Source organism: Lissotriton vulgaris, chromosome 2_2 (assembly GCF_964263255.1).
Source record: "Lissotriton vulgaris chromosome 2_2, aLisVul1.2, whole genome shotgun sequence".
Lineage (NCBI taxonomy): Eukaryota > Metazoa > Chordata > Amphibia > Caudata > Salamandridae > Lissotriton > Lissotriton vulgaris.
In genome coordinates this window covers 300353801-300497979 of record NC_141688.1, presented here as the reverse complement: position 1 = coordinate 300497979, position 144179 = coordinate 300353801, and the positions used below count along the sequence as shown (strand labels likewise).

The 144179-nt window shown below is 47.2% G+C and overlaps 1 protein-coding gene across 1 annotated transcript; it reads left to right on the top strand.

Annotated features, from left to right (window-relative positions):
- Positions 1–37881: 37881 nt before the first annotated feature.
- LOC147729347 (astacin-like metalloendopeptidase) lies at positions 37882–140900 on the top strand. The gene is made up of 14 exons (XM_086959623.1): positions 37882–38006; positions 44024–44048; positions 50062–50163; positions 55269–55382; positions 63650–63784; positions 64945–65062; positions 71414–71592; positions 77420–77501; positions 81142–81269; positions 87359–87474; positions 98372–98597; positions 98766–98884; positions 100242–100464; positions 138575–140900. Exons 1-14 carry the CDS (start codon positions 37938–37940, stop codon positions 138583–138585), a joined length of 1647 nt encoding a protein of 548 aa, XP_086815749.1. The 5' UTR covers positions 37882–37937; the 3' UTR covers positions 138586–140900.
- The last annotated feature ends 3279 nt before the right edge of the window (positions 140901–144179 follow it).

Sequence of the window (144179 nt, the reverse complement as noted above, 5' to 3'; positions counted from 1 at the left end):
GTAGGGGACCTTGCTGCAATCCTCTCCGCTTTCCAGACTGGCCCTGAGCTGACCAAGAGCTCTCGTGGCCCCGGCCGGCTGCCTGCCGAGGGCTCCCGCCGCGACCGGGCCGTTCCCGAATTTTGCCCGCTGCCGCTGCTGCAAAGGCTGCGAGTTCTGGCGGCCACCTGCGGAGCGCTCCCGCGCTCTGCTCTGCACTGCACACCACGGGGGAGGGGGGGCAGGGAACAGCCAAGCAACCAGCCTGTGAGCCGTTTGAATCGGCAGATGGAGATGAGTGACAGGTGTGAAGCCGAGGGCCGGCCGCCCGACCGGCAGCCTGCTTTCCTTTCCCTTCCCTTTCTCACTGCAGTGGCTTTCCGCTTCCATCTGCGGCAGCAGTGCACTCGCCTCGAGGCAATGGCGTTCTGGTGTACACACAATTCAGCTCTCTGGCTCCCTCCCTAAGGGGAATAGCTTCAGGATACCTGGTGGCATGATCCACTACCACCAGTATAAACTTGTGCCCTGATGCTGTCTGGGGTTCTATTGGACCAACAATGTCAATCCCCACTCTTAAAAAGGGCCCCCCACCACAGGCATTGGTATAAGGGGGGCCTTTGTTGTGCCACCTGACTTACCACTGGCTTGGCAAGTGACACAGGAGCGACAAAACTCCTTGGTATCCTCATTCATGTGAGGCCAGTGAAAGTGTGAGACAAGTCTGTCCCAAGTCTTTGTCTGGCCTAAGTGTCCTGCTAAGGGAATCTCATGGGCCAAGGTAAGAAGGAAACCTCTCTGAGACAAGGGGATAACCAGCCTCCTGGCCATGCCAGGCTTGGGGTCTCTTGCCTCAGTGTACAGGAGTCCATCATCCCAGTATACCTTGTGGGTACCTGTGGCGTTCCCAGCAGCCTCAGCAGCAGCCTGCTGTCTGAGGGGTTCACGGGAAGGGCAGTCTAACTGGTCCTTCACCAGGTCTTCTCTTGAGGGTCCCCCTCAGCCCAGAAACTCAACTTGATCAAGTTCAAATTCTTTAGGCTCAGTTTCCCTCAATTCCTGTAGGTCAGCCTCCTCTGAGACTTGATCCTCAACCTGGGGCAAGGGGGAAGGCAATGCCTTAACCCTACTGCTCTTCTTCTTGGGAGGTGTCTGGTCCATTGTTCCAGGATCCAGCACCTGTTCAGTGGGGCATCTTCTGACCTGTGACCTAGTCACAGCAAGCACATGTGCTGGCAAGCCGTACATCTCCATGTGAGTCCTCTGCTCCACTTCAGACCATTGTGATGACTCCAAATCATTGCCCAACAAACAATCCACTGGGAGGTCTGAACTAACTACAACCTTTTTCTGGCCATTTACCCATCCCCAGGAGAAAGCAACAATCGCCATACTATGACTGGTAGTGACGTTGCTGGCATTGGTCACCAGGAAATCTGTACCTGGCATGATCTGTCCAGGGTCCACAAAGTTAGGCGTCACCATGGTGACACTGGCACAAGTGTCCCTATAGGCCTGAGCCATTTTTCATTTATCAAAGGTGTCTGCCTGTATTTGCCCAAAGTATTGGGACTGACATCAGGGGATATATCCATATCCCCTGTACAGACAAGGACAGCCTGAGTGAGTGTGCCAACTAAGTTGTCATACCCCTCAGAACCCAAGGTTAACCCAACTAGTCCCTTGGGAGGTACACTACTACTGCTGGCTGTACTAGGGGGCACAGGTGCCTTAGGGGCTGCAGTAGCAGGAGTCTGCCCTCCTTTCTTGGTGCACTCACTAAACCAGTGAGTTTTACTTTTACAGTATTGGCACCGCCTTTTTGACTGGCCTTCTTGATTCTTCTTTTTCTGGGAAGCCTGACCTCCACCCTCTTTGGGTTGTTGGGGACCTGTTGAAGACTTCTGGTCATTTTGTTCACCTTTAGAATCTTTACCCTTCTGGTCTGCTTTCTTCTGACCACCCTGGTTCTGGCCCTGGTTTTGCTTAACCCTTGTTCTGACCCATCTGTCTGCCTTCTTTCCCAAATCTTGGGGAGAGGTCAGATCTGAGTCAACTAGGTGCTGATGCAACAACTGGTTCTGACAATTGTTTAAAATCTGTTCCCTCATGATCAGATTGTACAATCCTGTATAATCAGTAACTTTACTGCCCAGCAACTAGCCCTCCAAAGCCTTAGTGGCACAATCAACAAAATCAGACCAATCCTGAGACTGAGTTTTCTGGGTATCCCTGAACAGCAACCTGTACTGCTCAGTGGTTAGGCCAAACCCATCAATCAGTGTATTCTTCAGGACTTGGTAATTGTTAGCATCCTCAGCTCTAGTAGTGAGGAGCTTGTCTCTACCTTTACCTTCAAAGGAGAGCCACAAGATAGCTGCCCACTGACTCTGGGGGGGACACACTGTACAGTGCAGGCCCTCTCCAAAGCAGTAATCCATTTGTGGATATCATCCCCTTGTTTAAAGGGGGGCACTATCTTACTCAGGTGTCTAGTATCTAAACTCCTGTTTTCCCTTGGGGGAATGCTGCCACCAGTGGAATCTAGTCCACTTAACTTTTGCTCTCTAGCAAAGGCAAGTCTCTCTTTGGCCAGGGCAAGTTCTTCCCTTTCAATCCTCAGATTGACTGCCCTCACTTTGGCTTCATACACTCTCCTCTGAGGGGATGTCATCCCTCTTTGAGAAGAGCCCTGAGAGCCATTGGTTCGAATGGATCTGTTAGAGCCTCTGGATAGAGACCTAACTCGTCCATTCCCAATGTTAAGCTGGCCTGAGAGGGGCCCCAGGGGTCTCCTAGTACCATTCTCATGCCTGCTTAAGTTGTCCCTAGTTAGCTGGCTAACTATTTCTGGACCTTTGTCTGCCTCATCCTCAGATGGCTCTAGATCCTCATCCTCCTCTTCACCTTCTGCAGAGAGATGGATAAGGTCAGGGTCACCTGTGTTTCCCTCTAGGGGAGGCATGTTCCCATCTGGATGAGAAGGTTCTGTGTTACCAGCCCTCCTAGCATCATAAGTCTCTAAGAGACCAATCAGAAAAGGAATTGTGGGGTTAGACCCCTGTTTTAGCTTCCTGGAGGTACACACTTGTCTCATCTCCTGGAAGATAAGAGCAGCATATCTGGAAGTGACCTGTGGAGGGTCCACTGACACAAGGGGAGACTCAGAGATTCCTCCTTTGTCTGACATGCTGTTTCTAGTGTCGTGTAAGTGATGCACCTACCTACACTATTTGTTTGCCTACTTATCCCTTGCTAAGAGTTGTAGCCAAGGTGTGCTAAGCCTTGAGGAGCTACAACAGCTGGTTCAGTAGAACTCAGAGTATTCTAAGCTAAGTTATATGTACCTGGAGTACTTATGTGATCTTTCACAAGATATTCTTAGGATACGTGTGGTAAAACAACAGCAAGCTCAAATCCCAACCGCTGCTCACCAATGTGAGAAGTTGGCCTGATATGCAGTGCTCACTATTCTAGTGATCACTATGTATCAGTCCAAACAACCCTTATTTATGATTGGTTGTAAGTCAACCTTATAGACCAGCTATCCTAGTAGCGTGGATACGAGCAGTCTTCGGGCTAAACTCTAGAGGGCGTGTTAAGCCAGCTGTTATACCATCACATATACCCCTTGAACACCAAGTGAAAGGACACCACACAAGTGTTATGAAAATAAACAGTGTATTTATTTAAGTCACAACAGCCCAGTACTCTTTATGAGGACAGGGTACTAAGCACACAACAAAACTCTTACGAAAATACTTCAAGTTGCACAATTTACACAAATGCCCGACGGGCATGAAAAACCATATACTCTAAAAGTGGAATGCGAACTTACTAGCAGGTAAGTACTGTACTAATAGGCTTTGGAATCGCTAGGACTACGTTACTGAACCTTCAGATTACTAGCAGGAGGCCTAGGGGACTCGGGTGCAGAGTGTGCACTCTCACGCGGGATGCGGGACAAAGTCTATGGAGGCTAGTAAAGACAAAGTTAGTGTTCTCGGGCGAACCCGACTAGATAGGCTGAAAAACTAAAAGGATCTGGACCCTTGGATAGTGAGGCTATGCTGGGGCACCGAAATGCCGAAGTTACATAGCCCAGGGGCTGCAGCTGCATAGGTCTGAAAAGACGTCGGGAATCCTCGTTGCAGTCTATGGAGCCTGAAGAAAGAAGTTGCAAGCAGGCGACCAGTGAAGATTGTTCGTTGGATCCAGGCCTGGATCGAAGATGGATGACACCTGAAAGCAGAGGGGACCAAGTTCTTAATCACTAGCCAGTGATTGTGTGGGCACCAGGATGGCACCATGCGAAGTCACCTCGACCAGGTGAGTGGGCGACGCTGGGCTCTGCAGTCTCACGGACCAGGAGGCGTTGTCGGCGACCAGGATGGAGGTGCGAGCTGTCCCACAATGGTTGATGCTGTCGACGTCGCTGGACCCAGGATTGGGGCAACAAGTCTTGGCAAATTCAAGCCCACGCAGTGGACCTAAAATGGCGTCTGGAGTGGACCAGGAGGGTCCGGGGTGCTCCTCTTTTGGAAGGGAGCAAGGGCCAGTCTGGAGCAACCAGACCAGCAGAGTTGTCGTCGTTGATCGTCGTCGAGAAGGCCACAAGCCAGCGGGCTAGTAGCCAGACAACGCGGTGAGCAGCAAAAAGCAGAAGGGCCCCACGCAGATCGTGGAGATGCTGGGGGGCTGGACTTCGGTGCTGGAGCTGCTCAGGGTCGGGGCTTCTCGGACCCCAAAGCACTCACCAGAGGATCCCTTGGCGGTCGTGCTGGATAGAAGTCGTGCAGTTCTGATGATGGCCGGTCCCTCGAGGTCTCGTCGCACCTACGGTTCTCAGCTTAGCTGTAGAGGTAGGTAGAGGTCAGAGGTGCCAGGGAAGCCGGGTCTCGTCGTGCTGGTCGGTCGGATTCCCTTAGGAAGGACGTGCAGCAAACCGCAGTGTTCTTGATGGTGCCTGCGGGTGCAGGGTGACTACTCCTTAGCCACAAGGGAGAAATCTTGAGAAGAAGTCGAGAGTTCCTTTCGTAGAAAGTAGTTTCTTGATTCAAAGATGATCTAATTTGGAAGGGTCCCTGCTCCTGCCTTTATCCTAAAGAAAGGGGTGGGTACGTGACTAGGTCCTGCCCTAGGGGTGGGACCAGGAAGGGGGGTGGTTACACCCCTCTCCCATGCCAGACTTTCCCCAGGCCAGGGGCTGGTGTGCCCCTGGAACTGGTTCTAGCCGGCAGATGCGTAGTGAGCACCGGGGTGCCACTCTGCAGTCACCTTCCTGTAAAGCCCTGCCTACCCAGGATACACAAAACCCTGTCTGGGATGGTGCTAGCACCGCCCCTGACAGGAAACCCTTTGTCCAAGCTCTCCTCGCTGGAAGGACTCCCAGCAGCAGGAGGTCAGACTTGTGTCTGTGGTGGCAGCATCCATTTTGTGGAGCTGAGGCTTCAGTTAACTTTAACCGGGGTTCACAGTTACATACATGTTGTGTCCCTCTAGAAGGGTGGAATGCTAACCCCGTCGCCAGAATTGGCGAGGGGTTAGTATTCCAATTCGTATGACACCTTACTCGACATGTTTTGATAAAGCAATACCAAAGATAGCATTTAACCGCGAGGATTATAATGCACTTAAGAGTATATGGTATGCGTTATCATGGAACAGCTATTAGTACTTGGTTCCCCAAGCTGCAAACGGGCTCAGCTCATGCCAGAGCACCATTTCACACGATTCCAAGCACTCTGCCTTCAGGATTGTCAAGACCTGCCATAGGAGTGACTGATAGGAATCTGTGTGTCCATTTTTAGGGTTAGATATAGGGATACTATATCTAAAGCAAAGGGTGATTACACCACCTTACCCCAGCTGTCGTGCAGCCAGTTGTGTCAGATTTAGATGGCCATCCAGGGGTGGCATAATACATGCTTCAGCCCCTGGTAGGCCCTGGGTACACCTATGCCCTGAGTTACAGGGTCTGATAAGGTGGCCCAGTACCAATTGGATAATGCACCTAAGGTACACATGTCAATTTAGTGAGAGTACAGCTAGGCTGTGGGTCTGATTAGCAGGCCCACAGCCAGAGAAAGTCGTAAACCAGTGAAACAAAAGCAAAAAATCTGGGTGATCATAGGATTGCAGAGTCTACTCTCCAACAGTCGGTATCAGCGGGTGCGCTTCTACCCGGGTCTTGAGTCTTCAAGGTATTCAATTGGTGTGCTTGCCATCCCTGGACACGTGTTTCGCGTTCATTAATGCTCATCAGCAGGGATTAGGCCTGTGCACGGGGTTGCTGTGTGGGCTGCCGAAAATATTCGTAGGTCCAGATACCTCTTAAGGCGCGCAGGTGCGTTATCTCGAGGTCGTCACCTCCACCGGCTCAAGGGAGCCTGTATAAATAGTATGTCCGAATGAGGTCGCACACTGCTCGTCCCATCAGCGTGTGACCCCGCAGCATGATGGTCGACGTAGTCGGTATCAGCGGGTGCGCTTCTACCCGGGTCTTGAGTCTTCAAGGTATTCAATTGGTGTGCTTGCCATCCCTGGACAGGTGTTTCGCGTTCATTAACGCTCATCAGCAGCGATTAGGCGTGTGCAAAGGGTTGCTGCATGGGCTGCTGAAAATATTCGTAGGTCCAGATACCTCTTAAGGCGCGAAGGTGCGTTATCTCGAGGTCCTCACCTCCACCGGCTCAAGGGAGCCTGTATAAATAGTATGTCCGAATGAGGTCCCACACTGCTCATCCCATCAGCGTGTGACCCCGGAGCATGATGGTCGATGTAGTCGGTATCAGCGGGTGCGTTTCTACCCGGGTCTTGAGTCTACAAGGTATTCAATTGGTGTGCTTGCCATCCCTGGACACGTGTTTCGCGTTCATTAACGCTCATCAGCAGGGATTAGGCATGTGCACGGGGTTGCTGCGTGGACTGCCGAAAATATTCGTAGGTCCAGATACCGCTTAAGGCGCGCAGGTGTGTTATCTCGAGGTCGTCACCTCCACCGGTTCAAGGGAGCCTGTATAAATAGTATGTCCGAATGAGGTCGCACACTGCTCGTCCCATCAGCGTGTGACCCCGGAGCATGATGGTCGATGTAGTCCGTATCAGCGGGTGCGCTTCTACCCGGGTCCTTAGTCTTCAAGTTCTTCAATTGGTGTGCTTGCCATCCCTGGACACGTGTTTCGCATTCATTAATGCTCATCAGCAGGGATTAGGCGTGTGCACGGGGTTGCTGCGTGGGCTGCCAAAAATAGTCGTAGGTCCAGATACCCCTTAGGGCGCGCAGGTGCGTTATCTCGAGGTCGTCACCTCCACCGGCTCAAGGGAGCCTTTATAAATAGTATGTCCGAATGAGGTCGCACACTGCTCGTCCCATCAGTGTGTGACCCCGGAGCATGATGGTCGATGTAGTCGGTATCAGCGGGTGCGCTACTACCCGGGTCTCGAGTCTTCAAGGTATTCTATTGGTGTGCTTGCCATCCCTGGACACGTGTTTCGCGTTCATTAATGCTCATCAGCAGGGATTAGGCGTGTGCACGGGGTTGCTGCGTGGGCTGCCAAAAATAGTCGTAGGTCCAGATACGTCTTAAGGCGCGCAGGTGCGTTATCTCGAGGTCGTCACCTCCACCAGCTCAAGGGAGCCTTTATAAATAGTATGTCCGAATGAGGTCACACACTGCTCGTCCCATCAGTGTGTGACCCCGGAGCATGATGGTCGATGTAGTCGGTATCAGCGGGTGCGCCATTACCCGGGTCTCGAGTCTTCAAGGTATTCTGTTGGTGTGCTTGCCATCCCTGGGCACGTGTTTCGCGTTCATTAACGCTCATCGGCAGGGATTAGGCGTGTTCACAAGGATGCTGTGTGGGCTGCCGAAAATATTCGTAGGTCCAGATACCTCTTAAGGCGCGCAGGTGCGTTATCTCGAGGTCGTCACCTCCACCGGCTCAAGGGAGCCTGTATAAATAGTATGTCCGAATGAGGTCGCACACTGCTCGTCCCATCAGCGTGTGACCCCGGAGCATGATGGTCGATGTAGTCGGTATCAGCGGGTGCGCTTCTACCCAGGTCTTGAGTCTTCAAGGTATTCAATTGGTGTGCTTGCCACCCCTGGACACGTGTTTGACGTTCATTAACGCTCATCAGCAGGGATTAGGCATGCGCACGGGGTTGCTGCGTAGGCTGCCGAAAATATTCGTAGGTCCAGATACCTCTTAAGGCGCGCAGGTGCGTTATCTCGAGGTCGTCACCTCCACCGGCTCAAGGGAGCCTGTATAAATAGTATGTCCAAATGAGGTCGCACACTGCTCGTCCCATCAGCGTATGACCCCGGAGCATGATGGTCGATGTAGTCGGTATCAGCGGGTGCGCTTCTACCCAGGTCTTGAGTCTTCAAGGTATTCAATTGATGTGCTTTCCATCCCTGGACACGTGTTTCGCGTTCATTAACGCTCATCAGCAGGGATTAGGCGTGTGCACGGTGTTGCTGCGTGGGCTGCCAAAAATATTTGTAGGTCCAGATACCTCTTAAGGCGCGCAGGTGCGTTATCTCGAGGTCGTCACCTCCACTGTTTCAAGGGAGCCTGTATAAATAGTATGTCCAAATGAGGTCGCACACTGCTCGTCCCATCAGCGTGTGACCCCGGAGCATGATGGTCGATGTAGTCGGTATCAGCGGGTGCGCTTCTACCCGGGTCTAGAGTCTTCAAGGTATTCAATTGGTGTGCTTGCCACCCCTGGACACGTGTTTGACGTTCATTAACGCTCATCAGCAGGGATTAGGCATGCGCACGGGGTTGCTGCGTAGGCTGCCGAAAATATTCGTAGGTCCAGATACCGCTTAAGGTGCGCAGGTGCGTTATCTCGAGGTCGTCACTTCCACCGGCTCAAGGGAGCCTGTATAAATAGTATGTCCGAATGAGGTCGCACACTGCTGGTCCCATCAGCGTGTGACCCCTGAGCATGATGGTCGATGTAGTCGGTATCAGCGGGTGCGCTTCTACCCGGGTCTTGAGTCTTCAAGGTATTCAATTGGTGTGCATGTCATCCCTGAACACGTGTTTCACGTTCATTAACGCTCATCAGCAGGGATTAGGCGTGTGCACGGGATTGCTGCGTGGGCTACCAATAATATTCGTAGGTCCAGATACCTCTTAAGGCGCGCAGGTGCGTTATCTCGAGGTCGTCACTTCCACCGGCTCAAGGGAGCCTGTATAAATAGTATGTCCGAATGAGGTCGCACACTGCTCGTCCCATCAGCGTGTGACCCCGGAGCATGATGGTCGATGTAGTCGGTATCAGCGTGTGCGCTTCTACCCGGGTCTTGAGTCTACAAGGTATTCAATTGGTGTGCTTGCCATCCCTGGACACGTGTTTCGCGTTCATTAACGCTCATCAGCAGGGATTAGGCACGTGCACGGGGTTGCTGCGTGGACTGCCGAAAATATTCGTAGGTCCAGATACCGCTTAAGGCGCGCAGGTGTGTTATCTCGAGGTCGTCACCTCCACCGGTTCAAGGGAGCCTGTATAAATAGTATGTCCGAATGAGGTCGCACACTGCTCGTCCCATCAGCGTGTGACCCCGGAGCATGATGGTCGATGTAGTCGGTATCAGCGGGTGCGCTTCTACCCGGGTCTTGAGTCTTCAAGGTATTCAATTGGTGTCCTTGCCATCCCTGGGTCACACGCTGATGGGACGAGCAGTGTGCAACCTCATTGGGACACACACCATAGCACTGCCTGCTGCCTTATGTGGAGCAGCCACTCACCATAGCACTTCAAACTGCCTTAAGTGGAGCTGCCACCCGCCATAGCATTGCATACTGCCTTAGGCATGGTACCTTCCGATAGGGCAGCTGTCACCAGCCATAGCACTGTATACTGCCATATGGCAGCTATCACCAGCTATCATTGCAGGCTCTGCTCTGGCGGATGATGCCCTGGTGGAAGCAGCCATCAACCATGTTTATAGTAGCTATCCTGAGGGCAGCAGTCACTAGCCATAGTATTGAATGCTGCCCTGGGGACAGAAATCGCGTGCCATAGTATTGAATACTTTGCTTGGGGTAGCAGTCTCAAGCCATAGTATTAAATACTGCCCTTGGGGCAGAAGTCACTAGCCATAGTATTCAATGCTGCCCTGGGGGCTGAAGTCGCTAGCCATAGTATTGAATACTGTGCTTGGGGTAGCAGTCGCTAACCATAGTATTGAATACTGTGCTTGGGGTAGCAGTCGCTAGCCATAGTATTGAACGCTGCTCTGGGGGAAGAAGTCGCTAGCCTTAGTATTGAATGCTGCCCTGGGGCAGAAGTCGCTAGCCATAGTATTGAATACTGTGCTTGGGGTAGCAGTCACTAGCCATAGTATTGAATGCTGCCCTGGGGGAAGAAGTCGCTAGCCATAGTATTGAATACAGTGCTTGGGGTAGCAGTCGCTAGCCATAGTATTGAATACTGTGCTTTTGGTAGCAGTCGCTAGCCATAGTATTGAATACTGTCCTCGGGGCAGAAGTCGCTAGCCATAGTTTTGAATACTGTGCTTGGGGTAGCAGTTACAAGCCATAGTATTGAATACTGCCCTGGGGGCAGGAGTCGCTAGCCATAGTATTGAATGCTGCCCTGGGGGCAGAAGTCGCTAGCCATATTATTGAATACTGTGCTTGGGGTAGCAGTTGCTAGCCATAGTATTGAATTCTGTGCTTAGGGTAGCAGTCGCTAGCTATAGTATTGAATGCTGCCCTGGGGGAAGAAGTCGCTAGCCTTAGTATTGAATGCTGCCCTGGGGGCAGAAGTCACTAGCCATAGTATTGAATACTGTGCTTGGGGTAGCAGTCGCTAGCCATAGTATTGAATAGTGCCCTGGGGGCAGTAGTCGCTAGCCATAGTATTGAATGCTGCCCTGGAGGCAGAAGTCGCCAGCAATAGTATTCAATACTGTGGTGGGGTAGTAGTCGCTAGCCATAGTATTGAATACTGCGCTGGGGGGTAGTAGTAGCTAGCCATCGTATTGAATACTGCGCTGGGGGTAGTAGTCACTAGCCATAGTATTGAATAGTTCCCTGGGGGCAGAAGTCGGGCTTGCCATAGTATTGAATACTGCCCTGGGGGCAGAAGTCGCTAGTCATAGTATTGAATACTGCGCTGGGGGTAATAGTCGCTAGCCATAGTATTGAATACTGCCCTGTGGGTAGAAGTTGCCAGCCACAGTATGGAATACTGTGCTTGGGGTAGTAGTCGCTAGCCATATTATTGAATACTGCCCTACAGGAGAAACCTGTGGCCCCATTAGAGACTTTGGTAGGTACAGTATCATACTACAGTATCTCAATGGGAGTCTCAATGGGAGTCAATGAGGGAGTACAATTTAGCTAGTACATTAATTACACAAAACACCAAATCCCAATTTTTTGATTGAACATAATTATATTTAAAAAAAAATAGAAGCATAGATTTACACTTTATAATGGATAAGAAGCAGCATCAACCTTGCTTATTTAGTTGTGTCCTAGGTGCAAGGTGGACACATTGTAATCATGAGATAATGTTTAACCCTTTCGATGCTGATGACGAGCTGGGCTCGTCATGGTGCACAGTGGTCGTGTGCTGATGACGAGCCCAGCTCGTCATGAGCCCCACCCTCGGGGGAAGCGCTGGCGCTCCCCCCGAGGTTCTCTGATCTTTGTTGTTTCGCTGGGGGCGGCAGTGGAAGACCTTCCGCTGCCGCCCCCGCCCCCCCCCCATGGGAATCACTGATGACGTCAGCGCGCACAGCGCGCGCTGACATCATCAGGGATTCCCAGCGCTCGGGAAGCCATCTGCTTCCTGCGCGTCTGGGGAAAAGGTAAGATTACAGTGTCTGGCGGGGGTTTGGGGCAGCGAAGAGGCATCAGGGGAGAGGAAAGAGTTTTTCCTCTCCCCTGATGTCTCTTTGCAGGGCATTTCTGCCTCACGATCGCGCACAGCGTCGCGATTGTGCGGCGGAAATGCCCCCACTAGCACTAGGGATGTAATTTTAGATTATAGGAAGCGACCCCTTGGGCAAGGGTCGCTTCCAGGCGGGCTGTGATAATGTTTTCGTTTTTCTGCCCCCCCTGGGGGCAAATCGGCCCGTTTTTTCGGCCGTTTTGCCCCCAGGGGGGGGCAGAAATTCCCCACTAGCACCAGAGTTGTTTTTTGGAGCCAAGATGGCGGCCATATTTTTCGTTTACGTTTTTCTGTCCCCCCTGGGGGCAAATCGGCCCGTTTTTTTTGCCGTTTTGCCCCCAGGGGGGGACAGAAAATGCCCACTAGCACCAGGGATTTTGTTTTTAGCTTTTAGGAAGCGACCCCTTGGGCAAGGGTTGCTTCCAGGTGGCCTCACACTTAACTTTTTGTTTTTCTGCCCCCCCTGGGGGCAAATCGGCCTGTTTTTCGGCCGTTTTGCCCCCGGGGGGGGGCAGAAATTTCCCACTAGCACCAGGGATATTTGTTGGGGCACTGTGTTTCTTTTGGGAAGCGACCCCTTGGGTAAGGGTCGCTTCCAGGTGGCCATGATTGTGTTTTTTGTTTTTCTGTCCACCCTAGGTGCAAATCGGCCCGTTTTATTTGCCTTTTTGCCCCCGGGGGGGCAGAAAATACCCACTAGCACCAGGGAATTTAAATTTAGTTTTTAGGAAGCGACCCCTTGGGCAAGAAGTACTGCTTGGCTGGCGGTGTGTGTGGAGTGGCACTTGGCTTGCAGTGTGCGTGAAGTGGTGTTTGGCTGGTGGAGTGGCGCTTGGCTGGATGGTGTGCGTGGAGTGGTACTTGGCTGTCTGTGCACGGAGTGCTGCTTGGCTGGCGGTGTGTGTGGAGGTGCGCATGGCTGGATGGTGTGCGTGGAGTGGTACTTGGCTGTCTGTGCACGGAGTGGTGCTTGGCTGGCAGTGTGCGTGGAGTGGTGCTTGGCTGGCGGTGTGCGTGGAGTGGCGCTTGGCTTGCAGTGTGCGTGGAGTGGCGCTTGGCTTGCAGTGTGCGTGGAGTGGTGCTTGGCTGGCGGTGTGTGTGGAGTGGCCCTTGGCTGGTGGTGTGCGTTGAGTGGTACTTGGCTGTCTGTGCACGGAGTGGTGCTTGGCTGGCGGTGTGTGTGGAGTGGCGTTTGGCTGGATGGTGTGCGTGGAGTGGTACTTGGCTGTCTGTGCACGGAGTGGTGCTTGGCTGGCGGTGTGCGTGGAGTGGTGCTTGGCTGGCGGTGTGCGTAGAGTGGCGCTTGGCTTGCAGTGTGCGTGGAGTGGCGCTTGGCTTGCAGTGTGCGTGGAGTGGCGCTTGGCTCGCAGTGTGCGTGGAGTGGTGCTCGGCTGGCGGTGTGCGTGGAGTGGCGCTTGGCTTGCAGTGTGCGTGGAGTGGTGCTTGGCTGGCGGTGTGTGTGGAGTGGCCCTTGGCTGTCGGTGTGCGCTGAGTGGTGTTTGGCTGGCGGTGTGTGTGGAGGGGTACTTGGCTGGTGGTGTGTGTGGAGTGGCGCTTGGCTGGTGGTGTGTGTGGAGTGGCGCTTGGCTGGTGGTGTGTGTGGAGTGGCGCTTGGCCTGCAGTGTGCGTGGAGTGGTGTTTGGCTGGTGGTGTGTGTGGAGTGGCGCTTGGCTGGTGGTGTGTGTGGAGTGGCGCTTGGCTGGTGGTGTGTGTGGAGTGGCGCTTGGCTGGTGGTGTGTGTGGAGTGGCGCTTGGCCTGCAGTGTGCGTGGAGTGGTGTTTGGCTGGTGGTGTGTGTGGAGTGGCGTTTGGCTGGTGGTGTGCGTTGAGTGGTACTTTGCTGTCTGTGCACGGAGTGGTGCTTGGCTGGCGGTGTGCGTGGAGCGGTGCTTGGCTGGCGGTGAGTGGCGCTTGGCTTGCGGTGTGCGTGGAGTGGTGCTTGGCTGGCGGTGTGTGTGGAGTGGTGCTTGGCTGGTGGTGTGTGTGGAGTGGTGCTTGGCTGGCGGTGTGTGTGGAGTGGCGCTTGGCTGGTGGTGTGTGTGGAGTGGCGCTTGGCTGGTGGTGTGTGTGGAGTGGCGCTTGGCTGGTGGTGTGTGTGGAGTGGCGCTTGGCTTGCGGTGTGCGTGGAGTGGCGCTTGGCTTGCAGTGTGCGTGGAGTGGTGCTTGGCTGGCGGTGTGCGTGGAGTGGTGCTTGGCTGGCGGTGTGTGTGGAGTGGCGCTTGGCTGGTGGTGTGTGTAGAGTGGTACTTGGCTGTCTGTGCACGGAGTGGTGCTTGGCTGGCGGTGTGTGTGGACTGGCGCTTGGCTGGATGGTGTGCGTGGAGTGGTACTTTGCTGTCTGTGCACGGAGTGGTGCTTGGCTGTCTGTGCACGGAGTGGCGCTTGGCTGGGGGTGTGTGTGGAGTGGCGCTTGGCTGGTGGTGTGTGTGGAGTGGCGCTTGGCTGGTGGTGTGTGTGGAGTGGCGCTTGGCTGGTGGTGTGTGTGGAGTGGCGCTTGGCTGGTGGTGTGTGTGGAGTGGCGCTTGGCTTGCGGTGTGCGTGGAGTGGCACTTGGCTTGCAGTGTGCGTGGAGTGGTGCTTGGCTGGCGGTGTGTGTGGAGTGGCGCTTGGCTGGTGGTGTGTGTTGAGTGGTACTTGGCTGTCTGTGCACGGAGTGGTGCTTGGCTGGCGGTGTGTGTGGAGTGGCGCTTGGCTGGATGGTGTGCATGGAGTGGTACTTTGCTGTCTGTGCACGGAGTGGTACTTGGCTGTCTGTGCACGGAGTGGTGCTTGGCTGGCGGTGTGTGTAGAGTGGCGCTTGGCTGGATGGTGTGCGTGGAGTGGTACTTTGCTGTCTGTGCACGGAGTGGCGCTTGGCTTGCGGTGTGCGTGGAGTGGCGCTTGGCTTGCAGTGTGCGTGGAGTGGTGCTTGGCTGGCGGTGTGCGTGGAGTGGTGCTTGGCTGGCGGTGTGCGTGGAGTGGCGCTTGGCTTGCAGTGTGCGTGGAGTGGCGCTTGGCTTGCAGTGTGCGTGGAGTGGTGCTTGGCTGGCTGTGTGTGTGGAGTGGCCCTTGGCTGTCGGTGTGCGCTGAGTGGTGTTTGGCTGGCGGTGTGCGTGGAGGGGTACTTGGCTATCTACGCACGGAGTGGTGCTTGGCTGGCGGTGTGTGTGGAGTGGCGCTTGGCTGGTGGTGTGTGTGGAGTGGCGCTTGGCTGGTGGTGTGTGTTGAGTGGTACTTGGCTGTCTGTGCACGGAGTGGTGCTTGGCTGGCGGTGTGTGTGGAGTGGCGCTTGGCTGGATGGTGTGCATGGAGTGGTACTTTGCTGTCTGTGCACGGAGTGGTACTTGGCTGTCTGTGCACGGAGTGGTGCTTGGCTGGCGGTGTGTGTAGAGTGGCGCTTGGCTGGATGGTGTGCGTGGAGTGGTACTTTGCTGTCTGTGCACGGAGTGGCGCTTGGCTTGCGGTGTGCTTGGAGTGGCGCTTGGCTTGCAGTGTGCGTGGAGTGGTGCTTGGCTGGCGGTGTGCGTGGAGTGGTGCTTGGCTGGCGGTGTGCGTGGAGTGGCGCTTGGCTTGCAGTGTGCGTGGAGTGGCGCTTGGCTTGCAGTGTGCGTGGAGTGGTGCTTGGCTGGCTGTGTGTGTGGAGTGGCCCTTGGCTGTCGGTGTGCGCTGAGTGGTGTTTGGCTGGCGGTGTGCGTGGAGGGGTACTTGGCTATCTACGCACGGAGTGGTGCTTGGCTGGCGGTGTGTGTGGAGTGGCGCTTGGCTGGTGGTGTGTGTGGAGTGGCGCTTGGCTGGTGGTGTGTGTGGAGTGGCGCTTGGCTTGCAGTGTGCGTGGAGTGGTGTTTGGCTGGCGGTGTGTGTGGAGTGGTGTTTGGCTGGTGGTGTGCGTTGAGTGGTACTTTGCTGTCTGTACACGGAGTGGTGCTTGGCTGGCGGTGTGCGTGGAGCGGTGCTTGGCTGGCGGTGAGTGGCGCTTGGCTTGCGGTGTGCGTGGAGTGGTGCTTGGCTGGCGGTGTGTGTGGAGTGGTACTTGGCTGTCGGTGTGCGCTGAGTGGTGCTTGGCTGGTGGTGTGTGTGGAGTGGTGCTTGGCTGGCAGTGTGTGTGGAGTGGCGCTTGGCTGGTGGTGTGTGTGGAGTTGCGCTTGGCTGGTGGTGTGTGTGGAGTGGCGCTTGGCTGGTGGTGTGTGTGGAGTGGCGCTTGGCTTACGGTGTGCGTGGAGTGGCGCTTGGCTTGCAGTGTGCGTGGAGTGGTGCTTGGCTGGCGGTGTGCGTGGAGTGGTGCTTGGCTGGCGGTGTGCGTGGAGTGGTGCTTGGCTGGCGGTGTGTGTGGAGTGGCGCTTGGCTGGTGGTGTGTGTAGAGTGGTACTTGGCTGTCTGTGCACGGAGTGGTGCTTGGCTGGCGGTGTGTGTGGACTGGCGCTTGGCTGGATGGTGTGCGTGGAGTGGTACTTTGCTGTCTGTGCACGGAGTGGTGCTTGGCTGTCTGTGCACGGAGTGGTGCTTGGCTGGCGGTGTGTGTGGAGTGGCGCTTGGCTGGCGGTGTGTGTGGAGTGGCGCTTGGCTGGTGGTGTGTGTGGAGTGGCGCTTGGCTGGTGGTGTGTGTGGAGTGGCGCTTGGCTGGTGGTGTGTGTGGAGTGGCGCTTGGCTGGTGGTGTGTGTGGAGTGGCGCTTGGCTTGCGGTGTGCGTGGAGTGGCGCTTGGCTTGCAGTGTGCGTGGAGTGGTACTTGGCTGTCTGTGCACGGAGTGGTGCTTGGCTGGCGGTGTGTGTGGAGTGGCGCTTGGCTGGATGGTGTGCATGGAGTGGTACTTTGCTGTCTGTGCACGGAGTGGTACTTGGCTGTCTGTGCACGGAGTGGTGCTTGGCTGGCGGTGTGTGTAGAATGGCGCTTGGCTGGATGGTGTTCGTGGAGTGGTACTTTGCTGTCTGTGCACGGAGTGGCGCTTGGCTTGCGGTGTGCGTGGAGTGGCGCTTGGCTTGCAGTGTGCGTGGAGTGGTGCTTGGCTGGCGGTGTGCGTGGAGTGGTGCTTGGCTGGCGGTGTGTGTGGAGTGGCGCTTGGCTGGTGGTGTGTGTAGAGTGGTACTTGGCTGTCTGTGCACGGAGTGGTGCTTGGCTGGCGGTGTGTGTGGACTGGCGCTTGGCTGGATGGTGTGCGTGGAGTGGTACTTTGCTGTCTGTGCACGGAGTGGTGCTTGGCTGTCTGTGCACGGAGTGGTGCTTGGCTGGCGGTGTGTGTGGAGTGGCGCTTGGCTTGCGGTGTGCGTGGAGTGGTGCTTGGCTGGCGGTGTGCGTGGAGTGGTGCTTGGCTGGCGGTGTGTGTGGAGTGGCGCTTGGCTGGTGGTGTGTGTTGAGTGGTACTTGGCTGTCTGTGCACGGAGTGGTGCTTGGCTGGCGGTGTGTGTGGAGTAGCGCTTGGCTGGATGGTGTGCATGGAGTGGTACTTAGCTGTCTGTGCACGGAGTGGTACTTGGCTGTCTGTGCACGGAGTGGTGCTTGGCTGGCGGTGTGTGTGCAGTGGTACTTGGCTGTCGGTGTGCGCTGAGTGGTGTTTGGCTGGCGGTGTGCATGGTCTGGTGCTTGGATGGTGGTGTGGGTGGACTGGCGCTCGGCTGGCAGTGTGCGAGTACTAACTTTCTGTTGGTCACTACACACACTGCTAGTTGAGTGACACTCTACCCAGTCCATCATTTTGTGTAGTTGCTGTGGCAGATACGTAAGTGATGGGCCCTTGAATGGCGCTGTCTGCTGGTGTGAGTGTTGTAATGTGATGGGTCCGCGGCTGGCGGTGGGTGGGCCAAAGGCCTGTGACTAAGGCAGGGGGGCTTAACTTGTAAAACTTACATGCTACTTTTTTAAAAATTCATTTTTGGCCTGTTCTGCTTTGGGGCACCCACACAAGTGAGGTATCCTTTTACTCGGGAGAACAAGGGGAACGCTGGGTGGTAGGGCATTTTTGCCGGCACGGAGATCCCACGCAAAAAAGTTTGGAAAAGTGATATTTTTACCTAATTTTAAGGTTTGCAAGGAGTTCTGGGTAGGAAAACATTGGGGGACCCACGCATGCCATACCTCCTTGGAAGCCCCCGGGTGTCTACTTTTCAGAAATGTGTGGGTTTGGTAGGTTTCCCTAGATGGCCGTCTAGCACGGTGCCAAAAACCCAGGTAACCCCTCTTTCAAAAGCTGGTGGGATTGACATTCAATACCACCAGCTTTTGCAAGAGGGGTTACCTGGGTTTTTGGCCCCGTGCGAGACGGCCATGTCGGGAAACCTACCAAACCCACACATTTCTGAAAAGTAGACACCCGGGGGCTTCCAAGGAGGTATGGCTTGCGTGGATACTCCAACGTTCCTTTACCCAGAATCCCTTGCAAACCTCAATTTTTGATGGAAAAATCTGATTTTACACACTTTTTTTGTGTGGGAAAGCGTGGCGTCACTGGGCTAACACAAATTTCCTCCCACCCAGCGTTCCCCCAGGTCTCCCGATAAAAATGGTACCTCACTTGCGTGGGTAGGCATAGTGGCTGCAACAGGAAAAGGTCCAAATCGTACGGTGGAGACATTACAATAACCAATAGCAAGATTACCTTCTTTTTTTTGGGGGGGGGGCTGAGTTTTTGGACCGGGGCTCGGCGGGCATCTTTGGAAACTACCAAACCCAAACAGTTCTGAAAACTAGACACCCGGGGGAGTCCAGGGAGGTATGGCATGCGTGGGTCCCCCAATGTTTTCCTACCCAGAAATCCCTGCAAACCACAAATTTAGGTTAAAAAAACAGTTTTCCATACATTTTTGCGTGGGATCGCCGTGTCGGCACAAATGTCCTACCACCCTGCGTTCCCCTTGTTCTCCCGAGTAAAATGATACCTCACTTGTGTGGGTGGGCCAAAGGCCTGTGACTAAGGCAGGGGGGCTTAATTTGTTACACTGAAATACTACTTTTTTCAACATTCGTTTTTGGCCTGTTCTGCTTTGGGGCACCCACACAAGTGAGGTATCCTTTTACTCGGGAGAACAAGGGGAGCGCTGGGTGGTAGGACATTTTTGCCGGCACGGTGATTCCACGCAAAAAAGTTTGAAAAAGTGATTATTTTACCTAATTTTAAGGTTTGCAAGGTGTTCTGGGTAGGAAAACGTTCGGGGACCCATGCATGCCATACCTCCCTGGACTCCCCCGGGGGTCTACTTTTCAGAACTGTTTGGGTTTTGTACTTTCCAAAGAATACCACCGAGCCCCGGGCCAAAAACTCAGGTGCCCCCCCCCCCCAAAATCAAGGTTGTTTTGCAATTTGGTATTGTAAATTCACCACCGTACAATTTGAACCATTTCCTTTCGCAGCCACTATGCCTACCCACGCAAGTGAGGTACCATTTTTATCGGGAGACCTGGGGGAACGCTGGGTGGGAGGAAATTTCTGTGAGCCCAGTGACGCCACGCTTTCCCACACAAAAAAAGTGTGAAAAAACTGACTTTTTCTGCAAAAATTGAGGTTTGCAAGGGATTCTGGGTAAAGGAACGTTGGAGGATCCACGCAAGCCATACCTCCTTGGAAGCCCCCGGGTGTCTACTTTTCAGAAATGTGTGGGTTTGGTAGGTTTTCCTACATGGCCGTCTCACACGGGGCCAAAAACCCAGGTAACCCCTCTTTCAAAAGCTGGTGGGATTGACATTCAATACCACCAGCTTTTGCAAGAGGGGTTACCTGGGTTTTTGGCCCCGTGCGAGACGGCCATGTCGGGAAACCTACCAAACCCACACATTTCTGAAAAGTAGACACCCGGGGGCTTCCAAGGAGGTATGGCTTGCGTGGATACTCCAACGTTCCTTTACCCAGAATCCCTTGCAAACCTCAATTTTTGATGGAAAAATCTGATTTTACACACTTTTTTTGTGTGGGAAAGCGTGGCGTCACTGGGCTAACACAAATTTCCTCCCACCCAGCGTTCCCCCAGGTCTCCCGATAAAAATGGTACCTCACTTGCGTGGGTAGGCATAGTGGCTGCAACAGGAAAAGGTCCAAATCGTACGGTGGAGACATTACAATAACCAATAGCAAGATTACCTTCTTTTTTTTGGGGGGGGGGCTGAGTTTTTGGACCGGGGCTCGGCGGGCATCTTTGGAAACTACCAAACCCAAACAGTTCTGAAAACTAGACACCCGGGGGAGTCCAGGGAGGTATGGCATGCGTGGGTCCCCCAATGTTTTCCTACCCAGAAATCCCTGCAAACCACAAATTTAGGTTAAAAAAACAGTTTCCATACATTTTTGCGTGGGATCGCCGTGTCGGCACAAATGTCCTACCACCCTGCGTTCCCCTTGTTCTCCCGAGTAAAATGATACCTCACTTGTGTGGGTGGGCCAAAGGCCTGTGACTAAGGCAGGGGGGCTTAATTTGTTACACTGAAATACTACTTTTTTCAACATTCGTTTTTGGCCTGTTCTGCTTTGGGGCACCCACACAAGTGAGGTATCCTTTTACTCGGGAGAACAAGGGGAGCGCTGGGTGGTAGGACAGTTTTGCCGGCACGGTGATTCCACGCAAAAAAGTTTGAAAAAGTGATTATTTTACCTAATTTTAAGGTTTGCAAGGGTTTCTGGGTAGGAAAACGTTCGGGGACCCACGCATGCCATACCTCCCTGGACTCCCCCGGGGGTCTACTTTTCAGAACTGTTTGGGTTTTGTACTTTCCAAAGAATACCACCGAGCCCCGGGCCAAAAACTCAGGTGCCCCCCCCCCAAAATCAAGGTTGTTTTGCAATTTGGTATTGTAAATTCACCACCGTACAATTTGAACCATTTCCTTTCGCAGCCACTATGCCTACCCACGCAAGTGAGGTACCATTTTTATCGGGAGACCTGGGGGAACGCTGGGTGGGAGGAAATTTCTGTGAGCCCAGTGACGCCACGCTTTCCCACACAAAAAAAGTGTGAAAAAACTGACTTTTTCTGCAAAAATTGAGGTTTGCAAGGGATTCTGGGTAAAGGAACGTTGGAGGATCCACGCAAGCCATACCTCCTTGGAAGCCCCCGGGTGTCTACTTTTCAGAAATGTGTGGGTTTGGTAGGTTTTCCTACATGGCCGTCTCGCACGGGGCCAAAAACCCAGGTAACCCCTCTTTCAAAAGCTGGTGGGATTGACATTCAATACCACCAGCTTTTGCAAGAGGGGTTACCTGGGTTTTTGGCCCCGTGCGAGACGGCCATGTCGGGAAACCTACCAAACCCACACATTTCTGAAAAGTAGACACCCGGGGGCTTCCAAGGAGGTATGGCTTGCGTGGATACTCCAACGTTCCTTTACCCAGAATCCCTTGCAAACCTCAATTTTTGATGGAAAAATCTGTTTTTACACACTTTTTTGTGTGGGAAAGCGTGGCGTCACTGGGCTCACACAAATTTCCTCCCACCCAGCGTTCCCCCAGGTCTCCCGATAAAAATGGTACCTCACTTGCGTGGGTAGGCATAGTGGCTGCAACAGGAAAAGGTCCAAATCGTACGGTGGGGACATTACAATAACCAATAGCAAGATTACCTTCTTTTTTTGGGGGGGGGGCTGAGTTTTTGGACCGGGGCTCGGCGGGCATCTTTGGAAACTACCAAACCCAAACAGTTCTGAAAACTAGACACCCGGGGGAGTCCAGGGAGGTATGGCATGCGTGGGTCCCCCAATGTTTTCCTACCCAGAAATCCCTGCAAACCACAAATTTAGGTTAAAAAAACAGTTTTCCATACATTTTTGCGTGGGATCGCCGTGTCGGCACAAATGTCCTACCACCCTGCGTTCCCCTTGTTCTCCCAAGTAAAATGATACCTCACTTGTGTGGGTGGGCCAAAGGCCTGTGACTAAGGCAGGGGGGCTTAATTTGTTACACTGAAATACTACTTTTTTCAACATTCGTTTTTGGCCTGTTCTGCTTTGGGGCACCCACACAAGTGAGGTATACTTTTACTCGGGAGAACAAGGGGAGCGCTGGGTGGTAGGACATTTTTGCCGGCACGGTGATTCCACGCAAAAAAGTTTGAAAAAGTGATTATTTTACCTAATTTTAAGGTTTGCAAGGTGTTCTGGGTAGGAAAACGTTCGGGGACCCACGCATGCCATACCTCCCTGGACTCCCCCGGGGGTCTACTTTTCAGAACTGTTTGGGTTTTGTACTTTCCAAAGAATACCACCGAGCCCCGGGCCAAAAACACAGGTGCCCCCCCCCCCCCCCCCCCCAAAATCAAGGTTGTTTTGCAATTTGGTATTGAAAATTCACCACCGTACAATTTGAACCATTTCCTTTCACAGCCACTATGCCTACCCACGCAAGTGAGGTACCATTTTTATCGGGAGACCTGGGGGAACGCTGGGTGGGTGGAAATTTCTAGATCCACGCAGATTCCGGAACTTTCCACCACAGAAATGTGAGGAAAATGCGTTTTTTTTCTCCAATTTCTTAGCTTTGCAAGGGATTCTGGGTAAGAGAACCTGGGGGTAGGCAGTCGAGTGACCCCATCCTGAATTCCCCTGGGTGTCTACTTTTCAAAAATATATAGGTTTGCTAGGTTTCCCTAGGTGCCGGCAGAGCTAGGGTTCAAAAACAAAAGGTAGTCTCTTTGCCCCAAAAGTGCACAATTTCACTGAAAAATTGAGTTGTGACCACGTTGCGTTTTGCACTGTTTCCTGTCGCAGCCACTATGCCTACCCAGGCAAATGAGATACCATTTTTCTCGGGAGACCTGGGGGAACGCTGGGTGGGTGGAAATTTGTTGATCCACGCAGATTCCGGAACTTTCCACCACAGAAATGTGAGGAAAATGCGTTTTTTTTTCCAATTTCTTAGCTTTGCAAGGGATTCTGGGTAAGAGAACCTGGGGGTAGGCAGTCGAGTGACCCCATCCTGAATTCCCCTGGGTGTCTACTTTTCAGCAAAGGTATAGGTTTTCTAGGTTTCCCTAGGTGCCGGCAGAGCTAGGGTTCAAAAACAAAAGGTAGTCTCTTTGCCCAAAACGTGCACAATTTCACTGAAAAATTGAGTTGTGACCACGTTGCGTTTTGCACTGTTTCCTGTCGCAGCCACTATGCCTACCCAGGCAAATGAGATACCATTTTTCTCGGGAGACCTGGGGGAACGCTGGGTGGGTGGAAATTTGTTGATCCACGCAGATTCCGGAACTTTCCACCACAGAAATGTGAGGAAAATGCTTTTTTTTTTCCAATTTCTTAGCTTTGCAAGGGATTCTGGGTAAGAGAACCTGGGGGTAGGCAGTCGAGTGACCCCATCCTGAATTCCCCTGGGTGTCTACTTTTCAAAAATGTATAGGTTTGCTAGGTTTCCCTAGGTGCCGGCAGAGCTAGGGTTCAAAAACAAAAGGTAGTCTCTTTGCCCAAAACGTGCACAATTTCACTGAAAAATTGAGTTGTGACCACGTTGCGTTTTGCACTGTTTCCTGTCGCAGCCACTATGCCTACCCAGGCAAATGAGATACCATTTTTCTCGGGAGACCTGGGGGAACGCTGGGTGGGTGGAAATTTGTTGATCCACGCAGAATCCGGAACTTTCCACCACAGAAATGTGAGGAAAATGCGTTTTTTTTCTCCAATTTCTTAGCTTTGCAAGGGATTCTGGGTAAGAGAACCTGGGGGTAGGCAGTCGAGTGACCCCATCCTGAATTCCCCTGGGTGTCTACTTTTCAAAAATGTATAGGTTTGCTAGGTTTCCCTAGGTGCCGGCAGAGCTAGGGTTCAAAAACAAAAGGTAGTCTCTTTGCCCAAAACGTGCACAATTTCACTGAAAAATTGAGTTGTGACCACGTTGCGTTTTGCACTGTTTCCTGTCGCAGCCACTATGCCTACCCAGGCAAATGAGATACCATTTTTCTCGGGAGACCTGGGGGAACGCTGGGTGGGTGGAAATTTGTTGATCCACGCAGATTCCGGAACTTTCCACCACAGAAATGTGAGGAAAATGCGTGTTTTTTTCCAATTTCCTAGCTTTGCAAGGGATTCTGGGTAAGAGAACCTGGGGGTAGGCAGTCGAGTGACCCCATCCTGAATTTCCCTGGGTGTCTACTTTTCAAAAATGTATAGGTTTGCTAGGTTTCCCTAGGTGCCGGCAGAGCTAGGGTTCAAAAACAAAAGGTAGTCTCTTTGCCCAAAACGTGCACAATTTCACTGAAAAATTGAGTTGTGACCACGTTGCGTTTTGCACTGTTTCCTGTCGCAGCCACTATGCCTACCCAGGCAAATGAGATACCATTTTTCTCGGGAGACCTGGGGGAACGCTGGGTGGGTGGAAATTTGTTGATCCACGCAGATTCCGGCACTTTCCACCACAGAAATGTGAGGAAAATGCGTTTTTTTTCCCAATTTCTTAGCTTTGCAAGGGATTCTGGGTAAGAGAACCTGGGGGTAGGCAGTCGAGTGACCCCATCCTGAATTCCCCTGGGTGTCTACTTTTCAAAAATGTATAGGTTTGCTAGGTTTCCCTAGGTGCCGGCAGAGCTAGGGTTCAAAAACAAAAGGTAGTCTCTTTGCCCAAAACGTGCACAATTTCACTGAAAAATTGAGTTGTGACCACGTTGCGTTTTGCACTGTTTCCTGTCGCAGCCACTATGCCTACCCAGGCAAATGAGATACCATTTTTCTCGGGAGACCTGGGGGAACGCTGGGTGGGTGGAAATTTGTTGATCCACGCAGATTCCGGAACTTTCCACCACAGAAATGTGAGGAAAATGCGTTTTTTTTCTCCAATTTCTTAGCTTTGCAAGGGATTCTGGGTAAGAGAACCTGGGGGTAGGCAGTCGAGTGACCCCATCCTGAATTCCCCTGGGTGTCTACTTTTCAAAAATGTATAGGTTTGCTAGGTTTCCCTAGGTGCCGGCAGAGCTAGGGTTCAAAAACAAAAGGTAGTCTCTTTGCCCAAAACGTGCACAATTTCACTGAAAAATTGAGTTGTGACCACGTTGCGTTTTGCACTGTTTCCTGTCGCAGCCACTATGCCTACCCAGGCAAATGAGATACCATTTTTCTCGGGAGACCTGGGGGAACGCTGGGTGGGTGGAAATTTGTTGATCCACGCATATTCCGGAACTTTCCACCACAGAAATGTGAGGAAAATGCGTTTTTTTTTCCAATTTCTTAGCTTTGCAAGGGATTCTGGGTAAGAGAACCTGGGGGTAGGCAGTCGAGTGACCCCATCCTGAATTCCCCTGGGTGTCTACTTTTCAAAAATGTATAGGTTTGCTAGGTTTCCCTAGGTGCCGGCAGAGCTAGGGTTCAAAAACAAAAGGTAGTCTCTTTGCCCAAAACGTGCACAATTTCACTGAAAAATTGAGTTGTGACCACGTTGCGTTTTGCACTGTTTCCTGTCGCAGCCACTATGCCTACCCAGGCAAATGAGATACCATTTTTCTCGGGAGACCTGGGGGAACGCTGGGTGGGTGGAAATTTGTTGATCCACGCAGATTCCGGAACTTTCCACCACAGAAATGTGAGGAAAATGGGTTTTTTTTGTCATATTTTTAGCTTTGCAAGGGATTCTGGGTAATAAAACCTGGGGGTAGGCAGACGAGTCACCCCATCCTGAATTTCCCTGGGTGTCTAGTTTTCAAAAATGTATAGGTTTGCTAGGTTTCCCTAGGTGCTGGCAGAGCTAGGACTCAAAAACAAAAGGTAGTCTCTTTGTCCAAAAAGCACAAGATTTCACTGGGAAATTGAGGTGCAACCACGTTGCGTTTTGCGCTGTTTCGTGTCGCAGCCACTATGCCTACCCACGCAAGTGAGGTACCATTTTTCTCGGGAGACCTGGGGGAACGCTGGGTGAGTAGAAATTTGTTGATCCACGCAGATTCCAAAACTTTCCACCACAGAAATGTGAGGAAAATGTGTTTTTTTTGTCAAATTCTTAGCTTTGCAAGGGATTCTGGGTAACAAAACCTGAGGGTAGGCAGAAGAGTCACCCCATCCTGAATTCCCCTGGGTGTCTACTTTTCATAAATGCATAGGTTTGCTAGGTTTCCTTAGGTGCTGGCAGAGCTAGGGCACAAAAACAAAAGGTAGTCTTTTTGTCCAAAAAGTGCAAAATTTTACTGGGAAATTGAGGTGCGACCATGTTGTTTTTTGCGCTGTTTCATGTCGCGGCCACTATGCCTACCCACGCAAGTGAGGTACCATTTTTTTCGGGAGACCTGGGGGAACGCTGGGTGCGTGGAAATTTCTAGATCCACGCAGATTCCAGAACTTTCCACCACTGAAATGTGAGGAAAATGTGTTTATTTTGTCAAAATCCTAGCTTTGCAAGGTATTCTGGGTAACAAAACCTGGGGGTAGGCAGACGAGTCACCCCATCCTGAATTCCCCTGGGTGTCTACTTTTCAAAGATGTATAGGTTTGCTAGGTTTCCCTAGGTGCTGGCAGAGCTAGGGCTCAAAAACTAAAGGTAGTCTCTTTGCAGCATCGGGGATCGGGGAAACATGGCGGCAGTCGGCTGACTGCTGCAGTGCTCCGCTCCGCCTTCACCTCTGAGTCCCTTATGCCCGTTCCGCTCGCTATGAGTAATCTCGAGCGTGCTGATTCTTAGATCACTTTCTGAAAAGCATTTTCCCGTGTTTTTCCCTTTCCCTTTCATTCACGTACCTGCTCCTGCTCCAGCTCCCTTTACCGTGATTCGTCACAGGGGTGCACACGGGCGTTCTCGGATGTGCCTCGGTGAAGGAGGCGGGCGCCAGGTCATCGGCGAGAGGAGCTCGGTGAGCTCAGAGAGCAGCACACCTAGCGGTACCGGCAGCCGTAGCAGTCAATGCCCTTCTGCTCCTGATCGATCCCTTCCTGCTTCGAGGAGTGAGAGGAGAGAGAGCGCACCTGGGCTTTTTCGCTGGAGGCAGGCCGCCCTGGAGCTGCGGTGGAACAGGCGGGTGAGAAGCCTTCGTGGCAACTCGCATTCAAGCCTTGTGGGGCAAAGCAGCGAGGGCGCCCCTGCCTCTATCGTTCCACACTATTTTCTAACGGCAGAAAAGGAAGATAAAACAGCAACAGCAGAACACCACGAGGAGGCAATCGAAGGTGCTGCTTCTGAAGGAGATAAAAGTAAGGTAAAGGGAGTGGGGGGCTCGAGTGAGGCTAATTTGCCTCCTAAATGCATGAGTGACTCTATAGCGGATGATAAGCCCAATAAGCCCAGCAAGCCTGTGATCACCACAAACCCTAAAAAAAGTCCACAAAATAAAAGAACAGCAAGGTGCGCGACTAGGGCAGGTACCTCCTGTAAAAGAAAAGGCAAGGGGAGGTCACCAAATTTAGAGGAGGAATTGTCTACCAAGCAGATTGAGGGAGCGGACAACTCTTCAAGCTCAGTTAAATCTCTTAGTCTAAAAACTTTGAGGACGTCATCATACCTTACAGCAGAAGTTAAGGCAAAGAGAGGAAGGAAACGTAACAAAGCTAAGCTCCTTGCAGAATCTAGCGCCAAAGTCACCCCCTCCCTGCGGTCCTACTTTAAGGTTGTCCCACAAGTTTTAGAGATAGGACAAGACCACCCACAGAGAGATTTCACCTTTCAGAAGCATAATTTTGGGTTAAGGGCTATGGCATCTTCCGAGCAGGACTCTGCCTTAGTCTCAGTCTTAGCCACAGCTACAGCCACAGCCTTAGCCTCAGCCTCTCTTCCAGTCTCTGAACATATTGATCCTATCAATCCCATAGACGACATGGTGCTACTGGAAGAACTACAGGAAGAACTTGATGCTGATTCTACATCACAAACAGTAGCACACTTCAGCCTAATAGAAGGTGAAGGAGTACACGGTGTACACAGTGATCAACCCGGGACTCTGGTCCATAAGGGGGAGCCCACTGTCATGACGAGCAAACAGGGAGACCCCTCAAATAATCCAACTTCCGTTACTAACGAAGGAAAAGAGGATGTCGAATCCCTCTCTGCTTCACATACAGTCCCGAGTACACTGGATGATAATCATCAACCATGTCAGAGAGAAGAGGGAACTCTAGTCTCCACCCTGGTACCTATTTCAATGGCATCCTTGCAACAGATGTTTGCTTCATTGTCTGCCGAGATCAAGGAAGGTTTTGCAGAGTCTGCATCAAATCAAAGGGACATAAGGAGTTTTTGTGAGACTCTTGATGAAAAGATTTGTAATTTGTCTATAAGAACACAAGCCCTGGAAGAAACTGTAGGCCAAATATCTATGCGGGCAGAAGGTGCTCAGGAAGACATACAAAAGCTAAAAAGGGAAGATCTGGCCATCTCAGAAAGAATGGAGGTCTTGGAAAATAACGCCAGGCGCAGTAACCTGCGTATTTTGAACGTTCCGGAGGGCAGTGAAGGAACAGACATCAAAGGATATATAATCTCGTTATTAAAAGATTCTCTTAACCTCCCTCATACTCCTGAGGAACTTGCTTTGGATATTCAACGAATTCATAGGGATCCTTTCAGACACAATCCACAAAGGGCCAAGCCAAGGAAAATCCTTGTCAATTTTCACACCTATTCTGTCAAGGAACACATCTTGAATTTAGCCCTAAAGCAAAAGTCGCTAGCAGGTAAAGGCTTTAATTTTCAGATACGCTCTGACCTGTCAAGATATACTCTAGAAAAGCAGTGGGAGCTAGGAAGAAGAATGGAAGCCTTTCGCAAGCTAGGAGCAACAGTGCAGATGGGCTTTCCCGCATCTCTCAAAATAATGATGAACAATAAAATGCATAATGTTCGATCGGTACAGGCAGCGGACGAGCTTCTAATGTCGTTGGGTGGTAGGAAGGAGCAATAAAGGTTCTAGCTCGGATCTGTGAAGAGGTAGGAAATAAAAGGGAAAACAAATCACAAATGTACACTATTCACAAATAAAAAAATAAATAAATAAATAAATTAAAGAAAAGAGGTGGATAGGAAAAGGGACATTCAACATAAAAAATAAATAAATAAATAAAAATATCAATAAATATGTGTGTATGTGTATATGTATATGTATATATATATATATATATATGTGTATATATATATATATATATATATATATATAGAATGGATCTACATATTGTCACTTACTAATCAAACGGAATAGCACTAAGTAATTCATGCTTGGTATACTTATAATAAGGCGAGCCATCACATTCTAATAAATAGCGGGACACATGAGGTGGGGTCGGGGGAGAGCTAGGAGCACTTACTTCCGGAATCTTCCGGGTAGTGAGTTCAGGGGTTTCCCAAGGGAGGGATGGTCACAGGGTGGTAGCGGGGGGTGGTGAAAAAAGAAAAATATCCATTTCCAATAATGCTCCAGTCGACACACTTTGTAGCTTTGTTCTTTCTTCTGTTCTTTTTTCTGTTCCTGTTTTTCATAGACGGAAACATTTGTTAGGTTTAATGGTTAACATTTATTTTGGAAGACATGAGTAGGCCTAGAATCTTGTCCTGGAATGTTAATGGTCTCCGCACCAAACCTCGAGCTAATAAAATCATACAATACCTTCGGGATGTGGATGCCGAGATCATTATACTCCAGGAGACACATTTAACCGAAATTGAGATATTCGAATTAGTGAAAAAAAATAGGTGGATAAATTTTCCAATTACAACGTCTCAATCACTGAATACGCGGGGGGTTACAATCTTTTTTAAAAAATCTCTAAATTTAAACTTGAAGATTTTAAAACAAAAAGTGGATAAGGGAGGGAGATGGGCCATAACAGCGGTAGAGATAAGAGGGGCGGTCATAACACTGGCTGGTTACTATGGGCCTAATTGCGATGATACTTCCGCACTAGAATCCTTATTTCAACACCTCTTGAATTTCCCGGAGCCGGTGATTATAACTGGCGATTTTAATATTACCATTAACCCTCTACTGGATAAATCAACAAATAGCAGACAACTAGTTCCCTCCAAATCTAGAAATTGTCTACTGGGACTAATGAAACAGTATGGTTATGTCGATATTTGGAGGCTGAGAGAGGGCCAAAAGCAGTGTTTTTCTTTTAAAAATCTAAAATACAGACACAGCTCAAGAATAGACTTTATCCTAACAAGTAGATCTCTGATGGACTCCATAACTTTAGTAGAGTATATTCCATCTCATCTATCGGACCACTCAGCAATGAAGCTAGAAATGGAGTGGGGAACTAAGTCTTCTTCCCCGAAACTCTGGTCATTTGACAGGTCATTTCTCGCATCGACAGAAGATATAGAATTCCTTCAATCCGAGACTCGTGAATTCTTTACTTTCAATAGGGATTCAGCCCCAGTAGGTATAGTATGGGACGCTTTCAAATGTTCTCTTAGAGGAACAGTTAAAAACAGGGTAGCTCACAGAAGAAGGCAGTATAGGGAAGAAATTTCTTCTATTGAGAACAGTATGTCAGATATCCAGTCCTGTATAGACACTGACCGATCTCTAGACGATCACAATCTAGCCCTAAAACTATCAGAGCTCAATGTGCTTAAGAATAACCTGTCCTCTCTAATGGAGAAACGAGTATTACAAAAATGGGAGACAAGCAAACTCTCTCATTTCCAGTATGGTGAGGGAGCAGGAAGGTTGTTGGCCTGGAAAGTTAAATCAGACCGGGTTCGGAATAATATTGCCTCAGTAACTTCGGATAAGGGTACCTTCACCAGCGACGCAGAAATTAGAGAGACCTTTAAATCATTCTTCCAGTCAATATATCGGGAAAATCTTAATATCAATACCAATGATATTATTAACTGGTTTGAGGGTATTTCCCTTCCCTCTCTATCAATAGAACAGAGCAAATTTTTGGAAGAGGAAATAAGTCTTGTCGAGGTAGAACAGGCCATAAAGGGTTCTATAGGGGGAAAGGCGGCAGGTACCGACGGGTTGCCGAGCGAGGTATACAAACACTTGATCCTAGAGATAACCCCAATTCTAACAGTTTTGTTTAACCAAATATTGAGGGAAGGGGTAGCACCGCCAGCCTCCTGGGACAAAGCCACTATAACGCTTATTCTAAAGCCAGGGAAGCCCCCTTCTGACTGTGGCTCATATCGGCCTATCTCAATCTTAAATGCCGACTATAAAATCTTTGCCACTATATTAGCCAAGCGGCTTGGCCAGGTTGCCCCTAATATACTTCATTTGAACCAAAAAGGGTTTATAAAAGGGAGACAACTAAATGAGCTTACATACGAGTTAATTGGATCTATTGATGTGGCGATAAAGGAGACTCTCCCGTTGTCTGTTCTGACGTTGGACGCCACCAAGGCCTTCGACAGGGTAAATTGGTTGTACCTGTCGGAGGCCTTGAGGGGGTTCAACATTGGCGAGAGATTTCGAAGGGCAATAGATCTGTTATATAGAAGTCCTTCTGCTTCAATTTTGATCAATGGGGGCCTTACAGCGCCATTTGATATAACCAGAGGAACCCGGCAGGGTTGTCCCTTGTCTCCTCTCCTTTTTGATTTATACATAGAACCTTTTGCACAAACATTAAGAGACAGCACACTTATTAAACCTTTTATTTTTGGTGAGTGGGAAAAAAAGGTGGCACTCTATGCAGACGACATAATGATTTTTACGTCAGACATTGATACAGCCTATCCAGAAGCGATAGATCTTGCTCTTAAATTTGGGAAATTTTCTGGATACGAAGTTAATGCTTCTAAGACGGAATCCATGACATGGAACGCAGTCTTGGATACGGTTAACGAGTCATCTAGACCTCAATTACGCTACTTAGGGGTAAATATAGTTAAAGACATTGATCGTATCGCTTCATTAAACTTTTCCACAATAGCAGCACAGTGTCGTAAAAACATGAGGGATTGGTCGCATCTTCCACTTACCATCCTAGGTAAAGTTAATCTAGTAAAAATGTGTATCTTACCTAAGGTTTCCTTTTTATTTAACTCAATTCCACTCTTTTTTGATCCTAAATTAATCTCCAAACTACAAAGTGCGATTTCAACTTTCATTTGGAACAGTAAAAACCCAAGAATATCTTGGAAGAAAATACGACGCCGCAGAGAGAAGGGAGGGCTAGCGGGACCAGATCTTCAGATCTACGCATGGGCTTTTCAGCTCTCACACACCCGTATGTTGCTAAAAGTGCCAGCGGCAACAGGGGTAGGCCAAATGTTCTCTATGTTATTAAACTCAGAGGGTATTGGACAGAGCAGCTTCTTGCTTAAATTTGGAGATCCAAAATTTTAAAAAAAAATAAAACTAAAGACCTTAAAGGGGATAGCTACTACATGGTATAGAATGAGGCAGGCAATTAAACTAGGTTATTATTCAGAGAGAACTCCAATATGGGATTTACCATCTCCCCCAGCTTGGGCAGAAGACACTTTAACCCAACCATTAAGAGCAGCAGGCATCAACACCTGGGGTGATTTGTTCATGGACGGTATACTACTGCCTTGGGACTACTTAATAAATAAGGTGGGGCCAAATTTATCCAGATTTAAATTTATGCAAATTTCAAGCTGGTCCACAGCATATAATACACAGTCTTCCCGAAATAGTAGATTACCTATTGGAGTCATCAGCGATTTAGTAACGTGTCTGCTAGACAGCCCCCCTGCAAAAAAAGAAGTTACTTTGTGGTACAAGAAGATAATGGAGGAAATAGATGGTAACTTCTGCCTCCCTGTAACACTATGGGCCGACGCATTGCCGGATGTTGACTTGGAGGAGCTTTGGTTAGCTTCATGTGAAACACTGTGGGACCTGGTGAAGCCAGCATGGCTGCGTCGTAATCACATCTTCACTATCCACAGGGCCTATTATTCTCCTTTGAGACTGTCAAAATTTTCATCGACAGGCCCGGTTTCGTGCCCAAGATGTCAGATGGTCGAAGCATCTGATATTCATATGTTTTTTGAATGCCCAGAAATTACATCATACTGGGAGTCAATAGGAAACGATCTATCCCTGGCCTTGGGTTCTCATCTTTCTATAGATCTTGCTCTTGTCATTTTTGGTCTGAAGAACAAAATACGGAACGCAGCTTCAAATCTCATTTTTTATTCCATCTTGGCAGCCCGGAGAGAAATCTGTAGACATTGGAAGGATGCCCAGCCTCCTACAATTCAAGAATGGCGAACCTCGGTGCTTCAGATCTCTAAATTAGATCTAGCTAGAGGTGGAAATATAAGTCGTAGGGCTTTTTGGTTACAGTTGGCACGGTCACATTGAGCCTGGGTTTTTTTTTTTTTTTTGTTTTTTTTTTCCCAGGAGTCCTATGATTAATGCGAGCATTTCCAGCCATTGTTTTTAATAAGGAACAAATGGGGCTACGGTGTCACGGGCACTATCTTCCAACGAATGGCCTTATATGGGAACTTCCAGGTCTGTGTGAATGTACTGATGGGATTTGGTCTCTACTCCCCCCAATTAAGATTTCCCTCCCAGCTTACGCTGAGACGGTATTGAAGCACAGCCGGTTCTTCCTATCTCTGTGGCATATTCTGGTTTGGATAGATTGGAGCTATGCACGCAAATGAGGATAAAAAAAAAAACAAAAAAAAACTAAAGGTAGTCTCTTTGTCCAAAGAGCGCAAGATTTCACTGGGAAATTGAGGTGCGACCACGTTGCGTTTTGCGCTGTTTCGTGTCACAGCCACTATGCCTACCCACGCAAGTGAGGTACCATTGTTTTCGGGAGACCTGGGGGAACACTGGGAGGGTGGAAATTTGTTGATCCAAGCAGATTCCAGAACTTTCCTCCACAGAAATGTGAGGAAAATGTGTTTTTTTTGTCAAATTCGTAGGTTTGCAAGGGATTCTGGGTAACAAGACCTGGTGGTAGGCAGTCAAGTCACCCCATCCTGAATTCCCCTGGGTGTCTACTTTTTAAAAATGTATAGGTTTGCTAGGTTTCCCTAGGTGCCGGCAGAGCTAGGGTGCAAAAACTACAGGTAGGCACTTTGCTAAAAAAGGGTCAATTTGTAACTGCAAAATTTAGGTGTCACCACTTTGCATTTTGCGCCGTTTCCTGTCGCAGGCACAAGGGCGACCCACACAAGTGAGGTACCGTTTTTATCGGGAGACTTGGGGTAAATCAGATTTGTAAATCAACTGTTATTACCAATTGAGCTTTTGCGCATTTCTCCCTTTCAATGAAAGACATTGTGTAAAAAAAAAAAAAATTTGAAAAATGACCAATAATTCTCATGCTAGTATGAGTATTCCCAATTTTGAAAATTAGCAATAATATACTGTTTCTGAACTCGATATTTTGTACCCAATTCAGAAATACATAGGTGTCTTTCATACAGATTTTTCCATGTATACATTTTCCAAGACAAAGTGCTCTATACCCAGTAAATGAAAAAATACCATTGCAAGTTGCTGCTCAGTTTTTGGATCTGGGTTCGTCGGGTTCTTGGTGAAACTACAAGTCCTATATATCCCCACAACCAGGAAGGTCTAACGGATGTAACGGTATATTGCTTTCTAAGAGCTGTCAAAACTAGAAAAAGTTATAGGTGAAAACGTTGAGACAAAAGGCTGTTTTTTTCAACAAATTTTCAATTATTCCAATATTTAACTGTTAGTTTCTATAAAGAAACCTTCATGGATTTAGACAAATGACCCCTTTCTGAATTCAGAATTTTGTCTACTTTTTGAAAATGTACAGCTTTCTAGGATCTATTATTGCTTTCAAACTCATTTCTACCATTAACTGGAAGGAGGTGGAAAGCTCTAAAAATAGCAAAAATAGGCTATGTCCCAGAAAAATGCCAAAACTGTGTGAAAAATGTCGGTTCTCTGACAAAAGACTGTCATTTCCTAAAAGCTGAGAAAATGGAGATTTCAGCCCCACAAACCCTTTTTTGATAACATTTTCAGGGAAAAACCCAGAGGCTTTCATTTGCTGCCCGTTTTTCCCATTTTTCTGAAAAAAACAAAAAAATCACTATATTTTGGTTAATTTCTGGGACCCCTCCAAGGTAATCCACAAACCCTGGGCGCCTTTAGAATCCACATGATGTTGGAAGAAAAGGACGCAAATTTGGCGTGGATATCTTATGTGGTCAAAAAGTTACAGGGGCCTAAGCGCGCACTACCCCAAATAGCCAAAAAAGGGCTCAGCACAGGAGGGGAAAAGGCCTAGCAGCGAAGGGGTTAAACGGAGCAAGTGAAACACGTTGAGAGTATAAATCAGCTTTTTTTCTTTGGGAAATGTTTGCAAACGATATTATGCATGGAAAGGTATTTTATAAACGAAATATTGAAAAGGTTATGAAGGCATAACTGACAATCCCAAATATGCTAATACAAGCCGACGGCGTTGCGGCCTTCATGATTTGAGGTCATCATGAGGACAAGGGCACAAACGAAAGGCTATTGCTGCCTAACGGCAAACAAAGAAAGAGTTACCCTTAGTGGGAAATAGATTAAAAACAAAGTAGCTATGTATGGGTTAGGTGTTTGAAGGTACCTGAATGAAATACAAGACAACTGGGAGAGAAGAAAAAGAGAAAGGACTGTGTTACCCACTACTAGCATGTCTCAGTAGAAGCAACCTGCTACAAGGAAAGAACAAGCACTTGCAATGCAAATTGGTCTTGCATATTTGAGAGTTAGAGGTATTGAAGATGTAAATAACAATGTCTTTTACCCATGTGTTTTGGATTGCAGTGGATGTATGTGCTGTGGAGTGGAATTATGTGGATTGGATTGGAATTTTTAGTTGTGGATTTGTATGTGGTGGAATGTATGGAGTGAATTTGTGTAGTTGAATTATGTGGCATGGTGTGTATTGGAAAAATCTGGATTGTAATGATGTGGTATTTAGTGTACTGCAATTATGTGGAGTGGGATTGTGCGTCAGAGTAATTATGTGGAATGACATTTTGCATTGTGGAGTTTAATTATGTGGTGTGGTGTGGAAATCCGTGGCATGATGTGGAATGTTTAGCAGTAGTCTGTACTTATGATTTCATAATTTATTTATTTTTTGTAGTTTTATATTGTACTAAATTGACTCTAGAACATTAGAATACTTTACAGGAGAATCAGATTGCATTTAAAAAAGTCAGTTTCATTTTTATTAGAATTTTTGGGGTCATGGAGATTAAGGGCCTTATTACAACTGTGGCCGTCCTCCAATGGCACCACCCCCGTTCCATCTGCTGGAGGACCACCAAAGCTGTGGTGCTACCGCCCACCAGACTACGACTGTAATGCATGGCATGCGATGCAACAGCGCTCTTATAGCGGTGGTCTGTTGGGCTCATGAAGTCCGCCGCCATGAGTCCTCCCACTACATGTTCCTGCACGGAGTGGCATGCATGCCACACCATGCAGAAAATGGGGGGGGGCAAATTCAGGAGCACAACAGATGCCCCCTTTAGTGCACCCTCAAGAGTTGCAGGGGGCCCACTTAGGTCTTCCTTAACTGCCTTTCTGCCACTCTTTTAATGGCAGACTCACCACCATAAACGGGGAGGTGGAAAACCAACTCATAATATGCTCTGCAGTGCTGCAGCAACACCACCAGCATATTGCAGGTCCCTGACTGCTATGTGACTGCCTTGGGATTCTGAATGCCCGGCGTACACTGCAGCCCTGTGGCGGTATGACTGCCCCACTCGTAATTCTGTGGGCGGGCCCGTAGTGTGGCGGTGGTCGGACCTCCACTGAGAGTACGGAGGTGCTATGGGTCGCCGTACTCTTAATGAGCCGCTTATTAATTTCAAACTTTGTTTCCAAAATACAAAGTAAACTACTCTGGTCCTTTAAATACTACTTCTCGGATCTTTACTTAGGGCCCGATTCACAGAACTACTTTAAGACAAAATCCTAAACTTACTACTTTTGGTATTCACAGAAGTTAGGATTTTGTCTTAAGTTTGTCTTAAGAGAGACTTAAGACAGACGTAAGACAAAATCATAACTTAAGTCTGTCTTAAGTCTGTCTTAAGACAAACTTAAGACAAAATCCTAACTTCTGTGAATACCAAAAGTAGTTAGTTTAGGATTTTGTCTTAAGTTAGTTCTATGAATCGGGCCCTAAGTGCTTCAAACTACACTTATAAAGTGCCTTTGAGAAAATTTTCTATTGCCCAAATTAATGGTACTCAGTTTAGCAACCGTTGGAATGTTAAATGTGCCCGGCAGGATTTTAATTTTCCATTCATCTTTCTCACTATTAAAATTATTATTATTATGATATGTTTATCATATATTATCTAACAAGTATATATATATATATATATATATATATATATATATATATATATATATATATATATATATAGATAGATAGATAGATAGATAGATAGATAGATATACACATATACATAATTACACATTATTATTCTAACAATAAACACACCGCTTCTTGAGCCCAAGTGTAAATAATGCTTTAAACACAAAGAATTCGTGAAAACAAACATTTTCCTTTCACCTCTGCATATGTTATATCGCAAAAATATATTTAAACCAATTGCTTCATGCAGTATTTCTGTGCCTCTTCGCGCATTCCATCCTATCGCCTTCGGTGAGGCCTGGACAGACGTGCAGGCAGTGACGTCGCTTCCCGAACACACGCACGCACATTCCTGTGCACAGGCAGTGATTAAGCATCACATACTCATTTAAACCTGCCCTGGTTTCCAGCCCAGAGGGGGCCGTGCACTCTCTCATGCACCTCTCCTTCTTTCTGTAACTGATCCTTTTCCCCACGTCCAAGTTTCTGCTCTCCTGACCTGTGAGTGCCAGACGGTGACAATTTGAGACCACTTATGAGGCTCAAAGGTCAGCTGATGACGCTCCGCTTTAGTGCACACCTTCTGGGCTGACGCATGCTTAGGGCATGACCCATGACCCATGGCCCCTGCAAGACATGGTGGCTATCGGTTGTGTTCTGCAAGGCGTGCAGCTGCACACGTTTCTGGGCAGCAGGAAGTATTTCTTGCTCTTGGGCTGGGAGGTGATTGACGTGTGACCCCCCTCAGACCCCCCACCCCGCTCCTCCAACTGCTGTTATAAGGCACCCCAAGACCCATGAGAGGCAGGAGAAGGAGTGTGAAGGGAGAAGAGAAGAGACACTCAGTAGAGGACATTATCCTGAGACTGTCGGCCATGGACCTCACCACAGCCGTCGTCGTTGTGCTGTCTGTGCTGCACCTCACGCTGGGCAGACCCCTGGAGGTAAGGAGAGCCCCCTCCCCACCCTTGTATCTGACAGCTCACGCCCCCCAGAGAAGCAGCCGCACTTGATGACGTGGAGAGAGGGCTAAAGCGTCGTGGTTGGTCTGCTAGAGACACCTGCCTCTGCAGCACAACTATCTGATGCGTGACCTCCTGCCCCCCCTGAGGGCTTGGGACCAGCGCTGGTGAAATGATAACTGAACGATAAATCAAGGCGCTACGAAATGTTCATGCCTGTAATTGCACCCCCTGGTCCTGGCAGTGGGGTTTCGTGTTTTTGATAACAGCAGAGATTTGTACCCCCTGGTCCTTGCAGTGGATCTTACAGTGCTTTTGATAGGCAGAGAGTTGCATCCCTTGGTCCTGGCAGTTGGTCTTAAAGTGTTTTTGATAACAGCAGAGAGTTGCACCCCCTGGTCCTGGCAGTGGGGTTTGCAGTGTTTTTGATAACAGGCAGAGAGTTGCAACCCTGGTCCTGGCTGTGGGGTTTAGTGTTTTTGATAACAGGCAGAGAGTTGCACCCCCTGATCCTGGCAGTGGGGTTTAGTGTTTTTGATAACAGGCAGAGAGTTGCAACCCTGGTCCTGGCAGTGGGGTTTAGTGTTTTTGATAACAGGCAGAGAGTTGCAACCCTGGTCCTGGCTGTGGGGTTTAGTGTTTTTGATAACAGGCAGAGAGTTGCACCCCCTGATCCTGGCAGTGGGGTTTAGTGTTTTTGATAACAGGCAGAGAGTTGCAACCCTGGTCCTGGCAGTGGGGTTTAGTGTTTTTGATAACAGGCAGAGAGTTGCAACCCTGGTCCTGGCAGTGGGGTTTGCAGTGTGTTTGATAACAGCAGAGAGTTGCACCCCTGGTCCTAGCAGTGAGGTTTAGTGTTTTTGATAACAGGCAGAGAGTTACAACCCCTAGTCCTGGCAGTGGGGTTTACTGTTTTTGATAACAGGCAGAGAGTGGCACCCCCTTGTCCTGGCAGTGGGGTTTGCAGTGTTTTTGATAACAGGCAGAGAGTTGCACCCCCTGGTCCTGGCAGTGGGGTTTAGTGTTTTTGATAACAGGCAGAGAATGGCACCCCCTGGTCCTGGCAGTGGGGTTTAGTGTTTTTGATAACAGCAGAGAGTTGCACCCCTTGGTCCTGGCAGTGGGGTTTGCAGTGTTTTTGATAACAGGCAGAGAGCTGCACCCCCTGGTCCTGGCAGTGGGGTTTAGTGTTTTTGATAACAGGCAGAGAGTTGCACCCCCTGGTCCTGGCAGTGGGGTTTGCAGTGTTTTTGATAACAGGCAGAGAGTTGCACCCCCTTGTCCTGGCAGTGGGGTTTAGTGTTTTTGATAACAGGCAGAGAGTTGCACCCCCTGGTCCTAGCAGTGAGGTTTAGTGTTTTTGATAACAGGCAGAGAGTTGCACCCCCTGGTCCTGGCAGTGGGGTTTGCAGTGTTTTTAATAACAGGCAGAGAGTTACAACCCCTAGTCCTGGCAGTGGGGTTTACTGTTTTTGATAACAGGCAGAGAGTTGCATCCCCTGGTCCTGGCAGTAGGGTTTGCAGTGTTTTGAAAACTGGCAGAGAGTTGCATTCCCTGGTCCTGGCATTTGGTCTTAAAGTGTTTTTGATAACAGTAGAGAGTTTCACCCCCTGGTCCTGGCAGTGGGGTTTGTAGTGTTTTTGATAACAGCAGAGAGCTGCACCCCCTGGTCCTGGCAGTGGGGTTTAGTGTTTTTGATAACAGGCAGAGAGTTGCACCCCCTGGTCCTGGCAGTGGGGTTTGCAGTGTTTTTGATAACAGCAGAGAGTTGCACCCCCTGGTCCCGGCAGTGGGGTTTAGTGTTTTTGATAACAGGCAGAGAGTTGCACCCCCTGGTCCTGGCAGTGGGGTTTAGTGTTTTTGATAACAGGCAGAGAGTTGCAACCCTGGTCCTGGCAGTGGGGTTTAGTGTTTTTGATAACAGGCAGAGAGTTGCACCCCCTGGTCCTGGCAGTGGCGTTTAGTGTTCTTGATAACAGGCAGAGAGTTGCACCCCCTGGTCCTGGCAGTGGGGTTTGCAGCGTTTTTGATAACAGCAGAGAGTTGCACCCCCTGGTCCTGGCAGTGGGGTTTGCAGCGTGTTTGATAACAGGCAGAGAGTTGCACCCCCTGGTCCTGGCAGTGGGGTTTGCAGCATTTTTGATAACAGCAGAGAGTTGCACCCCCTGGTCCTGGCAGTGGGGTTTGCAGCGTTTTTGATAACAGGCAGAGAGTTGCACCCCCTGGTCCTGGCAGTGGGGTTTGCATTTTTTTTGATAACAGCAGAGAGTTGCACCCCCCTGGTCCTGGCAGTGGGTTTGCAGTGTTTTTGATAACAGCAGAGAGTTGCACCCCCTGGTCCTAGCAGTGGGTTTTGCAGTGTTTTTGATAACAGGCAGAGAGTTGCAACCCTGATCCTGGCAGTGGGGTTTAGTGTTTTTGATAACAGGCAGAGAGTTGCACCCCCTGGTCCTGGCAGTGGGGTTTGCAGTGTTTTTGATAACAGGCAGAGAGTTGCAACCCTGGTCCTGGCAGTGGGGTTTAGTGTTTTTGATAACAGGCAGAGAGTTGCACCCCCTGGTCCTGGTAGTGGGGTTTGCAGTGTTTTTGATAACAGGCAGAGAGTTGCACCCCCTGGTCCTGGCAGTGGGGTTTAGTGTTTTTGATAACAGGCAGAGAGTTGCACCCCCTGGTCCTGGCAGTGGGGTTTAGTGTTTTTGATAACAGGCAGAGAGTTGCACCCCCTGGTCTCGGCAGTGGGGTTTAGTGTTTTTGATAACAGGCAGAGAGTTGCACCCCCTGGTCCTGGCAGTGGGGTTTGCAGTGTTTTTGATAACAGGCAGAGAGTTACAACCCCTGGTCCTGGCGGTGGGGTTTGCAGTGTTTTTGATAACAGGCAGAGAGTTGCAACCCTGGTCCTGGCAGTGGGGTTTAGTGTTTTTGATAACAGGCAGAGAGTTGCACCCCCTGATCCTGGCAGTGGGGTTTGCAGTGTTTTTGATAACAGGCAGAGAGTTGCACCCCCTGGTCCTGGCAGTGGGGTTTAGTGTTTTTGATAACAGGCAGAGAGTTGCACCCCCTGGTCCTGGCAGTGGGGTTTGCAGTGTTTTTGATAACAAGCAGAGAGTTGCACCCCCTGGTCCTGGCAGTGGGGTTTAGTGTTTTTGATAACAGGCAGAGAGTTGCACCCCCTGGTCCTGGCAGTGGGGTTTAGTGTTTTTGATAACAGGCAGAGAGTTGCACCCCCTGGTCCTGGCAGTGGGGTTTGCAGTGTTTTTGATAACAGGCAGAGAGTTGCAAGTCCCTGTCCCTGGTTCCAGTTTTAAAGTGTTTTTGATAATAGGCAGAGAAAGAGCTCCTGGGAAAAGTTGGGCGCTGGAAGTGAAAAGGGGGTGCTCTAAGGGGAGGGACAGTGTGAGGCTCCAGCCTGTGGATGAATTGTTGAATGCTGGCGAGAGGGGTGTGCCCGGGGCTGAACATGGGAGAGAGAGGGCTGCGCGGGGGGCACCTGGGAGGGTTACCAGCAGGGAGCAGGTTCTATACAAGTGCATTTACCAAGTAAGATAGTGTTAGTTCCGCGTCACACGGTGGGATCACTCACACACGGCCACAATTACTTCAAGGGGCACACACGGTCATCATTGGAGCCAGGGCAATACCCAGCGCTCCGCATCCTCGTGAAACACTTGTGGGAAGTGCACCGAGGCAACTGTCCACTGGGAAAGTGCACACATTAATGCGTTGTTGTCATGAACAAGATGTGTTTTTGGCATGTGTGTACATTAGGAGTCATGGGCAGGTTGGGCATAGAGGTGCGCCGTGCATATGTTCACCGTGCACAGAGGAGGTATGCAGGTTGTACATAGAGTTTACATTACTTTCGGATTTCTCTATACTAATTCTCCACTAATACTTCTTGGGTTCCGGATTATTGTTCCGGATAGTGTGCTACCCACCCAAAAGCGATTTGACACCTCGTCAGAGGTAGCAAGCGCTATATAAATGCAAACCCTTCCCTCTTCTACCCCTCCACTATCCTTTTTCAATACAAATAATCCCATATGTCCACCACTCAAATTAATTTAACATCTCCCTATACTAATTCACCATTAATCCTTTTTTGGGTGCAGAGTAGGGTGCCACTCCCCGAAAAGCGATTCAACGTCTTGTCAGGGGTAGTAAGCGCTATATAAATGCAATTACAATTACAATAGACCTTCACCATGAATGAGTGCGATGTGCACTCAAGCTGGTGTGCAGGTAGTGCATAGAACAGTAATATGCACTTGTGCATTGTGCACTCGAGGAGGTATGCAGGTAGTGCATAGAACAGTATTGTTTACATGTGCATTGTGCACACAAGGAGATGTGTAGGTTGTGCATAGTAGTGTATCATGTACATGGAGGTGTCCAGGTAGTGCATAGGGCTGTGTTGTGAATGTGTGCACTGTGCACGTGAGGGGGTGTGCAAGTAGCTCATAGAGCTGCATTGTGCATATGTGCTCTGTGCGCACAAGGTGTGCAGGTTTCTCACAAAGCTGCGTTGTGCACATGAGCACTGTGCCCACAAGGAGGTGTGCAGGGGGCTCACGGAGGAGCATTGTGCACATGGGCACTGTGCCCACAAGGAAGTGTGCAGGTTGCGGACAGAGCTGTGACGTGCACATTGAGGTGTGCAGGTAGTGCATAGAGCTGTGTTGTGCATGTGTGTGCACTTTGCATACGAGGGGGTGTGCAGGTAATGCATTGAGCTGCATTGTGAATGTGTGTTCTGTGCATACAAAGAGGTGTGCAGGTAGCTCATAGAGCTACGTTGTGCATGAGTGCTCTGTGTACACAAGGTGAGCAGCATATGCATACGGTTGCGTCATACACATGTGCATTGTGCACACAAGGAGGTGTACAGGTTGCACATAGTAGTACGTCGTGCACATGGAGGTGTGCAGGTAGTGCATAGAGCTGTGTTGTGCATGTGTGCAATTTGCACACGAGGGAGTGTCCAGGTAGTGCATAGAGCTGCGTAGTGAATGTGTACTCTGTGCACATGAGGGGGTGTGCAGGTAGTTCATAGAGCTGTCTTGTGCATGTGTGTGCTGTTCGCACGAGGTATGCAGGATGCGCATAGAGCTGCATCATGAATCTGTGCACTTGCACTCAATGAGGTGTGCAGGTAGTGCATAGTGCAGCATCGTGGTAACAGATCTAGAACCCTTTCCCTCAGGCACTCGTGCACTCTTGCTCTCAGAGAAATATACAGAGAATACACAATGGGAAGTTCTTTCGATATATTTATTGAACCGTTATTCTTGTATAGAGTACATGTGCTGCCATGATAAATAGACAGAAGCCTATGAAGGTGGTTACAAGCACCAAAATACTAAGGCATGGGTATAATTCCACCATGGTGCCAAGAACACTGTATATATGTAGACATATAAAAATAATATAGTAATCATGCTTACTCCTGTTATGCAATCCCTGCCCTATGTGCATCTAGGGTACATGTGTGTGAGTGTATATTGCCAAGAATTCCTCCACCGGATGATCCAGCCCCATTACCTGGCAGGACAGAATGTAGGACCCTGTCTTGGTCACAAACAAGACACCCTTGACAGAGATGTTAGGCAGGTGCTGGGCTAGGCATCCGCCTGCAGGGACCTTTGAATGTTACCACTCAACAATTACCCACTGGTAATCATGGGCGTTCAGTGGAGCACATGGCTGTTTAGGGTTGGGCTTCTGACCCAATGTATATGTTTTTTTTCATATTTTAAAACATTGCAGTCAGTCAGAGTTGCTAGCCTGCTGCTACCTTGGCATTGTGTAAATTCAGAAAAAGTGATCCTGCATAAGGGTGGAAGAACTTTCAGCAGAATGTCCCAACTTATGCGTGAAACGTACTGGTCTGTTATATACCTTGAGAGCCGCAGGCGCAATTTACTGTATGAGAGAGTATAAAATAAAGCAATTGAATTATGTAGGTGCAGCTTGTAATAAATCTCTCTTGTTTCCTCCACAGTTGACGATCAGTGAGCAAATAACTGGTAAGCAAACAAGAATACATTTACACAAGAAATGGATTGAATGTCAAAGAAAAGTGAATTGTCTATGATGACAAAAAAAATAAAGTTTTCCATTTGAAACCTATATTGTGCTCTATTGGCTCTGGTTGTAAACAACATATTCTAATGTTTTTTAATATAACTCTATTGGCTTTTAAGAATCACAGGCACAATAATACAGGTAGGCACAACAGAGATATTCATCTTCCCGGCTCCCTTCCCTTCACTCCATAACACAGCAAACAGGATCTTTTGCAGGGACATTATACAGTCTGTGAGGAAATCCTTTCCCTAAGCTCTGTCCATAGATTTTCAAACCAACATAAAACCATCTAACTTCCCCTTCCCCAAATTCCCCTTCCCCTATCTGTGTCAAAATCTCCCAAGTTTCTGTTAATGTGCATCTTAGATATCACGGGGTGGCTCAAATGTCTTCCTATCCTAAACCATCCTTCAATCCAGGCATTGGGAGCATTCACGCCACCTACGCATATGTATGCTCAGGCTCACCCGGGGTCTGGGGGTCTCATAGGTCTGCTAGCATAGATGCCCATGCTCTAAGATTGTCTTCAATTTGTTCATTCTTTCAGACATGCTTCTTTCAGACCGCTTCCGCAGTCACCCACTCACACATGTCTTTCCACTATGCCGCAGCCCACGGCGCGTGGGGCATATCCACGCTATTGCAACGCCTATTTTTGTTGTTACCAATCCCAAAAGTACAAATCTTCGTCTTAAAGATTTATTTTCGACAGGAAGCAGCCCCAGCAACACCGTTCAAAATTTCTGGGCACCATCCAACCTGTAGCTCCTTCTAAACATCAACGTATAGACTCCCAGTAGGGTGTCTGAGTTGGACAGGTCCATGCTATATGTAGAAATTCAGCCTCTGTCACACCACAATGTGGGCAGACGCGCGAGCTATCCTGGTAGATTCTACATAGCATCCGCAGGGTAAGGTATATCTGATGTATAAATTGCATTGAACAATTTTAAATCACGCATTAGAGATTACACTCGGACCCCCTCGTGGACTCTTATCTATTCACGCTCAGTTAGGAGTTCCCCAACTATAGCATCCCACTTTGCTTGTGCATGAAGAGTCCTTCCTGTAAGGTCATCATGGAGGGCCCGGTATAGATGAGACACCATTCTTCTGCCCTGGGCCATAGAGAGCACTAGTGTCAGTATATTGGTGCAGGGAGGCTCCGCAAGGATGGAAGGCCAAATCAGCGGAGTCACTTGTGAGATCTTCTCATATTGCTAGAACTGCCCCGCACCCAGAGCGTATGAAGCCTCTGCATTCCCGGCTTATAAAGCGTCCATTGTCGTAGAGGTCTCCCATTAGCTGCCACCCACCCTCCTTCCATCTCCGCACCGACATGGAGTCTGCAATTCGCAAGGAGGTCTTCACCCCCCACCAAGGCATGCCCAGGGTATAGGGCGCACGTCATAGCACTCTTCGGACCTTGGACTCCCATACAGCGGCTACATGCTGTATAGTGTAAGGAAAGGAAGTAGGAACTCCAGAGCCTAGCATCAGGGGTACTGGTAGAGAGCGGTTACCTACGTGTCTGCTGGGAGTTACTTTTCCCAGTAAATGTCATTATCCCCATGGACCCATGGGGATAATGACATTATCCCCATGGGTCCATGGGGATAATGGACCCAATGGACCGCGTCCATGGGTCCATGGACCAATGGACCGCGTGTTGGCCCATGGCCTCCCAACTTCAACACGCGGTCCATGGGTCGGGTAATAGAGTTCTAGGCAGGGTACCTCGAGCCCCCCACTTCCCCATGTCCTCTGTAACATTGTTAGACATACACGTTTGTGTTTAAAGGTCCACAAGAGTTCCACCAGCAGCCCATCAAATGCTTGGAAATAGTGTCGGGGAACTCCTATTAGGAGTGTTGTAGTGATTATAGGCATCAGGGCAGAATAATAATTATTAATTTTTGCTATTCGACCCATAAGGGACAAAGGTAAGTCTTTTCAAAATCTTATGGAGCCATGTATACCCTCCACCACTTTACCCAAATTAGGTTCCATAAAGGAAAGGTTTGCAGTCGCCAGTTGGATCCACTGATACTTAGTTCCCTCAGTCTCCCAAGGGAGCTACACCATAGGCATTGATTCCATTGGACCCAATGCCAGGCTCCCCGATGGGATTTGTTTAGATTTCCCTGGGTTTAAACAGAGACCCAAGACATCCCTGAACCTCCGCAGCACAGTATGAAGGATAGACACCGACTGCGCCGGTTGCGTATGTACACTAGGGTATTGTCTGCATACATGGAGACCATATGCTTAGTCTACCAAAAGTTATCGCCCATGTAGCCAACCCTTCCCACTAGGCAGCCGCCAGAAGCTCCACAGCAGACTTGAAAATGAGAGGTGATAAAGGGCTGGGTGAAACTGCCTAGTGCAAATGATTTAGAGACTATTCCCCCAGCCCGTATTCGGGCTACCGGGGCAGTATAGAGTAGATGAACCCAATTGCGAAAGCCCGAGCCTGCCCCAATCCTCTGCATAACCAATCATATACACAACAATTCCACAGAATCAAAGACTTGCTCTATGTTGGGCAGTGCCAGGGCACGTACATGAGGCATGGAGCATGCCAGACATACGCTGAGTGCCGTAAATTATGAGTGGTGCTACTTCTCTGGATGAATCCGGCCTGATCTTTGTGTATAAAGTTAGGCATATGCTGAAGGAGTTGAGCTGTCAGAATCCCACTCAGGAATTTCACATCCAGATTACAAAGAGAGATCAGCCTAAAGGAACTAGGCAGCAAGGGGTCTCTTCCAGGTTTAGGTATCATAGCCACCACTGCTTTATGCATGGAGCCCAGTAAATACTGAAATTTCAGGACTTCATTATAGACCTCTAAGAGGTGGCCAGCCAACAGAGGAGCAAACCGTTGGGACAACTCTGCTGGGAGACTATCACTTCCAGGGCTCTTTGCCAGTTTGAGATGTCGTATGGCTGCTAACAGGTCCTCTCTAGTGATCAGGACCCCAGCGCGGCCTCTGCCCTGGTTCCAACCTTGGCAGTGCCACAGAAGATAGGAAGTGCCCGGACAACTTCCTGTGGTGGGGACATTTGTTTCCATACACCGTGGCCTGATGCGTAGCCATGACCTCAAGGATCGCCTGCTGATTATACACTATTTTCCTGCTGTTACTTTGAATCTGCCGTATAGCCGATACGCAGTATATGTGAATTTTTCTAGTCGCCACCAGTTCTCCAGGACAGCCTCTAGGGCAGTGCACCCCTCCTCCATAACATGGGGGACCGTAAGAACCTCTGCCTTTAATTTGCCCAGCTTTTGCTCCTGCATTCGTACATCTTGTTCCAACTGTCGTCTTACGCCATATTTTTTTTTATAAAGACCCCTCGAAATACGACTTCATGGCCTCTCACTCAAGTACCCGACACGAAGTGGACCCCCAGTTCTCCTCGAAGTAGTAAGACCGTAGCTGCAAAAGGGAGGTCCGACAACGCCTTGGCTCTAGGATGCCATAAGGGTATTGTTGGGTGTTTGCATGCTCCCCAAAACACAGCAAGACAGGTGAATGGTCAGAGAGATATCTGGGGAGATAAGTTATCCTCGCCACTTTAGGAGAAAGCTTGGATGAAAGGAAATAACATTCCAACGGACTAAAAGTGTTTGTCAATGGGGTATGGCATGAAAACAATCTTTAGGTAGGGTGGAGATCCCTCCAGACATCATAGAACTGTATGCCTTACAAGATGTCCCTCAGTGCCCTTGTCATTCGAGGTTTTAGCATGCACCAAGGGGGGGACTCAAGGTCTTATACCTCATCCAGTATGTAGTTAATGTCAGCTACCAAGATCATTGGCTGCTGCCGCCAGTACGGCCAGGAAGAAGACAGGGCCATCAATATTAGGGGCGTACACATTAGGGATACCTATTTCTTTCCCTCCAGCTTACCATGTAGGATAACATACCTTCCCTCGGGGTCTGCCACATGATGTAGGTGCTGAAACAGAACCCCCAGAGCTACACATATGAGGGCCCCCGTGAAAAACCCGAACAAGAGGTAGCATAGAGCTGCCCTCTCAACCTCTGCTGTATACATGGCAGTGATTCTGCCCACATATGCGTCTCTTGCAAGCATGCGATCACCACCTCATAGCACTTCAGATATGCAAAGACCTTCCTGCGTTTCTCAAATTCTGATATACCCTGGACATTCCACATGAGCAGCTTTGTTACGGAGGAAGCCATGCATCATAAAGCACTTGCATCTCCTCCTATCTCACCCATCTCACCTTTTGCGTTGCCACCACCCGTTGGGACCCTTCCATCAATGCATACATGACAATCACAAACAGAGACATTTGAAACACCCTAAATCCTTGCAAAGCAGGTACAACATGATCAGACCCAGCAGACCCCCCCCCCCTTAGGGCAGGACTGCCAACCCTTCCACCCTAATGTAGGAGAGAGCAAGGGTTCTTGTGTGCCACCCCATGACCCATCCATATCTCAACATATATTTTAATTGTTGATGATCCTGCAGACGTGAACCCTCTCCAGGTCACAGACTGGATCAAGAATTGTTTTATCTGCCAAAGTCATTCACCATCACCAGGTGGTGCTATACAATGTTATGGAGTGGAACCCCCTGGTCTCTGACATTGACACCAATGTTGGGTGCTGATTTGTTTTTTGTTTGTTTAAATGTTTTCCATTGAAAATGTGAACTTTTGGGGGCATTTCCTCCTCGGTGGTGTAAGAATATAAGCACTACAGTACTTGCAGGAAGCAGATGTAAGTCCCTGACCCGCAGATGGAGCACCTTTGGTGCTTGGGTCAATCAGATGCTGACACGTCATGGGAGTTGACTGCCCCTATGCATTCAAAGGCTATAATGGAAAGTGAGGTGAAATTCTGGAGGCATCTATCGGGAAATATAAGTTGAGGTCGCCGTGGAGATCCAGGGGTCAGGAACATTGCCTCATTTATTCAAGCAGTCTGCCTTTAGCCATCATATGAAGCATAAGAGATCCAAGAGCTCTTCTTCGTCTTCTCCTTCAGGGCCAATCTACATGGTCTTCCTCAGGCCACCTTTCCCCCTATAACTTTCAGGATCCAGTCTGCACCTGGAGTTTGTGTAAGGAATCCATCGGAGCCGAACCACCCACCAAAAAGCACATTACGGCTTTTGTACGTTTAAAAGGACAGAATCAACAGTTTTCAGTTGGGTTCCTGAAGTGGGCAGAATCAACACATCTAATCCAGCCTTCTAAACCTTTCAGTGGACAGTAGCAAAACTTTGCATAAGGGCTGCCTGTAACTTTAAGTGGACAGTACCAATACTTCCAAAGGAGGCATCTATAGTATTAAGTGGGCACTTCCAACACTTTACATCAGGACTTCTGGTACCTTCAGGTAAACTGATTCAACATTCTTTGATTGAGCTTCAGTATCTTTACATGGACAGTATCAACATTCCTCATAATGTCTTTTGTATTCTCAAAATGACAGTCTCAACCCTTCACAATGGCGCTTCTCATCAGGGCTTCTGCGCAGTATCAACACAGCTAATCATGCATTCTGTGCCTTTAAGCGGACAGTGACATAACTTCTCAAGAGAGCCTCCAGTTATATGTGTGGTCAGTACCAGCACTTTTCAAATGCTCTTCTAGACATTGAGTCTATAGCAATTACAGTGCCAGATTGTGTTCATATTGGCCCACAAATGCAGTCCTGTGATCCTCACAGCTTTAACAGTAGTCAAGCGATGAGTGCAGGTGGCGTGGAGGATTTTCCACATGACTCAGTGGAAGAGTGAGGCTATATGGATGTAGATTCACTTCTCGGAATCTATGTGTGATTCTGGTGCCTATGTGACGACATTACGGTCTCTTTGAGCTCTCAGTAGATGCAAGGGTGCCACATTCTCTGACCTGTTCTCACATCCAGTTTATAACACTTCTCACATGTCACTGTCTCCCTAGATTCCATGGTGCTGGGCCAGGTCCTACAAGCCCTCAAGTCTATCCCAGCAGACTGCAAGGAGGCCCAGGACATCCTTAGGACAATCATCAAGGCACGGAATGGTGAGTGACTGAGAACAGGCAAGGGCCTGAGACAAGCCTTCTGGTCTGATGAAGAACAAGTAGATGAAAGGTTCAGAGGAAGAAAGGAAGGGAGCACATGAGGAGAAGGTGAGGGGATAGAGGAAGAGAGGGCCAAGGAAGTAATGAGGAGAAGAGAGGAAGAAGAGAAGAGAACTGTGGACGAGAGGAGAGGCGAGGACTACAGATGACAATACTGGTGAGGAAAGAGGGGAGGATGTGAGGGGAGAAGCGGTGAGGAAAGCAAGGAAGCCACAAGAGGGGAGGAGAGGGATTAGGAGAGAGTGGAGTAGAAAAGAAGAGAAGAGACAAGATGAGAGGACTGTAAACAAAAGGCAAGGAAAAGAGAAATGTTAATAGGAAAGGAGAGAAGGGCGAGGAAAGCAGAAAAAAGAAAATGGGACTAAAGGGGGGGAGAGTAAAAAAGAAGAAAGGAGAAGATAAGAGAGAAGAGGGAGGAGCTGAGTTGATAATGGAAGAGAGAAGATGAGGGCCGTGGAGAGGAGACGGGTTGCCTACAGATTTAAACCAGAAAAGCATTCTTAAATGCAATGTCGTCATCAAAATATGTTTTTTCCATACAATTGTGGCAACTCAATTTAATACTGTGAGTTTGGCATCCAATATCAGATACACGTCCATAACATCAGTTTAGGGGCTGGTGAATAACATGTCTGTGCTTAGGGTTGGAAGGGTGTTCATATATATATATATACTTCTCTGCCCAGATTTCACCCAAAAACTAGATTTATTAAGAGATAAAATGAAAAATGTCAACCGGCTCTAAGTGTGAGACTATGCAACAATGCCTTTACTTGTCAGCGCCCCAACACTTGTGGTTACAATCTTTTCATACTTCGTCTCTTGTTGCAGGTCTCCATTTAATTTCCACTGCAAAGTGGTGATGTTTAATTGCAGCTCGATAACGGGAATTAAATGTGCTTTTGTACTAGGAACAGCATGTTTATTTGCAGTAGACAATGCTGTATAGAAATCTAGTGGCTGCTACTGGAGCTGCGTGGTGTGGTGGGGGCGAGGCAGGGAGAAAGATGAACAAAGTTTTTGAAAAACCTCTTACCTGTGATGGCCAGCCGCCACCTCTCTTCTGCCCTCTTCTTCCTGTCTCTGGTCTGGCAGCGGGAAGCAGAAGGAAACACCCGGGTTCCCAGGCTCCCCTAAGCCAATCAGATTGGTCTGAGAGCCATGTGCATGTTCCGCACCAGGCTGTGTGATATACCTGGTGGGGAAGATGCAAAGTATGCAGGACTGTTTGCCAAGCAGTCCTGCGCACTTAAGGAGTGCCAACCACTCCTCTCCCTGCTCTGACCACCCCGCCTCACCGCACCCCACCCAAGAATCACTGAATACTAAGATGATAATAACGATACGTTTTTGTCATATTTGTTATCCTTTTGAGTGGTGGGGCGATGCTCCTCACTCTTAGCGGAGGAGCCGACATGTTTGATGGCATGACAAATTCTAGAAAATAGTTTTTGTTTCCATTCACAATAAACCATATTCAAATGCTTAGCTAAATCAAGTGTCTGATCAGTTGTTCTGATAATCACATAACTCTTGTATAGGTTCTGTGAAATAAGTGTCACATAAAGGGAAAAGTAAAACCACATGAATAAAACCAGCAGTGAATCATGACCGCCAAGAAGAGAACCAGAGCTCGCCTAGAGGTATCTCTTTAAAGAGAGGACTCCAGGGTGGTCCTCAGAGCAGGGGACAGACTGCTCCACACATAGACAGCAGTCACGTCTACGGATTAGAGGCAAGAGAAATCAAGCCTTGATAAAGAGAATAAACAAAACTGGAGAGTAAAAACAGAAAAACATGAGCTAGCGGAAAAGAGTAAGAGAGAAGAGAGCCAGTGAGGAATAGAGAGTGAGGGAGGATGAGGGAGAAAGATAAATTTTAGAGACAGGAAGATGGGAAAAAGCTACAGAAACAGAAACATAGAGGGAGTGAAAAGAAGAGAGAAACAATCAATCAATCAGAGCAGTACAAGGCCCTATCAAAGGGTTTTCCAATTGCATCAAGGTACAGTTCCCGTCTAGGGCAGTCTTTAAACCTCAAAAAATCCTCTGTAAGCCTGCCCAAGGAGGTACTGGAATTTCTTTTTGAGGGCTTGCTTTGGGGGTGAAGATCTATTCAACCATGATTCAATTTGTCCCAACTTGGTTAATAAGCTCTTCATGTCTTTTAGCCATTTGATTTTATGCCAACTTGGCGATGACATGATTTCCTCAAGGCCTCTGGCATATCCGCTTAATTCTTCCACCCGCCAGATGCGAGCCCATAGTAGTAATGGGCGAAATTTTGCAATGTCGCCAATCTGGGTGCAGCCTAAGTCCATCATTAAAGGAAGTGTAGGGGTGCCTTGTGGGAGGGACATAATTGCTCTGCAGAATTTGTTTTCAGATCTCTGCAGAGCATCAGTGGTGGAAGAGCCCCAAAGTTCGGCCCCGTAAAGGGCAGAGCTAACACCTTTAGCTGAATAGATCTCGAGGACTGTGCCTATAGGCCTTGTTGTACTGGATCGTTGCTCTCTCAAAAGGGCTCCTGTAATCCTTTTGTGGCTCAACAGCATTTTGTCTAGGTGTGGCGTCCAGTCCATTTTGTCCGATAGGCGTATCCCAAGGTAGTCAAAGACCTTTACCCTTTCCAGAAGCTCAGCATTTAGGGTGGGAGAACGCACATGTTGCTTCGGTGGATTCAGCACAAGGTACTTCGTTTTGTTTGTATTTATTACCAGACCTCGTTTGGTACAAAAGGATTGGAAATTGTCCAAAAGTCTCTGGAGTCCCATTGGGGTTTTGGAGATTAAAAGCGTATCAGCCAAAACAGAAAAACATGAGCTAGCGGAAAAGAGTAAGAGAGAAGAGAGCCAGTGAGGAATAGAGAGTGAGGGAGGATGAGGGAGAAAGATAAATTTTAGAGACAGGAAGATGGGAAAGAGCTACAGAAACAGAAACATAGAGGGAGTGAAAAGAAGAGAGAAACAATCAATCAATCAGAGCAGGGGGGGTTGTATAGCGTGGGTACTCACCCATGAAGGTCTGATGGGTGAGTTGGGGAAGAGGGGCTGCTAGTCGGACTGGGTGGAGGATCATTCGAAGAGCCAATTCTTGAGGTTGTTCCTGAATTAGGTCAGTGACGCAGGTAGCCTAAGGTGGAGGGAGAGGGCGTTCCAGGTCTTGGAGGCGAGGTAGAAGAACAACCATCTTCTGTTTCTGGTTTTGTGGATCCTGGGGACGGAGGCAAAGGTGAAATGGGAAGATCAGAGTTGTCTAGCGGGTACGTGGAATGCGTGGTGGTAGTTGAGGTATGCTAGTCCTTTGTCATGTAGAGCTTTGTAGGCGTGAGTGAAGTGCTTAAAAGTGATTCTCTTGTTAACTGGGAGCCAGTGGAGTTGTCAGAGGTGTTGCGTGATGCGGCGGGCTATGTTGAGTACCAGTCTGGCTGAGGCATTTTGGATGTTCTGTAGTTTCCTGAGCTGTTTTTAGGTGACACTGGCATAGAGTGCATTGCCGTAGTTATATCTGTTGGTGATGAGTGCGTGAGTGACCATCTGTCTGGATTTTGTGGTTATCCATGTTGGATGCCTTTCAAAGCAGGCAGAGCGTGTGAAAGCAGACTAATGAAACTGCAATGATTTGTCGGTTCATAGTGAGCTATGAGTCCAGTATGATGCCGAGGTTGTGTGTGTGTGGTCTGTAGGTGTGGGGTGGGGAAGATCCCAGGGCCGCTGGCTACCAGGATTCATCCCAAGCTTAAGGGGTGGGTACTAGGATGAGTAATTTGGTCTTGTCCAAGTTGAGCTTGAGGCAGCTGTCTTTTATCCAGGCAGCAAGGCCTTCATTCCATTGTGGAAGTTGGTTCTAGCGGTTGTGGGTACGTTGGTGAGGGAGAGGATCAGTTGGGTGTCATCTGCATATGAGACAATGTTTAGTTTGTGGCTTCTGACGATGGCTGCAAGGGGGACCATGTAGACGTTGAAGAGGGTGGAGCTCACGGAAGCACCCTGGGGCACTCCACAGCTGATCCTTATGGAGGAGATGGAGGGAGAGAGAGATATAGTGATAGAGAATGAAAGAAAGAAAGTGAGGAAATTTGAGAAACTTACAGAAAAAAAGGGAAGAGAGAGAGCCAGAAGCAGAGAGAAAGAGAGAGGGGCACAGATGAAGCAAATAAGATGGAGTGAGATAGAAAGAATAGACAAAGAGTTTGTGGGAGAAATGAGGAAGAGACAGATAGAAATAGGCGGGTGAGAGAATGAGAGAGAGCGATGGGTAGAGAAGCAAGGATTGAGGGTGAGAGGAGAAGGACAGAGAGAGATTCTAGCAGTATAAATACACTATTGTGTAATTATTAGCACCATTAATGGATTGCATTCTTGGATAAATGCATCAAGGTTTTAATACCTCTAAATAAAATGCTTCTGCACCTGCAGCATGCCACATGCCACATGCATATGTTCGAACTGGTGACCGGTTCCTACATCCAGAAAAATTCAACATTTATATCAACCAGGAGAGCTTTATCCACCAGCAGAGTCACCCTCAAAGATGCGCCTGTGTTAAGATTCAGATGGAATAGCCCTTTCCTATAAACTTGAACCACATGTCACCTTTCACCAAGAGAGAGGTGTGGGGTGACCTGTATCCTTTCACTGCTGACCTATTTCTTTCCATTGGTAGTAGTGATGGCACACAATAGAAAGATAAACAGGCATTTCTTAAAGAGTGGGTCGCAGTAGTGAGAATATATATTGTGAAAATGCACCTACTAGGCCATTTTTTGTTTTATAGACCACTATACAATAAATGTCACCTGTTCACCAGTACAACATATTTTAACATGAATTTCCTTTGAGATTACTTGCACACACTACTATTGTAGGCTAGGAAGACACACATAGCATAATATCTATTTAGTAAGTAAACCAGAACCATTTCTTTCATCTATCACTAAGCTACACGTGGAAATGCACAGAAAGATGTACATCTAAACTCACATCGAGCCCTCTTTGGCCCTACACAAATGGCAGAGAGATTAAGTATTGCTTTATATGTTTGTAGGTTCTACAGAATTAAAGGAAGCTGTATTATCACTCCAGAGACTGGCAGAGGAGAAGAGTGCAGCAACAAGCAGCGTGAAATACACCTCCAGCCAAATACTAGAATCCAACAAACGTAAGAGACAACACTGCATAAAAAGAAATGTCCAAAACATGAACATTCTGATTGAGTGGTGGAGAGGGAGGTAAAGCCTACTCAAGCAACAACCACAATTCTTGTCAGAGCGAAACACAAGCAAACCTCATATTAACTTATGCTTATTCCTCTGGCAGCTTAAAGTAGTGAGGTTTAATTTAGAGGCAATGTGTAAAGTATTTATGCAGAACTTCAAACAGTAATAAACAAGAAAAATCCCATACTACTGCAGAAAAATAGAGTAAATGTAAATAATGTACTTAACATCAGTCCAATGAGTAGAACCGTAGGGATGCAATTTTGAAGATGTAGGTAAAAGTGCTGCCTATAAGCACAAACCACCAACTGTGGTTATCTGGTCGTGCTGGACTGGGACAATGTCGCAAGTTCAGGCTGACCATGATGGAGTGAGGGCCAGATACAGGGACCATATTAGTCCTGCTGAGGAATGAACCATAAATCCTGGTTGCAGGTATCCTGTTGCTGCAGCAGTCCCCAGAAGCGGTGAGGTCCGTATTGATGTAGTGTTGAAGATGCGCCTCACAGTGGCTGTTACGATGAGCTATGAGAGCTGCAAGGCAGGCTTGCATTGAAGCTGCATCATACTGCATCAGTTCCTGGGTGCTCGGAGGTGCTGGGCAGGCGTGATGCAGGTTTGCGTTGAGGCTGCTTTGGTTCCGATTTGGCACAGTGAAGAGCTTTGTCAGGTTTACGTCGTGCCGTGTTGGTTCCAGTGAGACCACAGCTGAGTTGAGAGAGCACCTTTAGCCCCACTTCTAAGGCTCCTGAACTTGAGGGGCACCACTCATTACAGGCAGAGTTCAGAGGCTGAGCTCAAGATGGTGGGAGCCTTTTCTGTACCTGAGGTTCTAATCAGAGGCCAACCAACTATTATTTGTGGTCACTTTCATAGTCCTGGGTTCAACATGCAGGTCCAGTCGTTACTACTTAGACAGCATGGTAGCAAGAGAGCAGACCCGTCCTTCTGGGAGAGAGGAGCACAGCAGTCCTGAGCCTTCCACAGGCTCAGAGGTGTAGTGAAAAGGTGGGTCTGGGAGTCCACCATTTATACCTGATACCCATTTGAAGTGGGAGAAGCTTCTGGCGGCCTCCCTACCCATGTCTGGAATATTCTGCTTCCCTCCCCTGGCCCCATCTGGTCTGGGGGCACACATATCTAGTATGAAACTCTTTGTGAGTGTGCTAAGGCACAGTCTTTGTGATGTTCAAGTTTGGTAGGTGGCAGCCCCCCCCCCCCTCATCCTGACAAAGATGTCCCAATTTTGGACCTGGCCTTTTTGTAGGATTATCCCTAAATGTTGCCTTCCTCTGATAATTTGTTTGACCTTCTTTTTTTAACTTTAGGACTCTGGGCATTTTATCACTGCTAATCAGTGTTATAGTGCATGCACTCTCTCCCCTAAAACATGTTTTGATTGGTTTACACCTGTTTGTCATGTGTGATTTACTTATAAGACCCTTGTAAAGTGGTATCACATATGCCCAAGAGCTGTAAATTAAATTCTACTAATGGGCCTGCAGCACTACTTGTGCCCCCCACAGAAGTAGCCTTTCAAATCTGCCTCAGGTCGGCCTCCACAGGGCCTGTGTGTGCAGTTTAATGCCACTTCAACTTGGCATTTACAACTACTTGCCAAACCTTAAAGTTCCCTTTTATTACACATACGTCACCAATAGTGTAGGCCCCTAGATAGCCCTGATGGCAGGGTGTTGTATAGGTTAAAGGTAGGACATGTGCCTCTATATGTGGCATATCCTGGTAGTGACAAACATCCTATTTTGTTTCTGTTGTATTGCTTGGATACCAGGAATGCCTTGACTAGCAAGCATTCCTGGAATGTTTGTGTCCAAATGGTAGATGTTCTTTGGGGCAGTTGAGGGAACAACACTGGATATGGTAGCTGTGGCCATCTGTGCTCCTTGGCCAATAAACCCTTTTGCTAAATTGGAGGATTCAGTTTCTCCTTCAATATTGTCGATGAATGCTGAGGACCTGCAGGAACCAGAAGCCTTTTAGATTTTACAGGAATCGTGAATCGTGTTGCCCTATTTTACTTCGTCATTTGTTTTTAATTGCTAAACCTAGTTTGCATTGTTAAGGAAGATTTGGATTCTAAGCACTCTATTGGGTTGTGCTTCGCGTCAGGTCAGTTTTTATTCCTTTAAGATTTAGCTGGTGACATCCGCTGCGGCTTACATTTATTGAATTGCAGCCGTGCGACATTTTCAACTGGCATCGCTTGAAGAGGCGTCTCGAGCGTTTCCGTGCGACGCTCATAATCGGCATTGTTCCAGGAGGAGGCTACAATCGCTGCTGTGCGAAGCTTCTACCTCGTGCATGGCCTCAGAAGTGCAGGCTCTGCTTCCTGGAAGTGATGTCATCACCCTGAGTCATGTGGCATGACTTCACTCTAGGCCATCTTTGTTTTACTAACCAGAGCAATGGAGTATCGGCTGCTTATTTTAACTTCTCGTGTTTTGTTTTTTTTGGGACCGTGTACAGATCAGAAAAAAGGATAATCGGAAGTACTGAATTATACTTTGCTGGCTTTTCTATTTTGAGTGTATTTTATCCAGTTTTGCAGTTTTTAATTTTCTTTTGTCATCATTCTTGCTGGTTTTTTGCCATCTTTATTTTCTAATCAGCATTTCTTCAGTCCTCCTTTATTAAGTACTCATTAGTGGTGGTGAAGAACAGGACACTACGCTAGTCCTCAGGTATATGGTACCATGTCTATTCGCCTCATTGTGCCTTGAGCAATCTTATCTTTCGTATCAGGAAGTTAGACCTTTGTATGTCAGTGCTTGCAGAAGATTCTTCGAATTGCTACAGACAATGCTCTCTCCCACAAGCCTCCACAACGGCGAAACGCATAATAGAGGCCAATGAGTCGTCACCTGAAGCGAACGAGCACTGGGCACGATAACTGCAGTGGGGCTTGATCCCACTCCCCTGCCCGGTGATACGATACAGAATACAAGCAGGGTATTGGCACTGGAAGGGCTGTGAAAATGGTGGTGAACTGACAGCATATGTACTTTACCTGCCCAGGAACAGTCTGTGACAGGCTTTGAAGGTAAAAGAGGAAGCCCTGGAAAAGACAACTTTTCAGTGCGAGCTGCTCCTGTCACATCACTGTGCTTCCGCAATCCACTTAGATAAAAATCACATAGAGCTACAAAATGGTCAAAGGCCTGAAAAGCAGGTTTCTATGTTTAGGCGGGTTTGGATCCACCACAGATAACATGCCTTTAATTTTTCAACTGCCTGGCAGGGTTAGATTAGGATCACACCAAAAAAATGGTCCCACATTTGCGTATTGCCTTTCCGCAAAACACTGTTCCAGCGAAGTTGTATGAAAAGAAAGGGGGTGGGGTGTATGTTTAATTAACTTCACTAAGATTTAAAAAATGTGTGCAGGTTAGTTCACACTGCTGAGCCACACATGAATACAAGTGAGACCACTTCTGCTCAGGCTCCCTGCCCCGCTCAATCAGCATACATTAATGGGCCTTCCCAGCGAGAGAAAAGGAGTGATACCTCTGCCCATCTACCTCTAGAAAGGCCACTCAGGTACCCACTGGGCCGCTGGCGGCATCCCAACAGCACAGACCGCCCCCAGGCTGTCCAAATAACCAGCCCACAGCTAGAATTCGGCTAACGGCCCTTCGACCATTTCCCGAATACCCGCGTTCCCAATCCGACCCTGCTCTCTGGGCTGAGCGAATGCTGCAGAGAGATGGTTTTGTAAACAAATAAACACTGTTTTAAATCTCCCCAGGGCAGAAGTCACCTTTCACCATTATGACCTATAGAAATGGGAAAAGACTTTCTCCCTTTCTATCTCGGCATGGATGGCACTGTGCTAATCCTATGATTAGAGACTTTGATAGAAAAGCAGACACTGGAGGTGAGCCGATTTAGAGTGTCGCAGGTGTTGAGAGTGCCCTATACAGGAGCTGCTTTCCACCTAAATTTGGGAACTACCCAGAGTTCTCTGCTTCTTTTTTGCACATTTATAAATATATATATATATTCACTGACAAAACCAAAGGTTACAAAGACTTCATAGTAAGGCTCAGATTTCAATCTTAAAAAATCTGTGAAATTCAGCAATAGGTATAGTTAGCTGAGCTAACTATAACTTACACCCCCACAGTGCACTGGTTATGATCATAGGGCCAGAGTCACAGAACTAACTTAAGACAAAATCTTAAACTTACTACCATTTTGGTATTCACAGAAGACACTTACTTATTTTGGTATTCACAGAAGACACTTACTTATTTTGGTATTCACAGAAAGCACTTACTAATTTCGACATTCACAGAAGTCATTTAGGAGTCCTAAAGTTAGGAGTCCTAACTTTACTACTCCTAAACTGAGTAAAACCCTAACTTTATGACTTTCAGTATTCACAGAAGGCATTTAGGAGTCCTAACCTTACTACTCCTAAACTGAGAAAACTCCTAAACTGAGAAAAATCCTAAACTGAGAAAAATCCTAACTTTAAGACTTTCGTTATTCACAGAAGACATTTAGGAGTCCTAAAGTTAGGAGTCCTGACTTTAGGACTCCAAATTTCTTCTGTAAATACCGAAAGTTTTAAAGTTAGTATTTTTCACAGTTTAGGCGTAGTATAGTTATAGTATAGTTAGGAGTCCTTAGGATTTTTGGGGCCTGGGAGGTCCTTGTGGGACCCCCTGAGCAGGCCTAGGGGGGCAGGGTACTTCTACCCTGCCCCCTTTTTGAGTTCTACACGTTTGTTTTTCTGCTTTCATGTTCCTCAGTCTACCGAGGCACAAGACGGCTGCCAACAATTTCTGTTTTGGAGTGTTGACAGACAGTGGCAGCCAATCAGCATGCAGCTCGTACTCTGGAAGGTACAGAGTACAGTAAGCTTACAGTGCACGCACGGTGCAATGCCTATAGATATATATTTTTAAAATCCGATTTTCTCAACAACTACTGGAGGGATTTACACCATTTTACCGAAAGGGCGTACTGCGTACCAGGCCCTACCATTTTGCCAAGTTTGGTGTAATTCCGTTCATCGGTTTGGGCTGTAGCCTTGTCTAGATGTCCTATGGAAAATTGCATGGGGAAAACACGTTTTGGGACCCCCCTTTTTTCTCGGTCCCCGTGAATCCCCCCGAAACTTTCAGGGAAGGAGCGGAGCGTAACGGGCCATCTTCTTTGAGAAAATCGCATACATTCATTAACGGGCGCCAAAGTTATTCCCAATAGAATGTTGCGGATTTCCTACGGAAACTAGGTCCTAACTATATATACCTACTGGCGACCGCCAGTAGGTAATATATATGTACCCAAAACAAGTGTTTGTACCTACCTCTACATTTTTTCTAGCAAGGGTATGTCTTTACCATGCATTATTTATCCCGTAAATGTAAGTATTTATTAGGAAAATATAAACCCTATATATATATATATATATATATATATATATATATATATATATATATATATATATATATATATATATATCCACCACGGGTTTTCCACAAGGCACTCAGCACTTGGAGCAGTCTGTAGTCACGCTACTACAAGAAAACAGCAGACCCAGTAATTCCGTGAGTTGTTCATTTATTTCAGCAACACAGCAGCATAACGTTTCGGCCTCTCACAGGCCTTGATCACATGGTGTTACACAAGGGTATGGCCGAATATAAAGTGCAAAAGTGCTCATTGGTATCCAATCAAAACAGAGTAAAGTGCTGTAGTGCAATAGGCATGGTAAAAATACTCAGTGTCAATTTCAATAACATGCCATAAGGAAAATACCTTTTAATTCATTATAAACATGAAGGTCTGTTCGCCAATAACGGGATAAATCCCAATAAAGACCCATTATTCAAGTGTAAATTAATCCATAAACACATGAATTAGAACAATGTCCGGATAAATCCGGGAAGGTTATTTGTGTCAAATAAAAGCACAAACCAAAAGGCCAATATAGTAAACATGATCTAATCATACACCATTCATTTAACTGATGTTGTCTACTTATGCTGTATACTCAAGCATATGGATAAATCCTATTTGTTTTGTGAAAACTCATATCCAATATAAATGCATTGCTATATGGCGCTATTACATATTATTGAAATACTATTGTACACAAAAACAAACACAAACCTTTGAAAAATATGTTCTTTTGGTCTTATAAAAAGGCGAACATACTCCAACAAAGCACTACATGATTGCATTACCAAAATATACAAATAAAGTGCAAAGTGAATTGTGATTAAAAACTGAAGACAGAACTTTACAACTGACCATAAATATGACCATAAAGTTAAATTGATTATGATCAGATCTGTCTAACAGGGATAGGATCACTGGGTGTGTTCTTTGGACAAACTAGCAAAGATTAGGTCAAACAGAACCCCATGGCCAAGCTGGAAACACATTACATAACCATGATATGGGGTCCCTTATAGTTGGCCTACCTTCTCGCCATGATGGAACATGTTCTAACGGAGAAATCAATAATTGATCTATAGACAGGTATAAAAATCCTCTGATGCATTCAGGCCATTTGGGGACTTACTATCCAGCATGAGGATGTATCTCGTTTCTAATTTTCTCAATGCTGCTTCTCTGTTGCCCCCCCTCCTCATAGGTGAGATAGAGTCTATCACATAGTACTTCAGGAGCTCACTGTTGTTGTTGTGTTTCTCCCTGAAGTGCCTAGCCACCGGGTAAGCTGGGTCGTTGGTCTTTATGGCCCGTAGGTGTTGTAAGACCCTTTTATGTACCTGTAACTTGGAACTGCCCACGTACCGTAGGCCACATGGGCATTCCAAAACATATACAGAAAATTCACTTTTACAAGTGAGTTTCTTCCTGATCTTACAAGGGTATTCTGAGAAGGGGATGGTATACTCTGTCTTGTTCACACCCTGAATGCAAGCCTTACATGAGGCGCACTTCCTGAAGCCTCTGCTGCCAGCCAACCAATCTTGCCTAGTGATAAGTTCCGGGCTGGATTTCACCAATGCGTCCTGCAATGAAAAGGCTTTTCTATAAGTTATTGCCGGTTTAGCGGGCAACTCATTGCCTATGCTTGGATCACATTTGACCAGACCCCAATGCTTATTGATGATTTTACGTAAGGCACCATGCTGGTTGCTGAAAGACCAGAGAAGTCTCACAGGCTGTTGTTTATGGGTCTCGATGGAATTATGCGACCCCCTGTGTTCTAGGGCTTCTTGTCGGGATATGGCATTAGCTTTCCTGATTGCTGCTAACACCACTTTGTCATCATAACCCCGAGCCAAGAATCTCTGCCTGCTGGCTTCCTGCGCTATTTGGTTTTGAGCATCAGTGCTGCAGGCCCTCCTAATTCTCAGCATTTCCCCGTAGGGAATGCTGCGGATCAGGTGTGGAGGATGGTGGCTCTGGGCATGCGGCACCGTATTGCCTGCCGTGGGTTTCCTGAACAGAGATGTTTGGATTTCTCCATTATTGATGTCTATTGCAACATCTAAGAAAGTGGCATGTGTGTGGCTGATGTCAGATGTAAAAGACAAGTTATAGTTATTGACATTTAACTTCAAGATAAATTCTGTCGCTTGTTCAGTGGTCCCCTTCCAGATCATGCAAACATCATCGATGTATCTGTACCACCGAACAATATGATCCCTGCAGATATCAGAGTACTCGCCACTGAGGACCTGTCTCTCCCATATATATATATATACATATACATACATATATATATATATATATATATATATATATATATATATATATATATATATATATATATATATATATATATATATATATATATATATATATATATATATATATATATATATATATATATATATATGTTTATACTTACCTGTAAAATACTTATATTTACTGGTGAAACCTTTAAAATGCATATTCCTTTACAATTCATGCTTTACAATGAAATTGGTTGTAAAGACACACGTGGTAAAAGCATATGCATTGTAAAAAAAAATGGTGGTAATTTCATTCGCATTGCAACAGCCTCTTTTTAACGGCATGAGTTACAACGGAATGAGTGGTTCCGTCATACATCTGTGTTTCTGCTGCCTGATTAAGAATTTTGTCCCTTAATCTTAAGAATATCAGTGTGTTCAGCAAGAATGTTTTACAAACTAAGATGTTACTACTTGCAAGTGACAGTCCCCCCTCCCAATCAAGCCCTCATTTCCTTTTTTTCCTTCAGGAAGTTCAATCCTTTTGCTCCAGGGGGACATCAGGAAGCAGCTGACCCGCAGTGCTGTGACGTGTCACCAATGCATCTGGCCAAGCTCCGGAAGTGGGACCGTCACTGTGCCCTTCGTTCTAGCTCCTGAATATAGTGAGACATATGTATTGTTATTCCATATACTAGGGGGTTACAGCACTGTACGTTATTGTCTCTAGGGAGTGTATGCCGCAGCGGCATATGAGGCCTACTACTTATCAATGTCTTTTGTAAAGTCCTCACGTAAAACTGACTGCTTGGGAGGGAGGCCTTTTCCTTGGTGATGTCACAAGCGAGTACTCTTGCAAATACTGCTGATGTGTGTAAAAAGAGGACGGGTTACTGTATTTTCTCAGTTGCGTGTTAAGGACGTTACTAGACTGGCTGATGAGACTTAGGGGCTGTCCTTCATAATACAGGCTAATGTGACTTAGGGATTCTTCTTCCTAACACAAGCTGATAGGACTTAAGCGTTCTCCTTCACAATACAGGCAGATGGTTCTTCTACACAGTGCAGGTTGATGGGAGTTAGGGGCTCCTCTTCACAATGCAGGGTTATGGGACATAGGGGTCTCTTCTTCATAATACATGCCAGTGGTTCTCCTTCACAATACAGGCTGATGGGGGATAGGGTTTCTTCCACACTAGAGCATGCAGACGTATTTGAAGCACAGGCCATCTTGATAGGATCAGGATGTCTTAATTAATAGCATGGGCTCCTGGAGAGGGTCTTTGTTCACCTTGCATGTTGATAGAGATATGACGTCTCCATTGCACCACTGGAGAGGGTCCTCATTCACTCTGCAGACTCCTAGAGGTATGGGTTCTCTTTAGCACAGTGGGGATTGGATTGGGTCATCACCTAGAGTGCAACTCACGGAGCAGAGGGTCTCCTTGACACAGTGGTTATTGGTTGCTATTGATGGAACACCCAGGCTCCTTCCAAATACTGGTTAAGGTGTCTTTGTAGTATCAGGAGAGGGAGAACAGCTGCACAGTATTGGCTAATATGGGGTGGAGTCGATGTCTGGTGACTTTGAAGAAGTTTGCAATTTGGGTGGAATAAATCACAGGCCATGCTAATTACCACCCAAGAGTTATCTGACCTGTCTATACATTGATCTGGCATTGACGATTATGCTAATTCTCAGTGCAGCTGCTATTGTTGTGTTTTGTGACCTCCAGGAAGTCCTGCTGTATATCCACCAGCGGCAGGGTCATTCTCCTTCCATCCTAACTCTGCTTTCAATCCCTTTTGTCTCACCTTCACCCAGGTGATAGCACCAAGGATCTAATCCGGGCAGCACTACAGGAGTTCAACACGCTGACCTGTGTCCAGTTCACTGACCGTAAAATGGAGACCGACTACTTGAACATCGGCTCTGCAGGAGGGTATGTCTTCTCAGACCCTACAAACACAAACACAATCTCACCTGGTCGTAATGCCAGGGCTTGGTTTTGCCTCTTACCTTATATATTTGAGAAACTCTTGTGGTATCATCCCCACAAAATTGGCTATGAAAGCATACTTAAATTGACAGGTTTACTACTGTCACAAAGTGACACACAAGGCCATATGCAAGATTTCTATATGCACATTGGTCACCGTTTGCTTCGTGGTTGGACAAGGACTAACACCTTCTACTCTGTTAGCAGAGAAAATCCTGGGACCTATGTCCCTCATTATAGAGATAGCTTTCTAATTGGCAAGGTGCTGTACAAAGGGCATCAAGTCAATTTCCTAATGCTGCTCCGCATGCTGCTGGTTACTTTGATTGTATAGTTTAAATGTAGGGCACAGCAAAAGTGAGAACTCAGGCTTCCCAGTTCATATCATAAGTGTTTCCCAGGACCATATCTGGGTGAAACAGCTAAATATAGAACTTCTGAATAGTGAGTAGGTTTCTTCTTTACTTTCCTTACATGTGCTGACATTGTCTATTTCTGAACTTTGAGTAATATCCGCATAGGAAATAATGAAAAATATCCAAATATATAAGGCAATATTGCACAAAATACAGGTCTGGCAGTTTAGCTTATTTTTAGGTTGAAGACGGTATTCTAATGGCATCTTCGAGACATTTGAAAAGTTTCCCTGGCAATACATTCCTCCAATTGCTTACTATTGGCTTTGTGGTTTGTAACTCATGTTTGCTTGCTTTCTATTTGTTGGCTCTCTTTGTAGGCTCTCTTTGTTTATTGCTGTCCAGCTTGAGATTGTCCCTTCCATTGCCTAAACTCTATGTTTGAGGTTTGTGTGGCTATAGATACACATGCTTAGCATAAGTCTCTCATCTAGTGTTGGGCTTGGATTTTCTTTGAAGAAGTTTTTCTTGTCACTCAGTACCGTGACTCCTCCTCTTTCTTGCAATGTGTATGGTTCTCAACTCCATTGTAAGATTGTTTTTTCCCGCAACCAGGTTCAGATGTGTCCTCTTCTGCCCTGGTTCGACATTGTGGTCGGACATTTCTATGAGACCATCAGTATTGTTTTAGATCGCGGTTTGATGCCTATCTCTCTAGTTATACTGTTGACGTAAAATTCGTCCAAGGGATTCCATTTGGCCATGGCCCCATTGGGCCTTTGCCCTTCGGGTGGAATTTTACTTCAGCGTTCTCTCCGAGAGATGTCCACTTGGTGATGGAACAGACGCGTTTTTGTTTTTGCTCCATCTTAAAATGCTGTTGTCATACATCGATCTACATCAGGTGTGTAACTTGCTCCTGTCCCCGAATATAAGGAGACAACCTGCGAGGCCTCATGTCTTTTCACTCTAAAAAGATACTCAGAGATTGAAGGGCTTGATGACTCGAAATATCTCCACATAGCGCTGAAGACAAACCAGACGTCTTTGATTCAGAAGAACCAGAGCTCGAGGTAGAGGCCCATCCATTGGCTGCAACAAAGGCAGCCTTTCTCCCAATGAAAGCTCCGGGTCTAACATGGAAGTGCACAGCATCACTTCAGGTTAAGTGTGACTTGATCCATGACAGTCTGGACAAACTTCTGATTAAATGGAATGTTGTCCTATCCTGGCACTACCAGAGGACTATAGAGCTAGTATCTTACTTACTGATATTAAATACAGTTTTGTGGTGAGCGTATGTAATCAGGAAGTCTTCACCAAATGAGACTTGATCTCCTGGAGGGCATTAATTTATCCATTCACATGCATCACTATTCATATATAATTTATGAGCATACAGATTAGGTTCTTTTTGTCCAAGGGTCTTGAGTCCACATATGAATATTTTGTCCTGAAGATGGTCTTATAAATGAAAGCACAGACAAGACCGAAACGACGACTATTGAAACCCATTTTTATTGCGAATGTGCTTTCGGGAATTCTTCATTGTATTTCCAATGATGTTTTCCTAATTTGAGAATATGAGAAATGGGTTATGACAAAAGTGTCCATGAGAAAACATTGCTGGGAAAAAATCAATCTCAGCCACTTTTGTCTTTATGTGATAAGTATTCTGTACCCCTTCTTTGTACTATGACTATTTTACATAAATTTGCATTCTAAAAAGTATACATCTGTTTTTGTGTAAGTTATGTTTCAGTAGAGTTCTTGTTTTGCCTTTTGAGTTGCTGATATATTTGCTTTGAATTATTTCAATTAATTTTGTGAATTAATTTGTCAAAAGCCACTAATGAGGGCTTTACAATTTTTTTCTATTTTAGTTTTAGTTTTTTAGATTTTTTTTCCAAAAAGAATCCCTTGTAGGCATGTGTACCTAATATTATGGTCAACATAACTTCAGGGAAAACCATCAGTACTGTACCCCCTCTAACTACTCCATCAAACAGTGGGGGTTCAGGGTAGTTTTCCGGGGTGGTGGGGGCTCCGGGTAGTGTTCAGGGGTGGTGGGGATTCAAAGTAGTTTTAAGGGGTGGTGGGGGTAGTTTTCAGGGGGGGAGGGGGTTTATTGTAGTTTTAAGGGGTGGGGAGGTACAAGATAGTTTTCAGGGATGGGGGTTTGGGGTAGTTTTTAGGGGTGGGCGATGAGGGATTTTTAGGGGGGTTTGGGCTAGTTTTCAGGGGTGGTGGGGGTTCAGGTAGTTTTCAGGTGGGGGTTTGGGTTACTTTTGAGTGGTAGGCTTTTTTTTAGGGGGTTCGGGGTAGTTTTTAGGGGTGGAGTTTCGGGATAGTTTTCAGGGGGGTTTGGGGTATTTTTTTAGGGGTTGGGGTAGTTTTTAGGGATTAGAGTAGGGCACGTCATTTTTAGGGCTCAGGGTGAGGGGGAAGGGGGTGGTAACCTTTGCCACACATACCCCTTGACCATGAATGCCATTGCCATGAAAAATTGTGGTAAATGCATGTGATGTAAAGCAATGCATGGTTAAAAATGCAGTCGTTCTACAGACCGCATTGTTTAGGTATGCGGGTGTGAGTAACTCGTTGTTCCGTCATACAACCATGCTTTACACGTTGTGTGATTCCCAGTGGATCGCAGATAGACCTAACTCCTTGACGTAGGTCTCGGTTTGCGACTCATGGAAAATCGCAAAACTCACAGTGATTGAGGCTTGCTGCAGTCAACATACCACAATGTATATGGATGCTTTTCTATAAATATGCTTCTAGGGTGTGAGTCCCTGCAACTTGTGCAGCTAAGGGGTGAGCCCCGGGGGCCTTGTGCTCCTAGGGGGAGAGCCCGTGTCTCCTGTGCTTCCAGGGGGTGAGTCCCTTTCACCCGTGCTGCTAGGGAGTGAGCCCCGGGGGTCTCATGCTCCTAGAGACTGAACCCAGTGCCTTGTGCTTCAAGGGGGTGAGGGCCTACCGCCGGTGCTCCTAGGGGGTGAGTCCCTGCAATCCGTGCTCCTAGTTGGGGAGAACTGGGTGCCTCTTGCTCCTTGGGGTGAGCCCCGTGTGCTTCGTGCTACAAGGGTCTCTGCATTACACCCCTGAGGAGGAGTAGTCTTTTGATGCATTCCCAGGTTTACAGTTTGTTGTAAATCTGGAAATGTGCCAAATATCATGGGTGTTGCGTGTTAACACCCAATGTAATACCCATGGCACACCTCCCCATCGCAGTTTGAGGCAACACAGGGACATTTGCTGCATTGTCTCGCACCATATTTACGAGGCCACGTATGGTGACTTACATGGCCTCATAGATATCGGTAAGCCTTGTGCGCAGTTGGAGCATCATTAAAAGTGACGTTCCAGCGGTGCACTGGGCTTGCAAATGAACACCTGTATTTCTAAAGATATGACAGCCAAAAAGGGACCCAAAACAGTCGCAAATTAATTACTCCAACTGAGACCAGCACCAGACATGGCCAACCACTGGTACTGCAACACCCTCCCATAGAAAATATTAAAGGTAGCAACATTAACAAATTAATAAAATATTTTAAATAGTAAAAATATAAATATATATCTCATCTTAAAAAACAACTAAAAATAGATCATATTTATAATTTAAATATCAAATAGTTTAACAACCTTTTTAAATTCATGAATTCAAGTAACATACATTTTATTAGTATATGAATATATTTTTTAAAATAATTTAGTACAACACTTTTAATAATTATTATTTTATAATAAAAAAAGGTATTCTTTTACTTTAAGTGGAATTTATTTCTTAATTTAAACGTTTTTAAAATTAATATATTTAAAATTATTAAAGATTTAATTCATAATAAAGGTAATAATGCTGGAGAGTTTTAAATTTTCTTCTAAATTTATAATTAATGTATAAAATGAATATACATTAATATTGAACATAAAATTAGTTTTACTACATTTCTTTGTGTCCCTTACACTTTTCCCTATCTTTACCATAGCGAAAATCCACATTCGGGGAAAATGTCAGTTAGCAGCCTCTAAAGGTAGAACATTCTGGTATACCTGTTTCCATTAAAAAAATGTTTTGAAAAAGAGTTTGTTTTGTTACTTATTTGATGCTAGTGATTCTTCAAAATTATTCAAAATAATCGAAATTTGGCCAAAACAACCTTCAGATAGGCTTTTAAAAACATATATGTTTTTAAATGTTGCTGTATATATTTTAAAAAATGTTCAGGGATTCAGCACATTTTTGGGTCTCTTCAGGACTTACCATTTTAACAAAGGTTGCCCTGGCTGGCTGCATTGTACTGTGCCTCATGTCAGAATTATTGGGTATATGACTTCTTTACCCTTGTGTCCATTTTTACTAAAAGTATAGTAGATGTACAAGAATGCCATACTTTTAGAATGAACACATCTCTGCTTTAGCAGAGGTAAGTTTGTCATAGTGGTATTAACAGATTGTACCAGAGTTCAGATCTAGGAAGTGGCAGCCCTACCTCCCTGCACATAGAGGAATGGCCCTGAAATGCCTGCATGACAAGTTCTCCTCTGTAGGAGAACATATTTTCTGTCTTGAATATGCAGAGTTTTGGTTTGTTTAGAATACATGATGGTTAATGGAGAGTCAGACATACCTTTTGACAGCTCCAAGATGTTTTTTTTTATTAAAGTTGCCAGGTCCTCTTCATTGCATTGTATTTAAAATGGGTAACCAATCACACAGCTCAGACATGATATGACCCTGGCCCTCATAAATCTCTGATGACTCTTTTGCTTTGATCTCACTCTGGTGGATGATTGGGTAGAGTGCCTGCTGCAGTGACATGTGAAGCCTGAAGACCATGGGTTTGAAACCCAAAAGATTTAACACAACGTTTCATCTTTTTACACTTAAAAAACTAGTACCCCTGAGCTGGGAAATTAACACATTGTTTTTCCTGACACCAACTTTTAAAAAAAAAACGAAAGAAAATTTATTTTCAGGGTTAAATCTTTACAACTTAAGTACACTTAGAAAGAATTCCAATCCTTTCCCCAATGTGTGCTTCCCCACATTAAAAGAATCAGTTGCCCCAAAATCCCTCTCCTCGTTTTCATGGTTTGTGTCTAATTTACGAGATATACTTACATATCCTCCTCTCCCTGCTCCTACTCCCCATACTACTGCCTGCTTTGATCAGCCCACACATGCATCACAATTGACCAATCATAAAGAATAGCAAATACCACAACATTGTGGGTCTTATTTCAAAAGCCCCTTGCGCCTCCAGTGTGTTACTTTTTATGAGAATCCAGCAGCGCAGACCCATATCTATGAGGCCACGCAAAGCCATTTTGCGTTGCTTCTTTTTATGGCCTCGTAGATATGGTGTTGGAAAGGCATCGCAAGTCACTGAGTTGCCTTAATCTGCATTAGGGAAGCATTCCTTGGGTGATCCTTGGGCGTTGCAACAGCCCTATTTACGAGGATCTGTAAACCTGGGAATGCGTCAAAACTGTATGCCTCCCCAGGCCAAGTTTAACGAGGAGACATAGGCTTATTTACCTTCATAGTTTCATCCTACTAGGTGTGCTGCATGGAAAGAGGAAATCGGCTCAATGAAATGCTTTTGAGCTGGAAGGTATTCCTTCCTGCACCAAAACAATCCTGCCAAAACCGCAGACACCCTTGCACCATGGTGTAAATTTGCCTTCATTGGTGCTAGGCACCAAATTGTGCGCTAGGGCTGGCTGAAAGGACAAGAAGGCACTGTATCACTTAAATATGGTGCATTCCTGCCCTTTCGATTTGGTGCGGGGCAGCGCAGTAAAAAGACTTGCAGCAATGCCCTACGCCAAATCATAAAAAATGAGACTCTGAGTGTGTGCTTTGTGAAGAAGAGATCAGTTGTACTTCTGCAGGACTACAGTCCTCACGTTTATTGTCTTTCTTCAGCTGCTGGTCCTACATCGGGAAGATTGGCGGGGCTCAGTATCTCTCATTGAATGAAGGAAGTTGCATGTCGAAAGGCGTCATACAGCACGAGATGATACATTCTTTGGGGTTCTACCACGAGCACACAAGACCCGACCGCGACCAATATCTGAACATCCAGTGGCGCAACATAGCTGAGGGTATGGATTTCATCCACTGTCCTGTTCTGTAACATTGTAGGTAATGCTTGTGTGACATATAGAATTCTCCGCTTGTCAACGTATGAAGGGGGTCCTGGAAGCAGAGATGGGAAGGTGTACAGTATATAGCAGTTCATATGTTAAATGGTCAAAGTGTGTTTAGAAAATGTCCTGCAAGACCATTCTCTGGCCTACTTTACCTGAATATAAAGGACCTGTAGATGTGCTGTTGGGGGATCTTGTGTCTTTGGGAATGGGCTTCAGGGGAATGTAGAATATGAGCAGCAGATATGCTTAAAGCTTCCAAAAAGATAACATACCAGCTGACCATAAAATCATGTTTAAGGTAGTGTGGCTACAGAAGATATTGTGGACAAAAATATCAACTGTAAGAATATATATATTTCCACACTGTTATATTGAAGCTTAAAATATTGTTCATTATACAATCGTTTTTTATTATGATGTTTAATTGTATTGGATTAAGTTGTTCTTTCATTATTTATGTTACTGTGAAATGTATATATACTATCTATATTAAATATTAGATTATAGTAATTCATCATTTTTCCGATTGTTAGGATCATAGGGAGTTTGGGTGAGGAATGTTAAAATAAATTACATAACAATGAATGTAAATTGATTAACATGTTAATTATTTATGTTTTCAATGGGTATTTATGTGTTTACATGTTTAATACATGTTTACATGTTTTGTAATAATTTCTATTGTGCATTAGGCAGCACACATAGAAGTTACAAAAAGCAATTTAAAGATTGTTTATGTGCAAGAAGGGACACGTTCCCCCACATAAACAATTTTCCCTTGCAAGGCAGACACCCTTACACTATGGTTCAAAGGTGTCTGCATTGGTGCTAGGCAACTAAATTTGGCGCCAGTGCAGGGGAAAATGCAGGGCTGCACCATATTGTTGTAAATATGGCGCAGCCCTGCATATCAGAAGCAGGGGGCCAGAAACGCATCTGTGGTGGCAGGCTGGAAGAATCCAGTCAGCCAGCACACTAAAAGACTGGTAGGTGACCCTCTGGGTGCATGTCATAATAAATACCACAGTGGCATCCGCGTGGATTTATTAAGAAGAGGTGTTTGATATCAAACACCAATATTTTCAGTGAAGCTATTATGTAGCTGGGTGATTCGAAATAACCAGTGCTCAGTACATATGCTTATAATGGCTTCCTGGTCACTTGCAATGTCGTGGCAATGAAACCGGACATCACAGGGGCATTTCTGCTCATGCAGCTATGTCCTCACATATAATATAATTCACTTAGCTGTAGGGATTTAAGGCCTGCTGTAGGGGTGACTAACATATAGTACATGCGGTGTGCATGGGCATGGCACACAGTGAACATGCCATGTCGTGGTTTCAAAATGGTGTGCATCATTTCAGGCAGCCTGCAGTGACAGTCTGCTTGCAATTTGTGTGGGTCCCTTAGCTAGCATAACACATGCCTCAGCCCCTAGGGACCCTCTTTAGTAGCCATGCCCTAGGGACCATGAGTACCATTTACTAGGGACTTACAGGAGTACTAAAGTCCTTGCAAATTGAGTTACAATTAGACATTTACTGTTATAAAGGAAAGATCACTGGCACGTGTGCCTGGTTAGCCGGGATCTAGAGCATTTTCTGTTGAAAAACATCAGTCCTAAGGCAAAAAGAGGGGGTGACCATGTCAAACGGGGGACTTTCAGACAAATGCATTAAATAAATAAAAAATAAAAAAAATACTGGTGAACTTGACAAGTTCCACTGAAACAGAACGTGAAACCTAGTTCTTGTCCCGAAGATGCGGTAGGGTTAAGCCTGTAATCAGCCATTGTTATATTTATCCTGACCGTGTGAAGTTCCAGTGAGAGTAGTATCAAATAACGTGTGTGTCAAGCATCTTCTTTGGAGCACGTGCCGGCGCGGAACAAAAGACTCAGGAAGTGCTTCATGGATGGATGTGTTATGACCCTTCTTGCAATGCATGGCCCTGCACTGCCTGGTCAGGGAGGAGGTATGGATGTGTTATGACCCTTCTTGCAATGCATGGCCCTGTGCTGCAGGGTCAGGGAGGAGGTATGGATGTGTTATGACCCTTATTGCAATGCATGGCCCTGTGCTGCAGGGTCAGGGAGGAGGTATGGATGTGTTATGACCCCCCTTGCAATGCATGGCCCTGTGCTGCAGGGTCAGGGAGGAGGTATGGATGTGTTATGACCCCCCTTGCAATGCATGGCCCTGTGCTGCAGGGTCAGGGAGGAGGTATGGATGTGTTATGACCCTTCTTGCGATGCATGGCCCTGTGCTGCAGGGTCAGGGAGGAGGTATGGATTTGTTATGACCCTTCTTGCGATGCATGGCCCTGTGCTGCAGGGTCTGGGAGGAGGTATGGATGTGTTATAACCCTTCTTGCAATGCATGGCCCTGTGCTGCAGGGTCAGGGAGGAGGTATGGGTGTGTTATGGCCCTTCTTGCGATGCATGGCCCTGTGCTGCAGGGTCAGGGAGGAGGTATGGATGTGTTATGACCCTTCTTGCAATGCATGGCCCTGTGCTGCAGGGTCAGGGAGGAGGTATGGATGTGTTATGACCCCCCTTGCAATGCATGGCCCTGTGCTGCAGGGTCAGGGAGGAGGTATGGATGTGTTATGACCCTTCTTGCAATGCATGGCCCTGTGCTGCAGGGTCAGGGAGGAGGTATGGATGTGTTATGACCCTTCTTGCGATGCATGGCCCTGTGCTGCAGGGTCAGGGAGGAGGTATGGATTTGTTATGACCCTTCTTGCGATGCATGGCCCTGTGCTGCAGGGTCTGGGAGGAGGTATGGATGTGTTATAACCCTTCTTGCAATGCATGGCCCTGTGCTGCAGGGTCAGGGAGGAGGTATGGGTGTGTTATGGCCCTTCTTGCGATGCATGGCCCTGTGCTGCAGGGTCAGGAAGGAGGTATGGATGTGTTATGACCCTTCTTGCAATGCATGGCCCTGTGCTGCAGGGTCAGGGAGGAGGTATGGATGTGTTATGACCCTCCTTGCAATGCATGGCCCTGCACTGCAGGGTCAGGGAGGAGGTATGGATGTGTTATGACCCTTCTTGCAATGCATGGCCCTGTGCTGCAGCGTCAGGGAGGAGGTATGGATGTGTTATGACCCTCCTTGCAATGCATGGCCCTGTGCTGCAGGGTCAGGGAGGAGGTATGGATGTGTTATGACCCTTCTTGCAATGCATGGCCCTGTGCTGCAGCGTCAGGGAGGAGGTATGGATGTGTTATGACCCTCCTTGCAATGCATGGCCCTGTGCTGCAGGGTCAGGAAGGAGGTATGGATGTGTTATGACCCTTCTTGCAATGCATGGCCCTGTCCTGCAGGGTCAGGGAGGAGGTATGGATGTGTTACGACCCTTCTTGCAATGCATGGCCCTGTGCTGCAGGGTCAGGGAGGAGGTATGGATGTGTTATGACCCTTCTTGCGATGCATGGCCCTGTGCTGCAGGGTCAGGGAGGAGGTATGGATGTGTTACGACCCTTCTTGCAATGCATGGCCCTGTCCTGCAGGGTCAGGGAGGAGGTATGGATGTGTTATGACCCTTCTTGCGATGCATGGCCCTGTGCTGCAGGGTCAGGGAGGAGGTATGGATGTGTTGTGACCCTCCTTGCAATGCATGGCCCTGTGCTGCACGGTCAGGGAGGGGGTAAGGATGTGTTATGACCCTTCTTGCAATGCATGGCCCTGTGCTGCAGGGTCAGGGAGGAGGTATGGATGTGTTACGACCCTTCTTGCAATGCATGGCCCTGTGCTGCAGCGTCAGGGAGGAGGTATGGATGTGTTATGACCCCCCTTGCGATGCATGGCCCTGTGCTGCAGGGTCAGGAAGGAGGTATGGATGTGTTATGACCCTTCTTGCGATGCATGGCCCTGTGCTGCAGGGTCAGGGAGGAGGTATGGATGTGTTACGACCCTTCTTGCAATGCATGGCCCTGTGCTGCAGCGTCAGGGAGGAGGTATGGATGTGTTATGACCCTTCTTGCGATGCATGGCCCTGTGCTGCAGGGTCAGGGAGGAGGTATGGATGTGTTATGACCCCCCTTGCGATGCATGGCCCTGTGCTGCAGGGTCAGGGAGGAGGTATGGATGTGTTATGACCCTTCTTGCAATGCATGGCCCTGTGCTGCAGCGTCAGGGAGGAGGTATGGATGTGTTATGACCCTTCTTGCGATGCATGGCCCTGTGCTGCAGGGTCAGGGAGGAGGTATGGATGTGTTATGACCCCCCTTGCGATGCATGGCCCTGTGCTGCAGGGTCAGGGAGGAGGTATGGATGTGTTATGACCCTTCTTGCAATGCATGGCCCTGTGCTGCAGCGTCAGGGAGGAGGTATGGATGTGTTATGACCCTTCTTGCGATGCATGGCCCTGTGCTGCAGGGTCAGGGAGGAGGTATGGATGTGTTACGACCCTTCTTGCAATGCATGGCCCTGTCCTGCAGGGTCAGGGAGGAGGTATGGATGTGTTACGACCCTTCTTGCAATGCATGGCCCTGTGCTGCAGGGTCAGGGAGGAGGTATGGATGTGTTATGACCCTTCTTGCGATGCATGGCCCTGTGCTGCAGGGTCAGGGATGAGTTCTATTCAGCAGAGAGTGTAATATCCGTGACGAGTGTGTGTTAATCTGTTGGGTTATGAGTGCCGGAATTTAACCAAGGTGTAATAAATATACTTATGTCATGGTATTGAAAATAAATGTGGCCCAAGGACATATTATTTAGAGCAATTGTACTAACAAACACATACAGCGCTCAAGTGTAAAGGTCAGATTTGTGTTTATTACTAGAGTACAGTTTCAATGACATAAGGAAACACTTCCCACTGCCTCACAGATAAAATATAAGAATTACTTTACACAGGAAAGCAACTCTACTAATAGATGGGATCTCCTCTGTTTAGTGTGATTTTACACAATTTTGAACAAAGTTAACCCCATGCATGCAGGTTTTAGTTAAATACGTTTCTTAAAAAATAAACTTGTGAAAAATAAATCTATTGTATAAGCAATATATAGAGATGAGAAGAGTATAATAAGCTATAGATCACGACATCTGAAGGTGGGGTGGATGTCATGACTCACTCAAGGCTTCAACTCTCATGAGTCTTAGCCCCTCCCACACTCAACGGTGATGATAAATAGCACCACCATATTCCATCTTGCACATCTGCATATATGATAGATATCAGCTGTATTTGAAGTTAAAGTATGCGCCGTCATGAGCTCTGAGGTTTCTGGATACTTTTGTCTTTAAGATTCATAAAATGTTCAGTGATGAGTGAAGTTGGGGCCGGGGGCACAGCCTTTAACTCTGGTATTTACCAATTGATCTGCTACTTTCAAGCCGAGAGTGCATTTCGTTGACGTCATCGCGGCGACGGCCTTTGACCCCATGTTAGCGCTGTTCTATGAATAGCGCCTCATTTGTTTAAAGTGCACCAGCACTTGTGCTGCTCTTGGCCTCTTTGTGTTAAAATGGTAAGAGGCGGCCAGGCAAAGCCCCAAGTAAAGCCCAGATCCTGCCCTGTGGTGGCTTCAGGGCCATCTGATGTCAGTCTGCAAACACGAGAATTGAACTCTCACAGAACACGAGCAATGACGGATGAAATAAGACAAGCAGAACCCTGCTTCAAGACTCATAATGTTTGCTCTCACCTTCTTTCACCCTCTGGCAGACAGGGAGCCTTTAGTTAGAAGGGAGCTTTCTTTTCATTGGGCAGTGCTAAAATAAAAGTTTTACTCTACCGATGGCTAATTTGTTTGTTTCACCCAACGCAGGTGACTGGAGCAATTTTGCGCTGGATGACGGCAATACCTTGGGCCTTCCATATGACTACGAGTCAGTGATGCACTACGACAGGTGAGGCGCTGCTCGAGGGGCTGGGGGGCTTGAGAAGAGATATCAGGATATGAAAACTTGTGTTTATTAGAGGAGCTCAAAATCTAACTCTGGACCCAGCTCCTTGCATTCTAAAATCCATAATCAATCAACTCTGCCTTATATAATTATAACTAAAGAACCTCCCACCCAATAACATTTCAACCCACACTCACAGGGGCTAACTGTTCTCTCCCCTTTGTTCACCACTTCCAGGGAGACCCTTTGACATCAGGCCCTACACCCAAACTTTCGCAGCTGGTCTCATTGTCAGTTTCAGTTCATCCACCCCCACCTCCCCGATGGGGAACAAGCAGGATGCCTCCTACCCATTCTCTTCCTTTTACCTGAACTGTTTCCCAACATCTATGTTTGTCTGAAGTGATGTTTGAGGAGTGCCCACATGTAGAAAGATTACAGCCTCTCAAGCCAGCACCATTCCCATGACCTGGTACGAAAGATATGTGGGGACTATCCCTCTACTTGCCCAGAAGAACCTTTGACAAACCACCCTTACCTCCATTCCATACAAATCTTCTTGACGAGACGGATGGTGTGGGTGGGTCGGTGTATTTGCTGGTCATTGTGGGGCGAGAGCGAGCGTAGGCATTGGGCGTGGCCCTCACCTGGCTACGCTTCCCATGCACAAACAGGTGGAAAGACACCTGGCGCAGAGACATCTTAAGGATTTAGGGGGCCCTGGGCCAAAAGTAGTTTGGGGGCTCCTGTTCGAACAGCTTCGAATTTATGATCCAATTTCAGCTCTTTAATGCCTTCTTTGGCTACTTTGGCTACGCCCCTTACAGCGCACAGAAAACACTTGCCAAATTCTAAATGTGGTTTCCATCTAATCTTCAGGGTTAGTGATGTGTGTTTCAATTTTGTAACAAAAGCAGCTCACTAATATCACTGCAGCTAATCTCTGTGACACCCTCCCATTTCTCATATGTGAGGCCCTATTTTGATCTAAAACAAACTTTTAATGGATGTTGCATGAAACATAAATGCAACATTTCTCTGCAAAATGTCTGTACTGGACTCTCACACATCCCCATCTTTGAAACAAAAATAAAGAAAACAGTATTTAAAACAATCGTTTTAAGAAATATTCGAGGTCATCTGGGCAAGTCGCTGCTGAACAGAGTTGGCTCTATCCGCCCCCCCCCCTGCCCCCAAAAGTTGGGGCCCTGGGCCAGAGCCTATGAGGGGCCCCCCTGAAAAGCTGGGGCCCTGGGCCAGAGAGCACTTTGCCCATACATTATAACGCCTCTGACCTGGTGTCCAGCTTCTACGGCTCAGGTTCACCCAGCAGGCCACTCGGAGGAGGGGGCCACCTCATCTACCCCCGGGCCAGTTGTGCTCCTGCTGTGAAAAAAGGGCATATAAAGTCCCTTTGTCAATAATTGTTAGTTCTGATATTCCAGATCATGTGGACAGGGCTATCAAACTCTTAGTAACCAAAGCACGACCCACATATTTTCTAAATCTTCTCACCTCAACAGTTCTCTTCTGAGGCGAAGAACCTGCGCTTAGTATTGAAAATGTAGGTTGTATGATATGTCCCTGGCCCCTCCGTTCTGCACTCACTCCTTCAATGAGACATTAGCATCACTGCTATGTGCAGGAGATATTGTTGACAGGCACATTTTGAAGAAATAGGCTAAGGCATTTTCATTTAATTTGCTACCAATCACAGTCATGTGTTGCAAGGTGAATTTGTAGAGTGCTGAGTTTTACCCATGAGGCTATCGAGGTCCTGCCATGTCAATATTATCAGCCGCTTAGGTCGGACGCCCACCCCCTCTGCCTGTGCACACCTGTATCTGCTGCAGTAGCATTGATTGTATCTGTTGTCTAGTCTAGGATTTGCTGTCACAATGTGGTTTCTGAGCTGTGTCCTAGCCATGCTTGTGAATTATATACCTTATCATATAGTGCAATGAGCAGTAGCCCCAGGGCTACCCCTCACTGAGAGCCTTGTGCCAGTTCTGCAGGAAGCAGGTGAATACAGCGCGTGTACTCCCAGTAGTACCCACCTAGGGCATCCACATTGATGACTGGCTAGTGAGGAGGGCTCATCTTCCTTTGCAGCCTCTTTACGCCACTTTACAGTTTTAGTATAGTAGTAATCCCTTTAGCAAAAAAAGAAAAAGGTATGAACTCTCCTAGAGTGTAGCAAATATTGTAATCATTATACACGTCCGAGTAATCACAAGCCAAGATATTAAATTCTTTTAGAGCCTGCAGAATCAATGAAGGTGCAGGTTTGGACCCTGGATCTGACTGCGGAACACCTCATATTCTGAGCCGTGATACACTGTGAGGGAAGTCACTGAAGTAAAAGAAAGTGAAGTCAGGTTCCGTGCCTCGGATAGTGGAGGAGGCTGAGAGTACCAACTGTCAATCAGTGGGAGGTCTTACATTAAACCTGTCCTCCATGATTCTTCAAAGCTGCATTGAGACTTCCCAGTGTCATCTCATTCATTCTTCGAAGGCATTAAAGATGGCGCCAACCTCTCAAGCACTCTCAAGATAAAGAACTACTTGAATGGGGCTTCGATAACACTGACCCAGCAGGTATTCTGAAGAGCGGCGTGGGATGTAGCTGATACATCACTTGGACAACCAAGTCAGAAAGGCCAACAATGATTTTCATTGCTGCTATTCATATCTTGATGGTGGCGAAGTGTCTAAGATTATCTGCTCCATGACAAGCAGACAATGGAAGACAAGTTTGATCAAAGTTGCAGGTTTTGAGAGACATGGTCATGTTTCCTGATCACGCCAGCCAAGAAGTGGGCCTTCTTGATATTAGTTTCAGGCTTTCGTAGTCAAATCAACTATAGTAACTGGGCTCAATGTACATTGTTATAAACCTCAGGTTGTGGGGGCTCTAGGGCAGCCTCCAGTGTTCTTGAGCTTTACTACTAGGACGAATTGTAACTCATTCTCTGTAGATTTTAGTATTCCTTTATGCAAACCAAATGCTAGGATCACTGTCCAAAACTTATATTTCACCTGGTGGACACAGTAAACCACAGGTGACTACACTCGTAGTTGGCCTTCTGTAATTTCACCTTGTGCAGTCTCTTGCTCCATACATTCAAGAATGAACTAAATAAATAACAACATTTAATTGGTTCCATACATTTGCCAGTCACATATCATAACCCGTCTACTTAAGCCACAGCTCCGCTACAGAAAGCCTGTTTCCTTTACTATGTTTAAACTGCAAGGTATTTGACTGTCTAGCACCAGGTCTAGCCTCCTTGTACTTAAGCTACACCTCAACTTGATGAAGCTTGTTTTCTCCACTGTGTTTAAACCGTGAGGTGATTCAAAGCCTAGCATTTGTTTTTGAAGTTTTATATAGTGCAAACTCTACCCGAAGGTATTGGTGAGCTTTTCATGAGTTCCAGTTTGTTACACACACAAGGGGAGAGTAATTGATTAGCCCAGAATCACAAGATCTTGAGCAGACACTGAGACTTGATTCCCCATGTCCAAAGTCAGCAGTTCTGACCCTAATGCCACAACCTTTCTCATCTAGCATTTCCCTTGACCTCTTTACAGATGAAACAGATGTAAGTTTGTGATGCAAGCTTTTGATTGATTCTTACAGATATTCATTTTCAAACACATCTGGGAAACCAAGCATGATTCCAAAACCAAACCCCACAGTAGCAATTGGACAGCGGTATGGACTCAGTAACTTGGACGTGGCTAAAGTCAACAAGCTGTACAACTGCAGTAAGTGCTCACCTCTCGTAATTAAACATAGCAAGCACATGTAGGAGTGAGCCTTTGTTGTTGTGTTAATTTATCATAGCGTGGGGCTGCGTTATGACCAGTCCTCTGCACCACTCCTGATCTATGAATTGGGCTTAAGACAAAATGGTGGCATGCACTGAGACAAACATGGCCTCCCTCATCAATAATAATTACGTTTGAATCAGCTGAGTGCAGCAAATTGAAAGAAACATTAGTGGCTGGAGGGATTCTGCAGCTGACCTTGGTTTCTTGGGATGGCTGTCTACTTCAGTCAAAGCCATACGTTTGCACATGTGCAGTTAAAGTTGTACAATAACGGTAGTTTTCAGTTGGTGAGGGGTTACCGGCTGTTGTGGTGAAAAAGTAAACATTGGTAGTTTCAGGCAGCCCTTTAAAGTCCAGGAGAGTTCACAAAGGTTTTGTCCATTGTAGTATGAGTTGCAAGGAGGGAGGATGCCCCTGTTGGTGCCACCTTTCACTTGTAAAAAACACAGTTGATGGACAGAATGTAGAACAATGTCATACATTCACCCCCGTACAAGGATCTGGGCCTAAATCCATCATTTTTTTGCACTCCACACCACCCTGGGTTAGACACTGGCTGTATGCAAATCAGCTCTGACCCTGTGCCTCATGGGAACAGTCCAGTCCCAACTACCAAGCCATGTCTTTCCCAGACCGGAATCAAGCATCCAAGGACCGGTTTCTGACTATCAGCCTTCATCAGCCTGGATAGCTTGACTCCAGTGGTGTTGAGAGCCTGGGACTCACGTCTGAGTATACCCAGCACACTCGGGGTGAAAATTGCAAAAAACACAGTTGATGGACAGAATGTAGAACAATGTCATACATTCACCCCAGTACAAGGATCTGGGCCTAAATCCATAGTTTTTTGGCACTCCACACCACCCTGGGTTAGACACTGGCTATATGCAAATCAGCTCTGACCCTGTGCCTCATGGGAACAGTCCAGTCCGAACTACCAAGCCATGTCTTTCCCAGACCGGAATCAAGCATCCGAGGACCGGTTTCTGGCTATCAACCTTCATCAGACTGGATAGCTTGACTCCAGTGGTGTGGAGAGCCTGGGACTCACGTCTGAGTATACCCAGCACACTCGGGGTGAAAATTGCAAAAAACACAGTTGATGGACAGAATGTAGAACAATGTCATACATTCACCCCAGTACAAGGATCTGGGCCTAAATCCATCGTTTTTTTGCACTCCACACCACCCTGGGTTAGACACTGGCTATATGCAAATCAGCTCTGACCCTGTGCCAGAATGCCACAAACCGGTCCTCTGTAGCTTGTTTCCGGTCCAGGGAAGACATGGCATGGCAGTTCAGGCTGGACTGTTCCCATGTGTAGAAGTCAACCCAATAACATCATCATAAATATTAAATATTTACATTATCCATATATACAGTTTGAGGCATAGGCAGACAAAGAGTACACCTTGAGAAAGCCATTTGTCACCTAAAATGACGAAGTACATGATTTAAGAGAGCACATTCATTTTGTAATTTGCTAAGATGTGAATTTATAAATCAATTTACTCACATGCAACATTACACCCGTATTGTGTCCTATTAAATGATATTAATTATGCTCCCAGAGGCATTGTGCGGATATGGGCTGTATTAGATAGTGTGGGAGTGCGACCTCGCCATGAATGACCCTAGATTATAGGAAATACTGGTTTCCTGGGGAACTATGTCCTTTATATTCTCACATACGCCAAAAGGTACATAGTGTCTTTCCACCTAGGTGAGTCTGTTTAGCCAAATCAAACCCCGCTCCGGAATCACAGAAGGTAGGTTGGTCGCACTCAGCGTACCAATGGACGAGTCGAACGTGACGCCACTGAGCATCCCAGACTCCGTATCTTTCTGACTCCTTCTCTCTACTGCTGCGGGTCCGTACTGAAGAGGAACTTGGCTGCAGCTGGTGTATTTGGTGAGGGAATGGTTACCTAGTCCTATTTATAGATGTGAACCACCCCTGTTTAAGTAGCAAGTAGGGTTTCTAGGTCCAGAAGAAATGCCACAATCATTTTGACATCCAATGGCATGAAACATGTCGTCTGTTATCCTCACTTAAAAACATGGCGAGACTACTGGGATCTCTATATTCACGTACTACTGGTTTTAATCATGACATGGAACCAACCAATTAAAGTTAATTTAGCGGAGTCCCATAGTTATTTTTAATCCACACATTTCCCACACCCTACTCATCTTGTATATACACCACACATCACACACTCACCCTCTTCATCGACAGCCAAGACCACGGACAAAAAAATCTCAAGCAAAGAACCCCCCTGTGGGGCCCGTTGGGCATTGCAGCACTGGCCCAACGATGAAGCATGACACCTTTAATGGTATGCGAGGGACCCTGCTCCTTATAGAAGCTACTCCCCCCTTCTTATTTCCCACTGCTAGGAACAGCTCACCTCATGGTTATATGTTTCATTTGTTCAACATTTCGTCCATCATCTGTTCTTTTCGCATTTGTAGCCCTGAGTGAGAAGTGTATGCCCAGACATGGGACCTGTGCTTGCTATACCACCGAAATCAAGATAGCATGGCTGATGTAAGAGTAATACCCCCAAAACTGTCCCAGGTTGCTTGTTTCCTGTCCAGGGAGACCCTTGCCTTGCAGTTTGGGCTGGACTATTCCCACAGAGAGCAGGTTCTATACTGATTTGCACATGGCTCTGCCCAAACAGGAATGGCGTTGTAAGCAAAAAAACAATGAATCTAACCAAGATCTGCTGTGACGGGGTGAATGTTTGATTTGTTCAGCATTCCGTCCATCATCTGTTCTTTTTGCATTTGTCACCTTGAGTGGGAAGGGCATGTCCAGAAGTGGATCCCATTCTTGCTATACCACCAGATTCAAGTTAGTCTGGCTGATGAGGGCTGATAGCCTGAAACTGGTCCCCGGACAAATGCTCAAGCTAGTGAGAGCATATGCACTGTGTGAGTAAAGCCATCAAGCAAGAGTAACAGCAGAGCAACAAAACTTACAAAACCCTAAGTGACTGCCTATTTCCACTCCACTCCACCCTACACCTCCAACCCAGAAGCGTCTGTCTTCCAAACTCCCCCTGATGAACAATAATATAGAGTAGCATGGTAGGACAGTGCCATCCCGCCTGCATTGTATATTAAGCAGGATGTTGTACTTCTGGCTAATAATGTATACAAGTAAACATTTATTGTGAGGTCTAACAATGACAAACATGTCCATTAGCATGTGGAATATAACAGTATTGAAGATAGGAAGGATGTCTACAGCTTGTGTCTTTGACTGAGCCTTCTCAGGGCACATAGACTGAGGGTGCCTGTGTCCAATAGTGACAGAACATTTTTTCCTCCAGTACTTCCTCAGCAGTCACCCTCCACATCAGAGGGGTCCGATGATCCACTGACCATGTCCCATCTCTGTCTGGATTGCTGATGCTTTTGACTGCCCACTCCCAGGTTCCGCCTTGGGTTCTGGGAAGGCAGAGGCATCGGATAACCAAAGAGGGGGCATGTGCGACAACTGAGTTCTTTCCACTCCATGGCTCAGTCCCAGGACACCTATGGTGTGGCAAAAAAGGAGTGGCATTTGTAAATAACTTTCAGCTTGGCTGGGATCATGTGTATATAAGAGAGGTACATTGCTTGAAGCTATTGTTTAACAGAGTCAAATGTTTCCATTGTTTCTGAAGCAAACGAGTATAGTTGCGGTCGATAAAGATGAGAATACAGGTGGAACGGTAAAGAATTGTTTATGCTTCCTTGAGGATTGTGTCTGTATCCCAGTAGTTGAGGACCTTCACCACGAACAGTCTGGGAGTGGACCCAGATTGGGGCCGCTGCATTTGGGAGCAATGGGCATGTTCCAGCACAAAATAGGTAAAGGGTTGTTTCCCAGGGAGCAAGGACATAATCCATGCCTCCAGGAATTTTTCGGGTGAGGATGCCTCAACACCTGCAGGTAAACCAAGGAGGCTCAGGTTATTTCGGCAGACCTGGTTTTCTGCATCTTCTGCTTACTCCTCCAACAGCTTAACAGAAGTAGGTGGAGAAGTGTGGCTCACCGGTTAAAGCAGGCAGACCCTGAAGCAGAGGTCAGACCCGGGACCAGGGTTCAATTCCCGACGCGGCAGGGTCTTGAGCTCAAATGTCCACGGACTCGATAATTCTTGCTTCGGTGCCTGACCTAATCATGGGTTCACACTCTGCAACTCTGGGCATTAAGCTTGCTTAATCTCCACAACGGCCCCCCGTGGCGGGATGCCTGGCTTTCACCTTGGGGATGCCCGTTAGGGGCTATCTCACAGGGAAAAGCCAGGACGGGTTCCCAAGGCAAGCGCCGAGATGCCTCCGGGTAGTCGAGCGCTAAATAAGAACATACAAAAAAAAAAAAAAAAGTAGAGAGGCTTCAGGCTGTGATCTTCAATTCATGTATCCCGTATTCTGAAGTTCTGAAATACAGTCCTCATCCCCAGAAACATTTCCACAACAGTACACAATTCTTGGTGGAGGAGGTCAACATCAATCCAGACCTCACTGATCTTAGTTTCCAGCATTGCACTGGAGGCTTCTTTGGCTTGCAGGATAGAGTTGGTGCTAGCCATCCCCAGCAGACGTAGGGATCCTCAGCGAGGAAGTGTTGTACCATTCAATCAGTGTTCAGACCAATGAAGAGGGCGGTTGATCCCTGGCAATAATGGTTGTTAATTACAAGAGATGGGCCCAAGCTCCCACGTGAATGAGGGCAACCTACTTGCACCACAAGTTCTAGGCTGGTGTGAGCATAACAAGCAGTTAGCCCTGTGGGTCTGGAGGTAGGCAAGGGCACGTGCAGAGCCCCACGCCACTGAGGCACGAAGAAGAAGCAAGAGTGGGAGGTGAGAAAGGGCGTTGGGTTCGCAAATACCCCAGTGCACACTGCGAGCAGGGCTAGGCCATGGCCAGCTAGGCGTACCCCACTCACTATTGGGTGGAATCCCAAGAGGCCCCAGGGCAGTCCTGGGCAGGAGCTCCGTCCTGAGCGCAGGCAGTCCAAATCATGCTCAGAGTCTCCTCAGCAGGTGGCAACCCAGCCAGCAGGCAGATTGAGAGTGACGCGGCCAGTCAAGAACTCCACGAGCTTCCCGAACAGGCGTAGCTCTGGAGCAGCTGAGGCACCCAGTCAGCAACTGTAGGCCGCCACCATCTTGGCTGTGAACATGGAGCGCTGGCACACTGAAAGCAGGCACATCTACAGGCAAGGGGCAGCTCCCTTAGAGGTGCAACCGATGGCTAAAAGACCTTTGGGAACGATCACATCAAGCAAAGTCAGCAGTACTGTGAATCTGGATGCAGGGATCTGACATGGGAGCTCTTCACAGAGCATCTGCCATTTTTGGTGGTCAGACCACGAAGACGCAAGAAGATCTATTTTTCATCTCCAAGGTACAGTACATCATCACACATTAGGATATTTATCTCAAACAAACATTGCACAGCAAGCAATCCTTTTTGTTATTTTCACTATAGTGGACTTTTTCTATTGTTTTAGTGAGGACTCCCCTATTTGTTTTTCTTGTCTGTATCCCCATTGTGTTTTTGACCAATTTCATTTTTTACATTGCTCTTTTTTCCTATTTGGTTTCCATTAATGTTCATTTCCTATTGTTTATTCCTTTATAGATATTTTAATTCTGTTATTCATCTGTCAAATATCCATTGTTTTTCTTTTGTTTTTAAATTTAAATAAAAACTGTGCAACAGCCAATAATTCTGGCCTTAATGTGCTAACACAGGTAAATACAACCATGTGCAAATGCTGTTTCTGTGTGTTAATATAATAAAGCCAAACCTATTGACTTTGCCAAAGCTTGTTTCAAACCAGTTGTCAAAGTCCAAGTTTGGCAAGCTCTACCTAAAGTACTTTTGTTTTGATACAACGCTCCATGTGTTTTCTGGCGGTAATCCTGTTGAGGTGGAGGTGCCTTTCCAGTACGCCCGCTTTAACGTTTCTCATAATATGTCTGTCAGCTGTTGATTGGTTGATGTCTTTCTTTAGATCGCTGCAGCTCCCTTCTGTCTGATCCACGGGGATCCTTTTCAACGCCCAACTATCCAGGCTCATACCAAAATGGAGCAAACTGCCGGTGGCTGATCCGTCTTACATCAAACAAGGTGACTTCAGAAGTTTGCATTCTTTCCAGAACAAGTACAAAATATGTTTACTAGGATGATTGTCCATAAACATTCTAAAACTATAAAACAGTTGCATAATAAAAGTTTGGATTCCTACATGTGTAACTCTGTAGGAGGGACTACAACTTACCTTTTGGTCCCTTCTTCAGAGTTGGCAGAGTAGAAGGCCCATTATAAACTGGGGCTCATGTACCTTCAAACTAACATTCAGAGGTGAAGCAGCCACTGACTAAATGTCGTTGGAGCTTTCACCAGCCCCATCTTTTGCTAATTATTTGTGGTGGTACCAGGACTGGCAGCCTTGATGCAGTATGGCATCTGTCCAGTTTATGTTCTGCAGATGTGTATATTCCTTACCTGCACAATTCATATAATTATTTACGTTAAGTGATGTGCACTGTGCCTTCTTGCCACGTTTCAATCAATTTCCAATTACTGTTAGTTGTTTGGAGAGGGACCCTTTCAAATGTGGGTTTAGGAAGCTGGCTCTGAATATGATACTGCCACTTGGTGGCAATACTGTGCACAGAGTCCAGGGGTTCCACAAAAGTGAACAGGGCTCAATGTAAAAACCCAAATTGCTCAATTTATGGTAGTTTGGGGGTGTGACATTTATTACACAGCAGTGATCAATAAAGGACATATAACTCAAGAAGGAGATCCAGACCCATTTTTAGAAACATTTTACTTTGTTGTATTTTATTTTAAGACCAAGACCTTCTTGCTAAGGTAAGTACATTTGAATTAAAGATACTTTTAAGTTCAATTGTCGACAGTGCAATATTCAAACAGTTCGAGATTACTCTGTGTAGGAAATCATTTGAGGGACGTATCAAGCGAGTATATAACTTACAGTTCCAGTCTTTATGTACTCCGCCTATCACTGAGTGCAGGGTTGGTCGTGGGGGACTGGGGCACACGTACGGTATGGATTACGGTATCTTTGTGGTAGCGGTAGTTACAGGCCATACTTTTTACCTTTGAGATCGGTGTGGCAATGATCAGGATCGGTTTCAGCAGGCAGCCTACCCAGTTACTCTCACGGTCGCTGGCGGTCAGTGGCTGTAGATATGATGTGTGTCTGCTGTCGTCAGATCATCCTGGGGAGATTGTGGTTGGGCCGGCAGTGCAGGTGGCGACTGAGAGGGCCTGTAGCAGTAGGGTACTGGCTCTCTGGCACAAAGCTGTGGGCAACTCGGGTCGTGAGGCCGAGACTAACCCTTGAAGTCGTGGAGGTCATCCAATTGTGGTGCTTCCTTCGGGCAGGGTAGAGCCGCTTCAACACAAATGCTGGTTCTCTTTCACAACAGTCTTTGGTAGATCTGTGGTAGCAGTGAGTCGTGTCAACACCAGTGTCGGTCCTCAACTGCGTTGCTTCTTGGAGTTCTTTTGCAGTCACATTGAGTAGTGTCGGTCCTCCCTGTGGTGGTTCTTGGATTTGTTTATTCTTGGAAAGATCCACAAGAGATTGGAGTCTTTATCAAAGGCAGTAGTCCTCCCAGGATTTCAGAAGTTGTTGGCTGCAAGATGGGCGGCAGGTACACAGAAGCTGGAGACAAGCTGGTAGGCTGGAGCCATGGCAGTTGTCTTTTTTTTCTGCAGGGTCATCTTCTTGCTTAGGATGTCGCAGATATGAGGATCAGATCTGGGAGGACCCCCAAAATACTAAATTTAGAAGGCGAGTAGCAGAGGGGGCCAATGCGCAGCTTACCTGGGGTGGCTAAACCCTCTATTATGCCACCCTTTTATGAGAGGCGGCATAGATCTTGACCTAATTGGAGGGATCCCCCATCTACAAGATAGTGGACTGAAAGATGTGCTTCACCTCGCTTTTCCCCACCTTAGGGGTGGGGTTGGCAGAGGTGGGCACATCTCTTCTCTTATTTAATTTTCCCTCCACTTTTCCCATCCAAAGTGAGGATGTAAACCAGGAGCTGTCATCTGCTGCTAGCAGCAGAGGCCGTGGGTCGTATTAAAAAGGCGTGAGGCCATTGAAGCTTCCCTCTTTGAAAACTGGCCCATCCTGGTGGAGGAGGCATGACACCTCTGGACAGATTGTGCATTGTTTCTGGTCCCAGAGAGTAGGGGCTTTCTACCCAGGGTTCAGAAACATGTCTGGTGGTAGCTGGCTGCCTACTACCGGTCAGAGACCAGACCAGGGTTGGTACAGATTTAGTGGGCACTTCTGATGGGCCCTCCGGGTACACAGTACAATAAATCCCATACTGACATCAGTGTGGATTTATTGAGATGAGTGGTTTGGTAGCAAACACTTCTATATTCAGTAAAGCCATCATGTTGCTGTGGAATTCGAGTTGTTGAGTTCCCAGCCCACGTACTCTCTTTGGATTCACTGGTACTTACAATATTGCGAAATGGTGCCCAGTATTGTAGGTGTAAATCTGTTCATGTAATGTAATGTAATGTAATCTATGTGGTCTTGTAAAGCGCACTGCTGCCCTGAGGCGTCGTGGCGCTGTAGACCGCTGGGGAACCCGTCCTGGCTATCCCTGTGAGATGGTGCCTCCTGGGTATCTCCAAGGTGAAACCAGGCCTCCCCGGCGAATGTGGGGGGCCGTTGTAGAGATGAGGTAAGCTAATGCCCAGAGTTGCCGAGTGTGATCCCTGGTTAGAGTAGGCACCGAGGCGAGAATTATCGAGTCCGCTGACCCTGGTCCACGACCCTGCGCGCCGGGAATTGAACCCTGGTCCCGGGCCGTTCTCTGCTACCGGGTCTGCCGCCTCTAACCAGTGAGCCACACCACTCCACTTGGTGTGATATGCCCTTACCTGGAGTATAATGCACACTGCCTTAGGGCTGTGAGGCCTGCCAGAGGGGTGACTTACCTATACGGTCAGGCAGTGCTGGCTGGCTTGGCACCCAGGCAGGGTGCCATGGTGACTTTGTCATTTTCTCCAGTATTGGATCCTTCATAGATTCACATGCTCGAATCAGTCCCCATCGTCATAGTGGGAGCCCCACAGTATTGTATCAAAGCAAACACATTAGCAGCATAGGCTACAATGGCACTAGGCCATGAATTTAATAGCCTACCTATGACCTTGTTTTTAAAAAAGACCAAACTTAGTCACGAAACAATCAGGCAACAGCACCCTCTAGAACCTTCCCTACAGAACCTAGTTCCCTCAGATTTTCTACCGCTTGTCATGTGAAGGGAGTCTCCCTGAGCTATGCTCAATTATTTCTTCTGTTTTCAAGAAATATCTATCAGGTCAGATATATATTCCTTTCTATATCCCCTTGGGACTGTCTGAACATGTCAGACCATACTGCAGGTTCTTCAGGTCATGTAACACCTGTGGCAAAAATAAACTTTACATTGATGATCCTCATGAGAAGTGCTTTTATTTCCTCTATCCTGACCACACAGTCGCAAAATATGGCACGCTTTCTCACAGAAGACCCTCAAGGACAGAGAAGAAAAAATTCTCTTGTGGTTGCAGAGGCTTAAATCTAAAGACAATCCTGTGTCTGAGGAAGAGAGCGATTTATCCCTCATATCTGCCGAGTCGCAATAAAGAGAGAGATCATCAGAGAAGGAGCCTTCTGTACACCCTAAAAAAGCCCTTAAAACCCCACCATGAGACACCTGGTCATTCCAGGAAATATTAGGACAAATCTCATCAGAGATCTTCTTCAAAGGTTCCTTTTGAGCCTTCTAAGTCTTCTAAAAATCTTATTCTTGGCAAAAGGTCTTCAAAATCCCTCCAGTTGATTACAGGATCTACTCAGACTGAAAAAATAAAGATCTCTACATCTTTTAATCCGTCGATGATGACACCATTTACGATGCTTTCCTCAACGACATCTGTGACGCTGACATCTACACTCACTAGGGCGTCATCACCATTGATAAAAACTTAATCTCCGACAGCGTCAACGACTAGCGTTACCTTTAGACTGTTATCGTGAATGGCTTCTAAGTCTCCACCTTCGTCGAAGTAATGTTCATCTAAACGCTCGTCGACATCGTCGGCAACATTTTAGGTTCCCGCACTGCTGACGAAGACATCCAAATCAACAGGTAGCCTGAGAAAGCCACCGTCAACGGAACATTAGTCGATGGCATTACTTCCATCAGAAACTCTGGTTATGTCTGCAAAAATATTTAAATCCTCACCAGTGTTACACCTTTCTTATACTGATAAATCTAATGCTGATGTACTTCTTCCATTCCAAACATCACTAAGCAAGGTATTGCCTTTTCCACCAACTATCCTATTGGAGGATGAATCTGATGAAGAAAGTCTTTTTAGAGCGGCTCATAGTCCTTCAGAATTGAATGTAAAATGCAGAAACTTTGATGACGAAGAATACTGTGAGGAGGAATACCAACATTATCCTGAATATATTCCCCAAGAGCGCTAAATACAAATGCCCATGAATTTGGTAACCAGTCATTAAGAAATGTTACAGGACTACTATAAACAGTTTTTGGAACCTGTTTCTTCTACTCCTGCCCCTCGACTTCCACCTTCAGCTTAGTCTGCACATAAAATGCCCCCTCCTAAGCCGTGCACTTTACAGATTTCAGGAACCCCGCTGTCTTCATTACCTCTGGCAGAAACCCAGATGCATGACCCTGATGTGTCTGACGGGGATCAAGAAGAAGAAAAGGGGGGGGGGTCAGACATTGTGCTTCTTGAGTGGGATGATTATTTAATTATGTACCATCTTTTCTAAGTGCTCCTCTGGTGAATTCCCCTCTGAATGATATTGGCGGTTTCCATAATATCAGGGAGAGGGTGACGAAACGTATTCAATTGCATTTCTCGACCAGACGGTTAGGCTGTTTCATTTATGATTTTAAGGAACCGATTAAAAAATCAATAAGGGCCATCCCTTTGATAGATTTTATTTGGTAAGAACGAGTGTGTAGAATGAGGAGCCCGGCCACAGTCACAGCGGGTTGGATTAAAAGTACAAGCCCCGGGTGTAGCCCCTACATGCCTCATTGGACACCTAAGACCAGATTCGGACATCAGTCAAGCAGCTCAGAGATGTTCTAGGAACCCTGCTATCCCTATCACAGCACCACCTGTAGGGAAGGGCGTCAGCTGGACACGATTGGAGAACGTTTCTCCAGCATGGTTTCATTACCAGTTAGAGCAGCAAACTCTCTGGCAATTCTAGGGAGATTTGACAGGCAAATGTGGTTGGTTATGGCACAGTTCATCGATCTTCTGCCAGAGGATGTTCAGCCCGAGCTTCTTTGGAGATGATAGACTGTGCTGTCAATATAGCTTCTACAGGATTCTGACAGCTTGCTGGAGCAGCTACCCTCCGCAGGCAAGGTTTGTTGAAAGCAACAACATTCAGACCAGAAGTCCAGATGAAAATCCTGGACATGCCTTATGACAGAGGAGCATTATTCGGAAAACATATCGCTGAAGCTCTACAATCCATTAAGGCAGACACTAGGAATATTGCAGTTTTGAAAATAACCTTTTCGGGGAGCTAGAGGGAAAAGTGCATGTTCCCACAGAGGGGGATTCCAGAATTATAGGCAACAATACCAGCCTTATCAAGGGCAATGTAGGCAAACAATAGGTACAACCATTCAGGTTGCCACTGTCCAGAGAAAAACTACCCAATAGGGGCGAAATGTCAACAGAAAGCAATGATCTTTCTTTACTGCCGGCTACCTTCCCCAAATCCATAACACAACTAGGAGGACGTATTTCTTATTACGTTCACCAATAGTCCAGCATAACAACAGAGAAGTGGGGCCTGGACATCATACATCAAGGACATACCCTAGACTTTGTCAGCAAACCTCCAAATTTGCCTTCCAATGAGGTTGTTTCCTCCCCATCTGAAACAACTATTGAAATAAGTCGCCATCATGTTGCAAAAAGGGGTGATAGAAAGGTTTTCAAAGCCTCAACGGTGTACAGGCTTCTACTTCAGTTTCTTCCTGATCAGGAAAAAGTCAAATATCTGGTGCTCATTTTAGATCTTAGACAATTAAACAAATACCTGAAAAAACAGTCATTTTGAATGGTCACCCTACAGGATATCTTAAACCGTCTCAACCATGGGGACTACATGACAGCTTTGGACCTTCAAGACACATACTTTCATGTCCCAATTCATCCCAGCCATCAGAGGTTTCTGAGTTTTCAGGTAGCTTGTACATGCTTTCAGTTCAAAGTGCTCATCTCTCGACTACCCTGAGCTCCAAGAATACTCACCAAGTGCATGGCCCCAGTGGCAGCACATCTGAGGCTTAGCAGGGTTCAGGTTTATCTGTACTTAGACGATTGGTTCATAAAAGCTCCTTCATTCGATCAGGCCACAGTGGATACTGCTCAATGCCTTTTCAAATAGTTGGGTCTCAAACCAAACCTACAAAAATCAACCCTTGAACCGACAACATCATTAATGTTTCTGGGAGCAGTCTTAAACACTCAGTCAGAGAAAGCTTTTGTCTCTCCAGAACGGCAAAACAAGATTAAAAAACTGGCCCAACAGCTCTGGAAAAGGCGGTCTCCTTCTGTCCGACTGTACAAGTCATTTTTGGGAACGTACTCCTCCTGCATTCCTCTGATACCAAACTGCAGACTTCAAATGCGTCCCCTACAGGAGCAGTTAGAAAAACAAGGCTGCAAGTTCTGGGTTCATTCAACAATGTGATTCAGATAACCCCAACAATGATAAAAGCTATGAATTGGTCAATGGTATCAGTCAACGCTTCCCAAGGAATGACGTTTCTCTCTCATGCAACAGATTTTGTCATTACCAAGGATGTGTACCTGGAGGGATGGGGCTCTCATCTGCAGGAGCTATCAGTCAGTGGCAAATGAATGACTGTCGAGAAAACAATGCATATCAATCTCCTAGAATTGAAGGCCATAGCACTAGCACTGTGTTCACTCCTCCCCAGGATTGCAGGCTTGTCTGTACTTATCCGTATGGACAATACCACCAGCATGCACTACTTAAACAAACGGAGGGACAAAATCAGTGGCTCTGTCTCATCAGGCACACGCAATTTGGAATTGTGCCTTACAACACAAGGTACCACTGAGGGCAGAATACGTCCCAGGAGTATCCAGTGTGATGGCGGACACATTGAGCAGATTGACAGCCACTTCTACGGTTCTACAGGACATTTTCTTTCGGAGGGGCACTCTGAAACTCGATCTTTTTGCAACACAGACAAACAAGAAATTCCAATAACACACAAGTTGGCATCCCCAAAGAGGATTGTGGGGAAATGCCTTCTTGATCGAATTGTCGAAAATATTTGCTTATGCTTTCCCCCTAGAAAATGATGAGGGGGCCATGAAGATTAATCCTCATTGCTCCAACATGTCCCAGCAATTCTGGTACAAGGAACTTCTCTTTCTCTTGCAGCAACATTACAGTCCTCTCTCAGCTACTCTGATTCTGCTATCCATGAACAAGGGCCAAGTACTGAATCCCAACCGACTTCTCTTCACTTGCCGGCCTGGATGCTGATGACAATGAGTTAAGAGCATTGAAAATACCTAAAGAGAGGAAATGTTTCTGTATGTGGTGGCAAGAAAAATAATTACACCCATTATTCGCAACGCCAGTGCAGATCCTACCTTATTCCACATTTGTCAATAAAAGTGCACCTGGCAGCAATTTCCTGTTGTAGGAGACCGAGGAATTCATTGTCTCTCTGGTCGGCAAGATTAAACAGTTGCTCAAAGGACTATTTAGATGTTTTCCACTGGTGAACCAACCTCCTCCGTCTTGGCAATTAAACGTGCTATTAAGCCAGCAAATGAAAAGCCTGTTCAAACCAATCCACAAAACACAGTTGAAATTTCTTTTATGGAAGATGGCTCTAATATTTGCACTAACCTTTGCAGACATTGAATATCCGGCAACCGTTCATGCGATTAAAAAAAGGCAACGTAATATTAGGGACTAACCTAAATTTTATACCAGAAGCCCCTTTGGATTTTCATCTCAACTAGCCTATTGCTCTGAGATTTTATTGTCCAAATCTATAGACTATAGCTGAGAAATCCCTACATACTTTGGATGTTAAGAGGTGCATTAAATTCAATTTACATAGAAGAAAACAATATCAGAAATCTGATCAATTGTTCATTGCTAATGGCAATATGAATAAACAACTAACAGTCTCTAAATCTTCCATTGCAAGATGGATTGGAACAGCCATTCAGTTCTGCCATAACGCTGCATGTCGACCGTCATCTGCTAGAGTCAAGGCTCATTCATACAACAAGAGCTGTTTCTACAACCACTGCATTATTCACTGGGGTTCTGTTCTATCTTATCTGCAGAGTGGTCACATGGTCCATCAGGCATACCTATACCCAGCATTAGTGCCTGAATGCTACCGATAAAGCTGATACAGCAGTGGGACAGGTGGTGTTGCGGCATCTGTTTCAGTAAGGTGAGCCTCTTTGCTTTTATTCTTTCCTATTACACCGTCCTCTATAGTTGAGTTATTACTGCCTTTATTGGTGTTGCAACTATTTGATAAGTTTGTAATATGAAGATAAAATAAAAAGTATTCATATCATGGCTAACTATTTTGATTCAAGCATGTGAATCTATGAAAAATCCAATACTGGGGAAGAAAATAAGTTACTTACCTGCCACTGTAGTTCTCCAGTATTGGTATCTTTCCTAGATTCTCATGCGACCTCCCCTCCTCCCCTAGAGGCTCTCACATTATTTTTGGGACTATATTTGTTCCCACTTGTGCTTGAAAATCTGAGGGAACTAGCCTCAGTAGGGAAGGTTCTAGAGGGTGCTGTCGCCTGATGGGTTGGTGTCTTAGTTTGGTCCTTTTTCTAAAAAAGGTCATAGCGATTCTATTAAATTCATGGCCTAGTGCCATTGTAGACTCTGCTGCTAATGTGGTTTCTTTGATATATTACTGTGGGACTCCCACTTCGATGACGGGGAATGATTCAAGCATGTGTATCTATGAAAGATACCAATACTGGAGAACTACAGTTACAGGTAAGTAACATTTTTCCTTCTCCCTCACAGGAGCATGCAGGCCCTAGGTATCCATTGTCCCAATGAGGGGGGGTTCAAGGTGTCCCTCTTCAGCTTCCAGGCCCTAGACATCTAGGGTACCATTTACTATGGACTTACAGAAGGCTGAAGTACCAATTGTTTTTTTTTAGGGAAGGAGCACCGGCACAAGAGACCTGGTTGGCAGGGGCCCTCTGTACTACATTTAAGAACCACATCAAAATCAGGCAAAAAAGAGGCACTTTCACACATTGGTGAATAACTAGTTTGTTCGCTAAGATCCTCTCCCTTGCTAGTGTTTGGTGGCAGCTTTTCAGAGGTTCAACGTAAATGTCTTGGGGTGAGTCAGATGTGCTACGACTTGAGAAGTCCTATATGGATGGTAAACTGAAACAGAGAGTGGCCTAATTCTGCTGAATGATACAGGTATTTACTATTGCATTACACAGGTGGTTGGAACAGGTGCAGTCTCAGTGGCAAAGATAAACAAAAGTTAGGGTAGTTGGTTAGTTTCCAAGTTTTCCCCCTTGACAGCAGTTGGTATTGGCGGAAAGGATACTCGTCCAATCTGCTTTCAGTCTGCATTGTCTAATTTGACCTTTGGTCGATGTTTTTCTTGTTGGCTTTTGATCTGAGTTATCGCAGTATTCTCTTTAGTGGTGAGCGAGCTTAGAGCCACCATGCCACGAATGGAGCAATATAATGCCTGGTGTTTGGACTGGCTTAGAAGGATTCCTGTGTTGAGACTCTCTACACCCTAGAACAACCACAATACTTTGGCTACTGCTGAGGTGGCCAGACCAAGGGCATGAGCCTAGCCCTGTCTTTGGTTGACAGTTGTCCAGATGGATCTGAGTTAGAGTTATCAAAGTATTTGCTTTGGTGATGAGTGAGCTAAAAGTGTTTCTCTTGATAATTCTTCAGGTGAGCTGCAAAGCCTGGGAGGGAGCCATTACACAGAAGTCATAAAAAAATAACAAGGAAGCTGAGAGTAGCAGCAAACACAGCTCGAGGCTAATATGGCAGCAGCTACCTAAGCTGAAGCTTTAGAAAATAGATGGCGACAAGATAGTGTGTCACGCCAAGGCACACCTGACAAGACAAAGAAGTGTGGTTAGTCTCTGCCTCTTCTGGAGAAGCTCTAGTGCTCATCTGGATCTAGCAAGGGACCATCTCATCCTTCCGTAGCACCTCGCAGACCGCACTGCTCTGCAACATGCTTCTGTGGAGTAAGGGATTATGGGTCACAGTGGGCAGTAGCTCAGCATTGTCACAAAGCCCATTGGGACACGTAGTTCAATTAGTGGGGTCACATGTACCTAAATCTGTATGCCCTTTATTGTGGTTGAAGAGATTAGTGTCCTCAGTTGGAATGTCCTAATGGGTGGGGGACATTTAGTTTTGCTGGTAGTGTCAAGTTCTCCCTTGGGCTCCACAGTGCTTAGGGGGCAGAAAGGGCTCCGTGGAAAACATTGGCAGCAATGCAGAGCTCCTGAAGGCTCCTGAGACACATAATTGGTCCATTTGATTAAGGCACCATTTGGCCCCTGCTAATGCGAAGCTGAAGTAGTCAGTGCCAAAGGAATTTAATCCCTAATCGTTGTGAATGCAAGCTCAGTTTGATATAGCTATGTCCCAATCATAGGAGTGACCATTCCCAACATGGCCTCTGCCAAGCCTTCGTCACACCATAGACCCTGCAATATTCCTTGTGGGCACCAGAATGATTATTTCAATGAAGTTTGCTGACTTCCTCGCATCACCCCGCGTCTGGTCAAGTATAGGTTATTGGCAGTATTCAATGTGGTTTTTTTGTCTCCATAACATTGATGCCTAAAACTCTTTTTGTTTCTGTCATGCCAGATTTCTTTGCAGTTTGATGACTTTGATGTCCAGCACACCGCAGATTGCTCAGCTGACTTTATCAATGTTTACGACGGCGGCAATACATCATCCCCAGTTGTCCTGAAGAAGGCCTGTGGGAAGCTGGATCTCCCGGCGTTGGTGTCTTCTGGAAGCATGATGCTGGTGGAGTTTGTCAGCGATGGATCCGACTCAGCCCGCGGTTTCACAGCCTCCTACAGGACTGGTAAGCCTGTTCTTCTTCAGGCACCCTTTGGGAGCGGACCTCCCTGCTGCCTCATTTCTTTTGGATGCTGCTTAGTTCTGTTCTTTGGAGTTATTTTTCTTCTCTGTAGTCTGCTGTTTCGTAGGTAAACCAATTTAAACATTTTGTTCTTGTCTCATCTTCTTGCAGCGACATGTGACAGCACCTTCACTGAGGACAATGGAATTGTCACCTCACCCGGGTTTCCCCTGGCGTACCCCAATGGCATGAACTGTGCCACGGCCATTCTGGCTCCAGCAGGATACAAGGTATGTGCAGCCCAGTCTGGAAAGAAGTCTTTAGGCATCGTTATCACTTGGTTAAGGCTGAGTCACATATTTCTGTGACTACTCATGTCCTACATACACTTAGATGCTGAAATAGAGGACGAGGTAATGCAGTGTCTCAAGGTGCCACCTTGTGGTGGCACGGAGTAACAACACAAGGTCTGAAAAGCTATTTTATTTCATGTACAAATAGCATTTTAGAGACAAAATATCAATTCGCCTGGACAGCACCTTTTCTGTAGACAAGCCGTTTTTTCAATACGTTTCTCTTTGTATACATTGCACCTCTCTTCCGTCATTTTTCACATTGATTCATATGAAAGCTTCCAGGGATCTGAAAAACAACACTGCTGTGCAAATAGCAACAGCATCTTGAACTAGGGAGTTAGACTCTATTGGAAATGTGCACATCATAAAGTTTCTGGGGTAGATTTACAAGCCCCTTGCGCCACTTTTGCGTCACTTTTAACATGGGAAAAGTGACACAAAAGTGGCGCAAGTGGCTTGTAAATAAGCCCTTCTGTCTTCCAGTCTCTAAGCTTTAGAGCCACGTCTGTATGTTTTTATTAAATATTATATTTTAGAAGTCTTTACAGGCTCTCTATTTTGTTTTTCAAAATACCCATGTCAGAGAATGAGTGCCTACTCTGAGCTCATTCATATATTGTAAATTAAGCAATTAATGATTGCTTTCCATCTTTTAAAGTAGAGGGGGTGAATCTCCCCCACCTCACAACAGCATGGTGCATGACATGTGCAGCGACAAGATTTGTGAGGGCGGCAGGCATGGCTGATGCCCTCTGCCAGATTCTGGGCTTCATTTCTGTTAATGAAGCTATGACTTTGCAGTCCACTAAGTTTTAGCACAGATAGTGAGTATGTACTAGCATAGGTAAGAAAGACTGTAGTGGTAGTTGAAAGGTGTATGCCGGTGGTTGAAAGGAGTGTGTTAGTTGTTAGTATGATTAATGCACTAGTTTGTAAAGGAGCATGGGACTTGTTCTTTGTGCGAAAGTTGTGAAATAGGGTGTAATTGTAAGTGGATTTGTGTGTGCGGTCAGGGTGCTGGTAGTTGTAGATATGAAGGTTCTTGTGGTTGAGCGCAAGTGGTAATAATGCATAGTTGGCCTGCTGCTAGAACCCTCAATCTGCCAATAGTCTGACAAGTGCTCTAAAAATTGGGTTCAGCTGTGTTTGAGGGTGAAACCAAGGTCGGTGTTGGGTAGTGGTGAAATGAAGTGGTTTGTGCAGGGAGTGCTCTCTCTCTCTCTCTCTCTCTCTCTCTCTCTCTGGTTGTGAGCTGGAAGGGTTGCACTTACAGTGATCCTGTATTTCACAGATCTCATTGACCTTCATCCAGTTCGATCTTGAGAACTTCCCTGGATGTGGCTCTGATTACCTGATTATCAACGATGGTGGCCGCTCCACATCAAAGACAATAGGCAAATACTGTGGCAATATCCAAGTCCCACATCTGGTCTCCACCGGAAACTCACTGCTGCTGCAGTTCCACAGTGACAGCTGGGTGACCGCAGCTGGCTTCAAGGCAGAATACTCCTTCGGTAAGTTTGAGGGTAGAAGTCAGACTTGAGAAATGAGAGGCTTATTTACAAGCACTGTTGCACCGCAGGGTCGTTACTATTTGAGAAGCACCCACGGCGCAACTTTCTGCCATATATTTACAAGGACACGTACAGCCACCCTGCGTGGCTTTTCATGTGCTTGTAAATATGGCCCGTGCACATTCAACACTTTGCATGAAAGGGGTATAGTATTGTTGTTGCTGTTGGTGTTCCCACGCAACACCCATGGGTTCTGCCATATTTCTACATTTATGAAAAATTGGAAACAAGGAAATGCTTTAGAATGCGGGAGGCGCAACAAGGCGATGTGTTTTCATTTCTCCTCGTTTTTTTTCCTCTTCTATGCTTGCTACATTCTGCAGCACACATAGGTAGAGATAATTGTGAGAAGTTGGCCCGATATGCAACGTTTGCTATTCTAGCGACCGCTATGTATCGTTCCAACGACCCTTATGGTGTTTGGTTGTAAGTCAACCTATAGACCAGCTATCCTAGTAGCGTGGATACGAGCAGTCTAAGGCTAAAGACTCGAGAGGGCGCGTTAAGCCAGCTGTTTACCACACATGTACCCCTTGAACACCCAGTGAAAGGACACCACACAAGTGTTATGAAAATAAACAGTATATTTATTAAGAATCACAACAGCCCTGTACTCTTTATGAGGACAGGGTACTAAGCACAAACCAAATCTCTTTAGCAAATACTTCAAGTGCACAATTAAAACAAGTGTCCGAGGACACGGAAAGGTTAAGGTCTCGGGCGGACCCGATAAGGCAAGTCGGAAGCGAGGGACTCGGGACCCTAGAGTAAGGAGGCTATGCAGGCACCGAAATGCCGAGTTACCTAGCCACCAGGGCTGCGGCTGCACAAGTCTTACAGGCGTCGGGGTCTTCGCTGACGAGCCAGGAGCCGGAAGAAAGGAGTTGCTGGCCGGCGACCAGTGCTGAATAGTTCGTAGAGATCCAAGCCTGGATCGGAGATTGATGAAACCTGAAAGCAGAGGGGACCAAGTTCGTACTACTAGCCAGTAGTCAGAGGGTACCAGGAAGGCACCGGTTGGCCGTCACCTCGACTAGGTGAGTGGGCGACGCTAGGCTCTGCAGTCTCACGGACCAGGAGGCGTTGTCGGCGACCAGGATGGAGGTGCGAGCTGTCCCACGAAGGATGATGCTGTCGGCGTCGCTGGGCCCAGGATGGGGCAACAAGCCTTGGCAGATCTCAGGGCCACGTGGTGGGCCTAAGATGGCGTCTTGAGTGGACCAGGAGGGTCCGGGGTGCTTCTCGCAAAGATGGAAGCAAGGGCCAGTCTGGAGCAACCAGACCAGCAGTGATGATTCTCGGATGTCGTCACAGAAGGGCACAAGCCAGCGGCGAGTGACCAGACAACGTGCTGAGCAGCGAGCAGAAGGGCCCCACGCAGATCGTGGAGATGCTGGGAGACTGCACTTCGGTGCTAGAGCGGCTCAGGGTCGGGGCTTCTCGGACCCCAGAGCACTCACCAGAGAGTTACCTCGATGGTCGTGCTGGTTTTTAAGAGCGTGCAGGTTCTGATGATGGCCGGTCCCTCGAGGTCTCGTCGCACCCACAGATCACAGCTGAGCTGATGACGTGGGTAGAGGTCAGAGGTGCCAGGGAAGCCGGTTCTCGTCGAGCTGGGCCGTCGGATCCTTGAGGAGGGACTTGCAGCAAACCGCAGAGTTCTTAGATGGTGCCCGCTGATGCAGGGTGACTACTCCTTAGTCACAAGGGAGAAATCTTGAGAAGAGTCTTGAGTGTCCTTTCGTAGAAAGTAGTTCTTGATTCAAAGATGATCTAATTTGGAAGGGTCCCCGCTCCGGCCTTTATCCTAAAGAAAGGGGTGGGTACATGACTAGGTCCTGCCCTAAGGGTGGGACCAGGAAGGGGGGTAGTTACACCCCTCTCCCCTGCCGGACTTTCCCCAGGCCAGGGCTGTCGCCCCTGGAACTGGTTCTAACCGGCAGATGCGTAGTGAGCACCGGGGTGCCACTCCGCAGTCACCTTCTCGCAAAAGCCCTACCTACCCAGAATACACAAACCCTGTCTGGGACGGTGCGAACACCGCCCTCGACAGGAAACCCTTTGTCCAAGCGCTCCTCACTGGAAGGACTCCCAGCAGCAGGAGGTCAGACTCGTGTCTGTGGTGGCAGCATCCATTTTGTGGAGCTGAGGCTTTCGTTAACGTTAACCGGGGTTCACAGTTACGTACATGTCGTGTCCCTCTAGAAGGGCGGAATGCTAACCTCGTCGCCAGAGTTGGTGAGAGGGCAGCATCCCGATTCGTATGACACCTTACTCGACATGTCTTGATAACGCGACACCGAAGTTACCGATGTGGTACGCGTTATCATGGAACAGCCATTGGGTCTTGATTCCGCAAGCTGCAACCGGGCTCGGCTCGGGCCAGAGCCTAGTTCACACGAGCCCATGCACTCTGCCTTCAGGATTGTCAAGGCCTGCCATAGGAGTGACTGATAGGAACTCGAGTGTCCATTGTATGGTTAGATATAGGGCTACCATATCTAAAGCAAAGTGTGATTACACGACCTCGCCCCAGCTGTCATGCAGCCAGTTGTGTCAAATTTAAGAGGCCAGCCAGGGGTGGCATAATACATGCTGCAGCCCCTGGCGGCCCTGGGTACACCTATGCCCTGCGTTACGGGGTCTGATAAGGTGGCCCAGTACCAATTGGTAAATGCACCTAGGGTACATATCGTAATTTAGAAAGAGAACAGCCAGGCTGTGGGTCTGATTAGCTGGCCCACAGCCAGAGAAAGTCGTAAACCAGTGAAACAAAAGCAAAAAATCTGGGTGATCATAGGATTGCAGACCCTACTCTCCTACATGACCCCCCCCCAAACGTCGGAACAATAAGCTAACCTTGACCAGGTGAGTCTTCTTGTTCTAAGTGGAAATATCTGGAGAGCCCATCGGCATTGCCATGATCAGTACCAGGTCTATGTTCCACTGTAAAGTCCATCCCCTGTAGGGAAATGGACCACCTAAGCAGTTTGGGGTTTTCACCCTTCATCTGATTTAGCCACAAGAGGGGCTTATGGTCGGTCTGAATCTTGAAGTGAGTGCCAAACAAGTATGGCCTCAGCTTCTTCAGGGCCCAAACCACAGCAAAGGCCTCCCTCTCAATAGCTGACCAATTCTTCTCTCTAGGGGTCAGCCTTCTGCTTATAAAAGCAATGGGCTGGTCTTGACCATCAAAATTCAGTTGAGAAAGAACAGCTCCCACACCCAACTCAGAAGCATCTGTTTGGACAATGAATGGTTTGGAGTAGTCCGGACTCTTGAGGATAGGCGCCGTGCACATGGCCTGCTTTAGGTCATCGAATGCTTTTTGACAGCTCGCTGTCCACTGAACCTTTTTTGGCATTTTCTTGCTTGTCAGTTCGTTTAATGGTGTCACGATGGAACCATAGTTCCTGACAAACTTCCGGTAGTATCCAGTCAGGCCCAAGAAAGCTCGAACCTGAGTCTGGGTGGTTGGAGGAGCCCAGTCCCTGATTGACTGTATCTTGCTCTCCAGTGGCTGAACCTGGCCTCCACCTACAAGGTGGCCCAGGTATACAACCTGTGTCTGCCCTATCTGGCACTTGGTGGCCTTGATAGTGAGGCCTGCTGCTTGCAGGGCCTCTAACGTTTTCCGCAGGTGGACCAGGTGATCCTCCCAGGTGGAGCTAAAGACAGCGATATCGTCAAGATACGCCGCACAGAAGTCATCCAGCCCAGTAAGGACTTGATTCACCAACCTTTGGAAGGTGGCAGGTGCATTCTTCAGACCAAAGGGCATCACCACGAACTGATAATGCCCACCAGGGGTTGAAAATGCGGTTTTAGGCTTGGCGTCCTCAGCTAACCTGATTTGCCAATACCCAGCTGTTAGGTCAAACGTACTTAAGTAGTTGGCCGAGGCCAATCTATCGATAAGCTCGTCTGCCCTCGGTATTGGGTGGGCGTCAGTCTTAGTGACTGCATTGAGACCCCTGTAGTCTACGCAAAACCTCATCTCTCTCTTACCACCCTGGGTGTGAGGTTTCGGCACTAGAACTACGGGACTAGCCCAAGGGCTATCCGAGGGTTCAATGACTCCCAGCTCCAACATTTTCTGCACTTCACTCTTGATGCAGTCTCTAACGTGATCAGGCTGCCGGTAGATTTTACTCTTAACGGGCAAGCTGTCACCAGTGTCAACCTCATGGGTGCACCAATCGGTCTGGCTGGGTGTTAGAGAAAACATATGTCTGAACGACTGAAGAACCTGTTTACAGTCGCTCTGTTGATGTTCGGAGAGGCTGCCACAAAAGACAACACCATCTACCGATCCATCGTCAGGATTCTGAGTGAGCAGGTCGGGGAGAGGGTCACTCTCCTCCTCCTGTCCCTCATCTAGGGCCATGAGCAAACTCATGTCCTTCCTGTCGACATATGCTTTTAGCCTGTTGACATGAAGCACCCTGTGGGGGCTCCGGGGAGTTCCCAGGTCGACCAGGTAGGTGACCTCTCCCTTTTTCTCCAGGATGGTGTAGGGCCCGGACCACTTGTCCTTGAGTGCTGCTGGGGCCACTGGCTCCAACACCCACACCTTCTGTCCGGGCTGGTAAACAGTCAAGACAGCCTTTTGGTCATGCCAAGCTTTTTGGAGTTCTTGGCTGGCCTTAAGGTTTTCAGATGCCTTTTCCATGTATTCAGCCATCCGCGAGCGGAGGCCAAGCACATAGTCTACTATGTTGGTTGCAGGCTTTTTGAGAGGTCTCTCCCATCCTTCCTTCACCAAACACAGGGGTCCCCTTACAGGATGCCCGTACAAAAGTTCAAAAGGGCTGTAGCCAACCCCCTTCTGTGGGACTTCTCTGTAGGCGAACAAGAGGCAGGGGATCAGGACGTCCCATCTACGCCGAAGCTTTTCCGGTAGTCCATGAATCATCCCTTTTAGGGTCCTGTTGAATCTCTCAACAAGCCCATTGCATTGTGGGTGATAGGGTGTAGTGAACTTGTAGTTAACACCACATTCCTTCCACATAGCAGTTAAGTAGCTCGACATAAAGTTTGCACCTCTGTCGGAGACGACCTCCTTAGGGAAGCCCACTCTGGAGAACACTCCAACTAGGGCTCTTGCCACAACAGGTGCTGTAGTGGTCCTAAGGGGAATAGCTTCAGGATACCTGGTGGCATGATCCACTACCACCAGTATAAACTTGTGCCCTGATGCTGTAGGTGGTTCCATGGGACCGACGATGTCGATCCCCACCCGTTCAAAGGGTACCCCCACCACAGGCATTGGTATAAGGGGGGCCTTTGTCGTGCCACCTGACTTACCACTGGCTTGGCAAGTGACACAGGAGCGGCAAAACTCCTTGGTATCTTCGTTCATGTGAGGCCAGTGAAAGTGTGAGACAAGCCTGTCCCACGTTTTCGTCTGGCCCAAGTGACCTGCTAAGGGAATCTCGTGGGCCAAGGTAAGTAGGAAACCACGCTGAGACAAGGGTACAACCAGCCTCCTGGTCATGCCAGGCTTGGAGTCTCTTGACTCAGTGTACAGGAGTCCATCTTCCCAGTATACCTTGTGGGTACCTGTGGCATTCCCAGCAGCCTCAGCAGCAGCCTGCTGTCTGAGGGGTTCAAGAGAAGGGCAGTCTAACTGGTCCTTCCCCAGGTCTTCCCTTGAGGGTCCCCCTGAACCCAAGAATTCAACTTGATCAAGTTCGAATTCCCTAGGCTCAGTTTCCCGCAATTCCTGTAGGTCAGCCTCCTCTGAGACTTGATCCTCGACCTGGGGCAAGGGGGAAGGCGCAGCCTTAACCCTACTGCTCTTTTTCTTGGGAGGTGTCTGGTCCGTTGTTCCAGGATCCAGCACCTGCTCAGTGGGGCATTTCCTGACCTGTGACCTAGTCACAGCGAACACATGTGCTGGCAAACCTAACATTTCCATGTGAGTCCGGTGCTCCACTTCTGACCATTGTGACGACTCCAAATCATTGCCCAACAAACAATCCACTGGGAGGTCTGGACTAACTACAACCTTCTTTTGGCCAGTTACCCCTCCCCAGGAGAAAGCTACAATTGCCATACTGTGATTGGTAGTGACATTGCTTGCATTGGTCACCAGGAATTCTGTACCTGGCATGATCTGTCCAGGGTCCACAAAGTTAGGCGTCACCATGGTGACGCTGGCACAAGTGTCCCTATAGGCCTGAGCCATCTTTCCATTTATGAAAGGCGTCTGTCGGTATTTGCCCAAAGTATTGGGGCTTCCGTCAGGGGATACGTCCGCGTCCCCTGTACTGACAAGGACAGCCTGAGTGAGTGTGCCAACTAAGTTGTCACGCCCCTCAGAACCCAGGGTTAACCCTACTAAACCCTTGGGAGGCGCACTACCACTGCTGACTGTACTAGGGGGCACAGGTGCCTTAGGGGCTGCAGTGGCAGGAGTCTGCCCTCCTCCTTTCTTGGTGCACTCACTAAACCAGTGAGATTTACTTTTACAGTACTGGCACCATCTTTTGGATTGGCCTTCTTTCTTCTTTTGGGGAGCCTGACCCCCACCCTCTTTGGGTTGTTGGGGACCTGTCGAAGACTTCTGGTCACTTTGTTCCCCTTTAGAATCTTTACCCTTCTGGTCTGCTTTCTTCTGACCACCTTGATTCTGGCCCTGGTTCTGTTTAACTCTTGTACGAACCCATCTGTCTGCCTTCTTTCCCAATTCTTGGGGAGAGGTCAGATCCGAGTCGACAAGATGCTGATGCAACAACTGGTTCTGACAATTGTTTAAAATTTGTTCTCTCATCATCAAATTATACAATCCTTGATAATCAGTAACCCTACTGCCCAGCAACCAGCCCTCAAAAGCCTTAGTGGCACAATCGACAAAATCAGACCAATCTTGAGACTGCGTTTTCTGGGTATCCCTGAACAGCACCCTGTACTGCTCAGTGGTTAGGCCGAACCCTTCAACGAGCGTATTTTTCAAGATTTGGTAATTGTTAGCATCCTCCACCTTTGTGGTGAGGAGCTTGTCTCTTCCTTTTCCTTCAAAGGAGAGCCACAAGATAGCTGCCCACTGACTCTGGGGAACGCCCTGCACAGTGCAGGCCCTCTCCAAAGCAGTAATCCATTTGTGGATGTCGTCCCCTTGTTTAAAGGGGGGCACTATCTTACCAAGGTGTTTCGTATCGAAACTCTTTTCCCTATTACTAGGTACATTGCTGCCACCAGTGGGGACTACCCCACTTAACTGTTGCTCTCTTGCAAAGGCAAGCCTCTCTTTGGCCAGGGCAAGTTCTTCCCTTTCGATCCTTAGATTAGCTGCCCTTTCCTTAGCTTCGTACACTCTCCTCTGGGGGGACGTCATCCCTCTCTGAGACGAGTTGTGAGAGCCATTGGTTTGAAGGGATCTGCCAGAGCCTCTTGACAGAGATCTGGCTCGTCCATTCCCAATGTTAAGCTGACCTGATAGTGGCCCCAGGGGTCCCCCAGTACCGCTATCATGTTTGCTTAAGTTGGACCTGCTTAGTCTGACGACTTCTACCTGTCCCTTATCTGCCTCATCCCCAGAGAGATCCTCATCCTCATCCTCCTCCACATCTTCGTTCTCAGTTGCGAGGTGGATGAGGTCAGGATCGTCCCGGGTTCCCTCGAGGGGAGGCATGTCTCCTTCTGGATTAGAAGAGCTACGAAGTTTCTCAGCTCTTCTGGCATCATAAGTCTCCAAGAGACCAATCAGAAAGGACGTTGTGGGGTTAGACCCCTGCTGAATCTTCCTGGAGTGACACAGTCGTCTTAACTCCTTGAAGCTCAGCACAGTATATCCTGAAGGGATGACCTGTGGAGGGTCAACTGACACAAGGGGAGACCCAGAGTTTCCTCCTTTGTCCGACATACTGTTTCTAGTGTGGTGTAAGTGATGCACCTACCTACACTACGTGTTTACCTACTGTACCCTTGCTAAGAGTTGTAGCCAAGGTGTGCTGAGCCTTGAGGAGCTACAACAGCTGGTTCAGTAGAACTCAGAGTATTCTAAGCTTTAGTTATATGTACTAACAGTACTTGTGCGATCTTTCAACAAGATATTCTTAGGATACGTGTGGTAAAACAACAGCAAGCTCAAATCCCACCGCTGCCACCAATGTGAGAAGTTGGCCCGATATGCAACGTTCGCTATTCTAGCGACCGCTATGTATCGTTCCAACGACCCTTATGGTGTTTGGTTGTAAGTCAACCTATAGACCAGCTATCCTAGTAGCGTGGATACGAGCAGTCTAAGGCTAAAGACTCGAGAGGGCGCGTTAAGCCAGCTGTTTACCACACATGTACCCCTTGAACACCCAGTGAAAGGACACCACACAAGTGTTATGAAAATAAACAGTATATTTATTAAGAATCACAACAGCCCTGTACTCTTTATGAGGACAGGGTACTAAGCACAAACCAAATCTCTTTAGCAAATACTTCAAGTGCACAATTAAAACAAGTGTCCGAGGACACGGAAAGGTTAAGGTCTCGGGCGGACCCGATAAGGCAAGTCGGAAGCGAGGGACTCGGGACCCTAGAGTAAGGAGGCTATGCAGGCACCGAAATGCCGAGTTACCTAGCCACGAGGGCTGCGGCTGCACAAGTCTTACAGGCGTCGGGGTCTTCGCTGACGAGCCAGGAGCCGGAAGAAAGGAGTTGCTGGCCGGCGACCAGTGCTGAATAGTTCGTAGAGATCCAAGCCTGGATCGGAGATTGATGAAACCTGAAAGCAGAGGGGACCAAGTTCGTACTACTAGCCAGTAGTCAGAGGGTACCAGGAAGGCACCGGTTGGCCGTCACCTCGACTAGGTGAGTGGGCGACGCTAGGCTCTGCAGTCTCACGGACCAGGAGGCGTTGTCGGCGACCAGGATGGAGGTGCGAGCTGTCCCACGAAGGATGATGCTGTCGGCGTCGCTGGGCCCAGGATGGGGCAACAAGCCTTGGCAGATCTCAGGGCCACGTGGTGGGCCTAAGATGGCGTCTTGAGTGGACCAGGAGGGTCCGGGGTGCTTCTCGCAAAGATGGAAGCAAGGGCCAGTCTGGAGCAACCAGACCAGCAGTGATGATTCTCGGATGTCGTCACAGAAGGGCACAAGCCAGCGGCGAGTGACCAGACAACGTGCTGAGCAGCGAGCAGAAGGGCCCCACGCAGATCGTGGAGATGCTGGGAGACTGCACTTCGGTGCTAGAGCGGCTCAGGGTCGGGGCTTCTCGGACCCCAGAGCACTCACCAGAGAGTTACCTCGATGGTCGTGCTGGTTTTTAAGAGCGTGCAGGTTCTGATGATGGCCGGTCCCTCGAGGTCTCGTCGCACCCACAGATCACAGCTGAGCTGATGACGTGGGTAGAGGTCAGAGGTGCCAGGGAAGCCGGTTCTCGTCGAGCTGGGCCGTCGGATCCTTGAGGAGGGACTTGCAGCAAACCGCAGAGTTCTTAGATGGTGCCCGCTGATGCAGGGTGACTACTCCTTAGTCACAAGGGAGAAATCTTGAGAAGAGTCTTGAGTGTCCTTTCGTAGAAAGTAGTTCTTGATTCAAAGATGATCTAATTTGGAAGGGTCCCCGCTCCGGCCTTTATCCTAAAGAAAGGGGTGGGTACATGACTAGGTCCTGCCCTAAGGGTGGGACCAGGAAGGGGGGTAGTTACACCCCTCTCCCCTGCCGGACTTTTCCCAGGCCAGGGCTGTCGCCCCTGGAACTGGTTCTAACCGGCAGATGCGTAGTGAGCACCGGGGTGCCACTCCGCAGTCACCTTCTCGCAAAAGCCCTACCTACCCAGAATACACAAACCCTGTCTGGGACGGTGCGAACACCGCCCTCGACAGGAAACCCTTTGTCCAAGCGCTCCTCACTGGAAGGACTCCCAGCAGCAGGAGGTCAGACTCGTGTCTGTGGTGGCAGCATCCATTTTGTGGAGCTGAGGCTTTCGTTAACGTTAACCGGGGTTCACAGTTACGTACATGTCGTGTCCCTCTAGAAGGGCGGAATGCTAACCTCGTCGCCAGAGTTGGTGAGAGGGCAGCATCCCGATTCGTATGACACCTTACTCGACATGTCTTGATAACGCGACACCGAAGTTACCGATGTGGTACGCGTTATCATGGAACAGCCATTGGGTCTTGATTCCGCAAGCTGCAACCGGGCTCGGCTCGGGCCAGAGCCTAGTTCACACGAGCCCATGCACTCTGCCTTCAGGATTGTCAAGGCCTGCCATAGGAGTGACTGATAGGAACTCGAGTGTCCATTGTATGGTTAGATATAGGGCTACCATATCTAAAGCAAAGTGTGATTACACGACCTCGCCCCAGCTGTCATGCAGCCAGTTGTGTCAAATTTAAGAGGCCAGCCAGGGGTGGCATAATACATGCTGCAGCCCCTGGCGGCCCTGGGTACACCTATGCCCTGCGTTACGGGGTCTGATAAGGTGGCCCAGTACCAATTGGTAAATGCACCTAGGGTACATATCGTAATTTAGAAAGAGAACAGCCAGGCTGTGGGTCTGATTAGCAGGCCCACAGCCAGAGAAAGTCGTAAACCAGTGAAACAAAAGCAAAAAATCTGGGTGATCATAGGATTGCAGACCCTACTCTCCTACAATAATCACCTCTTGTGATTGTTTTTGTTCAGCAAGGTGTCCCTTCCTGCTCAAAAACAATCATCCCCAAGGGTGCCTGCATCAGCGCACGGCAGCTAATTGTGCACCAGCGCAGGAGAGAGCATAGGGATCCGTCATATTGTTGTAGATATGGCACATCCCTTTGCTGCGAAATTAATGCAGTGCTTTGCAACCAACTGACTTGCGGCACTGCGTTAATTCCTTGTAAATAAGGCCCTGAAACTTTAGCTGATCATTAAAACATAAAGCTTGTATAAAAGATCTTTGGATGACATTTCATTAGGTCAAAGCTAATGAGACACATTTTGATATGGATGGGAGATTTTGCATCCGATAAAGGTTAACTATTTCTTCCTAGGTGGCAGGTCAAAATCCACCATGTTTTCGACTGTCTGCTTAAGTGCAAATATTTCACTAAGGAATTGAATGTGTCTGCCGTGTTAGGAGCAGCTTTGATGGAGAAATATCTCAGTGCAAATTACACCAGCTCACATGGGAACTTGAGATTTACCCCTAGAAAGGGCTCACTTTAGTAATCTGTCTAAAATGCTGGGGTGTAACACAGTGTATCACCCACCTTAATATCACACCTGACCAGTGATTATTTTGTAAAATATTAAGTGCTGGGGCTTTGACCAGGAGGCCTCTACAGCTTGTACCACTCATTGCCCTTGTTATTGCTGCCAAACAAGTACTAACCATCTCTCTGGCATGTAAATGCGACAGTTCAGATTATTCCAGGTCCCCAAAGCTAAAGCAATGGCTGGGGATGCAGGTATTAGCAATTTTAATGTATATTGTATTGCTAAACAACGTTGTTCTGCTCATCTCTAAATTAGATGAGCAGCGCCAACTGGTGTTGACAATTAGGTGCCAGTGCCGAGCACCGGAAACCAATTAAGTGCCGGTGCTGAGCATCGGAAGGCACAGACTCAAATTAAGCACTGCACCTGATCTCCATGATCTAGTGTCTAGCATCGTGCTTTCATTATAGCTTCCACCAAACCTGGTCATGGTCCCACCCCTTTTTCGAAAATAACATGGCCTAAATATTCTATGTTGTTTTTTTTTGCAAACTCACACTTTTAACATTCACCACAATTTCAAACGTATCTAAACTTTTAAGACCATGTGCATAAGTCTATCAGGACTCTCTGTATGTCTTCCCCTGCAATCAAAATGTCATCCTGGAATGTCACAACACCTTTCATTCCTTTTAACAAGTCCTCCAACACACACTGAAAAATCGAAGCAGCAGGTGCAAATCCAAAAGACACTCTTTTGAAATGGAATGTTCCTAATGGTGACACAAAGGCTGTTAGAGATTTGGAGGACTCATCCAATTCTATTTGATGGAACGCAGATGCCAAATCAATTTTGCTAAACACTTTGGCACGTGCAAACATAGTAATGATGTCTTCAGTCAGAGGAAGAGGATTGGAATCCAACCATATAACCTTATTGAAGCTCCTCAAATCAATGCAAACTCTAAGTTGACCATTTTATTTCCTTGCAGTAACTAAAGGGGATAACCATAACGACGTTGCAATTGGTTCAATGACCCCTTCTTCACACATTTTCCTAAGAATCTTAACTAGGTCCTCGTGAACACTAAAAGGCAGATTTCTTAGCTTGTGCTTGGTTTCGGAAAACCCACATTGAACTTTTATTATGTTTTTAAATGATCTGATTCTTCCCAGCTTACCACTGAATACTGTTAGAACTGGGCGTCTCTAGTTGGCAGAGGTAGGTACCTTTGACCAAATAGGGACCCTTGCTTCTAGTCAGGGAAAGGGATTACACACCTGGATAACCCCTACTCACCCCCTTGGTAGCTTGGCACGATCAGACAGGCTTATCTCAGAAGCAGTGTGTAAAGCATTTGTGAACACATACAGTAATACAGTGAAAACAATACTGATGGACACCACACAGGTTTTAGAAAAATAAGTACTCTTTATATAGACTTAACACAAGACCACAAACAACAAAAATCCACAAAACTGTAATCGAAAATAATACTTCAAGATGGGAGACATCGTTTACCACGAATTCATTTCAACGTGGTACTATTACATCGTGGTTTTCACTACGTAAGTCATTACACCGACTTGCACTGGAGGGCGCTGTTGACCAAGAAATAGTGTGAATTACCGTTCCCTACACCTTCCCTACTGTATGTAGACTGGAGTTGGAATAGTAATTCACACTATTCCTAAGTCTAGCGCCCCTCCAGCGAAAGTCGATGTAGTGACTTGCGTTGTGAAAACTGAGATCCAACAGACCGCATTGAAATGGCCCTCGTTCTATCATAATACATCCCTTCAGACTGGAGTTATCACAACATCAAGTTCAAAGAAATCCCAAACTACGGCTCCGACTGCGAGGTGCGCAGCATCTTGCTTGGAGTCAGAACAGACCCACAGAGAACAGTACCTTGGAAAAGCAAAAACAAAGACCGCTCACGACGTCGGGGAAGTGCGGCGTCGGCGCGTTACGACGTCGGTTCCTTACTTCCGGGGAGATGATGCGTTGGTGTCCTGGATACTTGCACAGGCAGGGGAGGTGTCGGTTCCTGACCGGAGAGGTCACGGTCACGATGGCGGCGAAACCACGGTTCCGTACGATGTCACAATGTCAATGGATTCTTGACCACCTATGTCGATGATTGGCTCAGCGATGATGTCACCTTCGGAGTCGACACAGCAGCAGGCGTCGGGCCTACGTCGCAAGTGGGAGCAGCACTCACTGCTATGGCAGGCCTACGATGTTGTTCGCTAGCGTCGATGGGCCACGGTAGCCGGCGTCGGTTCTGCGTTGCAAGTTGGAGCAGCGCTCATACCTTTGATGCAGATGACGGCGTCTCTTGCCGGCGTCAGTGGTTGCAGAATTTCTTCTCTATCAGTTAGAACAGCAAGTTCCAGATGCAGGCAGACAGAAGGGGTGAAGTCTGGTATCCCTGCGACTTTGGTCTGGAGGCAAGATCAAATCAAGCCCTGGGAGTAATATTCTGCAAGAGGATGAAAGTTCTTTAAAAGTTCCTTCTCCTTTCCTTGGCAATGAAGAGACCACTGCTGGCCAACCCAGCAAACAGCACACTAGCAGAGGGGCAGTCCAAACTCCTGCAGCTTCCTTGGTTCTTCTCCTTGGCAAAGGTTCATCTTGTTTTCCCAGAAGTGATCAAAATTCCTGAGGTCTGGGCCCCAATATTTACACTGCAAAATTCTTTGTCGTCTGAAGGCAGAGGGTCCTGTACCTAGTTCGAACCAGTTCTGTGCAGTCTAGGAGCACTTTGTTTACAGGACTCCTTCTTTCCTTTGGCAGGGTGGGCCAGGGTCCTCAGACACACCACAGGAGGTGGGGCCAGCATTGTGGAAGGCAGGCACAGCCCTATTCAGTCCCAGGTGCTGACTCACCCTGTCTTCTGAGCCTTCCCAGCCCCTGTAAGACATGCAATACACAAGCTAGCAGATGCAGGCTGGATGGTTAGGTAAGAAAATACCCACTTTCTAAAAGTGGTATTTTCAAACCCAGAATGTAAAAACCAACTTTAGTAAAAGATGTATTTTATCATCCTGAGTTCCGGCATACTAAATTCGAATTTCTACCGTGATCCCTGGGTCAGTTAGGATTGTAAAATGTTATAATCAAACTGCCCATTCTGGTCTATGGGTACAGGTAGCCTTGCAATAGTTAAAAAATGAAAGGGCAAGTCATACCTCTTACATACAATGCACCCTGCCCTTGGGCCTACCATAGGGGTGTCTGATATGTAGAAAAGGGAAGGTTTAGGGACTGGCAAGTATGTGCACTTGCCAAGTCGATATGGCAGTACTAGACTGCCCACAGGCTCGGCAATGGCAGGCCTGAGTCACATTTTACAAGCTGCTTCTGTGGGTGGCACAATCAGTGCTGCGAGACCTCGAGCAGCATTTGATTTACAGGCCCTGGGCACACATGGTGCACTATACTAAGTTCTGACAAGTAAATAAAATTAGCCAATCATGGAGTCACTAATCAATACAACAATTTAACATAGGGAGCACTTGCACTGTGGCACTGAATAGAAGTGGCACAGTGCCCAAAGCATCTAAACCAGCAAAACATCTAAAACAGAGGAGGCAATCAGTGAAAAATGTAAAGAAGACTATAAAACTGGGCTGCACATCCAATTGATTTTCCAATCTATTCACTGCCAATTGGAATTCATCAATATCCTCGTCATCCTCAACTACCTCATATGTGGCACATTTTCATGTATATTGTCCCTCAAACACTAGACTGTGCTCTAAAAGGAATCTCTTTCTCTCCGGACAATACCTGTTTCCCCAGACATGCCAAGGTATTTAATGAATGCTCTAAACCAATTCCTCTAGGGAATGGGAGGATCATCTGGTGTTTGAAGAAATGGTGGGGGGGGCATTCACACTCTGCAATTTCGATGGCTGGATCTCTAGCACACTCGATCTGGTCCTCCCCATACAATCTAGTAACTCCATAAAAAGACCCAAAGCAGCCCCATGGTACACACCTGCCCTTAAGACCATGAAATTAGCTTGCCGGAAAATCGAGAGAGCCTGGAGACAGGACTACTCCCAACTCAGGAAAACTGAATATAGAGCTGCCATTAAGCTCTACATACAGGAGATAAAGGTGGCACAAGCTTCTTTTTACGGTGGCAAAATTAACGCAGCCGCTAATGCCCCAAGGGAAATTTTTAAAATTGTCAAATCCCTTATTTCACCCCCTGCTGAGTGTCCCTCTGCCGAGGGCGCCCCAAATTGTTGTAACGATTTGGCCATTTTCTTTTCCCAAAAAATCGAGGCCATATACTCCTCCTTCAGGGACGCTAACAATGATACGGAACCCCTCGTATCTACAACCTCCGATTCCTCTGTCCTTTGTACGCTTGATACAATCCCACTTTTGGACATTCCTGCCTTGGATAAACTCATTCCCAAAATCACCTCTGGTTCCCCCAACGATCCAGCACCCCCTCAGACCCTCGCTAAGGTCACGGACATTATTCGCCCGGTCATATTGGACGTTCTCAACACATCCATCACCTCTAAATCCGTACCACCTTCATGAAAGTGCGCGATGGTGAGGGCTCTGTTGAAGAAGCCCAACCTTGACCAGAACAACTTGGCGAACTACCGTCCTATCTCCTTACTCCCCTGGCTGAGTAAACTGCTAGAGAGGCACGTAAATAACACCTTGATGAACTATCGGGAGTCTAATAGTCTTCTGCAGGCCTCTCAGACAGGGTTCCGTCCTCTGCATGGGACTGAAACCGCTCTCTTAGCGGTGACGGAAGAGGCAAGAGCTGTGTTGGACTGGGGTGGAAAAGTCGGCATCATCCTTTTAGATCTCAGCGCCGCGTTTGACACGCTGAACCATGTCACGCTATTACAACGACTGGCGGACATGGGCGTGTCGGGCGCGGCCCTGGAATGGCTGACATCCTTCCTGGCTGACCGTTTCTTCCAGGTCTTTGAAGGCGAGGCGGTGTCTCCTAAACACCCACTCAGGTGTGGGGTTCCTCAGGGCTCCTCCCTGAGCCCTACCCTGTTTAATGCCTACATGGAACCCCTAGACAGGATAGTCCATCCCTTCGGTGTGCGTATCGTCACCTACGTGGACGATACCTAACTGGTGGTCTCTCTAGACCACTCTGAGGGATCGTCCCACACCTTAGGCCCCTGTCTGGAGGCTGTTGCCAGATGGATGCAATCTTCCTGCCTAAAACTTAATGGGGAGAAGACAGACGTCATCCTATTGGGCAATCCTTCTCCCTCTGTTCTTGCATCCATCTGGCCACCATGTTTGGGCCTGCCCCCCGTCCCCAAGTCCCAAATAAAAAGCCTCGGGATCTGGTTCGATAAAGCTTTGGACTTTTCAGTCCAAGCCACAAAGATCACCACCACCTGCTTTGGGCTTATGAGGATGTTGCGAAAGGTGCTCCCTCTGCTCCCATTCCAGGCAAGGAGGATCCTGGTCCAGGCCCTTATACTCTCCCGCCTGGACTACGGGAATGCCCTCTACATGGGAGCCCCGACCTTTGCCACCCAGAAGCTCCAAGTCACACAAAATAGTGCGGCCCGCCTACTCTATAACCTCCCTCGCTGGCAGTCAGCGAGGAATGCCCTAAGGGAGCTTCACTGGCTCCCTATAGTGGCAAGAGTACAATTTAAGGCTATGTGTATCCTACACAAAGCCTTTCATCGCACAGGTCCCGCCATTCTGCATCCCTTGGCTACTCCCTACGTCCCGTCCCGTTCCCTCCGCTCCTGCACCCTCCGGCTGGCCACTTCCGCCAGAGTCAGGAAAGCTCGATGGGGAGGCCGTTCCTTCTCCCATACTGCGGCCAAACTCTGGAACACCCTCCCTCTATCCCTTCGAGGCAACAGTAACCACCTGTCCTTCAGGAAAGCCTTGAAAACACACTTGTACGCCAAATTCTGCTGACCTGCCCTGAGCCCGTGTTAAGCAAATTCAGTCACAAGTGCTACGAGGCCTCCGGGTAGTTTAGCGCTATACAAGTGCAATTTTCATTTCATTTCTGCATAATGATGGAAGGTCATAACATATACGAAAATTACTGGTATGATTTGGCACACGCGGTCATGATGTAATAAACCAGATCCAGATGTCTCCAAATCTTCAGGAAATACTCAAACGTGTTACTTCTCATTCATTAGCCTTTTAAAATGTGTACATAGTGCATAAATATACATCTCAAATGGTTGCTCACAGTGAAACCCACAACAAACCTCAAATAAACACTAATAAACATGTAATATGTATTCATAAGCTGTACATAAATGTTGGCCAATGCACCATTCCAAGGATTTCCCTCGAATTCATACCCAGAAACAAAGTCTTGTTCTTAGGAAAGTTGTCTCCGCAAAGCCTAAAGTACACGCATGACGTTTCAACTGTGGCCAACTTGTCACCCAATTTGTGGACGTGTATTTCACAAATTACACCAACCAATATATGTTGTAAGCAAGTAGGTTTATTGACCACGGTCATGGACGACCTCAAGTATCCAATTGACACCAGGAGAACACTCACAGCGCTAGTACTTCAGACTGCATTCCATATTCTGCATTCTATTGTCAAAGAATGTGGAATGCATAATGAAGTGTAAATCATCACACACAGCATTTTTGGGATGCTATATATACCTTTTACATAGTAGTTCTTCATACAGTTTACGCTACATGATGCTATACTAACTTGTTCAAATTAAAGTTAGTTATAGCATCAAGGGAAGGAAAAGTGGTCTTCACCAGCGCTAGCCTCAGAATTCATCCTATTGCGCAGACATGCAGGTTGTGAAAATTAGACATTTTTAGTAAACATAAACTGCCTCTGCTTTGCCAGATCAGGTGACTTGTTTGTGTAGAGTTTTTTTTTTTCTGTAAAGCTATACATTTACGATGCCAACTACACCAGAATAACTTGCAAAATTCAATTTTTCTGTAAACACTAGCTTTGCTGTCATAACCATTTAGCTCTCCAACAGAGTGAGGCAAACACCGCTCTGGTGTTTACTCGTCTACATCCACCTGTGTGTGGTAGGGACTCCACTGGAAGAGATATTGATTAAGACCCATTTCAGATCTTGGCAAATCAAGACAACATAGAGAGTGATCTAAATGCAGACTGCTATCGTGTGCATGAGTTTCAAACAGTGAATAGGTGACCAAACGTCATCTAGCAGCATCTGCAGCTAGATAAATCAAAGATACCCTGTTAGACCTGACAGAAAAAGACAAAATGCAAGAGGTCCTGTAGGGAACAATTATTGCAGGTACAGAGACTTAGCCTTATGCTACGAACCAGGTTTTGGCTATTGCAAAACCATATGATACTGATTAAACCTAAATCTAGTGAAGAGGAAACAGTGGTGAACATAGAGTGTTCTAAGCAAAGAAGGTTCAGTAGTGGTACCTGTTACAATCAATGCATGTCCACCAACAAAGGGTTTCTTAAGCTCAGTTGCCTCCCTCTCCGTTTTCCTCCACAACAGGAAGTTGTCCTGGTCCATTCAATGACTGCTTTTATGATGAAAGTGGGCCACTCAAACAAAGCAGGCCTACCTAGTATGACAAAGGTGTCCTTGATATACATCAGCTAACTGACCAATCTCCACCTATCAATCTCTAAGCTAGCCTTAGTTATCTCTCTGCCTAGATGGTATCCAATCGCTACCGGATAGTGAGCCACCTAATCAAGGTGGAGGGTGATGAAATCCGATAGGATCGACAACAGGGCCGGAACGGGAACCAAAATCGGCCCTGGCAAAGTGCTCGGCCGGCCACCCAGGGGTTTGAGGGGATTGGCAGAGCAGTTTTCAAGGACCGGTTTTGCCGATTTTGTCACAGGGCAAATATTGCAGCTATGCTGCAAAAACGTCCCTGTAACACAACGGCCCCCTCAGGTGCAAAACCGGCCCCCACTCGGGCGACTCACCGGGGAAACGCCTGGTGCGTGCTACGGCCAGTCCAGCCCTAAATGACAACCCTAACTTCTTATGAACCATATAAGCTGGAGTAGAAGCAGGAACTGCTAATAAGCACCTACAAAATCCATTTTCAACTACTTGGAGTTCCTTTGAGTTGACATAACCTCATACATCACTACCATAGGTAGCTACTGAAACAGATTTAGCCTGGTAAATCTTGGTAAGGGCAGCAAGTGGCTTGCTACCTATTCTTGTAGTAAAAAAGTGGGCGCCAATGGTTTTTTTGACAGTGCTAGGTTAGATGTTATCGAAGGACCCCAAATAGTTTGATCATCAAAAAACACCACCACCAAATACGTGTTAGTCTGGACCCTGGACAACCTGTTACCCTGAACATGTTCAAATCTAAACTTGGTCTTTTTGGGACCCAGCATCCTCACCTGTGAATTTCTATAATTATTAGAACGATCTATATTATTCATATATTGTACAAAACCATCAAGTAATGTTTGGAGATCCAGGTCTGTTCTTGCCATTAAAACTGTTTCAACTGCATATAGCAGTGATGGAATCTGGCCAGAACCTAATAGCTGGCAATCCACCGGGCTTATCAAGTAACCTGGCCTCCAGGTGATTAACGTACATAGTGAACGTAAAAGGAGCCATTATAAACCCCTCTCTATCTCCGCTCTTCAATCTAAAGGAGCTAGAACAAGACCCATCCATGTTATAGCATCCTACCACCCTCATATCTCTATGTAACTCATTGAGAAAATCAACAATAGCTGTAACCTAACCTACGTTCAGCAAAATCTGCCACAATTTAGATCTGTTCACCTTATCAAAGGCGGATGATAAATTCATATACGCAATACATGATGAACCTGGTTTTGCAACAGTATATTTGTTGCTCAGCATATAAAAATGTAAACACTAATCTCAGGTGCCCAACCCTGGTTGGAAACCATTCTGCAGAGCAGATAAAACAGACCCTTCCTCAGCCCAAGTCATGGCCTTTTCAAGGATCATCCTGACAATTATCTTGACGACTGAGTCTATGAGGGAAATGAGCCTATATTAGGGAAGGGCCCGTAAGCTCTAGACACGGACAACGATAGACTGAGACCAAAAATGTGGTAACCCCTTACATATGGCCAGAATAAATTACCAAGTAAGAATTAGGGTCCATAAACTGAATGAGATCTTACACAGGCCAGCAGGTATCCCTTCAGGGCCAGGGGCCTTGTGGTTTGTCATACGTTTAATTGCTTACTCAACCTCCTCAAATGTTAAATGTCACTATTCTGGCAAATATGGTATGATTGAGGGCTCATTCTGACTAACAGAATTCTCAGAACCAAAAATGCCCTCAATGTGGGGGCGGTAGAGGACGCCAAGCAAAATGGCTGCACCCGTGTGAGGCTCTTGCAGTTCGGGAACAATATCCGCCTGTTATCCTGGCTATTGTGCATAATTTATAGCTCAAACTGACACTTTCGAAAATCGGAACGCATTGGTGATAAGTACAGCTTGAAATATTGCTGGTACCTGCTGACTGTAAGGAGAAAACTGCTGTTGGCCTACGGCCCCCTGGGAGGAAAATGGCGGAGATGCTGCGATAAGCTGCGGAGCCGGGAGACGTGAGGGGAGCCGCGAGGGGAGCCGCTGATGAGGTGTTTACCCCCTGCCTGTGAGACCCGTTGACCCTGAAAACAAGAGGGGCTCCGCTGCGAGCTGTGGAGAAGGCGGCGCGGAGTGCCCCTGCCCGCCGGGGAGCCCGAGTCCAGAGTGACGTCTGCTACACGGTGGTGGCTCGACTGAAGGTAGGAGAGCACTGAGGGGCTGGACGGGGGACCCGGGGACTGCGGCGGACCTCTACGGTGGTTTGAGGTTTGAGGCCCCGGGACCGGCAGAGACTTTGGCGCGACGACGGCAAAGACGGAAGGACACTGCTGCGCAGCAACCCCAGATCTGGTGGGTGTGCGCGGGCCCCTCATTTTGGTCAGTTGTGCTGGGGAGATGCCCGAGGGACAAGGAGGCAGTTCTGCGATGCGGCAAGGCGGCGGATAGCCGCATGAAACCACGCTGGACCCATCACTGGTAGAAACTCTCGGCCCCTGGAGGAGGATGGAAAATGAAGCACCACCTTAAAATGAGCAGGAGACACAGAAGAGGAGGACTGTGACGGGCTCCCTGCCCGCCCCCCCTTGATTTGATGCTCATTAACTACAGTGCTGCCCAGGCCCTGCCAGGGGAGATATACCAACAACCAAATTGTTTTGATCCTACTCATCCGGTGTACTGGGTGCAACACCTCCGTCATATTGACACACCCAAGGAGCGCGTGCAGAGATCATAGGAAAGGGCACTTTTGGGTTCCCCCGGGGAGATTACTGGCGGATTCCTATGAGGTCCCTCCGCACCCTGAGAGGCATTATAGAGATGGAACCTAGCTATATCTGGGTATTTACATGAGAACAGTCCCACAGGCGAAATCTGGGACCTGCGCAGCTGAGTAGACACCCCTGTCTCGAACACTGCGGTGCTCTGTACCCCAGCCATGGGGAAACCAGATGTGCGCCAGCCCAAGCTGATTTCTTTACGCACAGAAGACCACCCGCTCCCAGACAGATCCTGAGGACGAACAAGCGGAGGTTCAGGCACTATCCACTGCAGATTTGAAAGACTTACTACTGGCTATGCAATCCAGCCTGACCTCCATTGAATCCAAGATGGATTCCATGTCTGCGAAACTAGATGGGGTCTCCCACAAGGTGGATAGGCATGAGGAACGACTGGCAGAGACGGAGCGGCGGATATCGGATCTAGAAGATACTTCGACTACAACCACTGCCCGAACGCTGGAAATGGAGAGGGTGCTGAGAGTGATAGCACCAAAGAACGAGGATTTGGAATCCCGTTCTCGGAGGAACAACCTTCGCATTTTGGGAATACCGGAATCCGCCGCTACCGGGAAAATGGAAGAATACGTGGAACGCCTCCTCATCATGCTCTTCGGAAGAGAGGCCTTCTCACTGATATTAGTGGTTGAGAAGGCGCACCGCACGCTGGTGGCTCGCCCGGTTCCCGGAGCGACGCCTCACCCGATCATCTCCCGGATGCTAAACTATCGGGACCGGGATACCTACCTTTGCTTATCCAGAGAGTGGGGACAGCTGCGCCATGAGGGATCGGACATATCTATATATCCTGACTTTACTATGGCCGTTCAGGAACAGAGTGTGAACCCGTGAATCGAGTAGGCACCGGAGCGAGAATTGTTGAGTCCATGGACATTTTAGGAATCAAGACCCCACCGAGCCGGGAATTGAACCCTGGTCTCAGGCTGACCTCTGCTTCCAGGTCTGCCTCCTCTAACCAGTGAGCCACACTTCTCCACAAAGTGTTAGAGATTGGCTCTACACACCTACTATGGGGGGGGGACTTTAATGTCACGGTGGACCCTACATTAGACCGCTCACATCCGCAGCCACACCACTATTCCCACGCGCAATCTACCCTCAAGATGATCATTGGGGACTATGATCTGCTGGATGCCTGGCGATACGTATACCTGGCCAGGCGGGAGGGTTCTTTCTATACTAGGGCTCGGGCCTCCTGGTCTAGAATTGACGCATGGTATGTTACGAAAGGCCTCATTCCCTGGGTGACACACTCCTCACACCTGCCAGGGATGTATTCGGATCACTCCCACATGTTGGTCACTATAACCCCACCACATATGGATCCTCCCTTTCAATTCTGGCATTTTAATCCCCTGTCCTTATTGGACCCGGTCTTTCAGCAGGAACTAGAGCGGGAGAACGCTGAATTGTTCCCCCGAAATGAGTCTTCTGTGAAAAGCTACTCAACAGTGTGGGAAGCTTTCAAAGTCACCATACAGGGCTGTGTATTGCGAAGAGTGGCGGTATTCTGAGAGATATCCGCACCACTCTGCGCCGACTGGAGTCAGAACTCAAGACAATTGAATCGGAACTGCAACTCAATCCCACGACAAGCCAAGCTGCGCAGTGTACTTAGCGAATACCAAGAGGCAGCGGAGAGCGAATGTAAGTACAGAGGGAAGTATCATAAACCGCGCCAGTTTGGGGAGGGTGATTGACCTGGGAAGGCGTTGGCGGCGCTGATTCGACCCCCACAGTTTTCAAATATAGTGTTAGAGATTGAAGACGACAACGTCAAATGCACAGGGATTCGGCTGAAATTGTTTATAAGGACCTTTTTAAAACACATAGTACCTCCTTTTTTGAAGAAACGGCGATCACCTGGTTGGGGGATGGGCAGAGGGAATTTCTTTTAAGGCATCATGAGGATGAGGAGATAATAACGGCCATGATGCAGTTGCAATCGGGGAAGGCGCCGGGGCCTGATGGCCTTCCGGCCGAATTCTACAAGACCTTTCATCACCTACTTATTCTAGCATTAAGACATGTTTTTGAGGAAGCTCGGGAGACGGGTATACTTCCTCCCTCCATGCGCGAGGCACGAATTATATCCATACCTAAGCTGGGGAAGCCGTCGGCTTATTGCGACTCGTATAAGCCTCTATCCTTAATAAATTTAGATGCGAAAATTTGGGCCAAATTATTGCTAATCGGATTAGTCCTCTTATGACAGCATTGGTGCTCCCCGATCAATCGGTCTTTGTGCCCACTCGTGGCACGTCACATAATTTACGTATGCTATTAGCTCTTCTCCAAGACATAGATCCCAACACTAACGTCGCTGCCATATTTCTTGATGCCACTAAGGCGTTTGATTCCCTGGAGTGGAATTACCTTGCCTTCTTCTTGCAGCAAATGCGTTTCCCTGCCCCCTTCCTGGAATGGATCAATCTGTTATACTCGGGCATGAGAGCTAGAGTGATGGTTAATGGGGTTCAGTCGGCCCCCTTCGCAATTACTTGGGGCACCCGATAGGGGTGCCCACTGTCGCCCCTACTCTTTGCTATTGCCATTGAGCCCCTGGTGGCAAAGATTAGACAACATTTCCGGGACCATGCGTTGGTATACCCAGAAGAGGCAGATCTTAATCTGCCTGTATGCTGATGATCTCACGCTGTACTTGCGGGACCTGGCCATTAGCCTCAACTCTATTCTTCGATTGCTGATTCCCTATGGTCGATTATCTGGGAATAATGTGAGTTGGGAGAAATCTCAAATCTGCCCGTTAACGGATGCCACACCGGAATTCGCTCCTGACTTTCCGCTGAAATGGTGCGGGTACACACTCACATATCTAGGCATCCGGGTCTCTAGGTGCCGAGAGGAGATGATGCGGTCCAACTACGGACGGGCATTGAATCTACTCACAGATAAGATCACAAGATGGATAGCGATGCCTCTCTCCATGGCGGCCAGAGTATCTTTAATAAAAATGATAATCCTACCTAAGCTTCTCTACCTACTAACAAATATTCTGTATGCGCCACGCCAATATTTTTTTTAATGTGTCAGAGCCCAGCTGATCATATTAGCGTGGGAGGAAGACAGCCCAGACTGGCGTGGGAGGTTCTCACTCGTCCCTTTGAAGCTGGGGGATTTGAAGTCCCCGATATGGAGTTATATTTCATATGCGCTCAGGTGCACTTCCTGGCCTATTGTATGCACCCTCTCCCATACATGCGTCACTTAGCTATCGAAGATGGTTACATGGCCCCCACGCAAAGCACCGCGTACCTTAGCACTACCACGGTCTCTAGATACCTGGAGGCTACAACTGTTCAATGTACTACAGTTTTTGTCCACCATAAGCGTGGAAGGGTATACTCAGAAGTGAGTCCCTTGCTCATTGCACCATCAGGATTCAAGCAAGCCGGGCCGAAGACGGCTGAAATGCCAGAAACCGGTCCCCGGAAGCTTGTTTCCTTCCCAGTATAAGAATTGGCTTGGTAGTTTGGTCTGCCCTGTTCCCATGATGCACTGGGCCAGGATCAGACTAATTTGCATGTAGCCAGGTTCTGAGCTGGGATGGTGCAGTGAGCTAAAAAACGGTGATGGATAAAGCCCTGATCTTTGGACTGGGTAAGAGTGGTCTGCTTAATTCAGACACTCTGTTCATCACCACCCCCTTTTCTGAATCGTTTTTGTCCACCATAAGCGTGGAAGGGTATACTCAGATGTGAGTCCCTTGCTCATTGCACAATCAGGATTCAAGCAAGCCGAGCCAAAGACGGCTGAAATGCCAGAAACCGGTCCCCGGGAGCTTGTTTCCTTCCCAGTATAAGAATTGGCTTGGTAGTTTGGTCTGCCCTGTTCCCATTATGCACTGGGCCAGGGTCAGACTAATTTGCATGAAGCCAGGTTCTGAGCTGGGATGGTGCAGTGAGCTCAAAAACGGTGATGGATCAAGCCCTGGTCTTTGGACTGGGTAAGAGTGGTCTGCTTAATTCAGACACTCTGTTCATCACCACCCCCTTTTCTGAATCAGGTGCACTTCCTGGCCTATTGTATGCACCCTCTCCCATACATGCGTCACTTAGCTATCGAAGATGGTTACATGGCCCCCACGCCAAGCACCGCGTACCTTAGTACTACCACGGTCTCTAGATACCTGGAGGCTACAACTGTTCAATGTACTACCAGTGCATGGCACGATCTAGCACGCAAACTTAAATGCCCTGTTCTCTATTTGCCACTGATGCCCTTGCAGGGGAGACATGATCTACCAGTCACGACATCTGCATCTGCAGCTAGATAAATCAAAGATACCCTGTTAGACCTGACAGAAAAAGACAAAATGCAAGAGGTCCTGTAGGGAACAATTATTGCAGGTACAGAGACTTAGCCTTATGCTACGAACCAGGTTTTGGCTATTGCAAAACCATATGATACTGATTAAACCTAAATCTAGTGAAGAGGAAACAGTGGTGAACATAGAGTGTTCTAAGCAAAGAAGGTTCAGTAGTGGTACCTGTTACAATCAATGCATGTCCACCAACAAAGGGTTTCTTAAGCTCAGTTGCCTCCCTCTCCGTTTTCCTCCACAACAGGAAGTTGTCCTGGTCCATTCAATGACTGCTTTTATGATGAAAGTGGGCCACTCAAACAAAGCAGGCCTACCTAGTATGACAAAGGTGTCCTTGATATACATCAGCTAACTGACCAATCTCCACCTATCAATCTCTAAGCTAGCCTTAGTTATCTCTCTGCCTAGATGGTATCCAATCGCTACCGGATAGTGAGCCACCTAATCAAGGTGGAGGGTGATGAAATCCGATAGGATCGACAACAGGGCCGGAACGGGAACCAAAATCGGCCCTGGCAAAGTGCTCGGCCGGCCACCCAGGGGTTTGAGGGGATTGGCAGAGCAGTTTTCAAGGACCGGTTTTGCCGATTTTGTCACAGGGCAAATATTGCAGCTATGCTGCAAAAACGTCCCTGTAACACAACGGCCCCCTCAGGTGCAAAACCGGCCCCCACTCGGGCGACTCACCGGGGAAACGCCTGGTGCGTGCTACGGCCAGTCCAGCCCTAAATGACAACCCTAACTTCTTATGAACCATATAAGCTGGAGTAGAAGCAGGAACTGCTAATAAGCACCTACAAAATCCATTTTCAACTACTTGGAGTTCCTTTGAGTTGACATAACCTCATACATCACTACCATAGGTAGCTACTGAAATAGATTTAGCCTGGTAAATCTTGGTAAGGGCAGCAAGTGGCTTGCTACCTATTCTTGTAGTAAAAAAGTGGGCGCCAATGGTTTTTTTGACAGTGCTAGGTTAGATGTTATCGAAGGACCCCAAATAGTTTGATCATCAAAAAACACCACCACCAAATACGTGTTAGTCTGGACCCTGGACAACCTGTTACCCTGAACATGTTCAAATCTAAACTTGGTCTTTTTGGGACCCAGCATCCTCACCTGTGAATTTCTATAATTATTAGAACGATCTATATTATTCATATATTGTACAAAACCATCAAGTAATGTTTGGAGATCCAGGTCTGTTCTTGCCATTAAAACTGTTTCAACTGCATATAGCAGTGATGGAATCTGGCCAGAACCTAATAGCTGGCAATCCACCGGGCTTATCAAGTAACCTGGCCTCCAGGTGATTAACGTACATAGTGAACGTAAAAGGAGCCATTATAAACCCCTCTCTATCTCCGCTCTTCAATCTAAAGGAGCTAGAACAAGACCCATCCATGTTATAGCATCCTACCACCCTCATATCTCTATGTAACTCATTGAGAAAATCAACAATAGCTGTAACCTAACCTACGTTCAGCAAAATCTGCCACAATTTAGATCTGTTCACCTTATCAAAGGCGGATGATAAATTCATATACGCAATACATGATGAACCTGGTTTTGCAACAGTATATTTGTTGCTCAGCATATAAAAATGTAAACACTAATCTCAGGTGCCCAACCCTGGTTGGAAACCATTCTGCAGAGCAGATAAAACAGACCCTTCCTCAGCCCAAGTCATGGCCTTTTCAAGGATCATCCTGACAATTATCTTGACGACTGAGTCTATGAGGGAAATGAGCCTATATTAGGGAAGGGCCCGTAAGCTCTAGACACGGACAACGATAGACTGAGACCAAAAATGTGGTAACCCCTTACATATGGCCAGAATAAATTACCAAGTAAGAATTAGGGTCCATAAACTGAATGAGATCTTACACAGGCCAGCAGGTATCCCTTCAGGGCCAGGGGCCTTGTGGTTTGTCATACGTTTAATTGCTTACTCAACCTCCTCAAATGTTAAATGTCACTATTCTGGCAAATATGGTATGATTGAGGGCTCATTCTGACTAACAGAATTCTCAGAACCAAAAATGCCCTCAATGTGGGGGCGGTAGAGGACGCCAAGCAAAATGGCTGCACCCGTGTGAGGCTCTTGCAGTTCGGGAACAATATCCGCCTGTTATCCTGGCTATTGTGCATAATTTATAGCTCAAACTGACACTTTCGAAAATCGGAACGCATTGGTGATAAGTACAGCTTGAAATATTGCTGGTACCTGCTGACTGTAAGGAGAAAACTGCTGTTGGCCTACGGCCCCCTGGGAGGAAAATGGCGGAGATGCTGCGATAAGCTGCGGAGCCGGGAGACGTGAGGGGAGCCGCGAGGGGAGCCGCTGATGAGGTGTTTACCCCCTGCCTGTGAGACCCGTTGACCCTGAAAACAAGAGGGGCTCCGCTGCGAGCTGTGGAGAAGGCGGCGCGGAGTGCCCCTGCCCGCCGGGGAGCCCGAGTCCAGAGTGACGTCTGCTACACGGTGGTGGCTCGACTGAAGGTAGGAGAGCACTGAGGGGCTGGACGGGGGACCCGGGGACTGCGGCGGACCTCTACGGTGGTTTGAGGTTTGAGGCCCCGGGACCGGCAGAGACTTTGGCGCGACGACGGCAAAGACGGAAGGACACTGCTGCGCAGCAACCCCAGATCTGGTGGGTGTGCGCGGGCCCCTCATTTTGGTCAGTTGTGCTGGGGAGATGCCCGAGGGACAAGGAGGCAGTTCTGCGATGCGGCAAGGCGGCGGATAGCCGCATGAAACCACGCTGGACCCATCACTGGTAGAAACTCTCGGCCCCTGGAGGAGGATGGAAAATGAAGCACCACCTTAAAATGAGCAGGAGACACAGAAGAGGAGGACTGTGACGGGCTCCCTGCCCGCCCCCCCTTGATTTGATGCTCATTAACTACAGTGCTGCCCAGGCCCTGCCAGGGGAGATATACCAACAACCAAATTGTTTTGATCCTACTCATCCGGTGTACTGGGTGCAACACCTCCGTCATATTGACACACCCAAGGAGCGCGTGCAGAGATCATAGGAAAGGGCACTTTTGGGTTCCCCCGGGGAGATTACTGGCGGATTCCTATGAGGTCCCTCCGCACCCTGAGAGGCATTATAGAGATGGAACCTAGCTATATCTGGGTATTTACATGAGAACAGTCCCACAGGCGAAATCTGGGACCTGCGCAGCTGAGTAGACACCCCTGTCTCGAACACTGCGGTGCTCTGTACCCCAGCCATGGGGAAACCAGATGTGCGCCAGCCCAAGCTGATTTCTTTACGCACAGAAGACCACCCGCTCCCAGACAGATCCTGAGGACGAACAAGCGGAGGTTCAGGCACTATCCACTGCAGATTTGAAAGACTTACTACTGGCTATGCAATCCAGCCTGACCTCCATTGAATCCAAGATGGATTCCATGTCTGCGAAACTAGATGGGGTCTCCCACAAGGTGGATAGGCATGAGGAACGACTGGCAGAGACGGAGCGGCGGATATCGGATCTAGAAGATACTTCGACTACAACCACTGCCCGAACGCTGGAAATGGAGAGGGTGCTGAGAGTGATAGCACCAAAGAACGAGGATTTGGAATCCCGTTCTCGGAGGAACAACCTTCGCATTTTGGGAATACCGGAATCCGCCGCTACCGGGAAAATGGAAGAATACGTGGAACGCCTCCTCATCATGCTCTTCGGAAGAGAGGCCTTCTCACTGATATTAGTGGTTGAGAAGGCGCACCGCACGCTGGTGGCTCGCCCGGTTCCCGGAGCGACGCCTCACCCGATCATCTCCCGGATGCTAAACTATCGGGACCGGGATACCTACCTTTGCTTATCCAGAGAGTGGGGACAGCTGCGCCATGAGGGATCGGACATATCTATATATCCTGACTTTACTATGGCCGTTCAGGAACAGAGGCAGAAATTTCTACCGGTGAAAAAAAAACTACAACAGTTAAACATTCCTTACGCAATGCTCTTTCCCGCCCGACTTAAGGTAACCTATCAAAGCAAACAACATTGATTCAATGCTCCGCAGCTTGTGCAGGACTTTCATAAACCTTGCAGAAAGTGGCAGTGGAATGCTTCTCCCCACTGCATCGCCCTGACGCCAGCGGAGGCACCTCAGATGTGGAATGATTTGGAGCCCCCCCAACTCTGGCTTGTCTATAAACATTATGCCCCTCGATGACGACCTAAATGATATTGAGGATAAGGGATGATTGTTGTGGTGGCGGGGGAGTGGTGGGCGAGTTTGACATCCTCCTTTTGATATGATAAGTATATGCCCTCGGGCTGCGAGACACTGGACGATGCCGAGGAGGAGGTGAGCACCGGCTGAGACTGAGGATGACCTGGCTGCCCCTCCCCCTTGTCTGAGTGCAGAGACATGGACCACTACACACTATCCCTGAACTAACGAGGTGGCGATATTATAAGACACAGTGGCTGCCTTCGAATCTGATACTGCAATGACCCTGCATATGATTCCCGAACACCCTCCCCTTAGCGAGGAAGACCCCTGGTCGCCCTCTGGACTCCACCTCTCAGGTGAACCCTTACTTGATATGATTGGTAATGTTTTTTTGCCAGGTACGGCATGGACTGTACTGTGCTCCCCTGTTGGGAACACTTGGTTGCGGGAAGAGGGGGAGGGAAAAGGGATGTGGGCCACGACAGGTTTGGGCTGCTGATGTGGGAGGGGGGAGGGAAGGTTATGTTTACTACTCTGAGGAGTAATAGACCTTGCCACAAGCCATTCGTCATAGCGCATCACAGTAACCTATTGCCTGGATGTCACTTCCAACTCCTGTCAGACCGATTGTTAGGAAAATGTTCCCACATTTTACGCTATGACTGATTGTTCGAGACCGCCCACAAACAGCTTTCCCACTTGGAACATAAGAGGATTAGGGGATCCCCGCAAGTGCAGACACAAATTATCCTACTTAGACCGGCATGACATACACTGCGAGAATGCTGCCGGAGATGCACTTTAATCCCTCTGTCCCCTCCACCTTTGCCGCACGCTGGGCTGGCTACACGTGCTTCTCATCCTACTCATCGTACGCTCATGGCACATGCATCTTAGTGAAGAGGTTCCTCCGCCATAGACAAACAGGGCTGATATTCTATTCTCTGGGTCAGGATCGCTGGCCAATCATTCACGTTGGTCTCATGCTATGGACCGAACATAGACGATCCGGAGTTCTTTCGAGTACTCTGTAAATGTAATGTAATGTGTAAATGTACAGGAATTTATATAGCGCAAATCACCGAGCGGTTTCTAAGCGCTTGCTTAGGGAACCCGTCCTGGTATTTCCCTGTGAGATAACCCCGGCAGGGTATCCACAAGGTGCAAGCCAGGCATCCCGCCGCGAGGGGCCGTTGTGGAGATTAAGCAAGCTATTGCCCAGAGTGGCAGAGTGTGAACCCGTGAATCGAGTAGGCACCGGAGCGAGAATTGTTGAGTCCATGGACATTTTAGGAATCAAGACCCCACCGAGCCGGGAATTGAACCCTGGTCTCAGGCTGACCTCTGCTTCCAGGTCTGCCTCCTCTAACCAGTGAGCCACACTTCTCCACAAAGTGTTAGAGATTGGCTCTACACACCTACTATGGGGGGGGGACTTTAATGTCACGGTGGACCCTACATTAGACCGCTCACATCCGCAGCCACACCACTATTCCCACGCGCAATCTACCCTCAAGATGATCATTGGGGACTATGATCTGCTGGATGCCTGGCGATACGTATACCTGGCCAGGCGGGAGGGTTCTTTCTATACTAGGGCTCGGGCCTCCTGGTCTAGAATTGACGCATGGTATGTTACGAAAGGCCTCATTCCCTGGGTGACACACTCCTCACACCTGCCAGGGATGTATTCGGATCACTCCCACATGTTGGTCACTATAACCCCACCACATATGGATCCTCCCTTTCAATTCTGGCATTTTAATCCCCTGTCCTTATTGGACCCGGTCTTTCAGCAGGAACTAGAGCGGGAGAACGCTGAATTGTTCCCCCGAAATGAGTCTTCTGTGAAAAGCTACTCAACAGTGTGGGAAGCTTTCAAAGTCACCATACAGGGCTGTGTATTGCGAAGAGTGGCGGTATTCTGAGAGATATCCGCACCACTCTGCGCCGACTGGAGTCAGAACTCAAGACAATTGAATCGGAACTGCAACTCAATCCCACGACAAGCCAAGCTGCGCAGTGTACTTAGCGAATACCAAGAGGCAGCGGAGAGCGAATGTAAGTACAGAGGGAAGTATCATAAACCGCGCCAGTTTGGGGAGGGTGATTGACCTGGGAAGGCGTTGGCGGCGCTGATTCGACCCCCACAGTTTTCAAATATAGTGTTAGAGATTGAAGACGACAACGTCAAATGCACAGGGATTCGGCTGAAATTGTTTATAAGGACCTTTTTAAAACACATAGTACCTCCTTTTTTGAAGAAACGGCGATCACCTGGTTGGGGGATGGGCAGAGGGAATTTCTTTTAAGGCATCATGAGGATGAGGAGATAATAACGGCCATGATGCAGTTGCAATCGGGGAAGGCGCCGGGGCCTGATGGCCTTCCGGCCGAATTCTACAAGACCTTTCATCACCTACTTATTCTAGCATTAAGACATGTTTTTGAGGAAGCTCGGGAGACGGGTATACTTCCTCCCTCCATGCGCGAGGCACGAATTATATCCATACCTAAGCTGGGGAAGCCGTCGGCTTATTGCGACTCGTATAAGCCTCTATCCTTAATAAATTTAGATGCGAAAATTTGGGCCAAATTATTGCTAATCGGATTAGTCCTCTTATGACAGCATTGGTGCTCCCCGATCAATCGGTCTTTGTGCCCACTCGTGGCACGTCACATAATTTACGTATGCTATTAGCTCTTCTCCAAGACATAGATCCCAACACTAACGTCGCTGCCATATTTCTTGATGCCACTAAGGCGTTTGATTCCCTGGAGTGGAATTACCTTGCCTTCTTCTTGCAGCAAATGCGTTTCCCTGCCCCCTTCCTGGAATGGATCAATCTGTTATACTCGGGCATGAGAGCTAGAGTGATGGTTAATGGGGTTCAGTCGGCCCCCTTCGCAATTACTTGGGGCACCCGATAGGGGTGCCCACTGTCGCCCCTACTCTTTGCTATTGCCATTGAGCCCCTGGTGGCAAAGATTAGACAACATTTCCGGGACCATGCGTTGGTATACCCAGAAGAGGCAGATCTTAATCTGCCTGTATGCTGATGATCTCACGCTGTACTTGCGGGACCTGGCCATTAGCCTCAACTCTATTCTTCGATTGCTGATTCCCTATGGTCGATTATCTGGGAATAATGTGAGTTGGGAGAAATCTCAAATCTGCCCGTTAACGGATGCCACACCGGAATTCGCTCCTGACTTTCCGCTGAAATGGTGCGGGTACACACTCACATATCTAGGCATCCGGGTCTCTAGGTGCCGAGAGGAGATGATGCGGTCCAACTACGGACGGGCATTGAATCTACTCACAGATAAGATCACAAGATGGATAGCGATGCCTCTCTCCATGGCGGCCAGAGTATCTTTAATAAAAATGATAATCCTACCTAAGCTTCTCTACCTACTAACAAATATTCTGTATGCGCCACGCCAATATTTTTTTTAATGTGTCAGAGCCCAGCTGATCATATTAGCGTGGGAGGAAGACAGCCCAGACTGGCGTGGGAGGTTCTCACTCGTCCCTTTGAAGCTGGGGGATTTGAAGTCCCCGATATGGAGTTATATTTCATATGCGCTCAGGTGCACTTCCTGGCCTATTGTATGCACCCTCTCCCATACATGCGTCACTTAGCTATCGAAGATGGTTACATGGCCCCCACGCAAAGCACCGCGTACCTTAGCACTACCACGGTCTCTAGATACCTGGAGGCTACAACTGTTCAATGTACTACAGTTTTTGTCCACCATAAGCGTGGAAGGGTATACTCAGAAGTGAGTCCCTTGCTCATTGCACCATCAGGATTCAAGCAAGCCGGGCCGAAGACGGCTGAAATGCCAGAAACCGGTCCCCGGAAGCTTGTTTCCTTCCCAGTATAAGAATTGGCTTGGTAGTTTGGTCTGCCCTGTTCCCATGATGCACTGGGCCAGGATCAGACTAATTTGCATGTAGCCAGGTTCTGAGCTGGGATGGTGCAGTGAGCTAAAAAACGGTGATGGATAAAGCCCTGATCTTTGGACTGGGTAAGAGTGGTCTGCTTAATTCAGACACTCTGTTCATCACCACCCCCTTTTCTGAATCGTTTTTGTCCACCATAAGCGTGGAAGGGTATACTCAGATGTGAGTCCCTTGCTCATTGCACAATCAGGATTCAAGCAAGCCGAGCCAAAGACGGCTGAAATGCCAGAAACCGGTCCCCGGGAGCTTGTTTCCTTCCCAGTATAAGAATTGGCTTGGTAGTTTGGTCTGCCCTGTTCCCATTATGCACTGGGCCAGGGTCAGACTAATTTGCATGAAGCCAGGTTCTGAGCTGGGATGGTGCAGTGAGCTCAAAAACGGTGATGGATCAAGCCCTGGTCTTTGGACTGGGTAAGAGTGGTCTGCTTAATTCAGACACTCTGTTCATCACCACCCCCTTTTCTGAATCAGGTGCACTTCCTGGCCTATTGTATGCACCCTCTCCCATACATGCGTCACTTAGCTATCGAAGATGGTTACATGGCCCCCACGCCAAGCACCGCGTACCTTAGTACTACCACGGTCTCTAGATACCTGGAGGCTACAACTGTTCAATGTACTACCAGTGCATGGCACGATCTAGCACGCAAACTTAAATGCCCTGTTCTCTATTTGCCACTGATGCCCTTGCAGGGGAGACATGATCTACCAGTCACGACAGAGGGGGGATACCGACGGATGCTGCGCAAACTGGCCTGTCTTAACAGGGGCTAGCTATACAAAAATTGGGAAGTTTAAATCTAGTGATGACTTCTTTGGCACCACTTCCCCAACCCCCCCGAACGCATCTATTACGTGCGTCCTCGACAGAATATGCCCTCCTTGACCCAGTGCTTTCCATTGGAACCCCCTGTTATGGCTCCCCTACGTACTCTCTTTCAACACACTACCCCGGCACACGTGGTGTCGCGATTGTATCGCTCGACTCAGGGAGACTGGGAGAGGTACCCAGCGCCGGCTAAGGATAAGTGGGAAGCGGAATTAGGAACTTCCATCACGGTGGAACAATGTTCATATTGCTGTCGCCAGACGGGCGCGATTTCCGCTAATAGCAGGCTACGCCTGATACATTACAAATATATTCACAGATTTTATTACACGCCTGCTCGGTTGCACCGACTACACTTACGCGACACTGCTAGCTGTGATAGATGCGGGGTCAGGGATGCTGATTTCGGTCACCTGGCCTGGGACTGCCCGCCTGAAGGGAAGTTCTACATGCAATAGATGAGATGACTGGGATACATGTATACAACCATCCCCTTACTGCCCTTTTGGGATATACGGAACAGGTTCCAGACAACGTGCGGAAGTATGTCTCCCTAGTTCTTTTAATAGCAAAATGGCGGATAGCCTGTCGCTGGGGGCGAGGCCGAGCCCCCAAATTTAAGGATTGGCTGTGTGACCTTATATATTGCCAGGAACAATTGCACACCTATGCAGAACTTATGCCACCCTCATCCCGCCCTAAGGACATATGAGCTCCTCTGCAATTATATTTACTAGCACATACTGACTCAGGGGACACAGATCCAAACACTGATCAGATGGGGGACGGGGAGAGGGATGGGGAGGGATTGTAGAGGAGGGGGCCTCTTGATTGTAGTGCCATGTTGATCTCTTTTTAACATGGGGAGAACTGATGTAGGTCATGCAGGGTGGGGAACTTCGGTTAGGCGTGCTGTGTGGAATCTGACTGGATACTGGTCTGAATTGCATGGTGATAGTGCAACTACTACTGTGGCTTATTGACTTTAATTGGTTTGGGGAGTGTGGTTAGAGACCTGAGTTGATGACTGTAGGCCTTGAATGCCCACATGACGCGGCCGTCCCCCTGGGGGGTTGTAGGCGGCTTGCTGTGTTCGCCCCCCCATCTGCTATACAGAATGTCTAATACTGCTGTGTCGGCCCGCTGGGATGTAGGTACCCGCTGTGTCAACTTTACAGATGTCAATAAAGGTCTTTTTTGGAAGAAAAAAAATGCCCTCAATGTGCTCAATCCACTTCTCTGGTGAAATGGTGGAAGAGGTGGCATGGGCTCCACTGTCATTAAAACTATCCCACAGAATTGACTACTGTCCAGGCCCCCATCAGGTCACACTTGGCGTCCTCTCTAAGTTCCCTTTTCCTCCCCCTCTATTGCCTGCTTATATGCACTATGTCTGCTGGTATTAACTTCAATCGTTAATCCAAGAGGGGTGGTCCAGTCCGCTGCTGATGGGTGCAGATGGTCCCGTCTTGGCCCGGGCCCATTCCACGCTGCAGGCAGTTTCAGGCCCTTTTTAGCCTGATGTTGGCTGCTCCACTCCCTCTGAGCCGTGTTGGACTGGGGGACCGAGTCCAACCCAAGCCGTGCAGGCTCCTGAATGTACGGCGGAGTATGTGGGCAGGGAACCGTCAGGTGAATATCCTCTCATTCGTGCGATTTGGTTCCTGAGGTCCTACAATTTGGTTATCTTAAACTACCACCTGAATATTTGGCCATTCTCAAAGACGCATGTCGACCTACTATGTGTGCTTGTTATGTGGCAAAGTGCAAACGATGCGTTCACTATTGTCAAACTGACCCTCTCATACCAGCACTACATGACATTGCCTGCAACATCTACAAAGTTGTAGTTTGGCATTTTTTTCTGTCAAATTTCACGTAGCAGCAGTGGCTGCATACCTACAAAATACAAACATTTGCCTCTTTTCAAGATTCAAGTAAACAAAGCCTTTATGTTTGTCCTCAAAAGCGTAATACCACCCCATAACCTCCCAGCACCATCATGGAACCTTAACATCGTACTCACTACACTTATGGGGCCTCTTTTGAGCCCCTTCATTTTTGTCCACTCCAATATCTTTCTTGAAAGGTGGCTTTTATGGTTGTCATCATTACTTGCTTAAGATGTGTTAGCAAACTCCAGACATTAACCTTAGAAGAAACTTTCTTTCAGGTACATAAAGACAAAGTAGTCCTTCATACCAACTCTAAATTTCTACCAAAAGTGGTGTGCCAATTCTACCTGAATCAATCTATAGAATATCAGTTTTTTTCCACAGCCAGACTCAGTTGCATATAGTAGGTGCCAAAAGAGCACTAGAGTATTATATAGAAAGACACAACAGTTATTCGTTGCTTTTTCAAAACCACTTGAAGGGAAGGCTATCTCCAAATCAGGTATTGCCAGGAGGAAACTGAAATGCATGCAAACCTGCTATGCCAAAGCAAAGAAAACCTTAACAGTTCCACCAAAAGCTCACTCCACTCAAAAGAAGGAAGCATTAGTGGCCTTCATAGAGAACATTCCAATAGCTGAAATGTGCAAAGAAGCTGATTGGTCTACACCACATACCTATACACAAAACACTACTGTGTGGATGTATTAGCTAGACAACAGGCCATGGCTGGCCAAGCAGTGCCACATATACTCTTTGAAACAACTGCAACACCCACAGGCTAACCACTGATTTGGAGGGGGCTGCTTTGCATTCTGCATTACACATAAAAAGAGGAAAATGTAGTGAGGATTGCCTTTCTGCAGGAAGGTTTCCTGTGTTTTTTTTCTTTAATATATCCCTTGGCTTAATACCACTTTGCAGCACAAATGTAATTGGAAAAACAATGTTTATTGTGCCAGAGACTGCATTTGCTCAAGGAAATTACTCTTGTAATTGTCAGAAGCTCCCCTAAGTGTGAATGTTTCATACTAGTACTAAAACTGTGTGCATCAGCACTATATTTATGGATGTGTGTCCAAATATCTATGTGTATACATATGTTTATTTATAAATACACTCAGGCCGAGAAAGATGCATAAATATGAATAGTAAGAGAAAATCTCAATTATATGTTAACTATACAGAAATTGTTGGAATGATGAAAGAAACATAGAGGTTAAAACATAAAGTCAAAAGCAATAAAAAGAAAACATGGTCAAGATATTTTTAAGAAACATTCTGTCCTGTTTTTGTCTCTTAGTGGAATGGTGATGAAGTCTACTGAACGGAGGGCCACAGTGCCGCCAGAGTCAATGAACGTTCATGAAGAAGCCATCTCTCATCAGGATTCTGTAAACTCCCCACAAGCTGCTGAATCCCAAGGCGGGATCTTTAAATATTTCAGGGCAGAGTCAGGATAATGACACTCAACGTTGTGAGCTGCTCATTGCAGAGATGACAGGCGCTCAGTGTATGCCTAGGCTCAAAGCTCATCGTCACATCCCTCCTTCAAATATTTACACTTTTCCATCTCTTTTTTTTGTTCAAATAATCTTTTTTGAGTTTTTTGGAACAGGCAATAACTCAAGAATAGCAGATGAGAAACACTGAAAATAAAGAAGCTGAATCAAAGATTCTCCTAGCATGTTCAGGGGGCAGATGCATACACCCATGAGGGTGAGTAGAAAATATGGATAGGGATAAAGGGGTGTGCACAGGTCACCACATACATTTGTACTGAGTTGCAGTTTTAGTGATACATATTATTCCTTCTGACCATTCTTTCAATTATTGGTGAGTTCAGGTATGACATAGTCCGTAAACATTTCATCTATGATCATCGTGTGCACCAGAATGAATGGTCATCGCGAGTTATAATATATTGATGGTTGACTAGTATATTTACTTCATAGCGCTTAGTATAGTTACGAGCAGCACCACAGGTAGGTGATCTGTGCGTAATGATTCTTAAAGTTGATAATTATTACATACAGTATGTGTGCACGAATTACAGAGGTTCAAAGTGTGATGAGGCGGCGTCCGGTGTGTCCTCCATGTGTATGTGTGGTGGGCACCACCAGGAAAGTTGCAGCGAGACATTATCAGCTCCTCTGAACAAAGTGAGCCATTCCTGCCACATATAAAATGAGACTTTATTCAAATATTTCCGATTATTAAGAATCAGTTTGTCTGCAAGTGTTAGCATTAGATCAAGTAGCAGACCGTTAGCTATGGATGGACTTTAGTGATGGGTCTAGTTGGCCAAGTATTGTATATGCGAACTCTCAGGTGAGGGTAATGTACAGGGTCTACGTAATGAATTTAAATGTATCATCCCAGTATTCCTTAAGGATGGGGCAGTAGAAGAACATGTGAGGTAAATCTCCATCATGTAGCCTACAGTCCAAGCATTTGGGATCTTGGATGAGTTTGAGTTTATGGAGTTTTACCGGGGTCCAGTATATTCTGTTAATAATCATACATTTGGTCCGGGACATGGTAGGGGAGATTTTCATTGTGAAAGATGATTTATAGATACGGTTCCAATCATATTGTTGTGATTTGAATCCGCTTCCCGTTTTTGTACATTGCAGACTATATCTTGCGGGGTTTAAGGAGAAGTAATTTATAAATTCTGGATACAATGTGTCCTGTTCTGTATAGGCCGTTAATCAATGTTGTGTTTGTAGGGCGGTTCTTCAGTAGTGGATGTTTAGAGAGCTGAATACTCAGTCTCAGGCACTTATAAAAGTCCATATTTTCAAGCCAGATTTGGGCTTGTAACATGGAGAAGGGTAAAGGTAGATTGTCTTCAAAAACGTACTTGATCATGTTAATCCCCTTTCCTGACCACTCCGGACAAATAATTGAGTTGCCATCAATTTTGAGTTTGGGGTTGAGCCATGTGGCTGCCATATTAGAATTGCTAAGTTTAGTTTCGGAATGGTAGTCTATTTTTAAATATTTTTTTAAGTGTTGTCCATTATATACTTGGAGTGGGGCTAAGAAAAATTATGCATTGTCAGAAAGGCACTAATAGGGTTCCTACCTAAAAGAGATTTCTCCATATTAAATCATATTGGTTTGTAGTCTGATTCTTCCAGGAACCAGTTAGTGGCTTGTGTAAAGAGGCACATTGTCGAATAATTCCTCAAATTTGTGAGGTTTATTTGTCCTCTTTCTTCATAGAGTTTTAGTTTTTATAGGAGAAATTTTTGGTAGGTATATCTTTGATCTTACAAAACTGAAGATTACCACTTCCACCAGGTTTTTCACAATGGGTAGCGGAAATGAGACAAACTAAAGAAAGGGAAGAATTCTATTCCCTTAGAATAGGGGAAACCCAAAAATGTATACATATTTGGGAAGAAGATTAAATGCTTTAAGGACTGTAGCGAAGTGGGGGAGAAATTGACCCATATAAATAAATATTACATAAAGAGCCGGATTGTAGGATATTACATTCTTCCTTCCTTATGCATTTTGTAAAGATAAAGATGTATTTTTATATTATCTATTAATTATTACTGTATATTACTATTTATTGCTCCAGAATTTTGAATTTTTGAGATTTTGCATATTTTTGTATTTTGTGTCTGTAATGAATGGAATGAATAAATAAAATAATTTAAAAACAGAAATTAAAATTTTTTTCGTTTTACCACAAGAAACTCTAGAAGTGGGCGCATGTTGACTAGATAATTAACTAAGTGGGTAATCATCATTTTGAGTGACTCTGCCCTACCCCACCAAGAGATAATTACATAAATGCATGAATATGTTGTTAAATATGTAGAGAGGTTTGAAATGTATTTCAACCAATCGATAGTGTTCTATTTGATTATTCCAGTGATTAAATACTCTTGTTTTCTTTGCTTTGTCTTCATCAAATGCTAATTAAAATTGTGTGCAGCTGAAGATTAAATGAATTTCACAATTTACCTGAAGGATTTTCATGCAGCTTAAAAAAGATCAATCAATATGACGCAGGCTTGATATTAAAAGTATATTCCAAAGTTTATCTCATAAGAAAGAAGAACCCATCCAATCCCCAGCCAGGCCAGGTAGCTGCTCAGCATAAACTGAATACAAACATTTCTGAACCTTCACAACAGAGATGGAACAGAACCATGAATCATGTCATGTGTTGCTATGGTACCTTGGCATCTGAAACAGAACATGTCTAAGATGCCACACACCTTCTCCCCTTAACCAAACAAAACATTTTAAGATACATAGCACACCAAACAATTAGTTTGTAAAACATTTTTAAGAAACATCGTCTTTCAAATAATTAGGTTTTTCAACAACTCTGGAAAAGACACATAGAGAAGACGCAGAACCTGAACCAACATTACGTCCAGAAAGAGTCTCACAACAAACGGATGGACCTGAATGCACAGAAATTCCATTCAGATTCCACACTCTATGATCATGAGTTTTGACAGCATTTTTAAATATTTTAATTACACGCATTGGTTTAGAGAACTGAGACTTAGAACCAGGAAGTCTGACAACAACCAGATCCCCAACCTTAACCTTTGTAACTTTAGTCGATTTCTTAGACTCAAAAAGTGATTTTCTAGCTAAACATTTGTATTCTTCTCTTTTACGCCAATCTAACGTGGTATCAGGAGAATAAGAACCAGTAACAGTTTCTTCATGAAGTCTAACTTAAGCAGGCTTCACAAGAGTGCAAGGAGCTCTCCCTTTGAAGAGTAAGAAAGGAGACTTACCAGTGGAACTGTTGGGAGTTAACCTATAGTTTTCCACTTTTTTGAGAACCTGCTCCTTCCAATTGAGCCCAGAACTTTTGCCCCGAGAAATGGTCTCCTTTAATACCCTTTAAACCTTTCAACCATACCGTTGGTCTCTGGATGGTATAGAGAACACTTCTTGTGTCAGATTCCTCGCTCCTTCTCTGGCAAAGAGGGTCTCAAGAAACTTGATTACTTGAATAGTTTCCACGCTATTGGTAAAATGCATTTCAGGCCACCTGGAAAATAAGTCAATAAGCACTAAAATGAAGACTTGATGACCATCAGAGTGAACTGGACCTACTATGTTCAGAGCCACTTCCTTCCAAGGCCCATGAGGAAGCTCTCTGATAACTCTCACCACTTTCGATTTCCCTCTCATAGCACACACCATACAGTCTCTAATAACTCTTTCCACCTGCAGATCCATTCCAGGCCACCAGTAGGAGCCCCGGAGTCTCTCCTTTGTTTTGAGCATCCCAGAGTGAGATTCATGAGCTAAATCTATGAACATCTTACAAAGATCAGAAGTAGGTACAAGCCTAGTTCTACGTACAAGTAAATTGTCACAAATTGCCAATTCATCCTCGACACGCCACAATTTGGAAGCTTCTTCGGATCCTTGTTTCTTCGTGTGCCAACCTTCATGTATGATAGACACTACCTCAGATAACACTAGATCTAAAGACAACTTGATGCGCCACTGACTTTCATTAATGATTTCACCACCAATCACACACACATGAACATGGCTGTCATCAAAATCCACCTCACTAACATCATCAAGAGAATCATCAACTAACCTCAAAAGGGTGTCGGCAACAAAATTGTGTCATCACTTTCCCCCTTTCAACAATTACATTTTTTTTAAATGACAGAAAAAGACATGAAATACAATATCTTAATATCTGATAAAACCATTAAACCTTAATGGGGTTTTAATTGTACGACTGCAGGAAGAACATGTATAAACTTTCTGAGGATTCGAACAAGCAGGGGAAGGAACTAAAGATAGAGAGGGCTGAGGTGGAACGTCATCCTTCCTTGATGAACTTAACCAGTGACTCCAATCTAGATCTTCTTCCACTGTCTCCACCTGTCGGGGGGACACTTTTACAAGTTGTCTCTGGTTCCACCATCCTTTCTTGTCAATAAAACCAGCCCCTTTGCTAACTTTCAGGACTTGAACTAGCTCAAACAATTTATATCACCCCTTTCTAATTTTGTTTGGCTTTTTAATTAAAACCCAAACACCTACCAGAACATCCGAACTGGAGGAATTACTTTTCCCATCAAAATTAACTTTCATTTTAGCTTGTTTTGCATTCACTTTTTCACATACTTCCTTCAAATTACTTCTGTTTTCACCGGAAATATCTTGCAACCATGATGGAAACAAAACAGAATGTGCCTCCCTACCTCTTAATAAATTAAAGGGTGAAATGCCAGTGGTGCAGTGAGGAGCGGTTTTGTAACTCCAAACTTTCTTCCTAATGAAATTCTCAATGTTGAGATTGGAGGCCAAAGCTGTCTGTATCCCTTCTTTAATCACTTTATTTCCTCTCTCCACTATTCCATTTGACGAAGGAGAATGTAAAGCCACTTTAAGTTGCTTAATATCAAACTCCTTTCGAAATGTGCACATTTTCTCGGACACAAAATGAGTATCGTCATTGGTAACGATAACTTTTGGGGACCCTTCCAGATGAAAAACCTTACTGAAAAATTAAATTGTTGAATCTGTATTGGGAGCTTTTAAAAAATCATGGTACATCCACTTTGAGAAATAGTCAACCATTAAAATAACATATTTCCTCTCTTGATTTAAAATGGAATAAGGACCAGAAAAATCAAGGCCGACTTTTTCCCAAGGAGGGCAAGGGAATTCGGTGGGATGCAAAGGGAAGTTCAAGTTCAAGTTCAAGCATTTGTATAGCGCACTACTCACCCAGAGGGTCTCAAGGCGCTTGGGGAGGGGGTTCATTGTTTATCGAATAGCCAGGTTTTAAGTTCTTTTCTGAAGGAGATGTGGTTCTGTGTAAGGCGGAGGTGAGTGGGGAGTGAGTTCCAGGTCTTGGCCGCCAAGTAGGAGAAGGATCTACCTCCCAT

What these genes read in the sequence shown, in the direction of transcription:
- LOC147729347 (XM_086959623.1), top strand. Translation starts at nt 37,938, where the DNA reads ATGGACCTCACCACAGCCGTCGTCGTTGTGCTGTCTGTGCTGCACCTC. An exon ending in GTGGCGCAACATAGCTGAGG is followed by an intron (nt 71,593 to 77,419) that starts GTATGGATTTCA and finishes CACCCAACGCAG; the next exon opens with GTGACTGGAGCAATTTTGCG. An exon ending in TCCGTCTTACATCAAACAAG is followed by an intron (nt 87,475 to 98,371) that starts GTGACTTCAGAA and finishes CTGTCATGCCAG; the next exon opens with ATTTCTTTGCAGTTTGATGA.